At 31.8% G+C, this 108,940-nt stretch overlaps 2 protein-coding genes and 1 long non-coding RNA gene across 4 annotated transcripts; all 3 read right to left on the bottom strand.

Annotated features, from left to right (window-relative positions):
* Positions 1-10,932: 10,932 nt before the first annotated feature.
* LOC143054075 (uncharacterized) lies at positions 10,933-13,937 on the bottom strand. The gene is made up of 2 exons (XR_012971559.1): positions 13,851-13,937; positions 10,933-12,869 (listed from the first exon to the last, which is right to left on the bottom strand). It is a non-coding gene; the product is annotated as an uncharacterized LOC143054075 (long non-coding RNA).
* Positions 13,938-21,439: 7,502 nt separating this feature from the next.
* LOC143054077 (general transcription factor 3C polypeptide 3-like) lies at positions 21,440-58,574 on the bottom strand. Its single transcript, XM_076226961.1, has 26 exons — positions 58,415-58,574; positions 56,413-56,602; positions 55,087-55,233; positions 54,516-54,538; positions 54,108-54,231; positions 53,658-53,734; positions 52,187-52,301; positions 51,487-51,653; positions 50,935-51,022; positions 50,138-50,196; positions 49,228-49,340; positions 48,737-48,824; positions 47,252-47,398; positions 46,812-46,992; positions 46,358-46,389; positions 45,367-45,496; positions 44,682-44,750; positions 44,397-44,449; positions 41,875-41,979; positions 41,491-41,577; positions 40,721-40,819; positions 39,861-39,936; positions 39,565-39,689; positions 32,073-32,160; positions 24,728-24,798; positions 21,440-22,181 (listed from the first exon to the last, which is right to left on the bottom strand). Exons 1-26 carry the CDS (start codon positions 58,457-58,459, stop codon positions 22,071-22,073), a joined length of 2,610 nt encoding a protein of 869 aa, XP_076083076.1. The 5' UTR covers positions 58,460-58,574; the 3' UTR covers positions 21,440-22,070.
* A 5,489-nt stretch (positions 58,575-64,063) lies between these two features.
* On the bottom strand, positions 64,064-107,693 carry LOC143054085 (nuclear pore complex protein Nup155-like). 2 transcript variants are annotated; one of them, XM_076226972.1, is made up of 34 exons: positions 107,641-107,693; positions 103,447-103,595; positions 102,938-103,075; positions 102,162-102,258; positions 100,506-100,576; positions 97,585-97,677; positions 96,928-97,085; positions 95,410-95,515; positions 94,495-94,660; positions 92,552-92,649; positions 91,208-91,360; positions 90,750-90,850; positions 90,139-90,285; positions 89,123-89,233; positions 88,661-88,723; positions 87,919-88,027; positions 87,270-87,426; positions 86,527-86,593; positions 85,913-86,025; positions 85,619-85,695; positions 80,686-80,819; positions 80,270-80,329; positions 79,639-79,770; positions 78,620-78,697; positions 77,043-77,239; positions 75,284-75,434; positions 74,781-74,885; positions 73,835-73,989; positions 73,251-73,494; positions 68,873-68,993; positions 67,798-67,908; positions 66,555-66,691; positions 66,133-66,239; positions 64,064-65,827 (listed from the first exon to the last, which is right to left on the bottom strand). In XM_076226972.1, the coding sequence occupies exons 2-34, from the start codon at positions 103,589-103,591 to the stop codon at positions 65,692-65,694; spliced, it is 4,038 nt and encodes a 1,345-aa protein (XP_076083087.1). In that variant the 5' UTR covers positions 103,592-103,595; positions 107,641-107,693; the 3' UTR covers positions 64,064-65,691. The 2 variants fall into 2 exon arrangements, with proteins under 2 accessions (XP_076083087.1, XP_076083097.1); XM_076226982.1 differs by lacking the exons at positions 102,162-102,258; positions 102,938-103,075; positions 103,447-103,595; positions 107,641-107,693 and adding an exon at positions 102,077-102,151.
* Between the last annotated feature and the right edge of the window lie 1,247 nt (positions 107,694-108,940).

Raw genomic sequence — 108,940 nt, forward strand, 5'->3', positions numbered from 1 at the left:
AAATTTTTGTAATCTTTTACAAAAATCTTCTCTTCTGAAGCTACAGAGACAACTTAACCAAACTTGTCCACAATCATCATTAGGGTATCTAGTTTAAAAATGTGTCTGACAACCCCAACCACGAATCAAGATGGCCAACGTGGCTAAAAATAGTACAAAGGGTAAAATGCTGTTATTGGCTCATATCTCTGAAACCAAAGCATTTAGAGCAAATCTGACTGTGGTAAAATTGTATAGTAGGTTAAAATGTATCCGTCCTGAAATTTCCAGACCAATCTGGCAACCCATTGTTGTGTTGCTACCCCTGAATTGGTAGTTTTAAGAAAATTTTGCAGCTTTTGGTTACTGTGAAAGTACTTTTATTCATGGTGTACCAATTTTTGTGGTTTTCGTTGATTACTTTATCCACGAATTTAAGCGTCCAACGAAATAAAACAACCAAATCAAGATATGGAAAGATCCCCATTGGTAGGTGTGACTACTGATATGATCTAGACATGGAAAGATCCCCATCGGTAGGTGTGACTACTGATATGATCTAGACATGGAAAGATCCCCATCGGTAGGTGTGACTACTGATATGATCTAGAGGATAAATTGAATAATGCCAAATCTTAGAATACTTTGATAGCAGTCACAGAACTACAACCACATGCAGGATTATATCCATTTAATCTTTAATAACCTAAACTGTACAACTTTTGATCTTTAAATTCTCATAAAATATTTTTGATCGATGAAAGTAAAGATTTCCGGTATTGATATGCTAGTATGATTAAGTGTTCATTTTATATCCTCATAGTTCTTGTGCACATGGAAAATAATAAATTCATGCTGGACTTGATTTTGATAAGAAATATTTAAAAATTCAAGATCCATTTATAGCATTTGTTTATGCAAGGAGTTTATATAACCTCCTTGGTTTATGTTTTCTGTTTTCTTTAGATGACATGCTTATGGCCTAATTAACACCTATGATGGTCTTTAATCTGTTGATCATTTTATCATGGGTTAATTAGTGTTATTACTACGATTTGCACAGTCAATGTTTACTTTTCAATTTCCTTCAATCTAGACTATTTGTAACCTTTGTTTCTAAAGGCTTTAATTTTTCAATTATTTTTTTTTTAAACTCAAATCCACAAATTTAAAAACCTACGAACATTTAAATATTGCTCAAACCACAAAATTTGATACCCACGAATTAAAGTACTTTCACAGTATTATCTTGAATATTATTATAGATGGAAGTAAACTGTAAGCAGCAATAATGTAGAGCAAAGTAAGACTACTAGTAAGTCAACATGACCAAAATGGTCAATTGACCCCATAAGGAGTTATTGCCCTTTAAAGTCAATTTTTAACAATTTTCATAAATTTTTACAAATATTTTCCCGTTACTACTGGGCTAAGTTCATTATAGATAGGGATAATTGTAAGCAGCAAGAATGTTCAGTAAAGTAAGATCTACAAACACATCACCATCACCAAAACACAATTTTTTGTCATGAATTCATCAGTGTCCTTTGTTTAATATGCACATAGACCAAGGTGAGCGACACAGGCTCTTAGAGAGCCTGTAGTTTATCTACATTTATCAGCTGAATTTTTCTAAGACATATTTGTCAGATGGGATTCACTTGACCACAACTTCCCTTATATCGACTGGTGATCAGCAACAAAAAGCAACCACTGAATTACAAGCTCCTGACTTGGGACAGATGCATACAAAATGTGGTTTGGTTAATCATGTTTGCTTTGCTAAACCCTTCCCATAACCTGGGACAGTGGTGTAAAGGTACAACAGAAATTTCATACCAAATACATTTGACCTATTGCTTATAGTACCCTAAAAATGGACCAAAACACTAAGTCTTAACATTGACCAATGAAATATAAAAATGAGGTCAAAGTCAGATGCAACCTGCCCAGCTGGCATGTACCCTTGGAATCATTCAATACACCATATATAGTTGAACTATTGCTTCTAGTTACTGAGAAATGGACCTAGTCACCTAGCTTGAACCTTGATGAACTCTGTCTAGCCTTTGTTGCAGAAAGAACAACATAGGGATAATGAAACTTTTTTAGAAGGAAGAAGACCTGCATGCTTCATACTTTGTATATAGATGCCTTGTGTTACAAAGTTTCCGTCACACATGTCCATTGACCTCAACCTCATTTTCATTAGTCAGTGACTACATGAAATTAAGTGATCAAAGTTAAGTTTTGGTGGTCAAGTCCATATCTCAGTAGTATAAAACCAGGTGCTCCGCAGGGCGCAGCTTTATACGACCGCAGAGGTCGAACCCTGAACAGTTGGGGCAAGTATGGACAAAACATTCAAGCCTGATACAGCTCTGAATTTGGATTGGGATCAAATTTTTGACATTACATGGGTTTTTTTTACACAAAACAAATGTCAAGATTTTACAAATCAATTAAAGATTTCTTCTTATTTAAATCTAAAATGAAATAGTTGACACAGCATAGGTTTCTGACACAGAATGAATGTGGTCTAATGAACTTAAAAGTTTTTTTTTGCCTTTGAGCAATTCACTATTTTTTATTTATGAAATCTGAAATGAGAAAAATTTAACCCCCCCCCCCTTTTTTCACATCCCCGTTTCCCTTTTTCCAAAACTGATATCAATTCAAATTTCTAATGGAGTTTGCAACAATAACTACTCTTTTAAATACATCATAAAATATTAAAATGTAAAATAAAGTGCTTGTTATCACTGAATGGTAAAGATTGGTTGGTAGTAAAAGTGAATATACATTGTTTATTGTATAAAACAATAAAAAAAACTTCATCAGCAACATTTTATATTGGCAAATTTCCAATGAAGTTATTTACATAAAGTTATTGGCAAATAAAAATAGAAAATGACATCATAGTCATGTCTGGCAAATTTCCAACATACATTATCTAAAACATTTTAGATAAGATAAGGAAAAAAAGCTTCATCAGCAACATTTTATATTGGCAAATTTCCAATGAAGTTATTTACATAAAGTTATTGGCAAATAAAAATAGAAAATGACATCATAGTCATGTCTGGCAAATTTCCAACATATATTATCAACTACTATTCTATACAAAGAAAGATAACTCCAATTGAAAATTAATTGCTATTGCACAATATTGTGCAATTAGATATTTCTTGCTATTGTGCAATACTGTGCAATTGAAAATTTCTTGCTATTGCACAATACTTGATATGGAATGCTGATTTGGACCAACTTGAAAACTGGGCCCATAATCAAAAATCAAAGTACATATTTAGATAAAGCATATCAAATAAGCCCAAGAATTTAATTTTTGTTAAAATCAAACTTAGTTTAATTTGGACCCTTTGGACCTTAATGTAGACCAATTTGAAAACTGGACCAAAAATTAAGAATCTACATACACAGTTAGATTTGGCATATCAAAGAACCCATTTATTCAATTTTTGAAGAAATCAAACAAAGTTTAATTTTGGACCCCCATTTGGACCAACTTGAAAACTAGGCCAATAATTAAAAATCTAAGTACATTTTTAAATTCAGCATATCAAAGAACCCCAAGGATTCAATTTTTGTTAAAATCAAACTAAGTTTAATTTTGGACCCTTTGGACCTTAATGTAGACCAATTTGAAAACGGGACCAAAAATTAAGAATCTACATACATAGTTAGATTCGGCATATCAAAGAACCCCAATTATTCAATTTTTGATGAAATCACACAAAGTTCAATTTTGGACCCTTTGGGCCCCTTATTCCTAAACTGTTAGGACCAAAACTCCCAAAATCAAACCCATCCTTCCTTTTATGGTCATAAACCTTGTGTTTAAATTTCATAGATTTCTATTTACTTATACTAAAGTTATGGTGCAAAAACCAAAAATAATGCTTAATAGGGCCCCTTTTTGGCCCCTAATTCATAAACTGTTGTGACCTCAACTCCAAAAATCAATCCCAACCTTCCTTTTGTGGTCATAAACCTTGTGCTAAAATTTCATTGATTTCTATTTACTTATACTAAAGTTATTGTGCGAAAACCAAGAATAATGCTTATTTGGGCCCTTTTTTGGCCCTTAATTCCTAAACTGTTGGAACCAAAACCCCCAAAATCAATCCCAACCTTCCTTTTGTGGTCATAAACCTTGTGTCAAAATTTCATAGATTTCTATTCACTTAAACTAAAGTTATAGTGCGAAAACCAAGAAAATGCTTATTTGGGCCCTTTTTGGCCCCTAATTCCTAAAATGTTGGGACCAAAACTCACAAAATCAATACCAACCTTCCTTTTGTGGTCATAAACCTTGTGTTAAAATTTCATAGATTTCCATTCACTTTTACTAAAGTTAGAGTGCGAAAACTAAAAGTATTCGGACGACGGACGACGACGCCGACGCCAACGTGATAGCAATATACGACGAAAAATTTTTCAAATTTTGCTGTCGTATAATTGTTAAAATCAAACTAAGTTTAATTTTGGACCCTTTGGACCTTAATGTAGACCAATTTGAAAACGGGACCAAAAATTAAGAATCTACATACATAGTTAGATTCGGCATATCAAAGAATACCAATTATTCAATTTTTGATGAAATCACACAAAGTTCAATTTTGGACCCTTTGGGCCCCTTATTCCTAAACTGTTAGGACCAAAACTCCCAAAATCAAACCCAACCTTCCTTTTATGGTCATAAACCTTGTGTTTAAATTTCATAGATTTCTATTTACTTATACTAAAGTTATTGTGCGAAAACCAAGAATAATGCTTATTTGGGCCCTTTTTTGGCCCTTAATTCCTAAACTGTTGGAACCAAAACCCCCAAAATCAATCCCAACCTTCCTTTTGTGGTCATAAACCTTGTGTCAAAATTTCATAGATTTCTATTTACTTATACTAAAGTTATTGTGCGAAAACCAAGAATAATGCTTATTTGGGCCCTTTTTTGGCCCTTAATTCCTAAACTGTTGGAACCAAAACCCCCAAAATCAATCCCAACCTTCCTTTTGTGGTCATAAACCTTGTGTCAAAATTTCATAGATTTCTATTCACTTAAACTAAAGTTATAGTGCGAAAACCAAGAAAATGCTTATTTGGGCCCTTTTTGGCCCCTTATTCCTAAAATGTTGGGACCAAAACTTCCAAAATCAATACCAACCTTCCTTTTGTGGTCATAAACCTTGTGTTAAAATTTCATAGATTTCCATTCACTTTTACTAAAGTTAGAGTGCGAAAACTAAAAGTATTCGGACGACGGACGACGACGCCGACGCCAACGTGATAGCAATATACGACGAAAATTTTTTCAAATTTTGCTGTCGTATAATTGTTAAAATCAAACTAAGTTTAATTTTGGACCCTTTGGACCTTAATGTACACCAATTTGAAAACGGGACCAAAAATTAAGAATCTACATACATAGTTAGATTCGGCATATCAAAGAATACCAATTATTCAATTTCTGATGAAATCACACAAAGTTCAATTTTGGACCCTTTGGGCCCCTTATTCCTAAACTGTTAGGACCAAAACTCCCAAAATCAAACCCAACCTTCCTTTTATGGTCATAAACCTTGTGTTTAAATTTCATAGATTTCTATTTACTTATACTAAAGTTATTGTGCGAAAACCAAGAATAATGCTTATTTGGGCCCTTTTTTGGCCCTTAATTCCTAAACTGTTGGAACCAAAACCCCCAAAATCAATCCCAACCTTCCTTTTGTGGTCATAAACCTTGTGTCAAAATTTCATAGATTTCTATTTACTTATACTAAAGTTATTGTGCGAAAACCAAGAATAATGCTTATTTGGGCCCTTTTTTGGCCCTTAATTCCTAAACTGTTGGAACCAAAACCCCCAAAATCAATCCCAACCTATCTTTTGTGGTCATAAACCTTGTGTCAAAATTTCATAGATTTCTATTCACTTAAACTAAAGTTATAGTGCGAAAACCAAGAAAATGCTTATTTGGGCCCTTTTTGGCCCCTAATTCCTAAAATGTTGGGACCAAAACTTCCAAAATCAATACCAACCTTCCTTTTGTGGTCATAAACCTTGTGTTAAAATTTCATAGATTTCCATTCACTTTTACTAAAGTTAGAGTGCGAAAACTAAAAGTATTCGGACGACGACGCCGACGCCAACGTGATAGCAATATACGACGAAAAATTTTTCAAATTTTGTGGTTGTATAAAAATGATAAAATCTTGCACAGAAGTCTAAGTTTATGATATATACATGCATTGGTTCAAGAATTGGATAAACATTTTTTTAGTTGACTAACATTTTCACCGGTCAGTCGTTTCTTATGACTAAGTTTAAGTTAAGAGGTTATTTTGAAAGCCAGCGGGTGCTCTTGCAATCTCATAAATAAATGATAAGGAACAGAAATTCAAATCATAATGGACATACCATATTAACATGGATAGTATGCGTCTGTTACTTTATATATTGGCTAGTGTGTCCATCAAAGAGACCTGAAGTCAATCTCACAAATAACTACCAAAAAAAAAACAGTTTTCAAGAAAGATGGATGCCTATGCAATTGGGCAATCCAAGCTCTATATCAAAAAATTCCCCAAAAAATTGAGAAAAGGTAGACTCTCAAAGATATGTCAAAAGACACGCATAAAAGATGTTCCTGACTTTATACAAGAATATAAACAACTTGTGTTTCATAAGATCACATCCTTTTCCTTTTTAGCTCAACGCAACCAAGAGGTCTTATGTGAGCTTTTGCCATTACTGAGGTTCTGGTCTTGTATCACAATTATTATGAATTTTCCTTGTTTATATTAGTCTATTTGAATAACAAGAGTGCACACACAGAAATGTCTCACCTTCTTTACTAACCATTGATATTATGTTGATAGTCCTAAATATAAATTTAACACATAAACACAACATTATCCTAGAAAATGAGGTCAAGGTCATATAAACCAACGAAAAGTACACCTAACAATCATTCAATACACTAAATATAGTTGACCTATTACTAGTATTTTGTATAATCGTCAATTTTTTTTTCAGTCGGTCAGTGTTGTTGTGAAAATATGGCAGGTAATTAAAGTTTGTGTTTTGAAGCCGAAGTTTAACGATTGTCACCTTATAGTAAACAATCAACAATTAAACGTGGAAATTAAGCACGTGTTTAACATGTACATTCAGATAATAGTTTATTTTAATGACAGATCCATGCATATTGCGATCACCGGAATTTTACGAGAGGGACACGCTGAGGTCACTTTGCATACGGAAAATATATCGGCAAATTGCTTCCTGGAAAGGAAGCAATTCAAATAAAGTAAACTTCTCTAAATATGAACAAATTAAAGAATTTTCTTCAGAAAAAATTATATGTACATAAGTTTTATAGTGAAAACTATCCATTTAGTTATAAAAAAAACTTGCATTTTTTTTTCTAATTTGAGGTTTCTTATGACTTTAGGGAGCTACCATTTGATTTTTATGGGGGGGCTAGGATGAAAAATTTTGTCCTGCTTTATTTTTTAGTTGTAATCTCTGTCCTGCCTTTTTATTTTTTTACTCTATTCGGTCCTGCCTTTTTTTTTACTAGTTTATCCTGACTTTTTTTACACAAATTGTCATCCTGCCTTTTTTTTTAACAAGTTTCTCATCCTGCCTTTTTTTTTAACTCAAAACTCCTGTCCTGCCTATTTTTTTCAAATTTCATCCTAGCCCCCCCATAAAAATCAAATGGTAGCTCCCTTAACTAAACTCACATAAGGATAACCCCACCACCACCACCACATTATTGCTGTCATGTAATGAAGTAAGTAAATTTGATTATCTCCCCTTTTTCATCTTAAACTAAAATTATATTCCTGTAAAAGTGTATTTCCATCTCCAAGCTGATAAAAAAAAACCTGAGTTTAACCTACTGGTACAAATAAAAACAGTTCTATTTATAAAATGTTTTCATTTTTCTATATGTTCTTTGCTTTTATCTCACCTGGCATCCGTCATCTTTAACTTTTACAAAAATCTTCTCCTCTGAAACTATCATTGGGGTATCTAGTTTAAAAAATGTGTCCGGTGACCCGGCCAACCAACCAAGATGGCCACCATGGCTAAAAATAGAACATAGGGGTAAAATGCAGATTTTGGCTTATAACTCTGAAACCAAAGCATTTAGAGCAAATCTGACATGGGTAAAATTGTTTATCAGGTCAAGATCTATCTGCCCTGAAATTTTCAGATGAATCGACAACCCTGGTGTTGGGTTGCTGCCCCTGAATAGGTAATTTTAAGGAAATTTTTCTGTTTTTGGTTATTATCTTGAATATTGTTATAGATAGAGATAAACTGTAAACAGCAATAATGTTCAGCAAAGTAAGATCTACAAATAAGTCAACACAACCAAAATGGTCAGTTGACCCCTTAAGGAGTTATTGCCCTTAATAGTCATTGGTTTTTTTCATAAATCTTTGTAATCTTACAAAAATCTTCTCTACTGAAACTACTGGGCCAAATTTAACCAAACTTAGCCACAATCATTATAAGGGTACCTAGTTTATAAAATGTGTGCAGTAATCCAGCTAACCAATAAAGATGGCCGCCATGGCTAAACATAGAACATAAGGGTAAAATGTAGAATTTTGGCTTATAACTCTGAAATCAAAGCTTTTAGAGCAAATCTGACGAAAGGCTACATTGTTTATCAAGTCAATATCTATCTTCCCTGAAACTTTCAGATGTATTGGACAACTGGTTGTTGGTTGCTACCCCCGAATTGGTAATTTAATTTTTTAGAGATATTTTGCCGTTTTCAGTTATTGTCTTGAATACTATTATAGATAGATTTAAACTGTAAACAGCAATAGTGTTCAGCAATGTAAGATCTACAAATAAATCAAATGACCAAAATTGTCAGTTGACCCCTTAAGGAGTTATTGCCTGTTATAGAAAATTGTTTTACAGTTTTCATTAATTTGGTAATTTTACAAAATATTTCTCTCTGTAACTCAAGGGTTTATTATAGATAGGGAAAATTGTAAGTAGCAAAAATGTTCAGTAAGTAAGATCTACAAACACATCACCATCACCGAAACACAATTTTGTCATGAATCCATCTGTGTCCTTTGTTTAATATGCACATAGACCAAGGTGAGCGACACAGGCTCTTAAGAGACTCTAATTTTAGTGTGTTGTGATTTTGTATAGAAGTGATAGCAATTTTCTTGCTGTATAAATTCACTTAAATTTACAGTGCTTCAAATGAAGCAGAAACTCTAACCTTACCACAAGGTCAGGTCAATCACACAATCTGTTCATTGGAAAACACAGCTGGGGGGCAATATCAACAATTTAAAATTACATCTGGCAAAATTCTATTACTACTACATTACTATCATAAATTGCCCGACAATCTAACTCTAAGGAAACTAAACAAACAGACAATCATTGGGAAAATGTTATTATATGTTACCATGCTAGATCATTTACCAGAAAATTACAAATGAAGAGCGCCAAAAATTATGGTTTGCTGCATAATGACCGATTCGTTTCAAACAAACCAGCTAAAAGAGATCGAAAATTATGTATTTTCCCTTTTAAAATGATGTTGGTAACTTTGAAGGTCAGGTGACAAGGTCATATAAGCTTTTAAGTTCAAATTTTATTGATGAACACAGAAGGAACAAAAGGTAAGGGCAATTAAAACTGTATTTCAAACAAACCAGTTGAAAGTGAACAAATAAAATAGTACAAATAAGGGTAGTCAAATGAAGAATAATTTGATGTAGCAGGAATCAATTCACATTAATTTTTACCTCTTAGTCTAAAAGAGGGACATTATTTGTCTCACTTGAAACTGAAGGCAAGAATCGGGTATATTCCCTTGATGATGTGGTAACTTTGAAGGTCAGGTGACAATGTTTTAAAAGAGAGTGGGAATGCCCTTTATGGTCGGCGTCAATTGGTGCTTTTTGACTGCTGTTACATGTAGCACCAAATTGATTTAAATTGTGATTCCTCAAAATATCCTTATCTTGATTAGTCAGAGGTCTCAAATAATTATGCATTACTGTTCTTTTTTATAAGAAGTTATCATGATTGTTAAAAATCAGTTGATTATTTCATTGCCATGTACTAAGAATTACCGTTAAAGTGATGTCACAATTTTATTTACCGTTATTCGTCATGAAGGTACCCACATTAGGACCCTCTTATAAGCTTTCTAAGTTTAAATTTTTTTGATGAACACTAAAGAAATGGTATAAAAGATATTTGCAATTGTTTAAAGTGACTTTTAACTACTGACTTTGCCACCCAACTATTAATACCCATGTTTCCCCTTAAGGAGGTTCGCGGGTATAAGATTTTCAGAAAAAAATTAAACATTTATTTTTCATCTTAAATTTTATTAGAAACCTTTAGTAGTTGTTACTTTATCATATGATACGAAAATCATTCCAAAAAATCAATTCCAGGTGACTTTTAAAATGTAGATATCAATGAAAAAGCTCCAAATTATCTCCCTTTGGTGAAAAAGGCAATTTTTTGGCATTAAAATTGAAATATCTTAACTCATCGGTGCCAATATTTTATTGTTGTTTTCAAATAAGCTGTACATAAACTAAATAATTGTAAAATTTAAGCGATTTCTGTATATTGGTTCTTTTTTTAATTCGATATTACCGCTTTTTCTCCTATTAGTTCAACAGAAAAAAAGGACATTAACAAAAATGTATGCGTCTTTCGAAGGTAGATTGTGAGAGTAAATGAAGTTTAAGTATAAGATAAGTGAAATCCTATATTAGATAAAAAATTTGATTTAGACCCACGAGCCCCCTTAAAGTAAGATTCTTGTTACAAACAAGCCAAAAGAGTGGCAAGGCCTAATTAGTAGACTGGGGTCAATTTAGATTCATCTTAGACAGTATGTTTAAGTAGAATGTAAAATGATTTTTTAACAAGTTCAGTTGCTGTTTATTATTGAATAAAATACAATAAACAAAAACATGTAATAACTCTATTTCAATTCTACTATTTTACTTTATAAAAAAAGTATAAATAGTATAAGACTCCGTAATATTTTACATCAAGATCACAAACTTAAAAAGTAATATAAAGATCTTTAAACAATGGGCAAACCAATTTATCTTTTGCAAAAGTAAATATCCATTAATACACTATTTTAGTATATTTTTTGGGGTTTTGATTTGATAATAATTTGCACCATTGAATTGCATCCTTCCTATGTGTTGAAAATTACAAATTTCATTAACTGAAAATTAATCATTCTGTAATTTAAAAATCAGGACCAATGCAAAGATAGTGACTTAAAAGTTCAAAATTGAATGTAAAAAAATAATATATAATTGATATGATTTAAATTCTTTGTTATAAAATATTAAAAAAAAGAAGAAAAAAAAAAGAAGGAAAACAAACACCCTTCAATCGCCTGTTCTCAACTAAATAAATTTATAGTATACTCAAGTTTTATCTAAAAATATAAAGACACAAATCTCTTTACTTGACTTTAAGCTAATCTTTATCAACACAAAAAGTAAACATTTTGATTAAATATGTCTCCTGATCAAAACCACTATTGTTTTGTACATTACTAATCCTACACATTATTATCCTTCACATTTATGGACTGTTCAGCAGATGGATTGGTCAATACTTGTTCAGTATGAATTATACCTTGCGTATCCTCTTCCTGTTCAAGCAAAGGATTATTGCCATCACCATTGTCGGCATTACTAGCCTTTGTAAATTGATGTAACTCGCAGCACAAACTTTGTGTTGAATATAGATTCGACGTTTTACACTTTGATTCTTTTTCTGCCTGATCATTGTCATTATTAGTCAATTTTGTATATTGCAATGACTTTAAAACATTACTCATATTTTGAGTATTCTTAAATTGCGGCGTTTGAAATTTTTCTCGTGTGACAAATTCATAATAGTAATTGTCATACTCTGCTTCTTGTCTCTCTCTTCTGATATACTTCACCATTAATATGATTATACTTAAAGCATAGAACATAAGAACAGTTATTATATAAAACAATGGATCGTTTGACCAGTGCAGTAAAGTCGTTTCATTCCTTGTATTACACTGATAGTCTGTATCTGATAACATTATTTCTGGTTTTGTACTCATTTCTCCAGTTACCAAATCTGATGCATTTTTCATTGCTAAATGACTAGTATTTATTAACATTGTGGAATACATGTTATCTTTATAACAAGTTGAATACACATTCACTATCGTAAATACAATTCAGATAACTAAAGCTTGCATCTACAACACATCTCTTGATCAATTGAGCTATGATTGTTAAAGTATAGTACTTTATCTCCTATATCTGTGGATCTTCTGAGCCAAGTTTTTAACAGCATACATTTTTCCATTATCTATAAAGGTTTTTTGGTTTTAAACTTATAACCTTCCTCAGACTGACAGTCTCATTACTTGCAGAACATTTGCATAAATGAGTTAAACAATCACAGTCGATTAGGAAAACAATTCGAATACCATAGGAATACTTCAATCATTTTGTTTATGTAAATATTCCAAATTCATATGTAATCCAGTAAACTGTCAAATCAATACATGTCCATGTTTTGCCTTATTTGTATCAAAAAGCTGTAGAACCTGGAGTTCATATTGCACTGCCTTTGATGGATGTTTGACATTACGTTTGAAGGACTTCACAACCAGTTATCCTTTTGAAAGAAATCCAATTACTTAAGATGGTAATAAATTGGCCAGAGGTTGTCAATAAGATTGTTTCTGTGTAATGATACCGATACGCTTATCTTTTATCAGCTCAGTTAATTAAAATGTTCCACCATCCTTGTGGTAATTCTGTAACCCGTGTAACAACAATCTGAAAAACACAATTACCATTTAATAAAGATGATGATTACTTTGGCTGATATCATTCATGACAAACATTGACAATGGCATATCATCAGTGAGGAATTATACATACCAATTATAGTTAAAGCTTAGAAAACTAAATACATACTGTGGATTAATACTATTTTTGTGACCAATTTCTTTTAGATTGAGGATCATTTTTTATTTTCTTTGATAGTATATTTTCTTTGTTATCAAATTTGTTCATTTATCATGGTTACATTTCTGGTTAACCTTTAACAATTAAATCCATGAAAAACTATATAATAATAAACCACAGACATATTAAGTGACAAGTTTTGTCATTAAAAGTCAGATAAATTAACTAACATTCAACATACTGAGGTAGGATGAATATAAAAGTCTTGATAACCAGTATCTGTATATTTTTTATGACACAGACATTTTTTAACTAAATAAAAAGGTTCAATATACAAATGTATACAGACCTGTATAAATAAATCAATTATATCTCTAAACAACATTTTAGATTCAAATGGAGCCATTCTTCAATATCCAATTTGTATAAGTATGCTTATAAAATAAGTATAAATTTTGTAGGTTTAAATATTTTTTTTCTCTTATTCATATTTTAAATGAATGTGTTGTCATTGCATATTGATTATATGGATTATAGAAATTATCATGAAATCATGAAAATATACAGTAGTAATTTTTGTTAATTTTATAAGCTCCCTCCCCCTTTTTCATCGGGGAAACTTAATCAATTATCAGTTCCTAACCTATATTATAATATCATATTAAAGAAAATGTTTAGATCATGTTATTAGACTGGGTAAACAGATTCATTCTTTTTTAATTGTGTACTTCAAAGAGGAATACTAGTGTTTAATATTAAACATACAGAATATCATCTTTGTACAATAAAAATAAAAAAAAACATAACTTTAAAAAGTAATCTTAAGAATAAAATGAATATTCAACTTACTTATAAACAAAAATCAACCCAATTTAATTCCCAAAATACCTGAACCTCACAAATCAGTTAAATAAACCTGAAGCTACTGTAATGCAATCTTTACTGCAGAGATTCTTTTATTTCTTATAAACTTAATGCACCTGTGTAAAATATAATTATCTCAATACACATAAACCATTGCTAATACACACCCTTATCTGTATAGCATCTGGTGTAGTCAAAAGATGTTCGATCAAGAAATCACTTTATCAATTAAAAACTTAATTATTTAACAATTAGTTATAAGCTTTTCTGAATTACACTTAATTTCATTATGTTGATTAATTTCTTTTCCATCCAGATAAAAGACATAATTAAAACCATAAGCTATGCATATTCACTATTACTAAACAAACTTTAATTCCTATTAAATGAGTCATTACAAAATTTTACTAACTTAGCTTATTTTCAAAGCAAACCTTTTACCATAACATGGTCACAAAGCAGAAGAGGGATTTTAAAACTGATTGGAGCAAAAACAAGGCATACTAAAATACACTACTATGTAGTTAGAAACAGTTAAATTTTAAGATGTTTAACAAAAGTATACTGGAGATTGGTGATGAATTATGAAAACCTATGTGATAAGATACTTTATACAATAAAATTGGTATACTGATATGCTTTTTTTAGGCAATCGTAAAAGTGATTTCTTCTTTTACAATCTTGTTATGCCGGCTACTTTGGAAGTTGTTCTACTAAGCCCTTGTGGAAGATACAGTCTCTATGAGGTCCTTTTGTACCAAAGATTTCATTAGAAATGTATAGGAGGTAAAACAAACATTCTGTGGGTACTGCATGGCAAATCAAAGTCCCACACCTATTAAAAATTCATTGTACATGTATTGGGACAAAATTCAAACTTGATCCTTAACTTGTCATGGAGTTAACTATATGACAAATATCAAGTCAATATCTAGCATGAGAAAATAAAATGTTGAAAACTGATCTTTTAAGTAGATTTTTTAAGTCCAAGGACCATAACTCTTCACAAAATTATCAGAATGGAACAAAATTCAAACTTGATCTGTAACTCATGTCATGATAAAACAATACACCAAATATCAAATCAATATCCTCAAGCATTACGAAAATAGAGGCTCTCAAGAGCCTGTGTCGCTCACCCTCATTTATCATAATAAGTCATAACAGAAAAAGGTTTCTTTTCAAATATCATAGTTTTCATTATAACAGGCAAAAATGAAAAGAAAATCGTAAAATTTGTCATTTATTGGCAATAACTCCCTTATAAGAATTTGACTTACAGTTTTGAAGTAGATATGGACAATTGGCAGAGCTCATTATTCTGAACCTATGTTTTCCTTTGAGATTTTCACTATTTATAAGGGTTTGTTTGAAGGGCAGGGTCAGTAGATACAATTTTTATACAACTATATACCCTAAGGATGATTTCGGCAAAGTTTGGTTTCATTTGGGCCAGTAGTTTCAGAGGTGATGATTTTTGTAGAAGTTAACGGACGAGGACAACAAGGGATGAGAAGAGCTCACTGGCCCTTTTGGGCCAGATGAGCTAGAAAAAAAGGTGCAGAAAACAGATTGTTTGAGTGAATTTTCTGAATTCAAGGACTATAACTTCTCAAAATCATCAGACCAGAACAAAATTTGAACTTGATCTGTAACTTTTCATGATTAATCAATACATGTATACCAAATATCAAATCAATATCTTCAAGAATGAAGAAATAAACAGCTGTGCCATGAGCACATGATACGCCCGTCGTCTTGTGTGAAAGTTTTATGCAATAATCATAAATAGTTTCTAAGAAAGTTTTAAGCAAAAACCATATATTGTTTTTAAGATACGGGGGGACATATGAACCCACCCCCTCTTTTTTTTCTTCAAAAAAACTAAATATCACTAAAATAAAATTTTGAATCAAAACCAAAAAGTATAAAGATCTTTAGATTAATATAACAAAGAAGTGTGTAAAGTTTTAAGCAATAATCATAAACCGATTTTGAGATACGGCACGACATGTAAAAACCCTCTCCCCCTTTTTTACAAAATACTCAATAAAAAAATGAAATTTTGAATCATCACCAAAAAGTATACAGATCTTAAGATTAATATAATTAAGACTTGTGTAAAGTTTTAAGCAATAATCAAAAATTGTTTTTGATATACGGTGCGACACGTGAAAAAAAAACCTCTGTTTTAGTTACAAAGTGCCGTAACTCAAAAAATTTTAATCTTATTTTCACCAAAAAGTATACAGATCATTTGACGATCATAAGAAACAACTAGAATAAGTTTCATGAAATTTAGATAAGTTGTTCTCAAGTTACGGTGCGACATGTTTACGCCGGACAGACGGACAGATGGGCGTCAAAATTTTGACGGGCATATAAAAAGTGTAAAACTGATTTGCTGGACTGGTAGAAGGAAAGATAGACAGACAGACTGATGGAGTGCAAACCTAAAGTCCCCTTCAACTTCATTGGTAGGGGACTAATAAAAGTCTATTTCCCCTGTAAAGATCATAAATAAGCATAATACATTAACAATCATAGAAAATAACTGGATTAGGATTATTTGCAAAACATTTGAATGTGATCAGTACATTTAAAGTAGAAATCTTAACTTATTCGAATCAATCAAAATATTGCAACAGGCTAGACATTTAAATGTGTTGTTCCCTATAGTATACCCTTATTAAATATAGTTTCATTATATTGCCAACATTCTATTTAATATTTTTAATATCTAATATTGTGTAATTATTTGGTCAACATTTTTATTCATTTCAGTGATTTCCTGGAAATTCAGTATAACAATATTGATTTAGGAATGGAGTATCTATGATAACAATAAAATGGCCTTATATATATTTCAAATTAATTTCTCCATGTAAGTACCATAGGATTCTCTCCTAAACCAGAGAGTTTGAAGTAAATTCAATTACAGAAGATGGGAGTGATTATGCCAATAATAATTCAAAAGAAGAGACGGTTGAACCATGCAAGGCAGACATGTACAGCTTACAATCCTTCCATACAACAACTATAGTTGACCTATTGCTTATAGTTTAAGAAAAATTAGACCAAAACGCAAAAACTTAACACTGAGCAATGAACCTTGAAAATGAGGTCGTCAAGTAAAACCTGAAAGACTAACATGAAAATCATAAAATATTTTCATACACCAAATACAGTAGACCTATTGCATATAGTATAAGAAAAAAAAGACCAAAACACAACCAGGTGCTCTGCAGGGCACAGCTTTATACGACCGCAGAGGTCGAACCCTGAACAGTTGGGGCAAGTATGGACAAAACATTCAAGCGTGATACAGCTCTGAATTTGGATTGTGATAAAATTTTTGACATTATATGGTTTTTTTACACAAAACAAATGTCAAGATTTTACAAATCAATTATAGATTTCTTCTTCAAACTTATTTAAATCTAAAATTAAATAGTTGACACAGCATAGGCTTCTGACACAGAATGAATGTGGTCTAATGAACTTAAAAATTTTTTTTTGCCTTTGAGCAATTCACTATGCTGTTGAATATTAATCCTCTCAAAAAAATGTTTGCAGAAATTTTCTTTTTATTTATGAAATCTGAAATGAGAAAAATTTACCCCCCCCCCCCCCCCCTTTTTTTTCACATCCCTCTTTCCCTTTTTCCAAAACTGATATCAATTCAAATTTCTGATGGAGTTTGCAACAATAACTACTCTTAAATACATCATAAAATATTAAAATGTAAAATAAAGTGCTTGTTATCACTGAATGGTAAAGATTGTTTTAATTTATCAGTTGGTAGTAAAAGTGAATATACATTGTATATTGTATAAAACAATGATTTAAGTTGATTCAACTACTATTCTGAACAAAGAAAGATAACTCCAATTGAAAATTTCTTGCTATTGCACAATATTGTGCATTTAGATATTTCTTGCTATTGTGCAATACTGTGCAATTGAAAATATTTGCTATTGCACAATACTGTGCAATTGAAGATTTCTTGCTTTTGTGCAATACTGTGCAATTGAAAATTTCTTGCTATTGCACAATACTGTGCAATTGAAGATTTCTTGCTATTGCTGAATACTGTGCAATTGAAAATTTCTTGCTATTGCACAATACTTAATATAATAATTTTGGATCCTGATTTGAACAAACTTGAAAACTGGGTCCATAATCAAAAATCTAAGTACATGTTTAGATTCAGCATATCAAAAAAACCCAAGAATTCATTTTTTTTTTGTTAAAATCAAACTTAGTTTAATTCTGGACCCTTTGGACTTTAATGTAGACCAATTTGAAAACGGACCAAAAATTAAGAATCTACATACACAGTTAGATATAGCATATCAAAGAACCCCAATTATTCAATTTTTGATGAAATCAAACAAAGTTTAATTTTGGACCCCGATTTGGACCAACTTGAAAACTGGGCCAATAATCAAAAATCTAAGTACATTTTTAGATTCAGCATATCAAAGAACCCCAAGGATTCAATTTTTGTTAAAATCTAACTAAGTTTAATTTTGGACCCTTTAGACCTTAATGTAGACCAATTTGAAAACTGGACCAAAAATTAAGAATCTACATACACAGTTAGATTCGGCATATCAAGGAACCCCAATTATTCAATTTTTGATGAAATCAAAGTTTAATTTTGGACCCTTTGGGCCCCTTATTCCTAAACTGTTGGGACCAAAACTTCCAAAATCAATCCCAACCTTCCTTTTATAGTCATAAACCTTGTGTGTAAATTTCATAGATTTCTATTTACTTATACTAAAGTTATTGTGCGAAAACCAAGAAAAATGCTTATTTGGGCCCCTTTTTGGCCCCTAATTCCTAAACTGTTCGGACCTCAACTCCCAAAATCAATCCCAACCTTCCTTTTGTGATCATAAACCTTGTGTTTAAATTTCATTGATTTCTATTTACTTATACTAAAGTTATTGTGCGAAAACCAAGAATAATGCTTATTTGGGCCCCTTTTTGGCTCCTTATTCCTAAACTGTTCGGACCTCAACTCCCAAAATCAATCCCAACCTTCCTTTTGTAGTCATAAACCTTGTGTTTAAATTTCATTGATTTCTATTAACTTATACTTAAGTTATTGTGCAAAAACCAAGAATAATGCTTATTTGGGCCCTTTTTTGGCCCCTAATTCCTAAATTGTTGGAACCAAAACTCCCAAAATCAATCCCAACCTTCCTTTTGTGGTCATAAACCTTGTGTCAAAATTTCATAGATTTCTATTTACTTAAACTAAAGTTATAGTGCGAAAACCAAGAAAATGCTTATTTGGGCCCTTTTTGGCCCCTAATTCCTAAAATGTTGGGACCAAAACTTCCAAAATCAATCCCAAACTTCCTTTTGTGGTAATAAACCTTGTGTTAAAATTTCATAGATTTCTATTCACATTTACTAAAGTTAGAGTGCGAAAACTAAAAGTATTCGGCCAACATCATACCAATATACAACCAAAAAATTTTCAATTTTTGCGGTCGTATAAAAACTGAACTTTCACCACTGAACCATGAAAATGAGGTCAAGGTCAGATGACACCTGCCAGTTGGACATGTACCGGTACACCTTACCATCATTCCATACACCAAATATAGTAAAGCTATTGCATACAGTATAAAAAAACAGACCAGAACACAAAAACTCAACTATATCCAATGACCCAAATATACTAGACCTATTGCTTATATTATCTGAGATATGGACTTGACAACCACAAATTAACCTTGTTCACTGATCCCTGAAATGAGGTCGAGTTCAAGTGGGGTCAAGGACATTGGCCAAGAGACAGACAGAAACGTCGTAACATAAGGTATCTTATACAAAGTATAAAGCATCCATGTCTTCAACCTTCTAAAATATAAAGCTTTTTTCACAATCTCTTTCAAGCTCTCTGCAACAAAAGTTGCAGGCTCGACAAAAATGCATCACACAGTATAAAAGGTATTTCATTCCTGTATTCTCTCATGTTAAAAGTATTGTTTTTTCTATTCTTTTAATTTTATTCCCATTTTTTTTCTATACTTTTTTTTTTTACCTATTTTTCTCTATTATTATCTATAAAGTCAACCCACAAGATATTTGTGAGTTGACTTTATAGATAATATTGTATGAATGAGGTAAAATAACTTCAATTGAAAGCTTTATTTTATATACTTACAATCCAAAACAACTGGAGTGAAGTAGTACAAAAAACAAAACTATCTCAAGTTCAAATATAAACACCATAACAGTAATAATACAAGTGCATACACTTGATGCCCTCAAACCGAGAAACGTAGTGAAATTTTCACAGCATATTAGAAAAACTCTGTCAATGTAAGGGAAAGGCTTTTAAAAAAATTCATGTATCCTATTTGTTACAATGTGATAGATCTAAAACTTTCAGAGACACATCTTATACAGACCTATCTGATGAATACCTATACAACACCTAAAAACCTTTATGACTAACAACAGCTGTACACCTGTACACATTCAGCAGAAATTACAAGACATCAAAGTACTTATTGTACTCATTAAACATATAAAAAAGTAATTCTATAAATTCATTAAAATATTATAAAAATAAATTGACAATCAGGAACTAATAGTAACTTCCATTGATGTATTTTTGTTGTCTTGAAATGAAATTATATTCAAAGGAAGAGGTATGTATGATAAGAATGCAGAGCTAAAATTTCAGTTGTAAATTGTATGTAACTGTGATGAATAAATTGATGTATTTGACCAAACAAGAAATATCATCAATGGATCATGTAAATTGATGAGGTCAAGGTCAGATAAAACCTGCCAGGCAGACATGAACACAATAAAATCATTCCATACACCAAAAGAGTCAAAGTTTTCCTTATAGTATCTTGGAAACAAATCTGTCAAAAAAAAAATTAACATCAAACATTAACCATGAAATGAGGTCAAGGTCATATGAACCTTGTCAGAAGGACATGAGCACCTCATGTTATAAGCCAAATATAGTCAACATTTTTCTTAATGTATCGAAAAACAACAAAATCTTTACATTGACAAATGAACCATGTAAATAAGGGTTGGTTAAATAAACATTGCCATAAGAACATGTACACCTTAAAATCATCCCATTAACCAAATATAGCTGACCTATTGCTTATAACTGAAAAATAAATAGATTTGACCATTAAATTTAAACACTGACCAATGAATCATGAAAATAAAGTCATGGTCAGAGACTACCCTGCAAGACAGTCATGGACACATCACAATCATTCCATACACCAAATAAGTACTATTGCTTATAAATAGTACTTGAGAAATAGACATAACTACAAAATCTCAACATTGGCTACTGAACTATGAAATGAGTTCAAGGTCAGACGAAAAACCTGCATGATAAACACATTGCATACATTAAATAAAGTTTACCTATTGCTATATGAGATATGCATTAGACCATCAAACTTTTAACTTTGATGACTAATCCACAAAAGTTGGTGAGGTAAGGTGAACCCCATCTTGCTGACATGTCTACTTTCCCAGGATCATATATATTTACCATAATGATGATGAAGTTTTTAACGAATTGACTGGCTATACAGCCGTCTCATGGTTGGTAACTAACCATACTAATCCTGTTACTCATAATGAGTGAGGAATTTAATACTGAAAAGCCAAAAAGCTATATCCTTTTTTTAAGCAGATGCTTCTCTTTAAAATGGAGATCAAGGGCAATTGGCAAATGAAAATGGAAACATTTTAACAATAGGCATAAGAAAACAAGGTATTCCTTCTGAAATATAAAACTTTAAAAAAAATAGTTAACACAGCCAAATTACTATCCTTGTGCCTGGAATCTTGGGACATGCAGGACAAAAATAACATCAGTATCTATGATTATGACCTTGACCTTCATGCTCTATAATCCTTTCTTGTCTTAAACACACTTTTAAGTGATGGTACTAAAGCAAAAACAATTTCTGCCATGAACCGGTCTGCAACTTCAGGCTAAAATAAATTCTGTGTTTATACAGATCTCATAGTGGGGACTAACAAAAGTTCCAAGTATCATCACATCATTTGACCCAAAGCTTTATTCAATATATATAGACGACACAATGTATTAAGCCTGTTTCTGTTTCACAATCAACACAAACTATACTGAAGATAAAATTAATATTACATGTATATATAAGAATACTTGCTTTATATCACTAGGTATTTGTTAACAATTTGTTTTGCATACTCTAGAGAGCCACTGGCTTGATAGATCAGTGATAAGTTGTAGGCTGCCTCTCTGCTTAAGTCATATTTACCCTTAAATATAAAAAAAGCAGTAAGAATAATTAAACATAAACATTTATTTGGTAAATCATATTACTGCAAAGCTATACAAAGTATTTATTTCATAACTTTTCATTATTTTTTTTTATTTTTTTTACGAAAAAAAATATTGTGCAGTACAATGAGGGGGGTAGGAGGGGTCCTGATCCTGAAATCCCAGGCTTAAAAACACGATATCTCAAGGTACCGAATTTAAATAAATCTAAATCCTGGCATCCTGAAATTGGAAAAAAGAATTCCCAGATCCTGAAACGGTCAATCCAGAAATCCCAAGCTTAAAAACACCCAATCCGGGAGTCCTGATAAAAGTCCTATCCCCCATCTACAATGTTAACATGACAATAATATATTTAATAACCTAAAATATAACATGACAATATTTAATAAATCAAAATGTCTACAATCTGCTAATCCACTAGTTTACATGTTTTTTTTTAACCTAAAATATAACATGACAATATTTAATAACTCAAAATGTCTACTATCTATCTGCTAATCCACTAGTCTACATATTTTTTTTAACCTAAAATATAACATGAAAATATTTAATAAATCAAAATGTCTACAATCTGCTAATCCACTAGTTTACATGTTTTTTTAACCTAAAATATAACATGACAATATTTAATAAATCAAAATGTCTACTATCTATCTGCTAATCCACTAGTCTACATATTTTTTTTAACCTAAAATATAACATGAAAATATTTAATAAATCAAAATGTCTACAATCTGCTAATCCACTAGTTTACATGTTTTTTTAACCTAAAATATAACATGACAATATTTAATAACTCAAAATGTCTACTATCTATCTGCTAATCCACTAGTCTACATTGTTTTTTTTAACCTAAAATATAACATGACAATATTTAATAACTCAAAATGTCTACTATCTATCTGCTAATCCACTAGTCTACATGTTTTTTTTTAACCTAAAATATAACATGAAAATATTTAATAAATCAAAATGTCTACAATCTGCTAATCCACTAGTTTACATGTTTTTTTAACCTAAAATATAACATGACAATATTTAATAAATCAAAATGTCTACTATCTATCTGCTAATCCACTAGTCTACATGTTTTTTTTTAACCTAAAATATAACATGACAATATTTAATAAATCAAAATGTCTACTATCTATCTGCTAATCCACTAGTCTACATGTTTTTTTTTAACCTAAAATATAACATGACAATATTTAATAAATCAAAATGTCTACTATCTATCTGCTAATCCACTAGTCTACATGTTTTTTTTTAACCTAAAATATAACATGACAATATTTAATAACTCAAAATGTCTACTATCTGCTAATCCACTAGTCTACATGTTTTTTTTTAACCTAAAATATAACATGACAATATTTAATAAATCAAAATGTCTACTATCTATCTGCTAATCCACTAGTCTACATGTTTTTTTTTAACCTAAAATATAACATGACAATATTTAATAAATCAAAATGTCTACTATCTATCTGCTAATCCACTAGTCTACATGTTTTTTTTTAACCTAAAATATAACATGACAATATTTAATAAATCAAAATGTCTACTATCTATCTGCTAATCCACTAGTCTACATGTTTTTTTTTAACCTAAAATATAACATGACAATATTTAATAACTCAAAATGTCTACTATTTGCTAATCCACTAGTCTACATGTTTTTTTTTTAACCTAAAATATAATATAACATGACAATATTTAATAAATCAAAATGTCTACTATCTATCTGCTAATCCACTAGTCTACATGTTTTTTTTTAACCTAAAATATAACATGACAATATTTAATAAATCAAAATGTCTACTATCTATCTGCTAATCCACTAGTCTACATGTTTTTTTTTAACCTAAAATATAACATGACAATATTTAATAACTCAAAATGTCTACTATCTGCTAATCCACTAGTCTACATGTTTTTTTTTAACCTAAAATATAACATGACAATATTTAATAACTCAAAATGTCTACTATCTATCTGCTAATCCACTAGTCTACATGTTTTTTTTTAACCTAAAATATAACATGACAATATTTAATAAATCAAAATGTCTACAATCTGTTATGTTCACTAGTCGACATGGTTTTGTAACTGATATAAAAAGTTTACTCAAATCTGTCAATTTTTATCTTATTTTTTTTGATACATTGTAGTTGCTAGGTGTTTTTCAATTAAAAATGTGTGAATTTTCTATTCACTAACTACAGTTTGTTTATGAAACCATGGAAAATACCTTTAGTATTACACTATTGAAATCTCTAAAGGTACATTACAACATCCTAAATGAACAATTACATCTTGGCATTAAACAAGCAACAATCAATCAACCTAAATTCACAAAAAAATATCTGAAAATGATCTTTATTCTTTCTCAGCACTCCTGTTTCCTCCATCAATGAAAACTGACCTCACGAAATAGCACAATAGTGTTGAAAGTGGCGTTAAACACCAATCAATCAATTAATCAACAGTTTAGATAATTACAAATGTACTGTCTACTTACATCTGGGTGTTCTTCAATAGGGGTCATTCCTAACACTTTCTTATAATAATGTACAGCTGCATATGATAGTCCTGAAAATAATGGTAAAAACAAATTATCTTATTTTTTAAATTTTTTTATCAAAATAAAATATTTGTTAAGAGCTAGTTAACAACATAGTTTTGTCTAACTTTCAATTAATTTGATCGAATTTAAAGATCAATACCTGCAAACCAACAAGTATAGAATTTGATACCATAACAGTAAGACTAAATAAGCTTAACACTCCACACATTCATTTCATAGATAAACAACATTTATATTGAAAGGACTTGATGAAATTTATTGTAAATTGTTTATCCATTATTATAAATAGAAAGAAATCAGTGATAACAAAAGACCATGTAAATGTTTTCCTAAATCAATAACCCACTACAAAGATGGTAAACCAATATCATATAAAATGTCAGACGACTAACTATTCTGGTAGGACAAGATCAAATTTCATTATAATCTCAAGATAATTAAAGTTATGTGATAAATTATTCCATTATTCCTGAACTTCACAGATAGTTCAAAATCATCTAGATTACTTAACTATAAATAGTTTATTATGCATTCTCATCATGATATTTGATATCTATTTCAGATAGTCAGTGGAAATAATTTCCTCTTCTGTTAAAAAGATTTACATAAAAATCAATATTAGAATTCTTATTTTCAGGCAACCTGAACATTTTTTATAGGCTGAAGAAAGTGAACACAGCATGTAATTCAACTCTTATCAATGTTCTACTAAACGTCCAAACTTTGCTTATCTGTACATAGAAAAGAGATTGAAGAAACTATTAAAACTTTGTACAACTGCAAATGATTTATTATTATTATTTTTTTTTTCAATATTCGAATAATATTCATAAATAAAGTTATTTTCATTTTTGTTTTTTACAATTTTGATTCTTTTATAAATAATTAACAAGTTTTAACAATTGTTCTAACTTTAAGTGAAATTTATCGATTTACAATTTTTATATCTAATACTCTCTCTATATTTGATTTGTTCTTCTATCTGTAATTTTGTTATTATTTCATTAGAAGTACTGGAGCATCTCCTCTGCTTATCCCAAAGAACTTTGTAAATAGATTTACGTAAGAGCTCTTGTTTCCATATCACACTTTTCGATCTGTTTATATTACAAAACTATTTACAGATGCCAATTCATTAATAAAATATGCTTACACTAAAGAACTTGAATGGTGTTTTTTTTTCAATTACAATTTATTCCCATTCTAATGGAATCCATGGCACAAAATTAAATCAATTATTTCTATTCTAATGAAAATTGATTGAACTATATTTAATGAACACTAGATTATAGTGTCACACTCTTCAGTGTCTTAAAACTTTTTCTCTAATACTATCAGGTGGACATTGACCTCTGACACGCAAATTATTAAAAAGTTTTCTTAAGAAACTTAAAAAATAACTGGTTAAATTTGGTTAAAGTTGACAGTTGACTGAACAATACCAGTATTTTTTATAACAGAAATAAGAAACTGTGACCTTGACCTATGACCTCTAGATCTGCCATAGATAAAATGTATCTTTTCCTAATGGGTAAAGAGGAACTATTTATAATACTAAAATAACCAGGTCCAATTTGTCAGACTTCATGGGGTAAAAAACGACAAACCAAATAATTCACCTTTATATATATCTAATATAGGACAATGGTGTTGATTAAAAATTACATCATCCCAGATCCTTTTGTTTTCCACATAATTAATATTGCCAATAATTAACAAGTTCCGGGTCAAATCCGATACTGATACCAATAGTATATTCACCTGTTACCTATTAACTTATCTGTATGTTCCGCATCTGACAGGCGCACCACCAAACGGTGTATTTAGAATTTTGCTATATACACGGTTCATAATCACAGGGTTGACACTATTAAATTCAATCATTGTCAAATTGTTCTCTATTGTAGTATTTTAATCAGTATGACTTTCTAAGATGACAATACGAATACTAAAAATCTGGACTTAAAATAAGGCGTATATGTACAGTTTTCACTTTGTCAGCCAGCATGACGTAAAACAGCGAATAAAAGAATTAATCTTTATTTATAACTAATATAGGACAATGCTGTTGATTAAAATTACTCCATTCCAGGTCCTTTTGTTTTCCAAATAATTAATATTATCAATAATTGATAAGTTCCAGTTCGACGGGTTCAAACAGAAAGATGTTGAAAGCAGAGAAAACCATGCATCTTATAATCAGTATGACTTTATCAGATGACAATACCAATACTAAAATATGCTTACGCATAGTTATATACTTTAATTCAGTCATGGACCCGCGATATCACAGGTGTGTTCTAGTATCATCAATTTGTTGAAGTTCAAATTTAAGTGGTTACCTTATTTTATTCATTTACTAAGACATATGGAAGAACCTGAGTTTTCGTCTCAATCATGAAACTACCTTAACCTTAAACATTTCATCTTGCAATAATTAGCATTAAATCATAGCATTTGAATTAGAGTGGATGCATAACTAAAAATCTCTGACAAAACATACATTGTTTGGGTTAGGGGCCAGTTGAAGCAAGCCTCTGGGTGCTTGATTTTCATGCTGTGTTGAAGACCCATTGGTGGTCTTGAAGGGATGATTTCAATTTCACTATTTGAAGCTCTTGGTTTACTAGCTTCCTTGTGTTAAGCAACCCTTTATCAATGAAATCATGGTATAAAAACAAGCCCTAGCTGGGTCATTGTATTATCTGGAAGATATATGTAGGACTCTAAAGTGCAATGGGGACGCTAAAGTACGATGGTCACGCTAAAGTGCGATGGTCTACGCTAAAGTCTGATAGTCCGCGAAAATATAGACGTTAGAAACGTAGTTCGATAATGACGTTAACAGTCGTTTATACAAACTAAAAATGAACATGCCGGGAGATAGTAAGATTAGGAATATTTGATTAACAATTTTTACACCAAATGTCCACGACTTACAAGTAGTTAATTTAATTTAACCGTTCTTTGTCGACTGAATCACAATGTTTATTTTTTTCGAGTGCTGGAAGAAGGACTTGTATCTTACAGTCGACCTTTTACTATATAAATACAGTATACGCATACTTATCCTACTTCTATTTGAAGCGAATGATTACATTCGGATCATTGTTTAAGTGCATGGCAGTTTTCTTTGTGATCCCCGTTAAAATGCCGTTGATTTTAATGAAAAGTAACGTCGGTAAAATATAGATACATGTTTTCATGCATGAACTATAAATTGTCTGCTAAAACATTAGTTCGTACTATACATGTATGAAAATAAAACATGTATTTGTACCCGTTAAGAAAAAGAAGAAAGCTCGGCGAACATTGCATTTCTCTCGCATTTTGATTACAGCTTATACAAATAATTGTTGTATATTCCGACAATGATCGAATTTTTGTATTTTTAATTTTCAATGACAAATGTAAGGGAGGTTGTAATGTTAGTTTGAACAACAAACCACACCAATATTCCATATATTCAATACGCTCCGAATTGTTAAAATTTCATTTTACATGAAATATAATATTTGCAAAACATAAATTACCTTTAAAGCAATTTTGACTTGGTCGGACTTGTTAATTTAGAAACAATCACTTCAGACTACCGGTAAATTATAACACCTATCAAATATGTTATACCTTAGCATAATAGCTTTTGCAAAACAGACATTTTAAACCTCGATGTTTTAATACTTTGAATCTTGCCCTTTGAACCATCGCACTTTAGCGTGATACACCATCGTACTTTAGCAAACAAACAACTATCGCACTTTAGCGTGAGACACCATCGTACTTTAGCGTAGACAATTGCACTTTAGCGTGACCATCGCACTTTAGAGTACCATCGCACTTTAGAGTCCTACATATATACTCTGTATACAAGTGCTGCCAGAATGTTGGTGACCTTTGGCTGTTTTCTGCTCTTTGGTCTGATTGTTGTCTCTTTGACACATTCCCCATTTCCATTCTCAATTTTATTTCATTTTTTTACCTCGACACATGATTACAGACCTATCATTATTTTTTGATTATTTAGATACTAAGATATACTAGTTATTTGGATATTAGCAAACATCCTAAAAGAAATTGTTTGTCAAGATTAAAAACTCTATAATACACACAAAAAATGTCTGTATCAAAGACAAAAATTGCATCTGTGTAACCATTTTTTTTTTACACTACAGCATAGTTTTGAAAAGGAATATGTTAAAGCCCATCTCACAGAAGGTTATCTCTGAAAGGGAAAAGATTAAAGGACAATCTCATTTCTATTTATTATCAAACACTATACAGTTCTCAGTAGATTAATAAATTGGTGTTCAACAACACTTTCAGCTTTATTTGCAATTTCGGGGCAGTCTGTATAGTATTGGAAATAGGGACCAGACCTAGAAATCTTGAATTTAACAATGCAAGTAATTTATTTCAAGATTGTACCCAATTTTGGAAGGCTTGACGGATGAACAGACAAACTAACTGTTGGAAGGACATACAGATTGCTTTTAGCCCCTCTTTTGCAGAGATGACATACAATTTTTTACTTGGATGGAGAGTTGTCTCATTGACACTCATACCACATCTTCTTTGGACCCTAAATGAACTGTAAAATCTGGCCCCATTTGCTTTTTTGGCTTCTTTTTTAAAAAGTTCATATTATACATGTAATAAAAATTGTCAAGTTTCAAGCTAAAGTGGCCAAAACTTCAAAAATTACCGTAAACCAAAACTTAAACCCTATAACCATATACAGGACAATACTTATAATGCCAAAACAGTTTAATAGTTAGCACTGTACAAAAGTTTTCAAATCACATTTCAAAAGGAGGACTGATAATTTCTCCAAAAGTTTGCTACTGAAACAATTTTTTTTAAGTATATACTACCAGTATCATTTCAGCTAAGTTATGTCTATAAGGCCAAGTGAGCTGATGAAAATTATTAATTAGAAATATGACTACCATTCTCTGACTTATTGGTAAGAGTAAAACAAATAACGTGCAGATGAGATTACTGTAAATTCAGAAATTATTCTGAGGTTTTTATTCATGCTTATAATATAACTGGTTGAGCATTGCAATAATAAGAACCTGCATTCTGATACTGATACATATATCAACAACTGATACATATATCAACATGGAGATTTACTAAAAGGTTATTAATTTCACATTTTTGTCCCATTTTTCAAAAAATTCGTAAGGGTTCCACGGAACCCGGTGTCTCGCCTACTTTTTCTGTTAATCGCAGACTCAACAAAAATGAGGAAAAACATCAATAAAAATTTCCCTCACGATACTGTCTTTTGATTGAAAGAAGCTTCCAAGTTTGGTAAAAAAATCCAGGATAGTTTATGAATCTAATAAATGTTTTATAAACTTTAACTGCAGACTGTATGTAATGTTAACTGGAAGAAAAACTAAGTCCATTTATAAGTAAAATACGGAAAAAGTGAATTTTTTTTTTACAAAATTTACTTCTGAATAATATCTTATGATCAGAAATAAGCTTTTGTCTAAGTTTGGTAGAAATCCAGGATAGTTTAAGAACATTATAAAAATTTTAAAAACTTAAACCACAGAGTGAATGTTTTGTTTCTGGCAAAAAAACTAAGTCCATTTATAAGTAAAATACGGAAAAGTGGAAATTTATTTTTACAAAATTTTCTTCTTGATACTATCTTATGATCATAAACAAGCTTCTGTCCAAGTTTGGTACAAATCAAGGATAGTTTATGAAAGTTATTAAAATTTTAAAAACTTTAACCACAGAGTGAATGTAATGTTTCCTCGCAGAAAAACTAAGTCCATTTATAAGTAAAATACGGAAAAGTGGAAATTTATTTTCACAACATTTTCTTCTTGATACTATCTTATGATCATAAACAAGCTTCTGTCCTAGTTTGGTACATATCAAGGATAGTTTATGAAAGTTATTAAAATTTTAAAAACTTTAACCACAGAGTGAATGTAATGTTTCCTCGTAGAAAAACTAAGTCCATTTATAAGTAAAATACGGAAAAAATGGAATTTTATTTTTACAAAATTTACCTCTGGATACTTTTTTATGATCATAAACAAGCTTCTGTCCAAGTTTGGTAGAAATTCAGTATAGTTTAAGAAAGTTATTAAAATTTCAAAAACTTTAACCACAGAGTGAATATTTGTGGACGCCGCCGACGACGACGGAATGTAGGATCGCTTAGTCTCGCTTTTTCGACTAAAGTCGAAGGCTCAACAAAAATGCAATAAAAAGTACACAGAATAATTTATGAATTTTCAGTAACTGATCCTCATACAACACCATATCAAATATTATTCTTTAACTTAAAATAGATATTAATGCTGATGCTATAGAAGTTATACAATATTCTTTTATGATTATGGCCTGTTATCTATTTCTTGCATGAATAAATATTTCTCGTATCACGAAAAAGTGATACGAAAATCTGCATTAATATGATTGGCTCATCCAGGCTCACAAGACAATATTGCTTCATTGATATTGGCTATTTGTTAGGTCAATGATGACTTTCAAAAGTTAAGACAATGTACATATTGTCCATTGCAAAGGACATATGTGATTTCTTCAATAATATACAAAACATACACACATTTCACCTGATAATCTCCCCTTGGTCAAATTTTATTACATTCTGATGAGTACATAAAAGTCTTAAAATGTATAATGTCTTTGTTTGACACTGGAAAAGGATCATAAGAGAAATAGGTTGAAAAACTAAAAACTAGATATCTCTTGATATCATCTCTTGTTATTTAATTTAAAATTAGTAAAAATAAACTTGTGGAGGGCTAAATTTTGATTATATTGAAATTAAATAACTCCAGTTGATATCAAGTGATATCCCACTCTCACTTTTTATGAAACATATAGATAGATATAGATAGATAGATATATTTTCATATCCAAATTTTTTATCACACAATTGCAATAGACAGTACACAAAAATAAAAATAGAAATATGTTTGACAAATAACATGAAATATAAATTGACTTAACAATACATGTAGTCACATTTCAAAACCAATATGTTTAGTGTTTATTGACCATGCACCAGAAGCAGCATCACATCCATTATAGAAAAAGCTTTTGAGTTAAGTCCTTCCTCGTGGCTGATGCATATGAGCAAATAGTACTGTTGTTCATATGCAGGAGTCACCAAGGGCAGATGCTTAAAGGACACTCAAGCCTATACACAGAAATGTAAAAAAATTAAACATTTTACAGCATTTGTAGCAAGAGAAACAATAACAAAATTATTAAAGTAACCTACCTAACATGTGTAATGCTCTACCAATATTGTAATATGGTTCCTGAGTTTCGCCTCTCAATTCCAAATAATGATTCAGAAATGCCAGACCCTGCAAATTATTAAATTACTTAACTTTCAACTTTAAATTAAACTATAACAATCTATATGGAAGTATTATAACATAAAAATATGTGAAAACATGCAAAATGAACAAAAATAAATTGCTATCTTTTTATGTCTCAGCCTCAATTATGTCAATATCTTTTTTCTAAAAATAGAAAATCATTTGCTGGAAAATCCACTGCAAAATATGATGATCACCTGCCTCATCAGTAAGAGAAGATTAAATTGAGCATGTGGTGTGAAAGTTAAACACTAACAAGCTCAAAGAATAGTGAGGTGCAGTTTAAGTGACTTATTTTTCATTATTTGAATCAAAAAAAGTACAGCGAAAAAAGGAACAAAAAGGACTTGTACATGTTTACTTGGTAAGCATACTGATTTTCACTGGACTAGTATATATTTGTTTAGGGGCCAGCTGAAGGACGCCTCTGGGTGCGGGAATTTCTCGCTACATTGAAGACCTGTTGGTGACCCTCTGCTGTTGTTTTTTATTTGGTCGGGTTGTTGTCTCTTTGACACATTCCCCATTTCCATTCTCAATTTTATGATTGAAATAAATAATTCTTGGTCTATCCTTGACAAAGGGAGATAACTCAAATGCACTTATTCTTAATGTGGCATCAATTCTACACAGTTGGGGTTTTTCATTAATAAACTTATTTTCTTCACAGAATTTTTGCATGAACAAGAATATATATCATCGTAACAAATGATCCTTTATATATATGTTAGACTCAAATCGACGTCCGGTCTCTAATCGACGTCCGTTCTTCAAATCGACGCCCAAGTCTAACGTCACATTCTCAAATCGACGTCCAATGTTTTGATCCCCAAATCGACGTCCAAATCTGACGTCACATTCTCAAATAGAAGACCAATTGTTTGATCCTCTTATCGACGTCCAATGTGACGACATATATTGAAAAAACGACGTCCAATTAATTGTGGTCTTCTCTTATCGATGTCTAATATCAATGAATGATAAATTACTGCACTAACACTTATGCAAAGGCTGATTTGAGGGGAGCACCATTTTGTTGGAAAAATTTTGTTGATTATATAGGGAATTACTGAAGCATGACTGGAGCATGCCCCATCTTATATAGGCACTCGGTTCAGCCCTCTCTCTTAAAAATTGCTGGATCCGACACTGGCATGTAATGTTTTATAGGCTTCTTATGACAACAAAAATTTCAAACCTGTGTAACCTTCCTTCCAAATAGATTTTTCAATCCGAAATGGGTAACATAGAAGTTAATTCAATCAATCTACATTGTAGTGTGGTATTCTTGTTCATATTGATAGATAACAAACAAACAAAAAACCAACGACAGAGAAAACCGAACGACATCTATTGGACAGTATTCAGTCTTAAACTTTTTATTTTTCTATTTTGCTATAATTTGTTTAGGTCCCCATATGCCGCTATGTTCCTTTGCTTTAAATATTTCCATGTAATAAGGCTTGTCGCTACAAAATGTCTCGGCGTTTGGATCTTTCCTTATTCTTGTTTGTTTTTCTTTTTCTTTTCAAAGCAGATCAAAACATTATCCTTCATTTGGTACTGTGTCTTGCACCATTGTTGTCTCAAAGTCATCTACGCAGACTTCATTTTATAAAGTTATGACGTCATTGCTACAAGTCCATAAAACGGACGTCGATTAGAGAAGCTAAAAATTGGACGTTGATTAGAGAATCCGAAAATTAATTGGCCGTCGATTAGAGGGAAATAAAATTGGGAAATTTGTTCTCAAATTTTAATTTTATGATAGAATAATACTTACGTAATTGGAAATTACATTATCTCCCCCTAATTAGTATTCACACCGCCGATCGCGCTTTAAAATATCAATAAAGCGCTCAGGTATATCGACTCCCACCACGCATGCGTGATTCCCCAGTCTCTCTCGGCGAAAAGTGTTCACCAAAAAAGATTCAAAAGGGGAGGTGGGTGGGAGCCAATTACGTAAGTATTATTCTATCATAAAATTAAAATTTGAGAACAAATTTCCCAATTTTATATTAATTCATAATACTTACGTAATTGGAAATTACATTAGGAGATTTCTAAGCTATCCACAGCTGAAGAATCTTTCTGTACTTTGTATACTGTATTTTCTTCACATCAGTTCAGATATAAATAACACAACACTATACAGTTAAAATTTTTTCTTCCATTTTCTATAAATTTTTCTCCTTTTTTTTTTCTTTTTTCAGAATTTTCTTCCATATATATACAAAATTCTTATTTACACAGAATTTAAAACTTCAACATCTATGTGACGTAAATAAAAACGAGTAAAGGTTGATTCCTTTGTCCAGTCTGCTGTGTCCATAATAGACTTCACAGATGCGCCGTTAAAAAGTGCCCAAGATGGGCCCAAGGCTCTTGTAGAATGAGCACGAAATTTTTTTTCTTTTTCATTGTAAGCACATTTAATTGCATTAACAATCCAAGACGAAATAGTCTGTGATGTAACCGGTTTATGCGGTTCAATAAAAGATAAAAACAACTTGTTCTCAAACTCACTGTCAGAGTTTCTAAAAGGTGCAGTTTTCTTCAAATAATAATAAATAGAACGCTTCGGATCTAATAATTTATCTGATTGATAAGACGGAATAAAAATCTTGCTGCCAAAATGTTTTGGTCTATCCTGTTTTGATAGTCCATGACGAACAAAAGTCACTCCTTTCTTCTGCACAACAATCGACTCTTCTCCAATACACAAAGATTGTAAGTCACTGCATCTCCTGAAAGAAGTAATTGCAATTAAAAATGCAGTTTTCCAAGAAATAAACTTCAAATGAGCATGTTTCATTGGTTCAAAAGGTGCTTGTTTTAATTTTTTTAAAACTAAGGGTAAGTCCCATTCAGGTAAAAGCACTACTTTTGGAGGTCTCGAGTTAAAAACACCCTTTATAAGACGAGTTATATAAGGATGTTGTCCTACTGGAATTTTCCCAATTGGAGCTAGGAATGAGGATAACATAGATCTATAACCAGCTATGGTTCTATACTGAAGACCTTCTGAGAATAAATATGTCAAAAACTCAGCCGCCTCCGTCAAAGAGGCACTATAGGGATCAATTTCCCGTCTACTACACCAGCTATTGAATTTTCGAAATTTGACAGAGTAATCTTTTTGAGTCCCAGAGCGCCATGAGGCTCTGAGTAATTTTCTAGTTTCTTTAGAAAAACCTTTCTCTTTAAACTGTTTGTCGATAAAAACCATGCAGTCAGATTGAATACTGCTGGATTTGGATGAAATATGTTTGTTTTTGGCTGGTGTAATAGATCCTCCCTGACTGGCAGGCTCCTTGGATAATCTATTATGTACTTCAGAAGATTTGTGTACCAATGTCTGCGCGGCCAATGTGGGGCTATTAGAATTAACTGACAATTGTACTTTGTCATGTGTTGAAGTATTTTTGGTATTAGACAAATTGGAGGGTAAGCATATGCATACATGTTGTTCCAAGGAATTGTTAGAGCATCTATTGCATAAGCCTGAGGGTCTGGGTTCCAGGAGCAATAGATCTGTGTTTGTCGATTTTTCGCAGAGGCGAAAAGATCTATGTGAGGTGTCTCCCAAATCTGAAACATTGCATGTGTTATCTCTTTGTTTAATGACCATTCCGTTGGTTGAATTTTTACCCTGCTTAAATGGTCTGCTAGAATGTTCTTTTTTCCTGCAATGTGTGCAGCTTTCAGAAAAATTTGATTTTCTAGCGCTAATTGCCAAAGTTTCCAAGTTCTCATACACAGCTGAGGAGAACGAGTGCCTCCTTGTTTGTTTATGTAACGAACAACGGTTGAATTGTCTGACCGAATAAGAACATTTTTGTTTATCAAATTTGGGAGAAAATGTTTTACAGTTAGAAAAACTGCCTCCATTTCTAAAGAATTTATGTGGAGAAGTTTTTCTTCTACTGACCATGTACCCTGAACTATGAGACTGTTGTTGATGTGACCTCCGTACCCTGAATTTGATGCGTCTGTTGTTACTGTTATTGACGTTTCCCAAGGTGTTATTGATCTGCCTATGACCAAATTTTCTATTTTTAACCACCATCTGAGGTGACCTTTTAGATGTTTCGAAAAAGGAATTTTTATTCCTAGATTTTGACAAACTGGTTTCCAATGATAAAGGAGGTGTAACTGAATTGGTCTCATAAAGAGTCTTGCATTTGGAATTAATTCTATGCATGAAGCCATAATACCTAATAATTGTAGAAAATCTCTTGCTGTTGCTTGATTTTGCTTGTTTAAGATAAGTTCTACTGCAGAAAGGAGTTTTGACACCCTTTCTGATGTAGGACGAACCATTCCCTCTTTTAGAGAAAACAGTGCTCCTATGTATGTTATTGATTGTGTTGGAATTAGGCTTGACTTTTCTAGATTTACTACAAATCCTAAATTTGTTAGGAGTTTTAGCGTTTTCTCTCGATCTGAAATCAGCATTTTTTTGGTCTGATTTAGCAAAAACCAATCGTCTAGATAAGTTGCTAGACGAATATTTTGGGCTCGTAAATGAGCTGCCACTACAGAACACACTTTTGTGAAAATTCGTGGTGCTGATGTTGGACCGAAGCACAGCACCCGAAATTGGTAACACTGATTGTTGACACAAAATCTTAGATACTTTTTGTGTGTTTCGTGAATTGGTATGTGAAAATAAGCATCTTTCAGATCTAGAGAAATTGCCCAATCTCCTTTTTGTACTAAGTTTAAGACACTGTTTAGAGAATCCATTTTGAAGTGTTTTTTCTGGAGACACTTGTTCAGAGGTTTTAAATTTATGACAGGTCTCAAATCGCCTGTCTTTTTTGGTACTAGAAAAAACGTACTGTAAAAACCGTAGTTTTTTTCTTTTACAGGTACATTTTCTATAGCGTTTTTTCCAAAAAGTTGATCTATTTCTGTTAACAGAATAGGTAAATCTTTCGCAGGAACATTTGTTTTCTTTATTCCTGTTTGTGGGATTTTCCCCGAAAATTCCAATTTGTAACCCTCTTTTATTATTTTTAAAACCCAACTGTCGTTTGTTATTTTTGCCCAATTTTGCCAAAAAAGTTTTAAACGACCTCCTACAGGTATCTCTGAATTCTGACATAAAATATTTACCTGCTTTTTGTAGTCATTTAGATCTACCATTGCCACGAAAAGAACCTTTCTTTTCACCATCAGCCTCTTTTCTACCAGAACCAAAGCGTCTGAAATTAGGTTTAAATCCACCTTTGTTTTCACTAGGTTTAGCTGCTACCTTAGGAATACGAAAATTGGAAAAGTCATTTTTAGCTACTTTAGGACCATTAGTGTCTTGGCTAGTATGAATGATAGCACTCTTCCTCTTAAAACTTGAAGTTGAGGTAGCTGATTTACGCGTTAACTCTGGTAGTAAATCTTTGATTTGTTTGTTTGTCTCTGAACGATTTTTCAGTTTCTCTTCAAAATCTTTCCCAAGAACACCATCACTTGACAATTTAAGAGATAAAAACTTATCATTAAGCTCAGTTATGTCCTCTAGACCTGTATCTAACAAAGTAGCTTTCCTACGGATCAGATGATGAAATGCACCTGTTCTAGCTGTTTGATCCATAGATTTCACTGACATGGCAAAAATGTCTTTGACCATTTGTACAAGTAAATCAATATTTGGTTCAGAATCATTGAGTTTTTCCATTAATGAACCTAAGGCTTGTTGCATGTATGCCGTTATAATCAAACCCATTCTAGCTGCTGACTGACCTTTGAAAGCCATATTTTCAAAAATTTTCTCGGGTTTAGAAAAAAGTTTATTATGAGCTTTACCAGCATTAGGACCATGTCGTTTACACAGTAAAGTTTGAGTAATGTCATCTAGTTTTGGTAAGTTAAGAATATCAGCTGATTTATCACTCACTGGAAAACTAGCCCTATATTCCTCTTTATAAGTTGACAATAATAAAGGATTATCACAGTGCCATGATTGATTCAAAATATTAATCTGACTTTGATCCAGAACAATACCAGCTTCAGATTTGTCTGGTTTAGTTTTGGCATCTTCACCAAAAATGTCACCAAGGATATCTCTACTGACATTTTCAGTATCAAGAGAGTCCTTATCAACTACCGAATATCTCTGAAAACGGTTGTGTGTACTGTTTTTCACAGAAGAATGTTGGGATTCATTGTCAGAATCTAAATCTAAATCAAGACCCCTTCTTTCGTCTCTATCTGGTTGAAGGGAAATTGCATCATCAATGTCATTATCATGATTTGCAACACTAGCATGTCTGAGAGAATTTTGCCCACCTGACGTGGCAATGTCCCTCGAGTCCTGAGAAATGTTCTGCCCACCTGAAGTGGCAATTTCTCTGTCCGTTTCTATTTGTCCACCTGAAGTGACAGTTTGAGAAACGAACTTCTCGAAAAGAGGTAGAAAAATGTCCATTCGAGAATTCACCGAATTAACAGTCTCTTTGACACTAGAAATTTCTGCCCTCAATTCATTTTCTATGTTTACAGACAAACCTGTTGTTGACATTGTCTCCGGTTCCTCTGATACTTCTTTAGCACACGTGCTGCTAGCTTTACGAGACTTACTTGTCGTCTTTTTACGACTTCCGGTCTGTTTACCTGACGATTTCTCGTTTTTATTATCAGAGCGAGACGGAGTAGCTTTAGGAGAATTTGCTTCTTCACTTGCCGAATTAATGGCCGTAATGAAAGCTTCTGCCATGTTGACAATGAAAAGCGTCTATCTCAAAAACTTAAAATTAAACTATGAAAATACACGATATATAAATCAAAAAAGTTACATTTCCGTGAGGAAAAAATAAAGCGTGTGAACACTTTTCGCCGAAGAAGAAGACTGGGGAATCACGCATGCGTGGTGGGAGTCGATATACCTGAGCGCTTTATTGATATTTTAAAGCGCGATCGGCGGTGTGAATACTAATTAGGGGGAGATAATGTAATTTCCAATTACGTAAGTATTATGAATTAATATAAAATTGGCCGTCGATTTGTAATGTTATTTTACTGTGACGACAGAATTGGACGTCGATTTGAGGAAAGGGCGTCGATTAGAGTCTTACATATATTTCATAGAAAGCATTTGAATAAATAATTGTCTTTGAAGGAAGAAATTAATTCCAATCTCAGTTAAACACTATAACTATCCCATAAAATAAGAATATGTGTCGTCACGGTTACTCATTCATACCATCACATAATCATATTCATTTAACTGCAAACCCTGAATTGGGATTTGATGGGGCCTTGATGGCCAAGTGGTCTAAGCAGTCAAAAGCCTGTCAATACTCTGGGACTTAGTTTGAATCCCACATATGGCATCATGTAACAGAATAAATAATAAAATTACTTTTCAATAAATGGTGTGCTTACCTGTGTTAAAAGGAAATGTTTTTTAGCAGAGAACTTTTGTCCTGCAAGATGGATGAATGTTATCCCTATACACAGACTGACCAATGGATTGTCTGGCCAGGCTCTCATTACTGCTACATATTCACCTGACAAAATCAATTATAATATAAATCAAACTTTGCAAAGAATAGGTAAAACAGAAAATATGAGCCTTTATCTTTAAACAAATAATAACTTTTTATTCATCAGTACAAGGTTTATCTGCTTATGACTTTATTACAAACTTTGCTGAAGAATATTTACACCTTATTACTTACCTAAAGCATACATATATGTTCCAGATATTGAGGCATTATGACCATTTAACAAAGCCACTGGTATATGATCTGGATTCTACAAACAAAATTAAATTATATTGATTAATTTAGCTAAAGGATCAGACATTTTTTTTTTTTTTTTTAAGAATTATTGTAATTTTCAAAAAATTAGGAATCTGAATTAATTTTCAAGATAATCCCAGAGGTTTGAAAAGAAATGATAACATGGGATTCTGTAACCATACCTGTCAGCATTTGTGACACATTAGCTTGCATTACTAAACAATCTAAACTAAATGACGAAAATTAAGAAATTGTAAATAAACAACTTAGTTTGAGAAAAAATTATAATATGTGTTGTTAACAACCAATTTGACACTATTTGGGTGTCAATATCTGACTCATATACTAATTGTTTATTTCTTTTCTTTAAAAAAGATGACTTATTACAGAAAGTCAGTACAATCATTTCTCAATGTGTGCTCTCACACAACACTGAAAGAGTATGGAACAGTTTTTGAGGGAACAAAAATATGGATATCCTTATTATAACCATACCTTTATAGATCTTTATAATTTAGAGAAGTGTATAGCAGTAAGAAACAATAAACTTGAGAGTTTATACAAATTGTGGATTCAATTTACTCATTTGTTCGATTGTAATTAAAGTCCTATTATAATCCATATGTGACAAACATGATAGAATGTTGATTTGTGAACTAACATCAAAAATATTCATCAGAACATTATATTTATTTTCTTTTTCTTTTTTTTTATGTATTAACTTAATGTTTTCATTACTAATAAATTACAGATTTCAATAAAAAATTAAAATTAAAAAAAAAAAAATAGAACTATACCTGTATTAAATATCTGAGAGAAAATTTATTATGTCTGCTTTCTGTGCTGATCAACAAACACTGGTTTAATAAATTCCATACTTGATTATTATCTGGATCCTAAAACAATAAAATTAAAAATGATCAACATATGATTAAATCATTGGAAATATTTGTTGTTAACAAGAATGTGTACATAGTACACGGATGCCCCACTCACACTATGTTCAGTGGACCGTGAAATTGGGGTCAAAACTTTATCAAAAACTACCTTGACCAAAAACTTTAACCTGAACTTTGCACTATCATTTTCTATGTTCAGTGGACCATGAAATTTGGGTCAAAACTATAATTTGGCATTAAAATTAGAAAGATCATATCATGGGGAACATGTGTACTAAGTTTCAAGTTGATTGGACTTCAACTTCATCATAAACTACCTTGACCAAAAACTTTAACCTGAAGCGAACGGATGCACGGACAAACGGACGGATGAATAAACGGAGGCACAGACCAGAAAACATAATGCCCCTCTACTATCGTAGGTGGGGTATAAAAATCAACAAAAAAATGAACTATTGCTATCAGCATAGACATCGATTTCAGATTTTATGTGAATGAAGTTTAACGAGAACGTATTCCTGTTGGGAGTCAGTTATACTGTGGGAACCAATGTTTGTGGATAGAGGAAATGTTATCTTATTGGATATTTGATTTAGCTGTTTTGTCAAAATTTGTTCATTTAACAATTTAAAATTGCCCTCTGTACTTGAAGTTTTATAAATACAAACCTTATAACACAAATCTCTTATAAAACTGAAGGCAAATTTTCCATTTTTTGTCAGCAAACAAGCTAGGAAACACATGAATTCTGCTTGCTGAAATAGAACCACAGACTAAGCTGTAAACAATTCTTTGCTTACAGTATATGAACACTTTCACTTCCTTTTCTTCCTTCATTACTTCAAACAAAAAATGCCTGTATTCAAAATAACATTATTCCCTTTTTACTTGTAACATTAATTTATAGGGTAACAGATTATTGAAATATTATTCTTCTGTAAAAACATTCATGTAAGTTGGAAAAAATATTAAAAAATATTTGCTCTAGTTTGTAAATGTAAAAAATAATAATTAAGAAATTAGTCTTACATTTGTTAAATGTTGAAACTTACCTTAGATTTTCTGACATCATCCAAAATGTAAGGGCAATTCATTGCAAATACTGATAATTCAAGTAGATCATCATAACGTTTTAATCCATGTAATGTTTCATATACCTATAAAGATATATAGAGAGTAAGTTATTAATTGAATAAGGATATGAAAGTCCAGTCTGTGATTTCGGCAAAAATTAGTGGAGCGGAACGAAAATTTAAATTGATCTGTAACTCATCATGGTTAACTCACATACCAAAAATCAGCCCAATATCTGAAGGCGTTTAGAAAAAAACTCTGTATAATGGTTTGTTGCGGAATGACAGAATGACGGAATTACGGAATTTCAGAATAACGGAATTTCGGACTAGGGTAAAACAATATGGCTCTGACAACTTCGTTGCAGGGCCATAAAAAGAAAATGAACCACATGGTATAGAATGTGTACATAAAGCCTGAAAATAAATTACAGGAAGCTTTGATTTGTAATTAACAAGAACAAAATTCACTAAGAATTCCTATGACAGATGGACATGTGACATATAACAGTACACCACCTCCATTGGAGTCGTTTATCCACTATTTTCTAAAAGTATGAATAATAGGTAATGTGGGAATATACATAAATGATACAAAAAATCAATAACAAAAATACTCAAAAGATTTATAGAGGTCAACATCTAGATCATGGAATATGTCAACTAGAGGCTCTAAAGAGCCTGTGTCGCTCACCTTGGTCTATGTGAATATTAAACAATGGACATAGATGGATTCATGACAAAATTGTGTTTTGGTGATGGTGATGTGTTTGTAGATCTTACTTTACTAAACATTCTTGCTGCTTACAATTATCTCTATCTATAACAGTACTTTCTGTGGAAAATGTTATTGAAAATCTTCAAATTTTAAGAAAAATTGTTAAAAATTGACTATGAAGGGCAATAACTCCTTAGGGGGTCAATTGACTATTTTGGTCATAGTGACTTATTTTTAGTTCTTACTTTGCTGTACATTATTGCTGTTTACAGTTTATCTCTATCTATAATAATATTCAAGATAACAAAAAAAACAGCAAAATTTCCTCAAAATTACCAATTCAGGGGCAGCAACCTAACAACCGATTATCCGATTCATCTGAAAATTCCAGGGCAGATAGATCGTGACCTGATCAACAATTTTACTTCCTGTCAGATTTGCTCTTTATGCTTTGGTTTTCGAGTTATAAGCCAAAAACTGCATTTTACCCCCATGTTCTATTTTTAGCCATGGCGGCCATCTTGGTTTGTTGGCCGAGTTACCAGACACATTTTTTTAACTAGATACCCCAATTATGGCTAAGTTTGGTTAAATTTGGCCCAGTAGTTTCAGATGAGAAGATTTTTCTAAAAGATTACTAAGATTTACGAAAAATGGTTAAAAATTGACTATAAAGGGCAATAACTCCTAAAGTGGTCAACTGATCATTTTAGTCAAGTTGACTTATTTGTAGATCTTACTTTGCTAAACATTATTGTTGTTTACAGTTTATCTCTATCTATAATAATATTCACGATAATAACCAAAAACAGCAAAATTTCCTTAAAATTACCATTTCAGGGACAGTAACCCAACAACGGAATGTCCGATTCATCTGAAAATTTCAGGGCAGATAGATCTTGACCTGATGAACAATTTTACCTCGTCAGATTTGCTCTTAATGCTTTGGTTTTTGAGTTATAAGCCAAAAACTGCATTTTACCCCTATGTTCTATTTTTAGCCATGGTGGCCATCTTGGTTGGTTGGCCGGGTCACCGGACACATTTTTTAAACTAGATAACCCAATGATGATTATGGCCAAGTTTGGTTAAATTTGGCCCAGTAGTTTCAGAGAAGAAGATTTTTCTAAAAGATTACTAAGATTTACGAAAAATGGTTAAAAATTGACTATAAAGGGCAATAACTCCTAAAGTGGTCAACTGACCATTTTGGTCATGTTGACTTATTTGTAGATCTTACTTTGCTGAACATTATTGCTGCTTACAGTTTATCTCTATCTATAATAATATTCAAGATAATAACCAAAAACAGCAAAATTTCCTTAAAATTATCAATTCAGGGGCAGCAACCCAACAACGGGTTGTCCGATTCATCTGAAAATTTCAGGGCAGATAGATCTTGACCTGATAAACAATTTTACCCCATGTCAGACTTGCTCTAAATGCTTTGGTTTTTGAGTTATAACCCAAAAACTGCATTTTCCCCTATGTTCTATTTTTAGCAATGGCGGCCATCTTGGTTGGTTGGCCGGGTCACGCCACACATTTTTTAAACTAGATACCCCAATGATGATTGTGGCCAAGTTTGGTTTAATTTGGCCCAGTAGTTTCAGAGGAGAAGATTTTTGTAAAAGTTAACGACGACGGACGACGGATGCAAAGTGATGGGAAAAGCTCACTTGGCCCTTCGGGCCAGGTGAGCTAAAAATGTTGAATGATATGTTTTCAATGTTATTTTTAAGGTATGTAATTAAATTTAAAATCTTCGTCATACATAACTTACTTTTACAAACACATCCCAGATATCATCTACTGATAACTCTGTCTTCAATGCACCTGAAAAAATTCACATTTTTATTTGAAATAAGATGTTCATATTTATATTAATTGTAGATAATATTATATCAAAACTGATTATTTGAATGAAATATAATATAATGACATATATCTGACAGAAAAAGGTCCAAATTACACAGTAGGTTTCAACTTTAATTTTTCCTTAAATTTGAATTATGTTTAACATTTAACATAATATTCATCATATTTGCAAGATAGAATAATAACTTACTTTTTCCTTCCTTCAAGTGTTCAGATAAATAATCTAATTTATGTTTCTTGGTCTTAAAACTGAATACAACTGAAAAAAAAATAAATCATTTTGTAATAAATCAAACATTAAAATTTGTTTTCAACTGACATAGCATCTTTTAATATTACCTCTACATAATGTAAACAATTCAATATGATACATTTAGTATAAACTTAACAAGGCAGTAGCCCAAATCAAGTTATTTTGAAATTGTTAACTGCCTTTAGAATAGGTTAATGGGGATTAATGCTTCTTTCTTTTCATAAAATTTGATAGTGCTCAGGATTGTTATAGGTTATCACAATACGTAATATAAACTTTTTGATTCTGTGACCATTTCAGTACTACTGTAGATAAATGAAACATGTTATTTGGAAAAAGAAGTAAGACTTCTGGCATTAACATTACAGGATGAAAATATGAAGAAATACTTACATCACTTGGCCAACAAAGCCTTTGATAAATTATAGAATGTAACATGCTGATGGTTAGTGGAGAGTTTGCTAAAGAACTGAGATGCACTATTTATCAAGTGAGTTTATGTCAATACAAGGCTTAATCTAGCATCTTGTCATACAAATGAAGCTTATCTATCAATACATGTGACATATAAACAGTTTACAGGACTGAACCAATGCAATTCATCATGTTAATATATACAAACCTCTGAGGAATGATGGAGATGTTAAATCTTTAAACATGTGACACATCAATAGTTTACAGGACTGAACCAATTCATCATGTTTATTTTGTGACAACAGAAGGTGACATTTATGTAGCAGTAAGGTCTGTTCCTATAAAACACAAATATTACATTGATATTAATAAACTTAAAATTATTTGATCCATTATTTTTTTAAGCCTTACTCATATTGTCATTCAAATGTTGTTTGCAGTTTAATCTAAAGTTCTAATTATCAAAATTTATATAATCAATCATAACTTTATTCATTATTTTTATTTTGTGACTGCATGAAGTTTGACTTCTAATTATAATAAGGAAAATTCATGCAATTTCTACTTGATTTTACCTTATTTGTTAGGTTAAAAAAAATATTATCATAAAATGACAGGTTTCTCTAAATTTACAGCCAACAATTCAGAGATTCAATACTAGAATCTGTTACCATTTTACTGTTAGACAGAAGGTTTTTATCTTTTTTTATAGTAATATTGACCAATAAAAGAACAGCTCCGTTTTTATTGATTGATTAAAGGCTGCTTATTGTCTAGCAGCAAATATCACATGTATATTTTAGAGGAGATAATGTTAATGAGATATGACTATATTTTGCAGAGACACTGAGTCAGCTTTGCTAGAGCAAAACCTATCATCAGTCTGCTGGATGATTTTACACTTATCCTAGACATATAGCCAACCAGTTTTTGTTTTTACTCATAAATGCTTTCAGCTTGGTGGCAAAACAGCTAATCCTAATACCAATTTCAAATTTATCTGTTTGACCCTCCTGCATTAGAGATACACATACTATAATAATACCACCAGATCTGTTTTTGTAAGTGATAAATGGTTGTTCTTCATATTTAATTGTATTCATTGTGTGTTAATTTCTTCATCCTACCTTCTTTTAAACATAATCTATGTTTACCTTGTATCATGCTATTGTTTAAGGTCAAACACTATCAAAACTTACTTGTTTGGATAATGAATGATGTGATGGGTTTTCTGAAATTCAAATAACAATTTAATAATTATCTTTTAGGAAAACCTTATACATTCTGCATTAAATATACCACATTTGAATGAAATAAAATTATAATGAGAATAAAGTAAACTCTAATCAGAAAAGTTTATAATTATTTGTTTAACATTTGTTTATCAAAAGTATAGAAATTTTAACAAAATATAAATTATAGAAATTCTACTGTTGAACTGACACTTCATTAAGAAAAAAGGTATAAGTTACTAATGCTCAAATACAATGGAATACATTTTGGGTGCATCACTTATGAATTTCAATTAGTCAGATTCATTTTATTAAAGATATTTTTAAAAGACTTGTACTCTAATTAGCAAAACCATTTGAAAAAGCAATTTGTAGATGTATTGATGAGTACCCTTACTATATACCATCTATCTCTACAAACCTTGAGATAAAGCTTTAAGTGCCTCATCATGCTTTCCTTGTTGTTGATGTAACATTGCCAATGACATTCTGGCTCCAACATGTGATGGTGCCATTTCTACAACATGACTGAATGCTGTCACAGCAGCATCTATATCCTTCAAATGATCTAAACACTCTGCAAACTTTAACCATACTGCTGCCTATAAAACCATACAAAAGAATAATGTCTATTTACTTTAAAGAGTTGCAGGAGGTATCAAAAGTGTGTCCGACTAGTAAGTTATTTCTTTATTTCAAATACATATTCCTTTGTAAAATGACCAATCATACCATAAATAAACAAACATAAAAAACAAATCCATGAAACAAATATCAGATTATCTGGCTGAAAATGTGGTTACAACAAAACACTATCATGGTATGAAGGTCACACAAAATTTCTTATGATAATTGACTTACAAGACTATAGTTTGTAGAAGCTACAAGCTGCTCTAGAATGCCTTTGGCTTCTTTGTAACATTTAATATCCATATAAGCTTCCGCTATATCAAGATACAGATCACCATTTTCTTCTATTTCTACTTGAAATATTGGTTCTATCATATCCTGCAAATAAATATAATCATAACGAAAATGTGACACACTGCTAACGGCACAGCTGTGCAGCTGGACAAAAAATATCTATGGTGGCCTGATTTAATAATTGGAAATTAGAGTGAATTTAACTTATAGAAGACAATTATTAAGAGTAACATCTGAATTAAATTTTTATATAGATTAGACATTTAGTTTTCCTGTTTGAATGATTTTACAATCCTCATTTTTAGGGTCCTTTATAGCTTGCTGTTCTGTATGAGCCAAGGCTCCATGTTTGAAGGCTGCACTTTAACCTATAATGGTTTACTTTTACAAATTGTGACTTTGAAGTTAGAGTTGTCACACTGGCATTCATACCACATCTTCTTATATCTATCAGTTGTATATGTTATTAAGCAACACTAAAAGATTTTCATAAATCTGTCTTGGGGTGAAATTGACATTTGGCATTTATATAAAGACAAAATATGCCTAAGTATCTGGCCACATCCACTTGTATTTTTGTCTATCTGATGAGTTAAGCCTTTTTCAACTGATTTTTATAGTTCGTTCTTATGTTGTACTGTTATACCACTGTCCCAGGTTAGGGGGAGGGTTGGGATCCTGCTAACATGTTTAACCCCGTCACATTATTTATGTATGTGCCTGTCCCAAGTCAGGAGCCTGTAATTCAGTGGTTGTCGTTCGTTTATGTGTTACTTACTTGTTTTTTCGTTCATTTTTTTATATAAATAAGACCGTTAGTTTTCTCTTTGAATTCTTTTACATTGTCTTATCGGGGCCTTTTATAGCTGACTATTCGGTATGGGCTTTGCTCATTGTTGAAGGCAGTACAGTGACCTATAGTTGTTAATGTCTGTGTCATTTTGGTCTCTTGTTGACAGTTGTCTCATTGGCAATCATACCACATCTCCTTTTTTTTATACTATAGCATTTATAGATTTGGTGACACAGACTTGTTGAAGATTTTACCTTACTAATATCTGTTAGTTTTAGATTTATCATGGCTACAGCCATCTTTGTATGAAGATTAGATGAAGATTTTACCTTAATGATATCTGTTAGTTTAAGATTTCTAATGGCTACAGCCAGCTTTGTACAAAGATTAGATTAAGATTTTACCTTACTGATATCTGTTAGTCTTAGATTTATCATGGCTACAGCCAGCTTTGTACAAAAATTAGATTAAGATTTTACTTTACTGATATCTGTTAGTTTTAGATTTATCATGGCTACAGCCAGCTTTGTACAAAGATTAGATTAAGATTTTACCTTACTGATATCTGTTAGTTTTAGATTTATCATGGCTACAGCCAGCTTTGTACAAAGATTAGATTAAGATTTTACCTTGCTGATATCTGTTAATTTTAGATTGATCATGGCTACAGCCAGCTTTGTACGTAGATCTACAGGAATCATTTCTGGACAATTACATCTGGAATAAAGCAGATAAAATAACGAGGTCCAATTTGACGTCAGCATGATGTAAAAAAGTTTCTGTTGTTTAAAATTGATTAATTCCTATATCTTGTGTAGCTGTTCAAAGTTCCAGTCTATCTAATATAGTTTTTCCACTGGTTAATTACTGTAAACCAACTTATTTTCGCGAGCAATTTATTTTCACGAGTAGAAAAATAACGGGAATATAAATCATCATGAATATGTAAAACGTGGATCATTCCTTATTAAACTATGACAAGTGAATTAAAAAATCGTTAAATCAAATAGCCGCAAAGTGGACTTAAAAGGGTAGAACGCAAAATAAAGTATCCTCAAAAAATAAGTTTGTTTACAGTAACTAAATAACAACAATTAGAAAGTATATAATGAACATTTACCCAGTAAGCTGTATGTCTCCTGATATTATAGTGTTGATATCTATAGCATTGTCAGCAGTCCATTCATCTTTAGTACTTGTAGTAAACTTTACACCACAGTATTTAACAAGAACCTGAAAAATTAGAAGTTGGATGTTACAGAATATGTATGTATGTCTTTCAAAAAAAGTATTTATTTTATCAATCTTTCTAGAAATATTTTTAAAAGATTAGTAGATATTTGGACATGTGTTGCATGGTGCTGTTTTAAAGAACAGATTTCAGTGCCATAATGGTTGGAAAATTCTCAAGTGTTTAAATTTCGTCAAATGTTAATAAAAATAAAAATACAAAAATATGGTAGTTAAGAAAAGAAGAGAGGGAGGTATCAAGGGGAGATTAAAACTTATTAGTCGAAAAGTAAATGACAAAGCCTGCAATAGTTATATAGCTCCCTGTGTAACCCTCCTTAAATAAATAAATATAATTTATATTAGTCGTATTGCTCATGTTATAACAAACCAGGTAAATAGTCTAATTCAGTAGGTCACATTGATGAAAAGGAAAGGAGATTGAAGTGACAACATAAAGAACATATCTGATATCATTTATGAAATGGTAATTCAATTACGATTAACCAACTTGTGATGGTGTCCGTAAAATTTACGAAGGGATGATTTCAACTTCACCATTTCAAACTCTTGGTTTAATAGCTTCCTTGTGAGCTAAATGGTGTAAAAAAAAATGCTATTTTTCTAAAAATCACTCTCATAAAAGTCTTCTTCCAACTATTAAGTTTAAGCATTGAAGGTTAAAAAAACTTTGTAGTAAAATGAAATACAAATTACATCTTTAAATCATTAGGTATGTAAAACTGTCTAACCATTTTTATCATATATTAAGGAAAAAATGTCAGTACATAAGCACTAACCTCTACTGTCTGAATGAACTGTTTATCTGTTAACAGTAATTCAATATATAAGTTGACATCTGCAATGGAGAATATGATTATTTTAATACCAGAGAATCTGAAAATAAACTCAAAACAAGTTGAATTTCTAACTTTAAGGTTTTATCTGCATGTAAAGCATTATATTGAAGCACTTAGCATTTACTTTAAAGTTTTATAATAAGAAAAAACATTTCCACAGATTTATGAATGATCGTTAATGTTATAAATACCCCTGTGTCAATATCTCAGAAGGTATCAGAAGGTCCCAGAAGGTATCATGCCATACTCTAAACTCATTTCATATGGGTAGGCATTATATTTGTCAACATTTAGTACCTTGCTTATGCTCAGTATTAAGATATTGACAAATATAATGCCTATGCATATTAAAATGAGCATAGAGCATGGCATGATAAAATTATTTCTCAAATATATCTCCCTGGTGTAAAGCTCTGATTTTTAATCCAGATTATGTTATTCTTGGCTCTTTCTGGTTTGATCAGTTCCTCAACAAGTGTAATAAGCTGTGAAATTTTCAATCAATTTGGATTCAAGCAGCACTGATGAGGCATTAAAATTTGTACTGTTTATATTTTTCTACTGTAGCTTACCGGTAATATATAAAACTTCTGCTATTGATAAACCCATTTTTTGTGCCTAATCACAACCTTTTTGTCATTTTTTTTAACATGCATTGGTAAGTTTTCAAGAAACAACAATGTATCATGACTTGCTACTTTAATCTCATATCAATAATTTATCTTCAAGGAACCCACCTTCTGATGTTACAAATTCAGGATGTGATTCAAATGCATTCTTCATTGTACTAACTGCCATTTCTTTTTCTCCCATCTCATAATAAGACTAAAACAAATAACATTATCAGAATTTTTTTTATAACTTCAACAGCATGCAATATTTATCTTGGTCTACAATCCTATTAAGGATTCATTTAATTCAGCCTCATCTGTCTTTCAAAACCTCAAAAGTTTTACATAAGTAATCTGCTCAATCACAGCTGAAAAATGTAAAGATATTAAAATATGGTCCAACTAATATAAAGGAAATAGTGGGATTTACATTTCACGGGTCAAGGTCCAAACCAGTATGCAAGCTTTTATTTTACATTTTTCTTGTCCCTGCTCTGATCTCCCTTAAACAACAAATTTATGTGTGGGAATATTTTCATGTAATTAGTGAAAATAAACTACTGAATAATTTTCCATTCAACGTTGTGAATATGTATCTAATAGCACCCCTGTGACAGTTGTTTGGTCTATTTACCTTAGAAACAGATCTAGTTAACTGAAGATATTTGGTCTGTTTACCTTAGAAACAGATCTAGCTAACTGAAGATATTTCTCTGCCTCATCTTCAGGTAGATGTTTCAGAACTGTAATATATCCTTCTAATGCCCTTTTGTGGTGACCGATCTCCTCAAATAACCTGCAGCGTTCCCACATAGTTCCTGTATTGTTTGGATCAGCTCGAATAGCTAAAATATATCATACTATTATGTATCAGTTTCTACATAAATAAATGGAAACAGGGGTGCAAAATGCTGTAAAGTAATAAAGAGTCTTTGGACATTTCACTAAAGTTGATTTAGTAGCTCAGAAAAAGTTGAGAATACAAGATGACTACCTCTTTTGCAGACATAACAAAGTCTATGTTTTGTTAAAATCAAGTCAAATTAGCTCCTGATAATGACATGTTTGTTCATGGTTCATACCTTCTACAGAAAAAAACAGTCAATCAATGAAATTTGAAGGTAAGAAAATGTTCTATTACATTGCACATTTGATTCTTACAAACAACTAAAAAAACTTTCAGTAACTATGAACTAAAAGGTTTCACAAGTTGATCAGTTTGGAATGAAAATGAAAATGAAAACCAGTATGAATGGGTTATAAAAACATTTTTTGATAAGGAAAGGACTCTTTTCTTTCTTTCTCTTTCCCACAAAAGCCTGTGGTAAATAATTGAAGAGACTAATACAATATTTTGGAATTAGAATTAACAACATACCATATGTATAGAATTTAATGGCTTGGTTCACATCATTTTTCTCTAATGCCATTTCAGCCAATCGTATCCATGCATCTGCATCTGCAGGTTTTAGATAAGCTGCTATCAAACTAAACTAAAATAAAAGTTCAGTAAGTATAAGAATCTACATGTTAAAATATAAATTCACATCTATTATAAAAAAAAAGTTTCATAACATTTAGTTAAGGCAAACTAAAGTAAGAGATCGGAAACAAAAAAATCAGCATTTGTTCCATTTGTAAAGGGCATAACTATAGAAAGGTAAAAGTATAAGCTGAAAGGAAAATTCAGCAGCATGACATATAACCCAGGGCTCACACTACTTCAGAATTATAGGGAGAAGTGACTTCTCTTTTTGAAACTGATAGGGAGAAGTGGTGAGATTTGAAGAGTAGTGCTTCTTTGCTAAAAGTTTTGATTTTACTATAGTATAAAGGGTCATATGTAAATAATGTTCTTTTTATATTGTTCAATTCATATCTGAGTGTACAATTAAAGTAATTCAAATTAAAAGTTGTTTAAGTTTTACTAAGGTTCTTGTGAAAAACTAGCAACTAAATATCTAGCACTAAAAAATATTTTTTTATTTTAAAAAAGGTAAAGAAATTATAATATATCAATTACAATTTAATTAAAAACTATCTTGTGTATGAAATTCACTTTTTCTCATCAAAAGATAAACAAAGTTAAGCTGGGCCATAATACATTGTATATGATGTATTTAAATGAGTAGTTATTGTTGCAAACTCCATTAGAAATTTGAATTGAGATCAGTTTTGGAATAAGGGAAAGGGTGATGTGAAAAAAAATAGGGGGGGGGGGGGAGGGGGTCAATTTTTCTCATTTTAGATTTCATAAATAAAAAGAAAATTTCTTCAAACATTTTTTTCAGAGGATGAGAGGATTTATATTCAACAGCATAGTGAATTGCTCAAAGGCAAAAAAAAAATTTAAGTTCATTAGACCACATTCATTCTGTGTCAGAAACCTATGCTGTGTCCACTATTTAATCACAATCCAAATTTAGAGCTGAATCCAGCTTGAATATTGTGTCCATACTTGCCCAAACCATTCAGGGTTCAACCTCTGCGGTCGTATAAATCTGCGCCCTGTGGAGCACCTGGTTCAAATTTTCAGACCAAAGAGTCATTCAGGGTTCGGGGAAAGCGAAGTGACGGTCGGGAAAGTCACTTCTTCGCCCAAGTCACCTGGTAATGTGAGCCCTGATAACCTACTCTAATACTGACTCCAAGCTTACCATATTTTTTTTATCGCTTTCTGCTTGCTTCAAGTACCAAAATAAAATATTTGGTTTGACCATGGCAGGAAATGAACTTATCACCTCTCAAGTGAGAAAATCATACTATCATGATACCACTGAAACGATCCACAGGAAGGTGTTTCTTTAATCAGTAAAACAGTATATGTTTTGTACTACCAAAGGCTATACCTGCATAGATTTATCAACATCTCCTATTTCTTCATAGATCATTGCCAATGTTTGGAAAGGCTGGATTGCTTTTGGTGCTGAAAGTGAAATATACCTATAAGATTTAAAAATCAACTGAAAATTTTAAAATGATTTATTTCTTGCTTCAGTTCTATTTTTACATTTCATGTAACTTTTTCAATTTTTAGGAGATCACTTAATTTTAAAAGATATTAGAAATAGTGATTTGTACACTGCATAAAGTGAGAAACAATACATTTTTTGTATTTCTCAAGACTTTGAATTAAGGTACTAAATTTTAAATGTGAGGTATATGATTAATATACCATTTCATCAATTAGCATAATTATTGACTATTCCCAATCAGTAAAAATTGTTGAGTAAATTTAATAGATTCCAAGATTGCATTTTTAATTTTTAAATAGGGAATTAAAAAACAAAGATCCACACCTGTTCTGATAAGTTCTGAGCACATAGAAATGGCCTCATCATATTCTCCTTTAGCAAACTTCATGTTAGCTTCACCCATCAATCCTTCTAAATGCTTGGGTAAATCTGTCATTCTTTTTCTTGGCTGATAGAAAACAATATATATTGAGTTTGTGAGTGCATGTAAAAATAATGGATAATCAAATACAATAAACATGGTAGAGTAATTAATCTTGATTTGCACAATTATCTTCCTCTAAATATGAACCATATCAAAATGGTTTAATTTATTTTCCTAGACTTGTTTCCATAGCATATTCACTTTTATAAACAAATAATACATAAAAAGTTGGAACATTAACAACTATAAAAACTTTCATGGAGCCCTTGCTTTCTCCCTATTTTTCAATGTTGGTAAAATAACTGTACCTTTCTTGGCTGTTTTCCTTTCTCTGAAATGTATAGACTCAAAATCAACAGCATGTTAAGAAGAAGCATAACATACTGCAAATAGGATCTTCAAAAAAATAAGGGCTTTTCCATTTGATTTATTTTTGTTCTATAAACCTGTCTTACATTGAAATGAATTGTTTCACATTTTGTTATGCCAGAGTCTTTCATAGCAAACTATAGGGTAGGGACTTTCCAATAGTAGTTAAATGCTGTACATTTACATGTAGACGTTTATGTTCTTGTTATTTGATGTTTTGTGGATATTTGACTCACTGGTTATCATACCACATCTCCTTATTTTCATAACATTATACTAAACAATAAAGAGAAGTTTGTGTGTTAAATAATGAATGAACTGACAGAACTTTTCAATATTTTTGCAAACCTTATAGCTTTATATATAATAGGAAAACATACACATTGTTGAAAGTCATATATTGACAACTAGATGTTCATTTTTTATCATTATGTTTTGGTAGGTGCCTTTCTCCATTGATTTTTTGCACAAATCACCTTTCTTATAAATGTTATCTTAAATAGTAATTACTTTTTTTCTTTGGAGAATCCTCTTCCACAGGGCTATCTATTGGTGAGTAATCAGCATCATCTATATCAGGTTCTTTGGCAAAAACTTTCTCTCCCTCTCCCTCTTTATCTTCCATTATTTGACTGAACTGTTCAAAACTGATTTTTCCTGCATAATAGAAAAATATAAAAACATAAATTATGGCATCTAAATGATAGAAGTAACTTAAATTTTAATAATTCCACCTTGAAAGTGAATTTGTTTGACATAATTTGGAATTTCAACCACTCATGTATCATTTAACTAAACAATGAATCTTTATAGGTTAAGGGGAAAAGATATTCATGAATTGACAAAGCTAAGATTTTTTGTATACATGTACACCAGGGACTTTCTATACTAACAGGACTCACCCCTATTGATTTTCACGATTACTAAGTCGCCTGTTTAAAGCTACCACCCTACAATAAACTTAGTTTCATATCTCTGATATATGTACGATGCTAGCAGTTATTTGTGTATTTCACAGTTCATTGTAATTATATAATTATTATTAGTTGTTAATATAAAATCTGATTAATAGCCATTTACAATGACAAAAAATATAAGATTTTGAAAGAATGATGAATTACTTAACTTAGACGTATCATTTTAAAGAACATCCCAGTTGTGTAAAATGGTTTCCATATCAAACAAGATGGCGGCTACTGAAAATTCAACGAACAAATACCTCAAAGTTCAAAAATCAACATTTAAAAAACGATCCGAGAAATCTTTTAAAAAACAGCATTTTGCAATGACAAAATGTATAAAATTTCATAAAAACAATTTTTTGTTAAACCTGAACATATAGTTATGAAGAACACTTCGTAAATGTGAAATGATTTGCTATAAAGTCATGTGACATCAGCTACGGCCGAGTTTGATAATTTGTATAGACATTGTTATAAGTGACCAGTCCTGTTAGTATAGAAAGTCCCTGTGTAAACTAAATATAATGATATATTATACATTATTGTGAGATGAGACTTAAATAAAATATTGAATAAAAAAAAAAAAATTGTATTACAACACTTTAAATGTTAAATAAACTATTGAATCTGAATCTGTTGTATATAATAAGAGTTAAGTCAATTATGCAAAGTTTTTTAACATAATTATGATTGATAATGACGTCATTGTCTAAAATGAAAATGTACATAATACTAGATACAGCTAGTAACATTGTTAAAATAAAATGTTATAAATGATGACAGTAGAATCAATTATGAGAAGTTTTTAACATAATCATGATTAACAATTATTGTCTAATTAAATGAAAATGTACAAAACTACTAGATAAGTTACCTTCTAAATACTGAAAAGTGACATCTTTTGTAGGTAGTTTTAAATGATGTATCATGCTTGATAACGCTTCATTAGAACTTAATTGTTGTTGGTCCAATTCTACCACTGATTCTGTAGGTTGTGAAGGTCCTGCCACCAGTGAAGATAAAACATCCAAACCCTCCATCCCTTCATCGTCTTCATCATCATTCTGCAAATTAAAAAAATCATTTGTCTAATTCTACCACATTTTTTTTTAAAGCAGTCATTGTCCAAGTCATTAAACATTCAAATCCATCACCTGACACCATAGTTTCCCTAAAAAAATGATTCGAAATTTGGCAGAATAGTTTTGACTTTTCTGACCAGGGATTTATTTTTATAGATTTTAGTTTGATAACCATTTTTGTTTTAACAGTTGAACTCTATTTACTCAACATGCACAAAGATCTTGCAATTTTCATTTTTTTTTTCATTAATTGATTGTTACACTTAGAAAAGTATGATGACATACAATGTGTGGAGGCTATCACATTAAACCCCAAAATACTGTTTTTAGCTTCAATGGTTTTCCATATTTTAAGAAGTCAACTGTTTGGTATGTATTTCGAAATTGATGCATGTTCCCTCAACCTCAGGCTATTTATAGTCATGTTTCTTAGGTTTAAGGTGCAGTCAAGACTCCAAATTAGGACATCAAAAATTGAAGTCTTCACTTTCATAATGTACATGCATAAAATAAAATTTAGCACCAAAATCTGTCAAATTTATAAGACCCAAATATCTGGAACATTTGATTTATATTTTACAGAAATTAAGACATGGCAGGACCTAGGTAGTTCATGCCTCAAAAATCAAAACCTTGCCTAGTTTTTGCTGTGCATTATTTTCCAGTTTGCAGAAGACAAGAAAATAAATGTACACTTGTGTTTCATTTAATATAGTCCCCTCAGTTACACAGTTTAAATCACCTATTGCTTGCAGGTGTCTATTTTCTATCTACATATACAAAACAACTCACAACATTTACTAAATGAGGGAATACACTCTGAACTTAGTGTATTATGAAGGAATGAAAACAAAATGAATAGAAAATCCAATGAAGTTTTAAATACATTGTATTCTAAAACTTAAAAATGTATTTACTTTTTATAAATCAAGGTCCAGTCATGCCCGTAAACCTTTCCAGGTGCACAGGTTTGTCTGTTACCTTAAAGTGAAATTTGTGGTGTAAATATGGCCATATTTTCTCAAAAGTTATGAATCTAAGGAATATCCCTCATTTGCCATAATTTTGGGGGTTGTTTCCAACTCCATAAATCTCCAACTGATAAGATATTCCTGTGCTTGTTTATCCTCTCATGATATCCTTGATAGAGGGTTGCTGCTCAAAAGGAAGCTTTTAAACCAAGAATTCAAAATGGTGAAGTTGAAATTGTTTCTTTGAAAATCTTGACTGACAGTCACACCACAAGTTAGTTGACAGTGAGTTACAGAAAATCTGTTTCCCAGATGATATCAGGTATGTTCTTAATGTCGAAACTACAATGTTGTTCCCTTTCCACTAATGTGACCTACCAAATTAGACTATTTATTATTGTAACATGAGCAATACAACATGTGCCACATGTGGAGCAGTTTCTGCTTAAATACCCTTCTAGGGCACTTGAGATCACCCCCCAATTTATGGCGGGGTTCCCGTTGATTAGTCTTTAGTTATCTATGTTGTGTCTTGTGTACTTTTGTGTGTCTGTTTGTCTTTTTCTTCTTAAGCCATGGCGTTGTCAGTTTATTTTTTTTATATATGATTGAGTTTGAATCATGAATGTCTCTCTGGTATCTGTCGTCCCTCTTTCAGTCTTTAACCACAGGGTCTTGTTACAATTGCCGGGTTTACTATCTATACGAACCCCTAAAAAAACACTGTTTTTTCAGGGGTTCGTATGGATAGTAAACCCGGCAATTGTAACAAGCCCCTGTGCTTTAACAACTGCCTCGTATTATATATAAATTGAAAAACAACCTGAGGTTCAAATGATAGTGTTCCAATGCCTTTAAATGGATCCATAGCGTTGATCTTCTCTGTCCTATTTTAAATATAATGATTGAAACATCTATGACTTAGTCCTAGTTTGTCGGCTTGAAATAATTGGCTCCAAGTAAAGAAGAAACCCGAGGATTGATGTGGCGAAAGAAAATTACCTCTAAATAAAAGAGTTTGATCGGAACATTTCGGATTTTTTCTTTGTTCTTTTTATCTCTTTTTTTTTATTTTTTGCTCACCTGGTTTAGGGGTCATTTGTCTTTTATAGGTCGAGATCGTCAAACACGTTTGAAATGACGTTATGTTACTAATTTTTATACGACCTCAAAAATTGAAAATTGTTTGGTCGTATATTGGTATCACGTTGGCGTCCGAAGATATTTGGTTTTCGCACTCTACAGTAACTTTAGTAAAAGTAAATAGACATCTATGAAATTTTAACATAAGGTCTATGACCACAAAAGGAAGGTTGGGATTGATTTTGGGAGTTTCAGTCCCAACAGTTAAGGAATTGGGGGCCAAAAACAGGTCCCAAAATAAGCATTTTTCTTGGTTTTTGCACAATAACTTTGGTATTAGTTTATATATATAGAAATCTATGAAAATTTAACACAAGGTTTATGACCACAAAAGGAAGGTTTGGATTGATTTTGGGAGTTTTCGTCCCAACGAATTAGGGGTCAAAAGGGTCCAAAATTAAACTTTGTTTGATTTCATCAAAAAATGAATTATTGGGGTTCTTTGATATGCCATATCTAACCGTGTATTCAGATTCTTAATTTTTGGTCCTGTTTTGAAATTGGTCTACATTAAGGTCCAAAGGGTCCAAAATTAAACTTAGCTTTATTTTAACAAAAAATGAATTCTAGGGGTTTTTGATATGCTGAATCTTAACATGTACTTAGATTTTTGATTATGGGCCCAGTTTTCAAGTTGGTCCAAATCAGGATCCAACATTATTATATTAGTATTGCGCAATAGCAAGAAATCTTCAATTGCACAGTATTGTGCAATAGCAAGAAATTTTCAATTGCCCAGTATTCAGCAATAGCAAGAAATCTTCAATTGCACAGTATTGTGCAATAGCAAGAAATCTTCAATTGCACAGCACAGTATTGCGCAATAGCAAGAAATATCTAATTGCACAATATTGCACAATAGCAAGAAATTTTCAATTGCACAGTTTTTATGAAATATTCTTTGAAAATTGGAGTTATCTTTCTTTGTCCAGAATAGTAATTGAATCAACTTAAATCATTGTTTTATACAATATACAATGTGTATTCACTTTTACTACAACCTAATAAATTAAAACAATCTTTACCATTCAGTGATTACAAGCACTTTTTTTACATTTTAATATTTTATGAGTAGTTATTGTTGCAAACTCCATTAGAAATTTTGAATTGAGATCAGTTTTGGAATAAAGGAAAGGGGGATGTGAGAAAAAAATTGGGGGAGGTGGGGTTCAATTTTTCTCATTTCAGATTTCGATCTTTTATATCTGGGCGTCACTGGTGAGTCTTGTGTGGACGAGGCGCGTTTTTGACGTATTGAATTTTAAACCTGATGCTTTTTGTTATTCATTAATCATGTGTTTCTTTGTCTAATACGTTCTATTTATTTGTATTGTAGTCCTGTAATATTATGTTGTCATTTCAATGTTATATTTAACATTGCCATTAAAGTGCGAGGTTTGGCATGCCACAAAACCAGGTTCTACCCACCATTTTTTCCTTTAAAAATGTCCTGTACCAAGTCAGGAATATGGCCATTGTTATATTATTGTTCGTTTCTGTGTGTGTTACATTTTAACGTTGCGTCGTTTGTTTTCTCTTATTTTTGAGTGTACTTTCACATTGCGATAAGACGTGTCACGGTACTTGTCTATCCCAAATTCATGTATTTGGTTTTGATGTTATATTTGTTATTCTCGTGGGATTTTGTCTGATGGTTGGTCCGTTTCTGTGTGTGTTACATTTTAGTGTTGTGTCGTTGTTCTCCTCTTATATTTAATGCGTTTCCCTCGGTTCTAGTTTGTTACCCCGATTTTGTTTTTTGTCCATGGATTTATGAGTTTTGAACAGCGGTATACTACTGTTGCCTTTATTCATAAATAAAAAGAAAATTTCTTCAAACTTTTTTTGAGAGGATTAATATTCAACAGCATAGTGAATTGCTCAAAGGCAAAAAAAAAATAATTTTAAGTTCATAAGACTACATTCATTCTGTGTCAGAAACCTATGCTGTATCAACTAATAAATCACAATCCAAATTTAGAGCTGAATCCAGCTTGAATGTTGTGTCCATACTTGCCCCAACTGTTCAGGGTTCAACCTCTGAGATCGTATAAAGCTGCGCCTTGCAGAGCATCTGGTTTCACAGTGAAAACTGACACAGATTAGCATATTAAATCAAAGCTACTATATTAAAAAGCAGAGAAACATTATTCTATTTTGGGTCCTCTTTTATTCTTTAAATAAATATAAATGATTTATGACTATGTTAAATAATCCAACATTGCTTAATATTCCGATGAGTCAACATTGTATTTTCAAGATAAAACAAATGAGAGAAAAATAAGGCATTGGCTATTTTGCCAGCTCTAATCAAAATATCTTAATTCAAGCCGACAAAATAGGCTATTTCTATATGGCCATTTGACTAGCACCAGCAATATATAGTGAATTTGTTGCTGGTGCTTAAATAGAAAATGTGTTATTTTGCTGGCATTGGTTAGTGGAAGCCAAGTAAAAAACTAGTTTGTTTACATATATATATATATATATATGCAATTCAAATTAATGAATATTATTTCAAAGCAAGTTTAATTTAATTTTTTTTGAAGCTATATGACTGACTTTGTTATTTTGTATAATATTTTATCAAATTTATGATGCAAGAGATTTTTAACTTTTCTTTTTCTTTACAACACACTCACAGGCACTTGTCTCAGATTTTTTTGTATATATACCTAAATATAACCTATATTAAAGTCATGAGAAACCTCAAATTAAAAAAAATAATGCATATGTTTTTTTATAACTCAATGGATAGTTTTCATTATAAAACTTATGTACTTTTTTCTGAAGAAAATGCTTTAATTTGTTCATATTAAGAAGAAGTTTACTTTATTTTAATTGCTTCCTTCAAGCAATTTCCTGACATATTTTATGATGCAAAGTGACCTCCGTGTGACCCATCTCGTAAAAATCCGGTGATCGCAATACGCATTGATGTCCTTAAAATAAACTATTATCTGATTGTACATGTTAAACACGTGCTCAATATCCATGCTTTTTTGTTGATTGTTGACAAACAGGTGACAATCGTTAAACTTTGGCTTCAAAACACAAACTTTAATTACCTGCCATATTTTCACAACACTGACCGATTGAAAAAAAATTGACGATTATACGAAATTTATGCAAAAAAAAATGATAAATTGTGCACAAAAGACTTAGTTTATGATGTTTGTATGCATTGGTTTAAGAATTGGAATAACATTATTTTTCACCAGACACTCGTTTATTATGACTTTAAGTATATATAAAAAACAATTCTGAGACAAGTGCCTGTGAACACATTTAAAAACTCAGATTTTATTTTTATGCATACATATAGCATTAGACTGTCACTGACTGATTTTAGAAATAAATTACACAAATACATGTTTAGATTTGATTTCATTGCAACAAATGCATGGATGCTCAAATTTATTTTTTTTTTGCTACTGATACATTCTTAATGGTTATTTATACTTTTTGCTACTGATAATTCTTAATGGTTATTTATACTTTGATAAATGTTTTTAAATAACTATATGTGTCTCACTGCCTAAAAGAGGGCCCTCTCCAGTCAAACTTTAGTGATTTCCTAATTAATCAACCAAACTTTCCCTCAAGGACAACCAGTCTTTGCCCTGCCCCTCAATCAGCCTGTGTACTTACATGTGCAACCCTACAGGTACCTGATGTGAAGCAAGATCTGTTCACCTTTCCAGAGCACCTGAGATCACCTTGATATGGTGTGTTTTGTTTTACTCAGTCTTAAATTTACTTTGTTGTGTTTTGGGTACTGTTATTTGGTTTTTTTTTTGTTTTAGCCTTGGCTGTGTCAGTTTATTTTCGACTCGAGTTTGAATGTTCCTTTGGTATCTTTGGCCTCTCTCTCCTGTGTCTGCCTGATTGTCAGCAGTTGTTTAAGTCAGTCAGAATGTTGGCTGAAAGATGGTGCATGGACTAAGGGAAAATAAATGATATACCCTCAAAGGATGCATATCCTTTTCCTAGAATTGATATGTGCCTTGACTGTTTGTAATTTTCAAAGATTTTTCTATTTTGACCCTTTAAGTGGTTAATGGCAGATACAGCTGAATGAAAATGATTGTGCCAAAAATGCAACTATATCCAACTATGGATAGTTTGTATAAACCAAAAGGCTTTTTACCTAATGAAATGCTTCAAGTTGTTTTCAAAGATATATGGAATCAATCTTTTCCAGTCTAAAATGGAAGACACTTTTGTTTAATTTGCATATGATATTGAACTTGAGTTTAACAGACCATTCCAAACAACTAAATGATGTTTTGGAGCGACTAGGACAGGTTGAACTTAAACTGAAAATTATTTGAATATTTTGAGAAGAAGGTCCCAGAAGTTTTAAAGAAGTTAAACATTTTCTTTGTCTATGCAATAATACATGCGCTTCATTTTGCATTTCTAAGAAATTTCCTCATCACTGACTCAGCTCAAAGGAAGGAACATAAAATTTATTGTTTCACCAAACAAGACCTCCCCTAATTTCTACACAAGTTTTAGCGTAACAAAATCAAAGTTAGCTTTTTTTTTTATCTTGAATAGTGATGCCTCTGATGTTTGGTTGTATCTGTAGAAAACTTCTAGCCAAGAAATTAAGAAAAGATCTTGGTAAATTTATCAATCCTTTAAATAAACTTATTTGAAAAGGTTTTTATTGGTGTCAGTAACTGAGAGTACTCTAAGATTTGTTCTTAGTGTCTTTTTGGATGTACAAGTACCAGTCACTGTCATGTTGTCAACTCTTGTGTTTTTGTAAGTTGTATTTCTTTTTTGATCCATCAGATGAGTTGAGCCTTTTTCAACGGATTATTATAGTTTGTTCTTAATATGTTGTGCTGCTACACCACTGTCCCAGGTTATGGGAGGGTTGGCCCTTTCATACAAGTTCAACCCAGCCAGTCTGTATGTACCAGTATGTGCCTGTCCCATTTCAGGAGCCTGTAATTCAGTGGTTATCATTTGTTGCTTTGTTACATATTTGTTTTTTGATCATTTATTTGTACATCAATTCGGCTGATAGTTTTCTCGTTTGAATTGTTTAACATTTGTCATTTGGAGCCTTTTATAACTGACTATACAGTAAGTACTTTTCTCATTGTTTGAGGGCGTACAGTAACCTATAATTGTCACTTTGTGTCATTTATTCCCTTGTGGAGAGTTGTCTCATTGGCAATAATAACACATCTTTTTTTATATATATTCATTTGAACTTACATATACAAATGATTCATTTGAATTTTCATATATAAATAGTGATGATCAAGATATTTTAGACATTTTCTACTATGTACAATCATTATCAATAAGATTGTTAGATTGCCCTTCTTTAATAAAAATTAAATACAAATTTCACATATCAACTTTGGAATATACATGATAACACAATCATACCCTTCCTGTTTAGAATAACGATTACAACCTAGATAAGATGCTTTTTTCTAAAAAAAACAAAGCAAAAGTTTTTGACAGTTTATATATTTATACCCAAAATTTATGCTCATAAAACACAATTCTGTCAAGAATAGGTGTAATGTCATGAAAATGCAATTTAGTCTTGATCAATATACAAAAACATAACTTAAATGTCTCAAGGCCTCATAAACATTTGTAGAAAAAGGGTGAATATTGAAGGACACAGGTAAACCTGTAAGCAATACAAGTTCAATGTTTATTTATTTTAAATCTGAACCTTATGATGTGTATAACAATGATAGAATCACACAATCATTTCATTTAAGTTTTTATCAGTTCAATGAACATTTCAAATTAAGTTATTTTAAAGATTTTTTTCTGTAAAATGTTTAATAACTCATTGATGTTAATTTAAATTTAAGAATGGAAATGGGGAATATGCCAAAGAGATATCAACCCAACGGCCACCAATGGGTCTTCAACGCAGCAAGAAAAAATATTATTTTCAAGTGGCAACACTTTATGCATATGCATGATACAATCAGCACTGTAGGCCAAGTTATGCCATCTATTCTATTGTAACCACAGAACATTTTTATTTCATATTAAAATAAACTTATTCTTTTTAATTGACTCAATGTAAGTTAATGAATATGGCAATAATTAAATCAAGGATAAACATAGCTTTAATAATTCACTGACATAAATAAACATAGGTGATCTATTATTAAAAAATAAAAATAAGGAGATGTGGTATGATAACCAATGAAACAAATATCCACCAGAAGTTCAAATGAAGTGGATGCAAGCAATTTTAGGCAATATTAGGGTCTTCAATAATGACAATAACCCATGTCATATAGTTGGCCATAAAAGGCCCCGACATGAAAATATCAAACATTTGAGAAAACTTATGGCCTAATATATAATAAAACAATTTACGAAAAAACAAATATGACCGACATGAACCACCGACAATCACGAAACTACATGCTCCCGATTTTGGACAGACACATATAGAATTGGGCAAGGTTAAAGCTTGATTAAAACCCCATATGTTAAACTTTCAAATGAAGGAAAAGTAACCCTCTTTTTGAGAGATACTGATATACACCAATTGATGCATCATTACACAAAGTTATATAAATTCAGTGATATTTATTATACCTAATATTGATGCTCATTGAATGTTAAAAATTTTTACTTACCTCAAAGTAAAGATTTTCATTAAAATGGATTTTTAGTTTAATCAAAAGGTTCAAATTCACTGGATGTAATTTTGTGCTTGATATACGAAGATGTGGCTCATAGCATTGAGGCTTGTTGAATGTGATCTTAAGCTAACTTGTTGAGAAGATGGTCAATAAATCAAAAGCCAACTTAAATTTAGGCTGCAACTCAGAATGTTGTTTTTTTTTAAGTTGCTTTGCAAAATAAAAACATGGCTGGTAATTTAATCAATTTGATTATTGACAATACTTTACACAATAATTTACATATAATGTCATTACAGATTTATGGCTGTCACAATCGCTCCAGTTCTGACTGAAGTCTTTTAAACTGATTGATCAGTCTTATATGTGATTCTGTACTTCTCATAGCCTGTAGTTCTACCAAGTAACTTGCCACTGAATCAAGGCACACAGTTGTAAAAGTTCTCCTAGAAAACAGACAGCATGGAATTATTAATTTTAAAAAAAACCTACTAAAAGTTAATACTATTATATATTTTTATGAACACCAGCTTTTGAAAATTTAGGTATTTAATGTGACAAGAAAGTTTTACAAAATTGAAAAACAACTTGACACTTACACAAATAATAAATTAATTGTAAATAAATATAGCTTCTTAATCAAAGGCTAAAACAATAGGTCAAACCCTATTTTCAACTATAAATTAGGCCCAGGATGAATCTTGGTACCTCAAATGATGATGCTCATATTAATAAAATGGAATATACCTACCTATCATACATTGGTATTAGAGCTGGATTTGCCACTAAATGACATAAAAGTTTACACAGAACTTCCAGCAATCTCAGAGGTTTCTGAACTGACAGCCAGAATGGATCCTACAATTGTTAATGAAAAATTACATATATGGTCATAATCAATTGATATGCTTTAGGGAGAATTCATTTGAATCCTAATAACCAAATTTTTAATCAGCTGAAATACACAAAAACATATCAATGCAACATTCATTATTGTATTACTGGTAATATTACAGAGTTTAAACCAAGACGCAACTACCTCATGGGTAGTCAAGGTCATTAAACAACCCCTTAGTAATCAGGCACTTTAATTAATCCTATCATTCTAAAAAAGGACAACTTACAACTAAACAAAGAACACAAAGTGTTATCTGTATAGATTAATAGACTTACCCTAGACTTAAATAATCTATCATAGATTTCAAACACTCTAGATGGTGCTAGTCCTGTCTCTAACATCAATTCAAACACCCATTCTGTATTCAGTCCCATTTCACAACTTCTTTGTTCCAAATATTTTATGAGGAAAGCTGCAATAAAAAGATTTTTATATGTTTATGTGATAATTGATCATACTGCAATTCTTCCTAAACAGTCAGTCACAACTCTGAATGGATATGCTCCTAGAAAGATGTAACACCCATCATTTTTTTTTATCAATTGTAGAAAAAAAATGAATATAGAGATTAATACATGGCCTTTTCCATATCAGCCTGGGTATCATCCTGAGACCCCCATATCAGCCCGAGACGAAGTCAAGGTGCTGATATGGGTCGAGGGATGATACCCAGGCTGATATGGAAAAGGCCATGTATTAATCGCTTTATCATATACTTCCAACAATAGTTTTATGTAAGGCAAATAAACTAATGCAATAACTAAAACAGTCAAACACTTCATAAAGAAAATTAAAATTATGAATCAAATATACTATAGTTGTCCAACAACAGCATCATTAACTCCTTATATATTTATGGTAACATTTCCTATAGAGGCATTTTGAAACATTGAAAATTTGGAAGAGTTTTACGATCATTACTACTCCATGTTTGTTGTACTATAAAATGATTCATAATTGTCAATGGCATTTGCTAGCAAGTATTAAACTATCCCCACAAAAGTTCCCGTAAATTTTGACGTCGTCATAGAAAACATCTGACGTCACAATGGAAAAGTAAACAACCGATACCGGAAACACCGGAAGTAACTTGCACGAGAGGCACTATTATGGGTTTTGTGCACGAGATGCACCTGATATGGGTTATCAGCCCGGGTGGGAAATTATGGCTTGTGTACTTCTGCTCATTACACATATGCAAAAGCTATCATATCAATGCTAAGTATATGATAAATTTTAATAACTCACCACTATACACAAATGAACCTAAAAATGTGCTCAAGATTTACAAGAATAATAATCAGAACAAAGACAAGTAAACAAATGTGAACTTGATCTGTGACTCGGTAATAATTAAGTTATAAACCAAAATTAATCCCAATATCTACCTATGTAATAAAGAAAGAGAACTGTTGGATTAGAGAATGACAGAAAAATGGACATATATAACACTATATCCCCAATTAAGAATAAGGGTTTAGTTATTTGGAATAAGTATACAATTTCTATATGTTATACCTGAAGGGAAATATCTTTCTGTTTTTATGTACAGCTTCCCTACAGCTGTTAATTTCAAGTCCAGATTTTTTACTCTAGCATTTCCATCCATTGTTCCAGTACTTAATATTTCTGAAAAAGATTATCACATATATAAGAACAATTATTGAAATGTGTATTGAAAAAGGTAAAGCTTTTTCCTTAGGGGAGAACTGAGAGGGCATGTTTCTGTATAAAATACAACATGTATAAAAAAGAAGATGCATAGATGCCAACCCCCTTTTGACACAATCAGTAACAAACTATCAAATTTTCCGTATTTTTGAAAAGTTTTCAGTAATCATTCATAAACGTGCATTTACCAATAAAAATTACTGACGAGTGGTTGCAAAGTGATGTACACTAAAATTTGTCATATAACATGTTGTCTGTAGTATGTATTCCATTCATTAATTGTTCAGATGTTCTCGACTCAAACATTTTTGTTTTGTCAAGGAGAAGTAGAGAAAGCGGGAAAGCTACTTAATAAAATGCAAGTTTGCCTCTTCGGAAGTCAGTTAGTTACCCAACAATAGGTTGATAACTCCCGAGAAACCGGAAGCATTACATTGGCGTTTCCTAAATACTGGACCAGGACGGAAAAGTAATGATAAAAATCCGCGTTTTACAAAATTGAACGTCGATGATTGGGAATCCGTAACTATTCGACTTTGACCGTAATAGCGTAGTTTTTATCGCAAAATCGGAAAAACTACGGAAAAATCGTAATGGTTGGCATCTATGAAGATGCCGTATGATTACCAATGAGACAACTCTCCAGAAGACACCAAATGACACAGAAATTAACATTTATAGGTCATCGTATGGCCTTCAGCAATGAGTAAAGCCCATACAGTATAGTCAGCTATAAAGAGCTCTGAAATGTAAATGAAAAACAATTCAAATGGTCTATTTTCATGAAAATTTCCTGAGATTGGAACACCCAGATTGTCTGAAAATACCTTTACAAAATCTGCATGTAAAGTACAATACTTGTTGTGTAAGTTTAATATAACTGATTTAACTGTGGATGATTAATATAAATAATTAGAAATACCTTTATCAATAATATCTTTCCACAAACTTTCGACTAGAACTACATCATACAATCCTGCACAATGGACTATTGCTAATTTACATTCAGATAAATCAAACTTGTCAGCAAAGTCTTCATACAACTGTAAACAAAACAAATTTAATTATTAGTGTGAATAATCGATCATTCATAACAACTCTTTATACTAAGCATTCATTTATTTTTGTTGATTGAAGAAACAAGTCAATCACGGGTTTTAACCTGTGTCACAGTATGCAATTGATTGAGTAAACATATTTATTCTTTGTTGAACATTTAAAACTGTGGTTTGCCTATATGCAGAAAATCCACAAAAATTGTACTGGTACTCCTAGAATAATAATGAATCCACAGTAGTGCATAAGTAAAGTGAATTAATATCTATAAATAAAGGCAACAGTAGTATACTGCTGTTCGAAATTCAAAAATCGAAACAGAAAAAACAAATCCTGGTTACAAACTAAAACTGAGGGAATCACATCAAATATAAGAGAACTACGACACAACAGAGACACAACATTAAAATGTAACACACACAGAAACGAACTATAATTATTATTGCAAACGTGAAAAATCTGATAAAAAGGTTTAGACAGTTATTTGAATAAAATTATGAATGCTGTTAATATTTGAATATCTCATTTAGATAACAATTCTGAAATTAATAATAGGAACCATGATATTCCCATTTCTAGAATAACAAGAGTGCACACGCTGAAATGTCTCGCCTTCTATACTAATCATTGATATTATGTTGATAGTCCTAAGTATAAACCTTTATTACAACTGTCTCATAAACTTAACATTAACCAAGATAACTAAACAAAGACCAATGAACCATGAAAATGAGGTCAAGGTCAGATGAACCATGCCAGGCAGACATGTACAGCTAACAATGCTTCTATACAACATATATAGTTGACCTATTACTTATAGTTTAAGAAAAATAGACCAAAACACAAAAACTTAACACTGTGCAATGAACCGTGAAAATGGGGTCACGGTCAAAAGAACCCTGCGCTACTGACATAAAGATCATAAAATATTTCCATACACCAAATATAGTTGAGCTATGGCATATAGTATTAGATAAAAAGACCAAAACTCAAAAACTAAACTTTGACCACTGAACATGAAAATGAGGTCAAGGTCACATGACATGTCCGCTAGACATGTACACCTTACAATCATTCCATACAACAAATATAGTAGACCTATTGCATATAGTATGAAAAAAAAAGACCAAAACACAAAAATTTAACTATAACCACTGAACCATGAAAATGAGGTCAAGGTCACATGACATCTGCCCGCTAGACATGTACACCTTACAATCATTCCATACAACAAATATAGTAGACCTATTGCATATAGTATGAAAAAAACAGACCAAAACACAAAAAATTAACTATAACCACTGAACCATGAAAATGAGGTCAAGGTCACATGACATCTGCCCACTAGACATGTACACCTTACAATCATTCCATACAACAAATATAGTAGACCTATTGCATATAGTATGAAAAAAACAGACCAAAACACAAAAATTTTAACTATAACCACTGAACCATGAAAATGAGGTCAAGGTCAGATGACACCTGCCAGTTGGACATGTACACCTTACAGTCCTTCCATACACCAAATATAATAGCCCTATTGCTTATAGTATCTGAGATATGGACTTGACCACCAAAACTTAACCTTGTTCACTGATCCATGAAATGAGGTCAAGGTCAAGTGAAAACTGTCTGACAGACATGAGGACCTTTCAAGGTACGCACATATCAAATATAGTTATCCTATTACTTATAATAAGAGAAAATTCAACATTACAAAAAATTTGAACTTTTTTTTCAAATGGTCACTGAACCATGAAAATGAGGTCAAGGACATTGGACATGTGACTGATGGAAACTTCGTAACATGAGGCATCTATATACAAAGTATGAAGCATCCAGGTCTTCCACCTTCTAAAATATAAAGCTTTTAAGAAGTTATCTAACACCGCCGCCGCCGCCGCCGGATCACTATCCCTATGTCGAGCTTTCTGCAACAAAAGTTGCAGGCTCGACAAAAACAAACTCAAGGTACTCGAAGAGCGGTTTGTGTTCGTACTGGCAGACAAGGCAGCCAATAATGTAGTGGTGGTGTGACGCATATACTACATGGAAGTTCTTCAAAACGAAATTATCAATTCCTCTACATTCAGGTCAGTGCGCACCACAGAGAGTCAAATCATTAACAAGCATACCACTGCCACTACCCAGCTTAAAGCATCTTCCGAACATTTGAAAGTCCCTACCATGTACTGGTTACCGAAATTACACAAAAGACCATTTAAATTCCGTTTCATCTCCGATTCGAGTAAGTGTTCTACTACTAATCTATCAGTGCTTTTAACTACCTCCCTTACTTCTATCAAAGAACTGGTTATTAACTTTTGTAATAAAGCTTATGAAAATAATGGTATTAATTATTTTTGGAGTGTTAAAAATTCTTTAGAGGTTTTAGATAAAATACATGCTTTCAATGGTCCTTACAATTTGGATCCATTAAAACGTTTAATCCCGCCGCTGTTTCTTGTTTCTCCTTTTTTTATTTTATAAAGATTAGACCGTTGGTTTTCCCGTTTGAATGGTTTTACACTAGTAATTTTGGGGCCCTTTATAGCTTGTTGTTCAGTGTGAGCCAAGGTTCCGTGTTAAAGGCCGTACATTGACCTATAATGGTTTACTTTTTTAAAATTGTTATTTGGATGGAGAGTTGTCTCATTGGCACTCACACCACATCTTCCTATATCTATATAATATAACAATGGCCATTTCCCTGACTTGGTACAGGGCATTTTAAAATAAAAATGGTGGGTTGAACCTGGTTTTGTGGCATGTCAAACCTCCCGCTTTAATGGCAATGTTTATAATAACATTAAAATTCATAAGGGTTCCACGGATCCCAGTGTCTCGCCTACTTTTGCTGAAAATGGCAGGCTGAACAAAAATGAGGGGAAAAAATCAATTAAAATATTCCTTTTGATACTATCTTTTGATTGTAAGAAGCTTCTGTCCAAGTTTGGTAAAACTCCAGGATAGTTTATGAATCTAATAGATGTTTTAAAAACTTTAACTGCAGACTGTATGTAATGTTAATTGGAAGAATAAACTGTTATCACAAAGATATGTCTCGCCTTTTTTTAATTTTAATTCCGTCAAGGCGAGACAAAAACTAAGTCCATTTATAAGTAAAATACAGATACACAGGTACAAAATATTAACAAAATTTCCTTCTAGATACTAGTTTTTTGATCATAAACAAGCTTCTGTCTAAGTTTGGTACAAATTGATTATTGTATAAGAAAGTTATTAATTTTTTTTAAAATTTAACCACAGAGTGAATGTGTTGTTTCCTGACAGAAAATCTAAGTCCATTTAAAAGTAAAATACAGAAAAAATGAATTTATTTTTTTTTACAAAATTTACTTCTGTATACTATCTTTTGATCATAAACAAGCTTCTGTCCAATTTTGGTAAAAACCCAGGATAGTTTCAGAAAGTTATCAAAATTTTAAAAACTTTAACCATATAGTGAATGTAATGTTTCCACTCAGAAAAACTAAGTCCATTTATAAGTAAAATACGGAAAAAATGGAATATTATTTTTACAAAATTTACTTCTGGATATTATCTTATGATCATAAACAAGCTTCTGTCCATGATTAGTAGTAATCCAGTATAGTTTAAGAAAACTATTAAAATTTCAAAAACTTTAACCACAGAGTAAATTTTGTGGACGACGACGGAATGTAGGATTGCTTAGTCTCGCTTTTTCAACAAAAGTCAAAGGCTTGACAAAATGGACAATATTACATGACAGGATTACAATATAAATAAATGAGACAAAATATAGGACAGAGAAACAAATGAATAATAGCCAACAAATGTACCAAGTTTAAAATTTATTAGGCCAGCATGCGCCATGTCCACACAAGACTAACCAGTGACGCTAAGTTTGGAAGCCAAAACAAGTACAAAGTTGAAAAGCACTGAGGACCAAAAGCATGTAAACACTATAAATATTTGATTTTATGTTACTCCTTTTTTGTCCATTTAGACAAATTTTATAGTTTTAATTCATATAAACTTAATATTGCAAAGAAGTTACATAATTAGTATAAAATAATATTTGATGAAGTTTCTGACCATTTAAAAATTATTGTAGTGTTTAATTGGTTTAGAATATTAACTGCAGAGGAAAGAAATACAAGTACTTGCAGAATGCTTCTCCATTATTAATCAATGGACAATTTATGATTGAGGTAGACAGTTTGTTAACGTTAACCACATGTAAATAGGGCACTTACTATTGTCAAATCAAGCAGGTCTGAATCTAGACGATTTAATGCCTCCTGACATTCCATTCTGCTAGAGGAAAGTTTACTCAAAGCTTTCTGTACTTGTAATTGTAACCTAGCAACCTCCATCTTTTCTTCTAATTCATGCAGAAATTCTCCATCTGCTGCTGAGCTGATATGAGTGGTTGAACTTTTAGCACACATAATTGCACGAGATAAATATTCTATTCTCTGTTGCAGACGAACATCATTTCTAAAGTAAGAAATATAAAAGCTAGTACTATAGAGAGAAAATTCATATTGGTAAGTGAATAGCATGACCCTTTTGGTCATAACCTTTTATTTAGATTTTTTGGTTTGAGAATTCCTGCAGGAAAATTCAGTAAAGCACTTTTATATACAAAGAATATACTTAATAAAATTATATTTTCATTTTTTATTTTTTTATTTTTTGCATTTGTATTATATATATTTATTATTTCCAATCCAAAAAAACCAAACCTCATTAACAAAAGATACTTATCAACAACGTATTTAACATAAGTAAGAACATGTGCAAGACAGGGTTTTAAAAAAAATTGAATATCACTGACCCATGTCTTTCTGCTAATTTTGACAATATTTTTGCTGCAGCTGGAAAGTTTCTTAGCTTCTCATAATACTTCCATAACATATCTAATGCTTGTACAGCTTCACCCTGGTACCCAGCTTTTCTCTTCAAGTAGCTCTCTAGGAAAGGAGACTGCACCTAGTAATTTAAAAAGTTTGTATTAACAAAAACTATTAACAAATTGTCAAGTATACCTCCATACAGTATGTTGAGTCTCAATATCTGTAGGAGTAATTACACTACAGGGAATAAGTCAGTGTCTTTTTATCAGTAAAACATAGAAATATAGTGTTCTTAGAAAGGTATTTACAGGAAGGCCACACCATTTCCTTAATGTAATTTAGTGCTTAGTCTATTTAGCATTCAAATATAAAGTTCTTCTTTCACTTTGGAAACAAAGCCCTGTTCTAATTCCAATAAAACATGAGCTGCACATGATTGATATCACAATTGAAACTACAACTTCAGCTGTGTTTTGAACAAAACTGGAAATCAATATTGACATTTGTTTTGGTGTTGCTAGCTAGGAAATTAAATATAGTCATTCTAAAAGTAAGTTTACATGTATCTGTTCATTTGTTTATCATGTTGGTAAATTTTTCACAATGTTTGGGCTTTATAATAACAAAATGAATGCCTTTTGATTGCATAATATAGGTCCTCTTCAAGAACATAAGTTCTGAATTTTCCTGTTGGAACTAAAATAATTCTATCATGCCATGCTCTATGCTAATTTTAACATGGGTAGGCAATATATTTGTCAACATTTTACACTTCTCCAACTCTCTGTTTAAAGACATCTCATAAATATACTGTCTACCCATGCTTAAATAAGCATAGAGCATGGCATGAAGTAAATATTTCTTAAACACACTTATCCTTAATGAAGTAAACATATAAGGTAAGTTCTGTTTGTATTAAGTACCTACCTCTAATAGTTTTTCTGTCATGTTACCATTACATAACCAATCATATAAAGCAACATGGAACAGTTCATCTTTAGACCGTAATGCCAATGTGAAAACATCGGATTTCTGTAAAATAAAAATACCCAGGTATCATATATCTTTCATAAAAAAATGTCTTTGAGATCATGCTCATACTGCAGGCACTACAAAAATGTCAAAATCATCAACGATTCTTTAAAAGTGATGTCAGTTCAACCCTGTTGGATGGACATATCCACCTTAGAATCATTCTATACAACAAATAAAGCAAAAGTTATTCATATGGTATCTTATAATATATTCTAAACACAAAAATTAAACATTAATAAACCAAGTCAAGATCGAATGAATTGTGTAAGACATACATATACCAGAGGTAAAAGTTAATGTTGCTAAAAGGACTATCTGAACTGTTTTATTGATTATGGAGCCAAAACAATAATCATGAAATCTTATTGACTTGTTTTTGGTATCTTTATCCTTACATATTTTTCCGCATCAGTTGCATTTAGTATGCTTGGATCTGGCGTTGGAGGGGGTCCTGGCCCCTTAGGTATACTTGGTGCCTGTGGATGGGATACACTGGCAGACATCAGGTATCCAAGAGTGTCTGTTATACAGTTGTAACATTCCATTCTGTAAATAAACAATGATTATCAGTAAATTTTTAGTATAATTTTTTTAAACAATCGATAAAAATTGAAATGAAAATTTGATATATAACAATATATTTGCTAACCTTTCAACTTAATATGACATTGGTTGAATAAAATACTGTAATTTCCCAGTAAATTAAAAACAGGTAATTTAACATATTGAATAAATCCAATAACTTTGCTCCTCTGGTGTCATACAACAATTGGAGTTGTCAAAACATTATTTTTTATTCAAACCAAATTGAGAATGCATAGAAAATGATCCAGTTTCTTGCAATTTCTAACTTTCTTACCCTTAAAAAGTTAAGGTCAAAGTAATACAAAGAATAAATAATCCGAGGATTCAAATATCCATAAATATACAAATTTTATCATATCAAAACTAAAAGTTAACTCACGTACAAAAATCTTTCTAACATGTTTCATCGTTGGGAGTATTAAAATCTATTGTGTAGCTTTAAAACTATGAAAAAACAAGACTTGTACAGCAAAAATATAAAAGTTTCTTATAATGATCACAAATTGTTTTTGGACATGGTATTAAAGCCTTTTTTTCTACACCAAATTGCTATGAGAGTTTTTGAAAAAGATATGATAATCTGTACAGTATAACAACTGAAGAGAAACACACATGTAACCTTGACTTTTTTCAAGTGTTTCTTGATTTTGATTAGGAATATACATTTTTGTACCTCAAACGACAATAAAGACAAAAACACCCATCAACTAGATATCATTGAGATGGGAGCCATCTCTGTGGGCCCCACTGTGAATAATGTGCATTAAAAAATTGTATCTTTACCATAGGACATGGGTTTGTCAACTGAAATCAAAGTTTTTGACCTTGACCTTTGACCTAGGAAGTTGTAAATAAATTATGACACACCCTTTGGTGTTGGTTTATAAACATGTCAAGTATAAACTTTAAAATGATAACGGTTCTCAAGATATAGAGCGGACACGATCTTTACCATAGGACATGGGGTTGTCAACTGAAACCAAAGTTTTTGACCTTGACCTTTGACCTAGGAAGTTGCACATAAATTATGACACACCCTTTGGTGTTGGTTTATATACATGTCAAGTATAAACTTTGAAATGATAACGGTTCTCAAGATATAGAGCGGACACAATCTTTACCATAGGACATGGGGTTGTCAACTGAAACCAAAGTTTTTGACCTTGAACTTTGCCCTAGGCAGTCGTTTATAAATTATGACACACCCTCTGGTGTTGGTTCATATACATGTCAAGTATAAACTTTGAAATCATAACGATTCTCAAGATATAGAGCGGACACGATCTTCACCACAGGACACAGGGTTGTCAACTGAAACCAAAGTTTTTTGACCTTGACCTTTGACCTAGGAAGTTGTACATACATCATGACACACCCTCTGGTGGAAGTTAATAAATATGTAAAGTATAAAGTATGAAATCATAATGGTTCTCTAGATATGGAGCGGACACAAAGTGTTACGGACGGACGGATGGACGGACGGACAGACAGACTGATCACTATAGGGGACCCGCCTTTGGCGGGGCCCTAATAACCGCATGGTGAATAATTTAATGTGGTCCTTTGTACCTTGCTAAATGAGCTGTCATCCCTTGAAGATCCTCTTGTGGTTCTCCACTACGATAGTAATGTAACGCTAACTGCTGTGGGTCTCGTTTAGCAGACAAGGTCAAACAAAGGTCAACAATCCCCTCAAAGAAATGTACTAATGCAAATGAATTACATACACCTGGAAGCTGTAGAGGTTGGGTGACTTCTTTGTACAACTTCAAAACAAAACACCAATAATTGAACATGTTTCTTTTATACAAAAAAATTTGTAAGGGTTCCGCGGAACCCAGTGTCTCGCCTACTTTTGCTGTAAATCGCAGGCTCAACAAAAATGAGGAAAAAAATCAATAAAAATATTCCTCTTATACTATCTTATGATTGTAAGAAGCTTCTGTCCAAGTTTGGTAAAAATTTAGGATAGTTAATGAATCTAATAAATGTTTTGAAAACTTTAACTGTAGACTGTATGTAATGTTAACTGGAAGAAAATCTAAGTCCATTTAAAAGTAAAATACAGAAAAAAATGGAGTTATCTTTTTACAAAATTTACTTCTGGATACTATCTTATGATCATAAATAAGCTTCTGTCCAAGTTTGGTACAAACCCAGGATAGTTTAAGAAAGTTATTAAAATTTTAAAAACTTAAACCACAGAGTGAATGTAATGTTTCCCCGCAGAAAAACTAAGTCCATTTTAAAGTAAAATATGGAAAAAATGGATTTATTTTTTTACAAAATTTACTTCTGGATACTATCTTATGATCATAAACAAGCTTCTGTCCAAGTTTGGTACAAACCAAGGATAGTTTAAGAAAGTTATTAAAACTTTAAAAACTTTAACCACAGAGTGAATGTAATGTTTCCCCGCAGAAAAAACTAAGTTCATTTATAAGTAAAATACGGAAAAAATGGAATATTATTTTTAAAAAATTTACATCTGGATACTATCTTATGATCATAAACAAGCTTCTGTCCAAGTTTGGTAGAAATGCAGTATAGTTTAAGAAAGTTATTAAAATTTCAAAAACTTTAACCACAGAGTGAATATTTGTGGACGCCGCCGACGACGACGACGACACCGACGACGACGGAATGTAGGATCGCTTAGTCTCGCTTTTTCGACTAAAGTCGAAGGCTCGACAATTAATAAACTTATACATGGTTTTATTTTTATAATAGTAAAAGATACCAATGAAACAACTTAAAAACAAAAAAAAAGATGAGAAAATATTATGTAATTCTTAAATTTCAAATTATAACCCATGACTTATAAAAAAAAATACTTACTTTTCCAATCTAAATGTAAGTTCTACATGCTAGAGCTCATACTTTGTTTTTGGTGTAATTATATTTTATTTTTACTATGACTTTCTCTGTCCCTTTTGTCTATTTATTTATTTTGTTGTGTAATACATTTTTAAAGAATCCTCTTATATTGAAATATATCTGAGCTTTTTCAGGCTTCTTGTATACTCAGAATGTATATGACCGACAAGAATTATTTCTTCATTAAACATGCATTAAAATTGAATTCTTATCATACAAAATCTTCATTTAAAAAAAAAATTTCTATAATAGCTATTCTAAATTCTTACCTTAAGTGATTCCAACAGCTGTTTTCTTTTTTCTGTTTGATTTTGATTAACTCTAGCTGCCTGTAGTAATTCATTGGCCTGAAAAAGTTAATATGGGGACGAAGTCCCCAATTACGGTAGAAAAATCATTAATAAAAAAAAAAATCAAAAATTTCGGGAAATTTTCCCGAATTTTTCATTCTACTAATGAACTAAAAATCATTAACTTTTTTTTCAGATCTACTTCCATTTCCGGTCTGTATCTGCACACAAATGTTTCCAGTCGGTCTTGTTTGCATGAGACTTTGAATAAATGTATATTTATCAACATATCAACAAATATAGGAAGGAATTCAACACCCAATCATTTTTAATAATTGTTTGATATGAAAAAAACGTAACCCATGATAACAGTGTTTCTTTGTTTACATTGAATATGACGTCATAAATTAAATAACGTCATATCTAAATCCCTAACAACAGGGCCGCGTTCAATATCGTAGCTGCTACGTAGCGCTACGTAGTTTTTGACTATTGAACGTGTAGCTATAGACTGGCTGCTACATAGAAATTGATAGCAGCTACGTAGCGGCTACGTAGCTGCTACGATATTGAACTTAACCCAGAACCAATATCGGAAACGTTACGGCATTTCCGTTTCTTTTGTCAACATGATTTAATTCAAAAAAAATTAATACAAACTTAGTCCCCATTTACAGGTAATGCCTGTCTCATATTATTTTATAGGAATATTTTGAGATGCTTAAAAAAGTTTCTACATATATCTGTAATTGTTTTTTCACACCATTTTTTAAATTTAGCAACTATTTCCCTTTTCATATCACATTCTTAAGTTACCATAAACAGATAAGTGATATATAACAAATTCTTTTTGAAACACTTTAAGGCTCCCACTTCTTGAAATGTATAAAAATATAAATTCATCAGCATTTTTCAAACAAATACTGTTTGTGTGTATTTTCCCAAAATGCTATAAACTTCAACTCACCTAACTAAAGTAAACTAGACATACTCCTTACCTTTGAACATGTAGCATCATCAGAGCTATACAATGTAGGACAGACTTCTCTCAGTCTGGCATTGACTAAATCTATACTGGCATTGTCATTTAAATATATGTTGATTAAACTTGTAATCAGTGATGTACACATCTGAAATTAATATACACAATCAGAGAACAGGTTTTCATTAGACACCCATGAAGCACGAAGTTTCATGGTTTTGTAAAACATATTTCTTTTTTGAACTGACTGCAATGTATCAATTTTAGTTTAATTACAATTTTTTGTTATACAATGGTCTCTTGAAAAGCTTCATCGATTTATAAAAAAAATATATACCTGTACTCTTCTTTTGATAATAATAAATACTTTCTTTTTCTTCTAAGATTTAGAGAAGATTTAGATAACTAAGAAGTTATCTGTCATTATTTAGAGATAAATATGACTGTCTAGTTTATCTGTAATTAACAAGAGATATACATGACTGTGTAGATATCATTCTTTACATTTGTGTATTTATATATAATCAAGATCAAAAGAAGATGTGGGGTATGAGTCAATGAGACAGCAATTTGACACCAGACATAACAGTTCCACAATACACTGGTGTCTTATATGAATTAAACATGTTATAGAATCTTTAAAATACCTCTTTCCCAGTTACAACAAGCTGCTTCAGTGTCATTGTTCTTAGCTGATTCTGTTGATCCTTAAATAATAAAATATTAACATCATGAAATTTTCAATATATATATTGTCGACAACTGAACAAAATACTGAGCAAATAGCTTTTCAGAAGTTATATCATCATCATTCTGAATTCAGAAGATCATCTTACATATGGCGGAAGCTGAATCCAGTAATTTATTGATGAACTTCTTTAAACTGACATTATTCTTTTTTACATAACTTAGATATTTCACATAGCATTACTTGGACATCATGCTTTGAAATATCTTATAAAGTCCTGTTCTGTTTTAAAACAAAATGATAACAAGATTGCTGTGTCATTGCAAGAATAAAACAGTAAAACTTAGCAATTAATAAATGTGTGAAGTAAATTACTTTAGATAATGCTGCAGCTACATGATGGAACGGATGGTCACATAAAACTTTTAATAGTCCTAAAACCTCTTCTACTTGATGAATCAAATCTTGGACATGTTGTAATGAAATCTTCTCCATCTTCTGTGCTTCAGCTACAAAATAATTGATTCATTGGTTTTTAAACTTACAATATTTTGACATACTTTATGCATAGAAACTTCTTAATAATTCAAAGATAAATTGATTGCTAGTTGCTTAACGTCCAGTGGGAAATACTTCATGCATGTTTAGGAAAATAGCAATTCAAAGAGGAGAAATTTCTTTTCAACTGGGAAAACATTGGTTTATTAACCCTTACCATGCAGTGACCGTCATATGACAGGCGTACCCAGACCACCGTTATTTGGCTCCAATGGCGTTCCATACTTTTAGAAGTCCACTTTATGATACTTATTTTAAAAGTTATGCATGTTCTGTCAACCTGAGGCTATCCATATTCATGTTTCTCATGTATAAGTTGCATTTTGAGCACAAATACAGACTTGAAAAATTTAAAATTGCCTGAAACTCGGTTTTCTGGAGGGTCAGGCTTCACATCTGTGTCTTACACAGGAAGTTCAGAGGTATAAAACTTGCAAAAATAGTGCAAATCCACGGCCATATAACTACTAATTGTTATTATTATTGAAATATGCATAGGAAACGACTACTTCCGGTTTCGGGTCCATTTGAAGTCAAAAATCGGAAAAAATCTTGAAATTCCGTATTTTTGGTCCGAACGACCTTCTGTAGACTACTGAACCAAGATCAGATTCACTCCCACCTTACAACTGTTGGAGTCAATTTGTTAACTAGGGTCCACTCTACATGCAGGCTACAGCTGGATACATTTACCAGCATCCCTGGGTCGTCTGGGTCAAGAGAAAGGATGAATCAAAGCGCTGTAAGCGCTGAAGGCAGTTAATCAAAAACCAAGGCAACCGTAATTATGAAAACTGTGGCAATGTTGCCTCAACATTAAACATTCATATATAGTACATTCATGTTTATCTAATGGTTTATTTATTAAGGCAAATAATTTATATGTTATCAAGGTTTAGAAAGCAATGCATATATCAATGTATATTTTTTATGGTGAGTCTGCAGTGGTACAAGTTCCCAATGATTGCAGTTGTTCTACTTGGTAGTTAACCTTGGTTTTATTTGACTGCTAGAAGTTCAATTTGACGTAGTATGAACATGTAATAGTATGAATGGACTGGTTTCCCTGGAAAGAAAACTGAGTTTGTGTTCTATAGTACAAAAGTTATGAGACACGAATCAGACAAATGTTCACTACAACAGGGATCAAAGATGAGGTCTGACTGACTTGCTCATAGTAATTGTAAATGATTTGTTATTTTGTCCCATACATATGAATATATATAATTTAGGGGTGGGGATCTCAACGGTTTTCAAGTTCTCAAACAGGATGGGGTAGGCAGAGGATTTAGGGGGGCAGGGGGCCTGGCCCCCCCCCCCCCTTTTTAGGAAAAAATTTGGTTGCTTATATAGGGAATCACTGGAGCGGGCCCCTCTTAGGTCAGTCAGTGGGCCCCACTTATGAAAATTTCTGGATCCGCCACTGGGGGTAGGGTGACCCTAGGGACTTCCCCTACATTTCCTTTTATTTGTTATATTGTCCCATACATGAATATATATGGTTTAGGGGTGGGGATCTTATTGGTTTCCAAGTTCTCAAACAGGAAGGGTAGGGTGACCCAAGGGACTCCCCCTATATTTCATTTAATTAGTTATATTGATCCATACATGAATATATATTGTTTTGGTGTGGGGATCTCGACCGTTTCCAAGTTCTCAAACAGGAGGGTTGGGATGACCACAGGGACTTCCCTTATATTTCATTTGATTTGTTATATTGTCCCATACATGAGTATATATGGTTTAGGGGTAAGGATCTTGACCATTTCAAAGTTCTCAAACAGGAGGGTGAACAGTGACCTTAGGGACTCCCCCTATCTTTCATCTGATTTTTTATATTGTCCCATACATGAATATATATGGTTTAGGGATGGGGATCTCGACCATTTTTAAATTCTAAAACAGGAGGGGTGGGGTGACCCCTAGCGACTCTTCCTATATTTCATTTGATTTTTCATATTATCACAAACATGAATATATATGGTTAAGGGGTGTGGATCTCGACCGTTTCCAAGTTCTCAAACAGGAAAGGGTGGGGTAACTCCAGGGACTCCCCCTATATTTCATTTTTTATTTATTATAGGGTGCTATAAACAGTTTCGTATAAAAAACTAGGGGTTATTCCCCAACTAAAAATAGACATGGAGGGAAGTCCCTTTTTATCAACATAATTGGAGAAAAAGTATCATGTTTTTTGTATTTGGTTGTAAAGATATGTTAAATTAACTTCAATTAAAACAGGTTAAATGATTAAAATAATTTAAAAAATTAGATTAAATATTCATGTTTTGAGGGGAGACAACACTAGACATGGAGGGAAGTCCCTTTTTATCAACATAATTGGTGAAAAAGTATCATGTTTTTTGTATTTGGTTGTAAAGATATGTTAAATTAACTTCAATTAAAACAGGTTAAATGATTAAAATAATTTAAAAAATTAGATTAAATATTCATGTTTTGAGGGGAGACAACACTGTAAACAGTCTGTTTTTTTGGCAGTGAAAATTCAAAACTTATTTGCAGCCACTGTAGCTCTTTTCGGAGCAGGCGAACGTACCCTGAAGCATGAATTTTTTGAAAGACCAGGTAAAAATCTATGAAATTCATACAACTTTGATAATGAAAAATGTGCAGGTATCATGTCTTCAGGGGTGTGCACATGACCTGATTTCAGGTTTTTTAAGCTTAAATTAGGCAATGGTTTTCCCAGTTTCTCTGGATAAAACTTTTTTATACTATTAAAAGTACTTTTTTTTTATTCCATTATAAACTAGAGAACATTCTGATTCCAGTGATATCTAGTTTTATACAAGTATCTTTATTAATCAGTCCACCACTAAGGGTCACTTATACATGGTCCCTCAAAATATGACGTCATAGAAAAAAACTGTTGATTGCACCCTTATTGTCCTATACTTGAATATATGCAGGGGCGGATTCAGATGGGGGAGGGTTGCGGGCTTGCACCCCCCTTAAATTTGCAAAGCATGGGTTGTTCTCAGCTTAATAAAGAAAATTCCGATAATTTTACCTCAATTTTTATTTAGCCTCGCTCTGCTCGGCGAAAATTTAAGTTTGCGCCCCTCCTAACCTAAAATCCTGGATCTGCCCCTCATATGGTTAAGGGATGGGGAGCTCGACCGTTTCCAAGTTATCAAATAGGAGGGGGTAGAGTGGCCCAAAGAATGCCACCTATATATCATATGATTTACTTACATTAAGGTATATTTAATATAGTTGCATTATTTATGAAAATAAAGAATGAAACTTTCAGCTACTTTAATTGACCCTTCAAAATTGAGAAAAAACAAATAACCCCTCGAAATTGCAGTAATATGTTTACACTTTAAAAGCGTCTCACATGCATTATCATCATTTATCATTTATAAAGAAAATTTAGACTGTGACCATGAACATGTACATTGTTAGATATACTGTTCCCAGCTGTCACGTTGTATTGGATTTTTAAATTAAAATTTATCAAAAAGTAATTTTTAGTTTCTGAATAAAATATTTTTCTGCTTTTTCTTTCTTTTACATATATCTTTTGGTTTACAATACTAGTGTTTATATTCATTTACCATGCATAGATGTATTTTTTCACCTGCTTGGATTTATTTTGTAAATGATCGTCAAACCCGGAATTACCCTTATCCGCTTCCGGAATCGGATCCGATTTTGTAAAATTTTGTCTTCACGTTATGTGTTTACAATGTTGTTTTTGTCAATCAGATACGATTTTACTCGAATTTATACAATATTTGTCGGCGATTTTCTGTATAAAGCTAGCGGTTGAACAAAATGAACATCGCCGTCATGAATAATAATGATAAAAATAAGTTTTTAGCTCGTTTAATTGGAGACTTTGGTAAACATGGTAAAAAGGTTTGCAAAGTAATTTCTTATTGTCTTTCAAATGTATAAAGGCGACTACGTCGGGCGTAGCTAGAAACCAACTATCCTAGTCGAAATTCCGCTTGCAAAAGTGGAAGGTCTCGGACCACCGCTAATTTGCACACCTGCCTCCAAATTGAAAAGCTACGAAAATTTCTTTTTCTAATTTGAAATTGCCGCCAACAGCATGAACAGTTGAATTATATAATAGACTACTGACGTATAGTTGTACTACGTATTGATTACAAACAATATTCCTACGACTTTTGTCATTTGGGAAATCTAAACTGCTTGTCTTCAGAGATTTTCGGCGATTAAATATTTCATACAATTGTTCTTTGACATCTTAGCTAAAAGCACAAGTCATAATGAACTACACAAGGATTTTTAATAAGCACTACTTCCTATGTGTAACTTTAAAACTTTTGGATAAATGGACGATCATTTAAGGTTTTTCTGGTCATTTTTTTTTGTAATCCAGAATAAAAAGTATTAAAAAAGTGTTCAATTAGTTATATATAACATAGTAACAAGCTAGATAATAACAATAACAAGTATTTCAGGATTTATTGGGTAGAACACAAATCTAGGGTGCTCGCATAATGCAGCTTAACTGCATAAAAATCGTCAAAATTGACGCTTTTTGCACCTGATGACCAACTTTGGGGCAAATGAAAGATCATTGTCAATATTTGTCAAATATACCAAATTTACTTAGCCTAGAAAAATATAGCTGGATTAAATTATTAAAACATAACTGCTTTCAGTTGTATCCCTGACTGAATAAGATTCTCATTTGAAACTTTAAAAGGAGACTTAAAATAGTACAATTTATGTCCTATGATAAAACATATACCTTGTAATTTCTTTTTAATTTGATCATCCCCATGGCTCATCATGTATCGTGGTGAAAATGCCATTGCAGGCATCACACTGAAATTGTAATGAATATATTGGTTCAAATTATTAATAAATGGTTAATATAACAAAATCATTTTACTGCGACTTGACTGTAAGTGTTTCTCTTCACCTATTGCAGTTCATTCAAATTTCACAGAATTGTTCTTTATCTAAACAAATCTAGGGTTCTTTTTGCAGTTACATTTGTCAAACATATTTACATAAATAGTAACATGGAATTAAAACTTACCCAGTATCTGCAGGTCCTGTATCAAATCTAGAGTTAAAGTCCATAAAGTCTGACAAGCCTCGCACATTCTCCAATATCTCTGTCAATATCACATTTGATAAATTGCAATTCATCTACAAAATTTTAATACAAATTATTTATGATTATCCTTGGACTTACAATGATTGCCATTATCAATTCATCTGCTATTCACCACAGGTTAGCTGTAACTAATAATATAAATATTACCAATCATATACATGATTTTCATCTCCTGAAGTTATTTAATAGCATGCTAGTAGTCCATTGTACAAATTTTACTATAGACTATAACTTATTAGTATATCTTTTTCACAGTCAGACAGTCTATCCAAAACAAGATACAGGCCAGGTTTTTCTTGCACAATCTGTCAGTGTAATTTCTCTGCTATAGACATACGATTTTACAATTTAGAGAAGTTTTATGTGCAATTACTTAATTTTTTATGTATATAACTTTTTTTTATCTAAACTTTCAAATGATATAAAAGGAAAATTACAATTGTAAGTAGGCACATTGTCGGATAAAAGAAAATGATATCCTACTACATTGTTCAAAATCTAAAATATCTAACAAACCAGACTAAACAACTTACTAAATTAACAATTCCTTGTTGGGTTTGGCAGGGAAAATCTGAAACAACATTGCTGTCCCAAACAGATCTGAAAGAAATAACCTTGATAAAATGTTCATTTTAAAGTATTTCAATATGGTACACAAATAACAAAATTTTCGTATTAGCATTATAAAGAACAATTTTGTGGATATGGATTGAAAAAGGATGTGTGTGAAAACTTGTATAACTAGTGTCCCCATAACTATATTCTGATACAAAGATATGACTCCACTGTGAACAATATAGTGGAACTCAAATATCAATAAAATATAAAATCCTCCAATATTGTTCTTGTAAGTACATTCATCCTTAATATTATAAATTATGATTTTTGTGGAGTAAATCAATACAGTAGTTTTTTATGGAAACTATAACAAGTTAAACTGTGAGCAGTTCACTTAACAGGAAGTTGTTGAGTGATGAATCTGAAAACGCATCACATGGTATAACTGACTTACAATGTATATAAAGCCTTTAACCAAGTTTCAGAAACCCTTGTCAAGTAGTTCCTGAGAAATATGCAAAGAAATATTCCTGGGATGGATGGACAGACAGATGGATGGATAAACAGAGGTAAAACAATATACCCCCATTTTTTAATGTGGGGGTATAAATAGGCTTATAAAGCATTAAAATAATTTGTTATCACTGCAGAAGAGCTACTTAAGTGATATTTTCAGACTGTAAAAGCCTATATCAGTCATCCTTCTGGTTAAAGGTACCTGAGAATCCTGGAGAGATACAGACATATTCCATTATGTTTTCCTGAGAATACAATGTCATGTGTTATATTCTGTGTTGGATTGAACTGGTGATGATAATGCATGCCACCCGGTCCCATTCCTGGAGCTGGTGTGGAGGTCTGACTTGGATGAAGACCTGTGAAGATACAAGTAATTCATATTGCATCATTTCAGACATGAATTTTTACTATCTTATATATTCCATTACATTAGTCTAACAATCTATTCAGAATCTATACCCCATTCCCTATTAGTCAATATACAAGAATATGTGCCCATAAGACGAATTGTACTTTCACACTTTCACATTTCAATGTTCAACTTAATTCATTTTTATATGTTCATTATGATGTGAACTATTCAAAATACGTGCATGTTATATACAATGATATATAAAAGAATCAAAACTTTAATTTATTTGTCTTTCTTTTTTACATGTAAAAAATAGGCTGTCAAAGTCTTAACTGCATCAACAACTGCATGCTTTAAAATTTAGAATCTACTTACAAAAATTCCAGGTGGAAAAATCATCAATAGACCTTTCTTGTATTATATTTCCTTTAGGATTTCTAATTATGTTAAAATATTGTCATCCATTCCCATCACTATAGCAGTTACATATACCAACCTGGGCCAATATTACTGGCCATTAGTCCTCGGTCGCCCATACCAGGATTTAAATTATACTGGGCATCTCCACCATACATAAAAAAGGCCATTGTTGCCCAGTTTGAAACCTTTAATATACATGAAAGTTTTCTAAATGATAATTCATTTTCAAATAAATGTGGCAAACTTAGCAATTTTTGCATGTAAAGGAGCATAACTCTAGAAGGGCAAAAGTGACACCATCAAACTTCACACTTGGCCTATGTTTTATAGTGATAAGCATTATGTATAAGTTTCATAACATTTGGTTGAGGGAAACTAAAGTTAGAGAACGGAAACCAATACGGTTGTACAAGTGTAAAACTTAATGCTCCTTCCCCTACGGTGGGGCATACAAAATTAAATGTGCTCTATTAATGCTTATTTCGATATGAAGCTATACTTATTTCTTTTACAATTCTCCATTTCTAATTTAGGAAAATTTATCCATAATCTGTCAATTTCCTCAAAGGATGAATAATTAACTGAGTTCCTTATAAAATATAAATTGTAAAAATATTCGAAATAGCTCTCGCTGCAATATAGTCTTTTTGTGCTTATGTGGTGTAAAGCAAACAACAATCAATTAATCAATCAATATGAAATCTTGAAACACTGTGATGACTTATTCAAAGTGCTTTTCAGTTAATGATAAATAAAACATGGACATATTCATGAAGACAATAACTGACTAAGAAACATCAGTATGGAAAATAATGTACCTGTTGATCAGCAGCTATTCTGGAACATGCTAATATCAAACAGGTGGCACATGCTTGCTCTATCTACAAATACAGAAACATATATTTTAAAAGTTTATTTGAGAATATTAAAAAAACAAGTTTTATACATTTTATATATAAAACAGCTTGCATATCGGTTTGGACCAAGGCCCTGTGTTGAAGGCCATACTTTGACCTATAATTGTTAACGTTTATACATTGTGACTTTGACAGAGTTGTCTCACTGGCACTCATACCACATCTTATTTATACTCAGTCTGTTATGAATTTTACAGAATAACCCAAATGATGGACTGCATTAAAAAGAAATTAAATAGAATTTTAACTGTTTTTTATTATTAATAGTAACAAATGTATAAAAATATCTGTCTTCTAATCAACACTTCCTCCATAATTACATTATAACAGTCTCTTAATTGAATAGTACACTATAACACAAACCTTATGTAATCTGAAGAAACCTTTGACCTCCTCTGCGTCTGGTCCCTGATATTCAATCAATAACAATCGTAACTGGTCAACAGGTCGTAACTTTGTTAATATATGACTTCCCTAAAATTATAAAATTATATGAAATAAATCAATCTTTTAAGTCTAAGTGTATATATTTCAGGCATCCAAGTAATTATACATGGATAACTACCATTGGGCCCACATTTTGATAAAACAAATTTTCGAAATAATTTTCATAGTTCAAAAATAAATATATGTGTAAGCAGAGGCACTCTTAAAGTTTGATGCACACAAAGATGAAAGAACATCTTTAAAATTAAATTGTGGTTTGACATAAATATTGCAGAGTAAATGAATGTGTAGCATTGCTCAAGATAAAGGGTCAGCTTTATGGCTGAAGCTACCCACCTAAGCACAAAGTTAAATAACGTACTAATTAAGATGTGGTATGATTGTCAATGAGACAACTATCCACAAGAGACCAAAATGACACAGAAATTAACAACAATAGGTCACCGTACGGCCTTCAACAATGAGCAAAGCCCCTTTTTGACTAAAATTACTCACCTGAGTATTACAAATCTACTGGGTAAATTATTGTGTTGAGTTGCTGTGGCCAGGGGTCAGTTTATTGATTGTGGTTACTCACCTGAGCACTAAGTAGTACAAATTTCCTGGGTAAATCACTGTGTTGAGTTACTATGGCCGGGGGTCAGCTTATTGATTGTGGTTACTCACCTGAGCACTAAGTAGTACAAATTTCCTGGGTAAATCACTGTGTTGAGTTACTATTGCCGGGGGTCAGCTTATTGATTGTGGTTACTCACCTGAGTACTATGTAGTACAATTTCCTGGGTAAATCACTGTGTTGAGTGACTAAGGCTGGAGGATCAGCTTTATGACTATAGTTACCCACCTGAGCACTTAGAAGTACAAATTTCCTGGGTAAATCACTGTGTTGAGTGACTATGGCTGGAGGATCAGACCTATGAGTGGTTACTCACCTGAGCACTAAGAAGTACAAATTTCCTGGGTAAATCACTATGTTGAGTGACTATGGCTGGAGGATCAGCTTTGCCTGCTCCTGATGTTAAGTTGTCTGATGACTCCTCACACAATGCCCATGTCTTCCCATCAATACCTGTTGTTGTCTGAAAACATATATTCTTGGTAAAAACAGTTCGAAAATTATATGGATTTATAATCATGTGTTAGAACATAATTGTTATGTGATCACTGCATAAAATGAAAATAAAAGTAAACATTCAGACTTACTATGTCATTTGGTTTTTAGTGAAGAGTTGTCTGATTGGCACTCATACCAAATCTTCTTATCATTACTATGTATTCATGTTAAGCCTTCATATAATTAGATAGAAAAGGATACATTACGGTAAGATAGTATAAAATACATTATGTTTTGTCAAACAAAGTCTGTTTTTTCTCAATTTTTTAAAGACCTAGTGATTAGATAAGCCATATTTTTAAGATCAATATGAAGATGGCCACACAACAAGTTTAATTTCATCAAAAAAAACTTATTTGTATTTTTTTATTCTTTTAAAGAGATCATACACTCTTGGTAAAGCTTCAATTAACATCTATCTAAATTTACCTGAGCTTCCATTAACTGACTTTGAAATGGAAAAGAATCTGGACTCATGGTCCATAACAAATCACTGTCTTCTGTTTGTGATGATACCAATAATAAAGAACCTACAAAACAAAACAAGCTTCATTTACATTTCTTTTTAGACCACAGCTTCTTTATTCTGTCTTGAATATCTATCTTGGATTTGTATAGATTGGTGGGGAAAAGTTTATAGAAGTTTATAAATGGCTAGTATTTTATTAGAACTAGAAAGGAAAACTTTGTCTATGACAATTCATTTTTAAACTATAAATGATAAAGATGCCAAACTATTCCTCACAGAGTAAGAATTTTTGAAACTTCAGTTAAATGCATATACATATTTTTATTTGAATATTTCAGGGATAAATTGCTTGACCTCAAACAGTCCAGCCAATCATCTAATTATGTGATTTTAAGGAAGATACTGTAATAATAATGACCTTTTTTGTAATAAGCCATATGAACATTCTGCGGTTTTTGCACTCTTGATGTTGCAGAAAATCCTGGAGGTAATCTTACATGCACCAAAGTCAACATGGATGGTCTTCCTTTATTGCTGCCAAATGGATTTGTTGTAAAATACAAACGGACTCCTGAAATGAGTTAATGAGACTAAAAACACTGATTTTTTTTAAAGGTTTTGATAATGAACACAATAAATGGTGATTTTACCACCATGAATAGTTTTTTCAACCATAAACAGTTTAAATTTTATGAATTCAAAAAGAACATTCTCATATTAAATAGTGAAAATTAAAGCAAACTAGGAGGATTTATTTAAGTGGTCTAAAACATTCAACTATCCTTCATTTATAATATCGTCTTCAGTGTTTTCCATTCGACATTTAAGCCGGGTGTGCCGACCACCTTCTTTTGAAAGCCGACCACCTTTCAATTTAAGGAGCTGGTCGGCTTTTTTTTCAAATTCCGGATATTTTTGCGTCCCGTACCGTTAAAATTTTGAATACTAATTGCGCCTCGCTGATTGTTTTCATTGACAAAGATGGCGTCCAATCGTCAAATTTCAATGTTTTCATTTATCAATCGGGGTGAAAAGAAAGGCAGATGACGATGATGGTAAAGAAAATACCAGACCAAATAAGTCAAATTAAATTGATAGTAATGTTGAAGTTGTGGAAATTGAACGAAAATCAACCAAACAACAGAAAAGACACGCAAGTGAAGACAAATATGAGCAAGACTTCAAATGACTTATAGTCACAGAGGAAGGATACTACTGTTCTGTGTGCCAAAAATACGGCACAAAAGCAAGAAACAGGACAGAAACCTGGACCGAAAGGCTTTGCATTTGCTGGAGGAGGGAGTCCTGCAAGAGCCATTTGTTAAAAAAAATCAAATCAAACATTGTCAAAGAATATTTGACATTTAATATGACTACTTCTATCAATGTTTGTTCAACTCCATTAAATGTGAATATTATACTAATCTTTATTTTTGTGACCCCCACATGCACCCATAGTAAAAAAAAACCAAAAACGGTTGGACATTTAAAAATTACCCACGCGGTTGAAAGTGATTTTTATAAAACACCCACCTTACCTTAGTAAAAAAAGGAAAACACTGGTCTTAAAAAAAAATAGTCTTCATGTATTCTGTCAGGAAGCCATATTGTAAACAAAGTAATTTCCTTGGCATCAAATTGTAGACATTTTGTTAGTCATAGAATGATACTGGGAATTATTTTCAATTTTATAACATTCCTTTAATTGACTATACACCAAAATTAAATTTTAAAAATATTTGAGGACAACACTGTATCCTACCTGTTTTTGTAACTGCTACAAGATGGATATTGGAAGATTCAGACTGTGTAATGGCACTTATGTGGACAATCGGCTTGAAATTTGATCTTTCTATTGTTCTGAAACAAAAATTGAGATGTGAAACAAAGCTGAACTGTATCATAAATCTAAGGAATAACATTTCAATACTGGGTTTTCACTTCACAGTATATCTAATGTTAAATGCACATCTAACTAGACCAATGATGTATCTATTTATAACTTTTAACATCACAACTAGTGTACACATTAAAAAAATGTTTCAAATAAATACTACTTTTTTAAAGTTCTAGTCCGCACAAAAAAGGTTTGCCCCAGCTTAGTTTTCTTTTAAACTATACAGTTGGAAAAAAGTATTGCAACACCAAATTGAAATTGAAATTAAAAAAACACTTTTCATTTTTTTGGGATATAATTTGGTAAAATAGAACTAGTTAAACATTATTTAAGTATCACCTGCGTTTAATCAATAAATATCGACTCGATATTTTTTTATCTGCACATGCAGCTACTGTACCCGTAAACAGCAAAACAGTTGTTTTAATCCTCTTTGTTTTCAACCCTTTAAATAACCAATTTTTTAAAGTTATGTGATTGACACCTTATAATGGGTCCTTGACAACTCTTAACTGCAGCCAGATGGCAGATTATCAGCACAAGGGAAGCAGGGATGTCGATGTAAAAATTGCACGTATTGTTGGTCATCACCATTTCACTATAAGTCGTTTTGAGAATAAATCAGGCAATAAACACTGTTAAAGACATTTCAAGATAATGAAGACCCCCTATACCATTTGCTAAGGAAAATCAAGCATAATGAAGGTTGGTCAGAAGGAAACCCATTGCATACAGGACAATCCTAAAAAGAGAGTGGTGGCCATACAGGAGCTTTTTAACAAGAACTGTTCGAGATCGACTCATCGCTACTGGTGATCGTGCGATAAGACCATTTCGGAGACCTTTGCTAACGAACAGACACACAGTTTTCCGTATCCAATGTAGTGCAGAGCTCGCCAAAGTTGGAAATTAGCATCGTGGAGGAAGATTCAATGTTCAAATGGAATTCGGTTTATCTTCCATGGCACGATCGTAGCCCGGATTTCAACCATATCGAGCATATTTGGGACACTATTGGGCGGAAAGTGCGCGAAAGGACACCCCAGTTCAAACACATCATGAAATAAACAATGCCCACATCAGAAATGGTTGCTGCTACCTTAGCAACAAATTAGTCGATTTATGGCAGGATTCAGAAGACGTTTAGATGCGGTTATCCGTTTGAATGGAGGCTGCGCACAAAGTACTAATTCTTTGGCGTATAACAATCAACCATGATATGAACAGTCATCTAAGGATTAATTTTGAAATGTCTGACATTGTAAAGTTCGACTACAGTAAAAGTTGTAAAATGCATTTTTTGGTACAAAAAACACTCCATTTTGGTATTAAAATTGTGGTTATATAAATTATTTTTTTTCAAACATTTTTTGTTCGTTTCAATGCCAATGTTATCATAAACTATGTTTCAATAATATTGTACACATATTTTATTATATTTCATCCAAAAAAAGAGGCTCATTTTTCAAATTTTAAAAAATCAAGGTGTTGCAATACTTTTTTCCATGTGTATATGTAAAAATAAATAATAGACAATATCACTTTGTTGTCATAGTTCACTTTTAAGTTTTTTCAAATTCAACTGACTTTAAGCTTCAGTCACCAGTAAAATTTTAGCCTATTGACCATGGCTTAACTCACCTGGCTACATGACCTTTACAAACTAGCAGCATGAGAAAAATGGTTGCCAATAGCCTGAAGAGGAATAAATCAAATGCTTGTATGACCTTTTCCTACCTAGCCACATGAGAAACATTATTTATGTTTGAAGGGGTATATGTGTTATACTTTCATGAATTTTTCCATACCTGGCTACATGTGAAGCATTATGTACTATTGTTGCTAATGGTACAGATGTGACCTTGCCAATGCTTTTACCATCCTGTCCAAGGTCAAACACTTGAATGGTTCCTTTCTCTGTTCTAGCATACAGAATATTTCTTGATTTGTCAATACATAGCTGGACAAGAGGATCTGAAAATAGAATTACAAAACTTGGTACATCTTTCTACTGTAACTTCAGTTGTTTTTATTCTCATTTTACTGTTTTGGTGTCCCAGTGTAGAAAAGGGTTGAGTGCTCTCAAACATTTACCCAACTATACATCATATATGCCTATCAAAGCCAAGTTACATTGTTTGTTCTCAATCTGAAGTAGTTTTGCTTGTTTTGTTACATATTTTGTTTGGCTTAAGACTCATTTATCAAAGTATCAAAAAAATTGCCTTAGTTGCCAATACGAATACCAATACTCCATTAAACTCAATTAAAGGGTCCATTTCCAAGCGTTTACAATATACAGTGTAACCTGTGTGACCAGAAAAAAATGTTAGATTAAGCAGGATGTCAAATACTCAGGGTTTTTTCTGCAAGTATAGGCAAATTTTTGGACCATGAAAATGTGTCTGTTAAAGCAGGATGATAGAATACTCAGGTGTCGCATAAGGCAGATTACACTGTAGTTTAAAAAATACAGAGCTGAAATATCATCAATTTATCACTGGAAATAAACTTACCACAAGCCACTTAAGTAATATATGTGTGTCAGTCACCAAAATGTTGATGAATGGCATTGTACTTTAAAATTTTTCAAGGTTATGAACCTATAAATAACGTAACTGAATTTTGGTTGAATGTTCAAATGGATGAACAGGAACAAATATATATGCCACAGCATAAAAATATTCAGTTTAATATTCACACAACTACCTGAACAGACTTACCATCTTCACTGAATGAAAAGTTGAGGAAGGAAGGAACAAGAAAGGATAAAGTACTGGTAGAATGGTTGATCTTTCTACATTTTCTGCTGAACCAACCATCATCAGCCTATTCAAATAAAATAATTAAATCAATTATTGATTAATTCTTGTTAAACTGATTCAGCTCTAACTTAAAAATGGCTTAAGTATAACTTCCAAATCAATATAAAGTTAATTTTACTGCATGCTGTTAAAAATGATGGTTTAATATTAGGGATGGCAATGAGTACCCGATACTCGGTGGGAAGGCCGAGTACTCGAATACAGTTTTAGTATTCGGATACTCGTTTGCCTGTTATACATCTTGAGATATTTCTCTTCACATTTTCGATCTCTTTAGTTCCGTTGAATATCCCCTTTCGTAATACTAGATAAAACCAATTAACAACATAAATATGTTTATCTGAGGCTTATATTTGTTAAAGTACTACCAGCTACGTCCATTCCTTCCAAGGGAGTGTTTTCACGTGCACAACTTATAACAAAAAATAAAAAGTCAAACAGTCTTTCGTCTGAAATTGTTGACCAGATCATATTTCTAAACAAGAACAAAATCAAAGTGACCTGCGGTGAACCCTATGCAACAGATTAGAGACATTTTTAACTGTGTTTTTACACGGATCAACACTTTCATGGATTAATAATCAACGCATCACAAGCTGTAAAAAGTTACCATTGTTAGTTAATCAAGAGATGTACAATTAAATTAATTTAATAACTCTGTATTTGAAACTATAATTGTTTAATTTACAATTTAAAGATAGGCGAAAGTACAAGCGACATTTAAATCCAAAAGTCGAAAATAAACTGACAACGTTATTGCTAAAAAAAAAAGAAAATCAGACAAACGATAGTGCAAAAAAACAAAACAGAAAAAGTAAGACTGAGCAACACGAAAATGCACATGTAATTTGAAGTCCAATATTGTTGCTGACAAATTAATGGACAAGTCGTATTATAAAATTTACCAACTCCTCAGGAACAGATGATACTTATATTGTCTACTTTGTCTGACTTTATTGCAATTTCGTTCATGAATACGTACACAAACAATAATTGCTATTATGATAGGTTATTTGTAGAAACGGCAGTCGGTAATTCATTGTTTAATTGACACAAAAACCAGAGGACCAAGCTATGTTTGTAGTACGTTTGTCTTTCGTTTATATGTTTATGAAAGGTAGTAACAAAAACACTGCATTCAACCTAAAATCTAAACTTTTGAAAAGACGTTTAAGATTCATCCGAGTACTCGAGTATCAGGACCGAGTATCCGAGTATTAAATTTCAGATCTTTTGACATCCCTATTCAATATATAAAGCAAACTCTTAATTAATAATTGAAAATTTGAATAAAATTCAACAAAACAATTCCAATAAAATATTGTCTTTCATACATTCCTACATGTCCTACATGAAATGGGCCTTACTCAATACAATATTGAATAGTCTATAAGTTGTAAGAGAGAAAATATTCACCTGATACACAATTTCATACAAACATCCATCTTTCCCTGCCATAAATATTCTACCATTGTCAGTTCCTATGATGTTCATGATAAATGTATTGTCTGTTGGAATTGAAAATAGATATTCTGGTAACAAGTGCATATCTCCACCACCTGAGCTGGATGATCCTACAAAGATTAAACCAAAAACAATTACATCAAAACCTTGGTATAACATGAATATGTAGACTCAAGAGCAAAGTTATTTCTAAAATCAACTACAGTGCTTTCAGACTGTTGAAAGTTTCTATAACAGCTAAAATTATGACAAAATATGTTTACTAAAAAAAATTTAAACTGATAACATTTTGTGTATGCAGCATTTCCAGAAATTTTAGTATTTGATATTGCATTTTTGTATATTGTTCAACAATCATAAAGCAATAATAAATGAATGCAAACATGCTTGAATTTTATTATAAATAGTAATTGTTGACCTTATTTTGACCTCTAAATGTTGGGTTTTTTTGGTATTGTTTGCTTGGTATCCATTTCCAACCGTTATATCGTCTGATAAATCTCATTCAATATTTATTGTAGATACTATTCTTACCACACTATAACTGTTTAATGGAAAAGATATTGTAATAAATCAACATATGGAAGGGGTTAATAAGCCATTACTCACCATCAAATGGTCTTGTAAAGGTGACCCCTAGTAGAACAATATCTACTGGAGTAGCCAGACATAATAAATACTGTATATGTGGCTGGAATATTCCTGTAAAACAAAGAAAATCAACTGAACTCATAAGGAATGTATTTAAACTATGGGATACATCATCTAATCTTAAATGAATATTTTTTTTATTTATATAAAAAAAAAGAACCAGGTGCTCCGCAGGGCGCAGATTTATACGACCGCAGAGGTCGAACCCTGAACAGTTGGGGCAAGTATGGACAAAACATTCAAGCGTGATACAGCTCTGAATTTGGATTGTGATAAAATTTTTGACATTACATGGGGTTTTTTTTACACAAAACAAATGTCAAGATTTTACAAATCAATTAAAGATTTCTTCTTCAAACTTTTCAATCTTAAATTAAATAGTTGACACAGCATAGGTTTCTGACACAAAATGAATGTGGTCTAATGAACTTAAAAGTTTTTTTTTGCCTTTGAGCAATTCACTATGCTGTTGAATATTAATCCTCTCAAAAAAATGTTTGAAGAAATTTTCTTTTTATTTATGAAATCTGAAATGAGAAAAATTTAACCCCCCCCCCCCTTTTTTTCACATCCCCGCTTCCCTTTTTCCAAAACTGATATCAATTCAAATTTCTAATGGAGTTTGCAACAATAACTACTCTTTTAAATACATCATAAAATATTAAAATGTTAAATAAAGTGCTTGTTATCACTGAATGGTAAAGATTGGTTGGTAGTAAAAGTGAATATACATTGTTTATTGTATAAAACAATAAAAAAAAACTTCATCAGCAACATTTTATATTGGCAAATTTCCAATGAAGTTATTTACATAAAGTTATTGGCAAATAAAAATAGAAAATGACATCATAGTCATGTCTGGCAAATGTCCAACATACATTATCTAAAAACATTTTATATAAGATAAGGAAAAAAAAGCTTCATCAGCAACATTTTATATTGGCAAATTTCCAATGAAGTTATTTACATAAAGTTATTGGCAAATAAAAATAGAAAATGACATCATAGTCATGTCTGGCAAATTTCCAACATATATTATCAACTACTATTCTATACAAAGAAAGATAACTCCAATTGAAAATTAATTGCTATTGCACAATATTGTGCAATTAGATATTTCTTGTTATTGTGCAATACTGTGCAATTGAAAATTTCTTGCTATTGCACAATACTTGATATGGAATCCTGATTTGGACCAACTTGAAAACTGGGCCCATAATCAAAAATCAAAGTACATATTTAGATAAAGCATATCAAATAAGCCCAAGAATTTAATTTTTGTTAATAAAATCAAACTTAGTTTAATTTTGGACCCTTTGGACCTTAATGTAGACCAATTTGAAAACTGGACCAAAAATTAAGAATCTACATACACAGTTAGATTTGGCATATGAAAGAACCCATTTATTCAATTTTTGATGAAAACAAACAAAGTTTAATTTTGGACCCCCATTTGGACCAACTTGAAAACTAGGCCAATAATTAAAAATCTAAGTACATTTTTAAATTCAGCATATCAAAGAACCCCAAGGATTCAATTTTTGTTAAAATCAAACTAAGTTTAATTTTGGACCCTTTAGACCTTAATGTAGACCAATTTGAAAACGGGACCAAAAATTAAGAATCTACATACATAGTTAGATTCGGCATATCAAAGAACCCCAATTATTCAATTTTTGATGAAATCACACAAAGTTCAATTTTGGACCCTTTGGGCCCCTTATTCCTAAACTGTTAGGACCAAAACTCCCAAAATCAAACCCAACCTTCCTTTTATGGTCATAAACCTTGTGTTTAAATTTCATAGATTTCTATTTACTTAAAAGTCTTAAAGTTATGGTGCAAAAAACAAAAATAATGCTTATTTGGGCCCCTTTTTTGCCCTTAATTCATAAACTGTTGTGACCTCAACTCCAAAAATCAATCCCAACCTTCCTTTTGTGGTCATAAACCTTGTGTTAAAATTTCATTGATTTCTATTTACTTATACTAAAGTTATTGTGCGAAAACCAAGAATAATGCTTATTTGGGCCCTTTTTTGGCCCTTAATTCCTAAACTGTTGGAACCAAAACTCCCAAAATCAATCCCAACCTTCCTTTTGTGGTCATAAACCTTGTGTCAAAATTTCATAGATTTCTATTCACTTAAACTAAAGTTATAGTGCGAAAACCAAGAAAATGCTTATTTGGGCCCTTTTTGGCCCTTTATTCCTAAAATGTTAGGACCAAAACTCCCAAAATCAATCTAAACCTTCCTTTTGTGGTCATAAACCTTGTGTTAAAATTTCATTGATTTCTATTCACTTTTACTAAAGTTAGAGTGCGAAAACTAAAAGTATTCGGACGACGACGACGACGACGCAGACGACGACGCCAACGTGATAGCAACATACGACCAAACAAGAATGTGTCCTCAGTACACGTATGCCCCACTCGCACTATCATTTTCTATGTTCAGTGGACCGTGAAATTGGGGTAAAATCTCTAATTTGGCATTAAAATTAGAAAGATCATATCATAGGGAACATGTGTACCAAGTTTGAAGTCGATTGGACTTCAACTTCATCAAAAACTACCTCGACCAAAAACTTTAACCTGAAGCGGGACAGACGGACGAACGAACGGACGAACGAACGAACGAACGGACGCACAGACCAGAAAACATAATGCCCCTCTACTATCGTAGGTGGGGCATAAAAATTAAAATTTTTGCGGTCGTATAAAAAGATGTGGTATGATTACCAATGAGACAACTCTCCACAAGTGACCAAATGACATAGAAATTAACAACTATTGGTCACATCAACCACAATTTTAGCATACTTTTTAGTCTTTTAATATAATGTTGATATTTAAACAATGAAAAGAATACCACATACCTTGTTTAGGTCTTACAAGTGCAACTGACAAAATAGTTTCATTCAGTCCATCAAAATACGCTATATCAGTTCTAAAAATAGAAAATATTTAATTAAAATGATCTCAAAATAGTGAAATTTATGAATTGTCTATTGATGTTTTTACATATTGGGTATTTCTTGATATGTTTAATACTACATATGATGACTCAGTAATATAACCAACAAGAATGTGTCCCCAGTACACAAATGCCCCACTCGCACTATCATTTTCTATGTTCAGTGGACCGTGAAATTGGGGTAAACCCTCTAATTTGGCATTAAAATTAAAAAGATCATATCATAGGGAACATGTATGCTAAGTTTGAAGTCCATTGGACTTCAACTTCATCAAAAACTATCTTGACCAAAAACTTTAACCTGAAGCGGGACAGACGGACGGACGGACGAACGAACGGACGCACAGACCAGAAAACATAATGCCCCTCTACTATCGTAGGTGGGGCATAAAAACAAGAATGTGTCCAAAGTACACGGATGCCCCACTCACACTATCCTTTTCCATGTTCCATGGACCGTGAAATTGGGTAATAATCTAATTTGGCATTAAAATTAGAAAGATTATACAATAGAGAACATATGTACTAAGTTTCAAGTTGATTGGACTTCAATTTCGTCAAAAACTACCTGAACCAAAAACTTTAACCTGAAACTCCCACTTTCATTTCTATGTTCAGTGGACCGTGAAATTGGGGTCAAAAGTCTAATTTGGCTTTAAAATTAGAAAGATCATGCCATAAGCAACAAGTGTACTAAGTTTCAAGTTGATTGGACTTCAGCTTCATCAAAAACTACCTTGACCAAAAACTTTAACCTGAAACTCCCACTTTCATTTTCTATGTTCAATGGACCGTGAAATTGGGGTCAGAAGTCTAATTTGGCTTCAAAATGAGAAAGATCATACCATAAGCAACTAAGTTTCAAGTTGATTGGACTTCAGCTTCATCAAAAACTACCTTGACCAAAAACTTTAACCTGAACGGACGGACGAACGGAGCCACAGACGGACGGACAGACGGACGAACAGAGCCACAGACCAGAAAACATAATGCCCCTCTACTATCGTAGGTGGGGCATAAAAACACCAAACAACAAAATAAATTAACTAAGACTGAAAACATACATTTCATCTCATAAGTACAACTAGAATTTGAACATCAGTTCAGATTCTTTATTTTAGGTTCTTTTTCTGTGTTTGTATTTTCAATATAGACCTGCAATACACTCTTTTTTACAAACATTTTCAGATGAATTAGTCTTAACGTGAACATATGCAACTATAAAACAAGCAGATATCTATGTTCCTCAGTTTTAACTAGAATGTGATTTAGCCATTAACTTGCTAAAAGTTGACAGTTTCCATCTCTAAGAAATAATATGCTTAATTCAATTTAATTTAATAAACTAAATTAAATGTTATTTAAACTCTGCCATTATATCAACAAACTTATTTACAAAGCTGTACAGTTTGTGGTATCCTTCTATTCCATTGATAACATCCCATTCATCACTGATCCCTATTATATACTTACCCATCTTCATACTTCCACACAAATATATCACTATCTATAGTTAGCCATGCTCTACTGATGTCACTGATTCCCATTGTATACTTACCCATCTTCATACTTCCACACAAATATATCACTATCTATAGTTAACCATGCCCTACTGATGTCTGGAAACAAGCCCATCATACAATTACACTGCATTCCTGTCCATTTGTTAAGGTTAATTCTACTCATTATTTTAATTTATGCTTCTGGTAACCATACCAAATAAAAGAACCTTTGTGAGTACCATCTCATACCCCTGGGCCCAAAATTATCAAGGGTAAAAAAATATCACAATATTCCTCATTTCAAAGACTCATGAAAAACAGAGTTCTTGAAATCTTTTTATATCTGGTGATCCCTGAAGATAAACTGCTGGTCCTCACTACTATTTCTATTACAAAATACCACAACGTGTCGCTCCTTCGCAAATTTTGGTGGTCAAATCCCTGACCACCACTTTTCAAGAACTCTGGAAAAAGTCTACTGATAAAAATGTCTTGTAGATATGAAAATCTACACATCATCTCCTTATAATCTATAAAGTGTCATAAAATTTTGTTGTGGGATTTCAGAGGAGTAGCGATGACAAACATGATGCACTAGTATATGAAGGCCAAAATTTTAAGTTCAAAGGAGCATATGCTAGAAAAAAAGTTGAATCGTAATTTCCAGTCAATATGCACATCTACGTAGTATTAACTAATTATCTACAAAGTTTCATGAAATTCTCTTGTGTGGTTTCAGAGGAGTTGCAATGACAAAAATAGGACTGAGGGACAGACTGACCAATGGGTCAAAATCATTATACCCATTAAAGTATTGTTGACAAAAGGATACGACCAAACTGTTCCACCAATTCAGCAGGTAAGGGCACTCTTTTAACATTGCTTACTTCTGTCAGACAATCTAAAGCTACTCCTGCATCTGGGAAACTTGGATAGTCAAACTCATTTAGTCCACTGTGACTTGGCTGATCTGTTAAATAAAAGAGAGTCATTCAAAATTAACTTATAACAATTATTCTTCTGAATATAGTTGCATGTAGGAAGATATTATGATTTCTGAAGATCTACCCCAGCTGAATTGAACAAAACACAGTGTTCTACTCTCAATAAACATGATATAGTGTTACCTTTAATTTTCTCCTTTTTCATAATTCACAAGATTACTCCAGAAATACAATAAACAAATAGAATACCACCTTGAAATTAAGTTTTCATAATTTCATTCCAATCTGAAGCATACATATTTCTTTTTTTTTCTTTTTAACAGTCAAATAACTACCGGTAAAGACTTTTAAAACAGCTATTAACCTATTACTTCATCTACTATAATATGAATCTTACTATGAACAGGGACTTTTAATTGATCTGATAACTCCAAACAGTTTCTGTCATCTTGTAACTGCTTGTCAATAAGCCGAGCACTTGAATCCAAAACATCTTGATGAGAGGGAGGAGATAGTCCTGTTGTGGTCATAAAAGATGTCATTTTCCTACAAAGGATATGAATTATGTACATGAAAAAACTCTTTTTTTTCCCCAATTTGCTGAACAAGAAAAACCAGTCTGTCAGCTGCAATTTATTATCTTGTACTTTTTAATTGCATGATTTGTATACAAGACACAAGGATCAAAATAAAATATTCATCACAGCAAAGCAGAGTTTCCTTGTAATATATTCTACTTTATAGCAATTGTTATTACATTTGCACCTACAGCCACAAGCACATATCCAGTAATGATGGTAAGTCATGCACTTAAGGACATTTTTTATTTTACTTTTCAGTAGAATGATCAGCTTTGTTTTTTATTACTGTGTATTGTCAAGCTTGGTTACTCATAATTGTTTTTCAGGCACTAAATGTACCATGCTGTTTCATACATTTGTACTGGAGCAGCTGACCCTGTTTGTTAATGTTTACATCAAATTCTAATGGCGCCAAAACCATGTGACACATTGAATTTATATATCCAATCAAATTGCTCTATTGTCAATTAGGTGATTTTTTTTATATTATATTATTTGTTTGTATGATATTGCTTTGAAATTCGCAATAAAATGGGGATTTATTCAATAGGAAATCTGAAATTTGACATCAACAGAATTGTATCGTCTCGTATTGTGTTTTCGACCTAATTCTACTTTCACTTCCTGTATGCTGTGCATGCCCGCATGACGTCATATTCGGCTGCTATACTTAGTAACAATAGCAAATGATACCATGTTGGGTGAAGATTTTTCAAATAAAGTTATTATATTTAGTATTTACGTTTTTTTATTTGATATCACATTTTTGTACCCTTTTCACTAATACTAGTTTTACCTTCCAAAAGAATCGGACTAAAATAAACAAATTTTCTAAACTTATGGCAGAGGTCTTTTTGCATGCAAAGTTAACTTCAAGGTCATTAAGTCACATGACTGTCAGGTGGTTAGTTGTAATACTTAAAGTTAATTTGAATACGGAAATATGCATGCTCCTTACAGCTTTTTACCGAAAAAATAAAATATCAGTTAAATTTTATTTACAGAAAAAAATAGTCAGCAGGGCTCACACTACTTCAGAATTATAGGGAGAAGTGACTTCTCTTTTTGAAACTGATAGGGAGAAGTGGTGAGATTTGAAAGAGAAGTGCTCATTCGCGCGGTGCGCTACAATGTTTGGATTTTACAATAGTATAAAGGGCCATATGTAAATAATGTTCTTTTTATATTGTTCAATTCATATCTGAGTAAAAAAAATACAATTAAAGTAACATTTGAAATTAAAAGTTGTTTAAGTTTTACTAAGGTTCTTGTGAGAAACTTATTCCAACTAAATATCTAGCACTAAAAAAAAATTATTTTAAAAAATGTAAAGAAATTATAATATATCATTATTACACTTTAATTAGAAATTATCTTGTGTATGAAATTCAGTGTTTCTCATAAAAAAATATAAAAGTTATTAAGCTGGGCCATAATATATTGAAATTAGTATAATAGTCTCAGTCCCTCAGAATTAAGCAACTTTAATCAATAGTTTGAAACAATCCATAAAAAATATAGGGAATTATATACACCAATCAATTAGATGTAACCAAAAGTCTCTTTATGTGTGTGGAATGCATAATTTTTCCCTTTGGGATCAATATTCTTCTGTCAGCTGTTCTGTCCGTGCGTCTGTAGTAATTATTGTAAAAGTACGGATTTCGGTCATAGCTGGTTCGGTTCAGATCCGTGGTTTAGAAATCGGTCAATGGCGGACAAATGGACAAATGCAAGAAAATTTACAAAAATAAACGATGTTTGACAAGTTATTTGAAAAGGAACATGACGTTTTTAATGCAATAAATGGATTAAACATTTACTGGAGGCAACTTTTATCACGTTTAAATGAAGTAACAAACTTATTTTGCCGCCGAAATTTAGGTTGATGTACGTTTTCGAGTAACAAGCACCGGAACTTGCGAAAATGCATGAAGTGATAAAAAGTTGTATTTTTATCAAATAACCTGCTAAACACTGCGAAGACAATGCTTCAACCTCTTTTCTAAAGATAATGAATCGTTTATTTCTTCAACTTGTTACTAATTGAAAATGTCCGATGACGGAAGCGACTGAAAGCGAGTATCGCCAAGAACAGGGCGACTTGATTTCGCTTTTGGGGGTCGGGGAAAGCGAAGTGACGGTCGGGAAGGCGACTTCTTCGCCCAAGTCGCCTGGTAGCGTGAGCCCTGAGTGAGTGGAAATTACAGACAATACTCACCAACCTCACTTCACAATAGATTAACCAAAGTATTTAACAAAAACATGAATGTATACAAGACCATACAAGGCTTCCAAAGTGCCTCATTCTGAAATGTGTACAACTTGTCCAAAAAAGACATCAAAATAATATTTTATATCTTATAGTTGTATATTTAACCATTTAATTCTTTAAGTCGTAAGTTTGATCGCCTCTAACACTTTGATATAAACTTTGGTATCAAATTCATAACCAATTCCGTATATGTACGACATGTCGTTTCCGACTTTTGACTTTTTTTTTTAGATAGGTCGAAAACACAAGACGCTTGTTTTTGTCAACAAAGGTGCCATCGATCTAATGAACTCAAATGAAAAAATAAATTAAAGATCGAAATATATTTCCGATACAATTATTTTATGCACAAGTATACTAGCGACTCTCAAAATATTAGGTATGTCTATGTTCAAACATATAACAGGGAAATTCGGAAAAAATATGTTAGTAGGTCGAAAATACAATACACGAGGATATATGAATATTTACTATATGATATGGTCAGAATATCGATCTCTAAATATTGAACCAAATTTATTTTTTTTGGAAATATTTATTTTTTTTGGAAATATTTCATTTTATTTGTGTATATTGTTTTTTATTAACCTACTCTATATTCCTGATAAAAAAAAAACAGCATGAACATCGTATGTTTCCCAAAGATTTTCTGTCATTTTAATATATAAAAAAAAAAATTGTGGGAAAATCATGTACAGATATTAGGTGCTTGTCATTTTGAAATTCTTAAAAATACAATTTGCTTGGCCTCTTTAGTCTGCCAATAAGATTGATGACACTTAATGGAATGTAAACAAAGAAATGGAGACCGGAAAAGAATTTTCTGAAGTTCTGGAATGGTTTTAGGCATTTGGAAGTTAGGTTTGAAAGGGCCATTACAAAAATTGGCATTTTGGTTTCTATGAGGATCCCTTATTCCATAACATTCGTTACTCTCCGGTAATATATTTGACATTGATGATACATGTACAATTTCCAGTGCTTTTTACTTAAAGATGACGAAAAGCTCTGAGAGACACAAGAAAATGGAGAGCACATGAAACTCCACAGCAAGTCTTCTGGTAATAACAATGTCAGATTCCACCATACAAAATAATCTTGAAAAATGTGAAGGTCAGGATTATACAGTGCAAACACAATAAAAGGTAAGACAGTAGTGGACATTTGGACAGGATTTTACTTCCGCTAAATGAAAAACATCATCTTCAGTAAACACGGCTGTTATCTAATTTTTTTTTACAATTTTACGTGACAGCGACTATATCAAAGGTAGGATACATGTAGCATAGTCCAAATGATTATGACGTCGTGAACAGCTATTATATTTACGTAGGAAGAGGTCAAAGCAAAAATTTAAAATAGCCTTCCAACATATCATAATTATTTGAACTACATGTACATGTTAGCAGTGACATGGGTCTAAATAACTTCATATCTTCTATTTCTACTTTGATTAGGTAACAGACATCTTCCTCTTTGACTGGTGTTTCATATTCTATCAATAATAAAAACCATCCCCATTATGTATTTATGTTTGTCGTGTACTGTGTAAGTTTGCTCTAAAAATATTGAACAAGACTTGCAACCCGGCGAGAGCTACTCCGTCTCTCACCAGCAGTTTCTCCGTCAAAAGGACATTTAAGTTCTACTTTGAAAAAAATTATCTGCTATGCGTAATGGTCAAATCTAGCAAATGTTCCTGTAATCTTATTACCGATAAAGCTTTTCTGCTTACTCTAAAAAATATATTTTCTATTTTCACATGCCCCCGCCGAATTCAATTTCCGGAAGTAGAAAAATAATAAAAGTTAGTCTAAGTTCGGAAATAAACATATCCATTTACTAGGGAGCAGTTATTTGAAATCATTGTTTTCGATATTAATTAATGTGTGTCTGTCTACCGGTGACATGGTCTATTTGATTATTTTCTTCATCGTAAAAATATGCAAAGAGATAACTTACAACTGAACTTGATTAATAAAGGAAAAGGCATCTCACAAAAAGAAAACAGGGTGTAAAGATAGGACAACATAGTCAAATGCTTGTTATTTATAAAAAGTGTTCATCAAGGGTCTATACTTGGACCTGTTTTTTTTTATTTCCGTATTCATGACATTTTTTGTCAAATACGGAATTTATTTAACCATACCGATGATAGCAACTCTTTTAATCTGGTGCTTCTTTGGAATCAGTTATAAAAACCATACTCAGATGAAGATCGTAACTCCCTGATAGATAGATAAGATATAGAGACAAGAAAATTTTATTAACCTGATTCATGGTGTCCAAAATTTAATCTATACAATCAAATGAATTACAAAATAAAGCACATCAGAGACATGTCTGAGCACATTAAATGATTAGAATGATAAAGCACACAAACAAAGTAACATGATTATAAAGGCCATGGTTTTTTTTATTAAACATAAAGTTATTTTGGAACGGCCACTGTAATCTGGAGAAATTCAATAATTGTATACTAGTAGTCCTAGGTCTATGGGAGACAACTTCTGGTCAATTTTATTATATATATTTTTATTTTTTTTCAAACTACAGTGATATTTTCTAAGAGTTTCATTCGTTCTTCTAAAAGGGAGTGCAATAATTTAGAAACGTTTGAAGTAACAAACAACATTTCATCAGATAACTTTGATTTTTTTTAATACTGTATCCGGTTATCATATGGTTCTCCTCATACAAAACAAGGCCTAATCCCGAGAAAAAAATCCAGATAATTGCATGGTGTGTTTAATGATTTCGGCGACACTTTGCGTGGTGAGGCAGTTTAATTATATTTGGTAAGAAATTCTAGTTTAATTCACGAGGATGCATCTCCAAAATAGAAAATTACTTTGCATCAGGACTTTGAAAGGTCAACTTATATTTTGATGTCAACTGAATGTCCACCCGATGTGTTCTGCTAAATCCTGTTGGATTCTAACTTTCTAAGCTTCAAAAGCAATGCACAAAAGGTGTTTGTCTGGCCACGTTCACAGGCTTTTGGGTACATAGTTAAGATTTTAAAAAATGTATCC

Source organism: Mytilus galloprovincialis, chromosome 1 (genome assembly GCF_965363235.1).
Source record: "Mytilus galloprovincialis chromosome 1, xbMytGall1.hap1.1, whole genome shotgun sequence".
Taxonomy (NCBI): domain Eukaryota; kingdom Metazoa; phylum Mollusca; class Bivalvia; order Mytilida; family Mytilidae; genus Mytilus; species Mytilus galloprovincialis.

Bases quoted from the DNA above. Each gene is read 5' to 3' on its own strand.
- LOC143054077 (XM_076226961.1), bottom strand. From the start codon at position 58,459: ATGGATCCATTTAAAGGCATTGGAACACTATCATTTGAACCTCAG. The intron at 55,234-56,412 runs GTAACTTATCTA...TCTATTATGCAG, and splicing joins CACTTTTCAGTATTTAGAAG to GAAAAATCAGTTTTGAACAG. The intron at 44,751-45,366 runs GTTTGTATATAT...TTTTTTTTTCAG, and splicing joins ATCTCCATCATTCCTCAGAG to TTGTATTCAGTTTTAAGACC.
- LOC143054085 (XM_076226972.1), bottom strand. From the start codon at position 103,591: ATGACATCTTTTATGACCACAACAGGACTATCTCCTCCCTCTCATCAA. The intron at 88,724-89,122 runs GTTTGTGTTATA...CTGTATTTGTAG, and splicing joins GTTTCTTCAGATTACATAAG to ATAGAGCAAGCATGTGCCAC. The intron at 66,692-67,797 runs GTATAACATATA...TTTTTATTGCAG, and splicing joins AGAAAGATATTTCCCTTCAG to CTTTCCTCATAAAATATTTG.